Genomic DNA, 144179 nt, shown 5'->3' with positions numbered 1-144179 from the left:
CTAGTAGTGCAATTGCTGGGTCGTAGGGTAGTTTTATTTTTAGTTCTTTGAGGAACCTCCATACTGTTTTCCAGAGTGGCTGCACCAGCTTGCATTGCCACCAACAATGCAAACGAGATTGAGGTGTGATTTTGAACACGCTAAGTAGACTTTGTGAAGCTCCATTATTGAAACCGTAAATGGGAGTAGTTATAGGATTAAATAAGATACTTTGCTATTTTATTATATCATTGTCTTTATTATTGCTAGCATCTAGTAAAAAATAAGTTAGCATGGGACATAAATCTAACCTCTCAATGAAAGAAATATGAAAGACATGTTGTCAGAAGGTCATGTGGCATGGGAAATACTGCCGTGACAGATCGTACTTTCCAAAGATGGCCCCCATGGTATTTCCCATCCTGCATGAATTTCTGGCAATATGTCTTTCATACTCCTTCATACTCTTTCATACTCCATAGAGAGATTAGATTTATATCCCATGAATTTGAAACATAGAAGACTTCTGAGGCTGTTTTGCCTAAAAAGTTTGACAGAAGTGTTGTTAGGTGACTTCAAAGGCAAGATCAAAAAAGGACATTCAGTTTCCATCTTGCTCACTGAAACACTCTCTTTGGAGTTATGAACTTAATGTGAGTAATCCCACTGCCTTGAGGTAAGGGAAGTCCAAACTATCCCATCTGAAGAGATCACATGGAAAAGCTATGAGACCATACAAAGAGAGAGATGGTTGGCCAGCCACCAGCTGCTTCACTTTGACCTACAATCTGACTGGAGCTTCATGAGAGATTCTGAAACACATCCGCCCAGCAAAGCTCTTATGGATTCCCAACAAATAAGAATCATAAGAAATAATAGTATTGTTATTGTTTTATGCCACTAAGTTTTTGGGAAATTTGTTTCACAGCACAAGGAACTGATATGATGATTGTTTCAGCCTTTCTCAAATTTATTTTTTAAAATATTTTCTCAGTGAATGAGAAGGTTTCATTTATTGTCATATTGCACTTATTTTCTTAAGAATGGTATATTTAGTGTCTAGAGTTGACATTGTTTTCCTCCTTAGATTTATTGCTAGAAATTCATTTTTTAAAATCTGTGAGGGTTACAATTCTCACTTCTCTTTCTCTTCCTTATTTCCATCTCTCTTGGGAGACATGAGTCTAAGTTTCATAAATGAGAGTGACAGCAAGAGTATTATGCCTGGGTCAGTACAGCTGTGAGAATCAGCGGTATCTTCCTTAAGCATAAAGTTATTGAAGTTACCTTTATACTATGCATAATGTGTCTTCATATTACTTCAATATTTCTATCATTTGGAGATCATCATGGTTTTCTATTTATTCTTTTCTTCTTAAAACTTTCTCTTTTTTTAAACTGTTTATTTATTTTTGAGAGACAGAGTGTGAGTGGGGGAGGCACAGAGAGAGGGAGACAGAAGACCTAAAGTGGACTCTACACTGACAGCAGAGAGTCTGATGTGGGGCTGGAACTCATGAACCATGAGATCATGACCTAGGCTGAAGTCGGACACTCAATAGACTGAGCCACCCAGGTGCCCCTAAACCTTATTTCTTTAATCTAATTTTCATACATGATTGAATCTTCATATATTTTGTGGCGTGGTTTCTCTGCACTTCAAAATGATCAGTTCAGTGGCTTTTTAAATTTATGCCAATATAGTTCTTGTTTGCAATCAATCTTAGGTCATTTGGCCAAACTTCATGAATCACCTAATCTCTCTGGTGATTTATTGAGCCAAGTTATGATGATGAGCATGACGATGATGGTGATGATGGTGTGCATACTTCTTTTCCTCTTTTCTTTTTTCTTCTTCTCTGTTCTTTTTAAAGGATTTCAATACACTTGTTTTCTTTTTTTTAAATTTTTTTTTTCAACGTTTATTTATTTTTGAGACAGAGAGAGACAGAGCATGAACAGGGGAGGGGCAGAGACAGAGGGAGACACAGAATCTGAAACAGGCTGCAGGCTCTGAGCGGTCAGCACAGAGCCCGACGCGGGGCTCGAACTCACCGGCCATGAGATCATGACCTGAGCCGAAGTCCCAAGTCGGACGCTTAACCGACCAAGCCACCCAGGCGCCCCAGTACACTTGTTTTCATACGTAGTTCAGTGCTAAAGGAGTTATCTACAATTAAAACATCTTTACCCTCTTTGTGCACTGTAAAAATCATAGTCTTTAAAAATTTTTTTTTTAATGTTTACTTATTTTCGAGAGAGAGAGAAACAGAGCATGAGCCGGGGAGGAACAGAGAGAGAGAGAGGGAGACACAGAATTTGAAGTAGGGTCCAGGCTCTGAGCTGTCAGCACAGAGCCTGAAGAGGGACTCCACTCACGAACTGTGAGATCATGACCTGAGCCCAAGTCGGATGCTTAACAGACTGAGCCACCCAGGCACCCCTAAAAATCACAGTCTTAATTAGCCCTAGGAAATGTGCATTCTCAAGGAACAAAAGAAAATAAATTTTTTCTAGTTTCCTTTCTCAGATGTCTCCTGGTTTCTTATTTAAGTGATTCCGAGATAAATGTGAATTAGTTGACATTTGCCTTCTGCATCCTCAGACTTTGCACACTTTGTCTTTCTTCCATCAGGATATCACCTCCTCTTCCCACCCTTTTCAGGCCTTAGGGCCTACATGTTCTCTTTCCTAAAACCATAGAAAATCTTACCCTGAAATTATTAATTCACAGTGAACTCTAAATCACTAAGAATGGCATATAACCCCTTCATAAATACATTTTAAAAGAAATGAAGACCTCATTGTAGATTTACCAGTGGACGGTGAAAGTTTTTGAAGACAGCATTAACTCTTTTTAATGGCCCTGAAATAACACTTGCAGGTGATCAGAAATTAGTTTGTTTTAAACTCACATCTATTAATTTTCTGACATTTACTTATATAAGACCATTTTAATTCAGATTTGGGTCTGAATTGGTTTGTTCATCTCAGGACAAAAGGGAAAATGAATTTAATATCTTCAAACTGTGACTTTTCAACCTATAAGTTTCTCTTAAATGCAGGAAATACTCTTCATATAAAAAGTGTCTTAAAATGTAGTTTAAGTCTTCAGTGGTCCTCTTATGCCTTTCCTTTGTGAAGGTGAAAAGTCACCATCAGTATGTAGGATGAGAACTGTGTTTCTTATACTGCATATAAGTGAAGGGATTTTAATCATAGCTGCCTTGCCCCTGGGAATATCCCTGCAGAAGGTATGCCTTAAACAGTACTCCATTTCTAGAGGGTTAAAGAGAATGTGAATTACACACTGGAATCTGTTCTCAGTTCCTAAGAGTTCTGTTCCTTCAGCATTGTTTAATGTGGATGCTGAATATGTATGAATAGCATGATTATAGTTTGGTTCAATTTTACTAGAATCACAGTGGCTGTGATTCTACTTCTCTGACCTCTTGGAAGCCAGACGTTAGTCGATGGAAATAGAAATTTGGTCATCTTTAGTTAGCTTTATCTATTAATTCAGTTAGTATAAACAGTTTGTCCAGGATACTATTGGGGGCAGTGTTATTTTTTTTCATGTTTCATTCCAGCCTGGGGGGTTAGGCAGTTGCTCATAATCGGGTGTTTATTGATAGAATGCATCTCCTTGTTTATTGCATTAAGCATTTGGAGACTCCAAGTATTCTGACACTATCCTTGGTATATTATATTAACTCAAAAATGGTTGTTAAGTAAGTATCATTGCATAATTAAATACCTGGATTTGGATCCCCATTTCACCATTCCTAGTTGTATGACCTGTCTCTTTTTCAGTTTCTTCATCTGTAAAATGGTGGTGATAATAATAGTTTCTACCCATTTGGGTGGATTAAGTGTTACTACAAGGAAAGCACTTAGGAGAGTGCACCCTATATTGATAGTAAACTCTGCTTTTAGCCCCCCATGCCTTACCAACACGCCCATACCAGCAGAATAGAGCTAGAGTAGTCATTCTTAACCTTGGCTTTACACAGGAAATTTTGGAAGACTATTAAAAAAACCTGATGCCTGGGCTCCCACTGCTAGTATGTTTGATTTAATTGGCTTGGGGTTTGACCTAGGTACAAGGATTTATAAGGGCTTCCCAACTAATCCTGAAGTGCAATGAAAGCTGAAGAAATACAGGACTAGATGTGTAAATAAAGGCTTGTCTGCCACTAAATCTCATGGCTTTTCTTCAGAATATCTGAAAATCAGTAATGAGATACCAAAATCACTCTGCTTAGATTCACAACTTGCTTCATGCTAGACAAAATTCAGATAATATCTTTATAATCTTAACATTGTTTAGGCCTGGATTAATGCCTTTTTGGCCCAGGGGGTATGGGGTTGTTAAATGTGTTGTAGTGCTATCTTGGGGAGCTATGAGCATCCTGAGTAATAATGAATTTCACACATGTATATATTTTTAAAGTGACGATTTCACATTTTCAAACATTCTTTGTAGGAACTATTTCTTTGATTTGATACCAGGGAATAGGATGGCTAATACTCTAAATAGGCATTTGTTTTGCTGTAAGAATTCTTTAAGCATGATGTCGGCAACTGACAAGATGAAAAATGGTTCTGTGATTCGTTTCCAGTCTCAGGCTTATAGAACCGCTTGAGTGTTTTGAAATGCCCTCCCACATCCTGTGATTGTACTAAATCAGAAATGAAAAGATCTCAACAATCTGAGCTTGATCCAGGGGTTAAAATACCATGCTCTTTCTTTTTCAAAATACACTTAATACTCTGAAAATAAAGTTGACTAAGACATATTAAATTTGATTAACAGATAAATTTGAGATTCAAACTTATTATCATCCTGAGTTATAAATTATCTCTGCAAGTAAAAAGAAATGATATGTGTCCCTGACATGCCCCTAAACATCAAGCACATGGAATAAAACAACATAACCATGGATTTGGGGAAGCATTTGCAATTCCAGACCATTTGGGTCAGTCATTAAAGTATGTTGTGCTTTTAATGCCTTGTAAAGTTATTCTCAAGCAATGTTCTAACTATGACTCATGGCCAGAGGACCTGGCCAGTGGAACTTCTCAGTATGGAGTGTTTCCTGTGGCATAGAGAGACTTCTACTGTCCTTCAGCATATGCACGTTGAAACCAACACAGAGAAAAGTCAGATGGGAAACACATGTCAATTTCGTTCAGAAAACATAACTCTTTCCTTAGATTCAACATAAGCTTTACATCATGAAAGAATGTGAGGTCATTAAATGACAACATAATCTCACTTGAAATGTATAAACAATAGTGGAAGAGCCCACAAAAATAGTTCAGCTGAAACATTTTCTAATTGTTTTTAGTAAGAAAAGAGGTAGCCTTGAAATTAGATAGCTTTCAGATAACAGACTACATTCAAATAAGATTTAATTTTAGACAGAGATTTAGGACTATAATATCTATGATGAATTTCTTCATTCAAGAAATATTTATAGAATACCTACCAGGTGTCAAACATGGTAGGCGTTGGGACTAAGTAGTGAACAAGACTAACAAATTCCGTGCCATCATAGAACTTACTACAAGTATTAGAGAGTCACCAAGAGGAAATGATTATTTATATAGTTTTAATGCCAATACAGATAGGTCCACCAAAATCTGGAAAGAATACAAATACTCACATAGCACTTGCTATGTATGAGACACTGTCTTAAATGTTTACACAGAACAGAGCATTTAATCTTATAATAATCGGTGAGGTGGATTCTGTTAATATCTCTCTATATTGTGTGAGGAAGATAAAACACACTGAGGCTAAGTCACTTGCCTAGGGTCAATCCAGTCAGCAAGTGTTAACTCTGCAGTTCTCTTCTTCCCAGTTTATCTGGCTTCTATTTTATATTATATGTTAGTGTTGCAATTATTAGTTATTAATTTCTTTAAGAGAAAGCATATTAATTAAGTAATTTCAGTAAAATAAGACTTTGGTGTTGATTATCTGGGGCAATAGTACAAGTTAAAGAGAGAAAAACAGTAAAAAAACAAAACAGTAAGAAATTAACCAAGAAGTGGTAGGAATGTGTTATGTGTTAACATTTTATGTGCTATGTTTTAATATTTAAAATATTTTTAGAAACATTAGTTTTATTTTCTCAAATACACAAATAGTTACAACTCACCCTAGAAAATTTGGAAATATAGAAAAGTAAAAAGAAAAAAAAGGCATCAATAATCAACCTCATTATCCCAAAAGAACATTTTATTTCCTTTTATTCTTTTTTGTGTATGTATGATTTACATAAATAATGAAGACAATGGTGCAGTGATTACAGATCAAGCTTGTGTCCTAGTTATTGCATCTATTACTATAACATGAATGTATCTCATGGCGTAGAAAGTTATTTCTAAAACTTATTTTCGAAAGCAGCCCCCATCCCATCTTTTGAGGAGAAGAAAATTCTCTTCCACATGATCCCTTGATGCCAGTGTTACCTAGAACATGATATTTAACTGAGCCACCCTGGTGGTTTGAGAGTTAACGTACGCGCGCGTGTGTGTGTGTGTGTGTGTGTGTGTTATCTTTAACATGTTCAAAAGAATTGTCTGGAAAATAAAGTAAGCTATTTATTTATGTATGTATGTATGTATGTATGTATGTTTATTTTGAGGGAGACAGGGAGTGAAAATGAGCTGGGAAGGGGCATAGAGAGAGGGAGAGAGAGAGAATGCCAAGCAGGCTCCCCACTCAGTGCTCAGCCCTACGCAGGGCTTGATCTCACAACTGTGAGATCATGACCTGAGCTGAAATCAAGAGTCAGACGCCAAACCGACAGAGCCACCCAGGCGCCCCAACCTAAGTTATTTCTTAACAACTGTATAAACTACTTGCATCAAGAGAGCAGTCCAAATCTCTCTAAATAAGAGAACATCCTCCTAATGAGGAAATCTTCTCAATGGAAGGGAGTACATCCTTATCTTTTGTAATGTTATGATGCTACTCTCCATTTTCTGAACCCAGTATCATCTCCTGAACAAGTGAGATAGATGTGTCACATTGTAAGTACTTTTTTTTTTTTTTTTTTTTAATTTTTCTTAACGTTTATTTATTTTTGAGACAGAGAGAGACAGAGCATGAACGGGGGAGGGTCAGAGAGAGGGAGACACAGAATCCGAAACAGGCTCCAGGCTCTGAGCTGTCAGCACAGAGCCCGACACGGGGCTCGAACCCACGGACCGTGAGATCATGACCTGAGCCGAAGTCGGACGCCCAACCGACTGAGCCACCCAGGCGCCCCTGACATTGTAAGTACTTTTGATTCCTAAAGCATGCCACCCTAAAGCCTCATGCTCATGTAGCTCGCCGGCATTTTACCATAGCATATGATTTATCTGGTATGATTCCAATGTATTGTTGGAGAAAATAAATAATGCTGCACTGTATATAATTATCTGGGAGACTAGGCCTTTGACAGGGGAATTACCCGTTTAAAGATGGATGGCAAATGCTGCCAGTCACCAGAGAATGTCTGGAAGTATTGGCTTGTGTCTAAACGATTCTTTAAAGAAAACTTCAGTTGAACAAATGGTTATAGAGGTCATATAATTTAAATCCCAAATTCTGCTAGCAAAGCAAGACTCTTGTATACTAGTGGGCACTTTTATTTCTTAGCTCAAGGACAGAGTAAAGTAAAAAGACAGTGAGAAAAGAAACTGTAAATGTTCCAAAGCCCGCCACTACCACCACCATCACCACCACCGACAAAAATAAAATCCCAAATCCAATTATAATAGAAAAGCAGATGAAATTGAAAGGAGAGAGCAAGGCAGGAGAAAAGGAAGCAAAATGCAGGAAGTACATGGTGCGATGCATGTGGCGATTCTCCTCAGTGGTAGATAATTGGATAAATTATCCAGCCTGGTCTGCTAGGCTCTGTGGTTCAGAGAACTGAACATTGCATTTTAGGTGTTTCATTAGAGATTGTGCAACTTGGAAATATGGCATGTCTTTATTTTCCTGTCTTGGAACATGAGAACAGAATGAAAACTTCATTTTCCTATTAAGGTCTTTATTAAGATGGAATGCATATTGGACAACATTATGAGGATCATTTAAAAATAATAAGGAGGCCCTTTACTAGTTTTATGAAGAATATATATTTTTTGTGATATTCTCTAATCTAATTTATGCCCTTTATCTGGCTTTATGATTAGTATATTTATCATGACTTTAAAAGAACTCCAGCTATTTACCAGTATCAAATGGAAAATCCTGTAATGATGAACAGCTACTGAGTGATTACAGTGTTTCCAATGCGAATCTAAAAGACTCCTGTGAATTTTTTTTCATTTAGTTCTCATGAAAATTCTCTGAGTTAGGTGGTGTTATTATGCCATTTTTCAGCTGGGCAAACTGAGCGAAAAAGAGGTGGCTTAGTAGAAGTACAGAGTCTGATTCCAAAAGCTATCCTTTTTACAACTATGTTAAGTAGGGGAAAACCAAGCCAGGAAAAAATTAGATTTCTTGAAGTATACTTTATGATTTTACTAATATTTCCAACATTAATTCAACTAATATTTATCAAAAGCCTTCTAGGTTCAAGGTCCCACGCTCTACTGGTTATCATGGTGAATAATACACAAATACAAGCTGTTGATCTGTGAGCAGGTCACACATAAACTAAAAAGTGGACCAAAGGCAAGTGTGTAATATGGTTCCGGAAGGAGAGTTTCCTAAGACAAAGAGTTTTTCCTAGCATGCCAGTAGACTATCGTATTGTTTTCATGTTGAAAATGAGAGTCTTCATTGAGGTTGTGTTCACATGAAATGTGTGGTCTAGAGAAATCATTAAAAGTAAAGCATTTGTTAATTCTCCAAGCATTGCAAACACAGGTTTGGGTGCCCTAGGTCCACCTCATGTTTACAACATAAGCATTTCCACAAGGAGACATACCTGATAAATATATACATTGGATTTGTGAGGCTTTTCTTCTAACCTTAGCTTTGCTAAAAATGTTGACTGTGTTATTAGGCAAGTTGCAACTACTTTTCACAGCAAGTATCTCATCTACAAAATGATGATTAACACCTACCACAGATTCAGAAGAAAGTGATGACCTACGTTTTCGGTAGAATTCTCAGCTCTGTGGTAGGGCAAGGAAGACAAACACAAAGTGCCGTTGTCCACTCTGAATAATTATTACATAGGAGAGTCTAAGCAGTGATCTCACGTTACTAAGGGGGAGCTACCTGAATGGGTCTAATTTGAAGGGTTACAGTTTTAAGCAGATGTAGATTAGGAATAGCAGGCTGTGAAATAAAATTTTACTCTAGTAGTGCTTGTTTTCCTAAGGATGTTGAAATAATGGGATGAAACCATGGAGACTGAGTGATGCATTGGGTAAGCTGTTTACACACTGTGCCAGAGGTGAAAATGGAGGTGAAAAGTGAGGCTACTTGAGCTGTGAGCAGGTCATACATAAACTAAAAAATGGACTGAGAGAAAGAAGTGCATAATATGGCTCTGGAAGGAGAGTTTCCTAAGCCAAAGAGTTATTCTTGGCATACCAGTAGAATATCTTATTGTTTCTATGTTGAAAACGGGACTTTGCAGTTTCGTTGTGCTCACATGCTTGTGATTTTCTGAAGCTCATAATGAGCGTGCTAGGAATGGCTTCATTGTTGTCGTTTACATCAGAAAGTAATTAACATCATCATGGTGGTCAGTAGAGATCCTCCAAGATCCATAAAATATATCTTTTTTCACTTTACTTGCATTACTTTTTTTCTTTTTGCTATGCTTTCTTAGGGATAACTTGCAGATGATAAATCGTGCCCTAAAGTCATAGCTTTAACTCTTCATCTCTTTCCCACATCTCTTTCCATAAAACTATCCCCTGATGGAACAAGACTTTCCTCTTTTGAAATATCCACGTTAAAAACCAAATTTGAAAATGTCTGCAACTTTCAGAACTAAAATTGGTGGCAGTAGGGAATGTATTCATGCATCATATTGTAAACAGATGGCAGTTACTTTTTGTTTCTTTATCACTAAAAAATAATGACTTCATTAAAAAAAGAACAAACCTTTTTGTTCTGGATATGGGCAAAGTAGTGGTGATGTATATTCAGGTGTGAGTCATGGGCAGGCAACATCACCATTGCCTATTAACTGGCTCAAAATACAAATTCACAGGCCTTATTCTAGATGAACTAAATTAGAAATTCTATAGGTGGAGCCCAGAAATATATGCTTTAGCCAGCTCTTGGTGATTTTAATGCAAACTAAAGTTTGAGAAGGACTAGTTAATACCATTTCTACTCACATTCTTTCTTGGCCAGAACAAGCCATATGATCCGCCCCCTGGATGGAAAGTGGTGAGGGCAGTCAGTTCCTGGACTAGCCATCTCTAGCTAGCACTAATATTTTAGAAGAAAAGTTATATTACTAGAAAATAAGTTTAAAAAGATATTAGAATTATAGGCCTTGCCCAGCAATCAACTCCATTTCCTTCATGTTCATTGCTTTAAATCTAGAAACTTGTGACCATTTTATTTTATATTATGCAGACTGGGAATTTTTTTAACCAAAAGCCTTGATAGAGAGAAAAAAAAAAAAAAGGTTTCGATAAAGAAGATCCATTCTGAAAGTAGGAAACCTGAATTTTTATTTCATTACTGTCAATTCCTGAGTGGCTTAGGAAAAGCTTCAACTTCTTTTAAGAAATTCAAATGAAAATAAAGGCTTGAACACTGAGATTACTTTAAGGCTTGATAGTTTAATGCGTTTAATGTTAATATTTTGGAATTAAATTAAATTTGATAATTAAATGAATATATATTAGGTTGTTTATTTTATGCTTTGCAAAGGTAATTCCTAGGAATTAAAAAAAAGTTAGTCTAGTGGTAGGGAAATTAATCACATAAACAACTGAAAACAATACATATATGATATTACTGTCTTATTATAAATTTTGTATGTTTTAACTTAAAAAAGTTTAACCTGTCAAAACAAATAATTCACAATTTAGGACTATCTGTAGGAGTATTATGAGGTAGATCATAGAGTATTTATTAATTACACTTTTTAAGTTTTCCTCATTACTGAGGATACAGTAACAAATAGGAAAAATGAAGTTATTCCAGGTGCTGAAGATATAGGAATACACAGTTACTGTTTATTACTCCGTGTTCTGGAAGCAAAGTACCTGGAACTATACACAGCAGAGTTGCATAAAATGAATATTTGTTAAATGAATGAAACACAGTGTTAAAAATGTTCAGACCAGGGGACCCCTGGCTGGGTGGGGTGAGAGGCTGTAGGTTAAGCTTGAGACTCTTTTTTTTTTAAACCTGAGACTCTCGATCTCAGCTCAGGTCTTGATCTCAATCAAGGTCCTGAGTCCACGCCCTGTGTCGGGCTCCAAGCCAGCCATGGAGCCTACTTAAAAAAAAAAAAAAAAAAAAAATTAAGGCCAGTAGGTTGGATTATGACTCAAAGAGTATCTCCTTAATAATTCCCTAAAGTGTTGTGGCCAACAAATTTTCACAACTTATATAACTATCAAAAATGTCATCTAGGGCAACCACTAGGGTTACTAAAGTACAATAGTAAGAGCTTAGAATGGTTAAAGTGAGTCAAGTAGGCAGTGATTGTGTGATTGTGTGTGAAATTTTAAAACCTTCTCCACGTATTAAATGAAAAACTAAATAAGCCCAATTTGCAGAAGAAAAAATAACAAAAGCAGAAGAATCCTGTTTGTTTTTATGAAAAGGCAAGTTAAGTAAAATATATTTGACAGAAAAAATATAGCTTCAATTAAAATATGTTTTAAAATGTAGCTTCAACTAAAGAATACAATGAAAATACGTGAGTGAGCAAATTTGAATGAGGAATTTGAATGGAAAATTTAATTTCTTACAAAAGCCAAATCAAACCATTTTTTTTTCTTGTTGATCACTATTCACTGAGAACATTATGTTTCTTTTTGTATCTTTTTCTTAACTTTAGGATTAAATATCCTTACAATTTGGTTTCCCCGTTTTCAGAGTAGATGCCATAGGGCCTTTAATTTCTTCTCTCTGCTTATATTTCATGTGTTCTTTATTCTCCTGTTGCTTCAAATACTCTTAAATAGCAGAAAATGAGCTATTGAGAACATTAAAATGAAATTCATCAGCATATTTTTCAGGATACTATATGTATTCTTAATAATTGTTTCATTTTTTTCCCAGAAAACTTTTACTCTAATATAATATAAACTTTTGGATTAATTCGAACTAAATTCTAAAGGTTATATATTCTACAGGTGCCTGGATGGCTCAGTCTGTTAAGGGTCCGACTTCAGCTCAGGTCATGATCTCACAGCTTATGGGTTTGAGTCCCGCATGGGGCTCTACGCTGACATCTTAGAGCCTGGAGCCTGCTTTGGATTCTTTGTCTCCTTCTCTGTCTGCCCTTCCCCTACTCGCACTCTGTCTCTCTCATTCTCTCTCAAAAATAAATATTCAAAAAAAAACTTTAAAGGTTATATATTCTTTCATGCTAATATTAACCCAGAAAATTTCCAGCAGGGGAAAAAAAAACATTTTCCTACTGCCTACTAAAAGCAAAAAATCTTACTTGAACATTGCCAAGCTCAGCATGACAATCTAGCCTGCTGTGCCACTTTGATTTGTCAAAAAAAAAAAATCCTTCAACTTTTAAAAATTGTTTCTGATTGCTTGGTTTTAGGATGAAAAATTTCCGGTACTATATTAGACAAAAGAGACAAATTATGAAGCTACAACAGTAATTACTAATGACAAGAAAGCAAATGACATAGGGAAAAATATTTCTCCTGAAGTATCTTAAAAATCATCTATTAAAGATCACTTCAATTCAAGATTCAATTCAATTTAATTCAAGATTATTTCTCAAGGATTACACAAGAAAATAACACTACATTCATATTTTCATGTATGTATATATGTTTGGACAGTTTAAATTCTACCTTTATATCTAGCAAACTGTAATACCTGAAAAGATTTCTCATCTTCAACATATTCTAACTAATTAAACATATTCTGATATAATATAGCAGAATATATTTGGTTCACAGTATGCACGAAAGCTTTCCAGTTTTTTAGCTTTTTGAAGAAATTGAGAAATATCATAAATCTGTAAAGAGAGTCCCCTGTAAATAACCACATTAAGCCCTCTGTAATGATTAAAAACAATATTCTTAAAATACATGAAAGTGAATTTAAGAATTCATTTAAAAATTAAAAAGTAAAAATGAAATTTGAAAGTAAAATTTAAATTTTCTACAAAATTGCCTTAGATACAGAAATATATCATATAATGCCAGTTAAGTCCACTTCACCAAAGATAAATGGTTATAGAGGATAAAAATTGACAATTACCAGGCTACTATTTCTTTGTATTTCTCCTTTAAATGTTGGTATATGTTAAGATCTTAGTGTTCTCAAAAGGAATAAACACATTTTTCATTATAAAGTACCTTGTAAAATTTGACAGTTTATTAATGTTATTGGAGATTATCAAAACCAAACCTCCAAATTTTAAAAGAACAATGTTTGAACCACAGGTTATGGTGACTAGGCAGGCTTTAATCACAGTGAGTGAATATTTTAAATTCTACTATCTGGTGACAGCTATGACCAATGGTTATAAATTCTAAATTTGTTACTTTTCTTGAAATGAATGATGCGATTTCCTATGCTTAGTTTTTACAAAGATTGCATGGCTTGTAATGGAGGAATGCTCACTGGCATTCGTTCTCTAAGAGCTTTGCAATGGTTACAGACCATCTCCACACTGTCATTTGTTCACATATCCATGGCAACAGCTTGGCTTGCAGCTGAACCATATTCAGCTAGAGCCACTGAGGTGCTGCGATATGAATGGATCTCAGCAGTGTTTTTGGGGGGTTGTCAAGATAGCTTACAGGTTTCAGGCGTTTTCTACTCTATGATGTTTCGTTTACAGATTTCCAATGCGGCACAATTTAAGACTCTCATATTCATTGTTCTCCCTCAAAATAGTCATTAGCCATCATCTTCCTTAAGAAAACTGGAACTTACCACCAAACAAAATGCCACGCCCTCATTTATACTCTCCATGTGCCCTGTAAAATCTTCTTTCAAAGCATCTATTGTGATTGATTGAATCAATCTATCGTGCTTATTGTTCTTTTTTAGTGAGATATAATTAACATCTATCACTGTAGAAGTTTAAAATGCTATCTTGCTTATTAACTTACCATATCTATTTTTCTCATGTAGACTCATGTGAACCATGACCAGACCTTTGTCTATTCAGCTCCTTGCCCCAAACGTGATACATCTGGTCATTTATTTAACAACTAGGTGTTAAATGCCTACTCAGAGGTAGATTAGATTAGTGGTTAAGAACTCATTGCTTGTGTGATTATGGGCACTTGTTTTACCAATCTTTGCCTTCTCACCTGCATTTGTAAAATGAGTGTCATATAGCATTTATCTTGCAAGATTGTTATGAGGGTTAAATTGCCAATGAACGTGAAGTACATAAAGCAAGTTGTGCACAAAATACATAAATGTAAGGTACTGTTGTTATTATTACTGGTCTGGAACTATTCTGGGCTCTGATGATATAGCAGTAAACAAAAACAGCAAGAGTGGAGGGAGATGTATTGAAATAAGTAGCATATAATTCAGATACATTTTGATTGTAATTGAGGTTGCAAGCACAATAAAACAGGGCAATGTTATAGAGAATTTGGGGGGAGCAAAAATAGACTGGGTAATCAAGCAAGGCCATTCTGAGGAGGGGAAATCTGAGTTCATACCTGAATTATGAAAAGAAACCAGCTACAGAAAATCTGAACTGGAAACATGCTTTGCATACACAAAAAGTAGAAAGAAGTTCAGCATGTGTGTGGCTTAATAAATGTTTATTTGAATGAATTATCAGGAGACTGAATACATTATCATATTTTAACATATTCAAATGCAAATCCAAAAGAGATTTCTACATTTACCCAAATATTTGGTTTACATTTTCTACAATCAAATGCTGTTGTCCATTAAAATTTAAAAATATTATTTTTAAAAAGTAATAGTAATTTCCTAGATATTTTAAAAGTAATATTGTCTAACAAGCATTAAAGGTTTTACAAAAATGTTCTAAGGTCATACCAATAAAGTCAATTCTCAAAACAAACACCTGAGTATAACTATCCTATATCATGAGGCACAAAGAAGTTAAATAACTAAGGGCCTAAGTTCTAGGGCATGGGCCAAATTTACCAATCTGTTCTTAACAGCAGTAGAAACCTGTCAGACAAAATCTACCCTCCATAATTTATAAATTAGATTGGTCACTTATTTAATTTGGTGTTATGTATCCTTACATGCATGGACACACGTGTTTTATAATTTCCCTTGAGACAAGGTCATTGGCATGTATTTAAAATCACATTGTGAAACACATGAAGATTGATGCCTGAAGTACCAAGGATTCTCTGATAACTTTCTGAATCCTCAACAAGGATGGAGGGATCTGTGTACAAGCTCTTGTGGTGAGGTGAATGAACTTGCCCTCTGGATCGTAGAGTGGAAGGGCTGAAGCCGATAAACTGAGCCACTGTTCTGTTTCTCTCCTATGTCAAGTTCAAAACTGATGAACCAAGAATGGGGCTCATCAATTTCCAAAGAAAAGGGTTCTCTGCTTTTCTTTCTTTTTCTTTTCTTTTTCTTTTCTTTTCTTTTCTTTTCTTTTCTTTTCTTCTTCTTTCTTTCTTTCTTTCTTTCTTTCTTTCTTTCTTTCTTGTCCAAGGATAAATATTTCTTGTGGCACCTCTGACATGGTTATAGCCCTTGTAGGTCAGCAGCAAATAGATGGGGCTGATGGATTAAAATGGCAAACTGACGGGCAGACCTCCCCCAGAGCCCACAGAGGCATGCCCTGAGAGAACCAATGAGTCTCGGTGTAATCTTTGGTTAATGGTCAGTCTGAAGCTTTTTCTGCCAAAACAAATAAATATATGTCTAGAAAAACTAATATGGATTTTCATCTGGGAGACATATTAGGCAGGAGCAGCTGCATGAGATTTGAAAGAAATAAAGGAGAGGAATAGTGAAGATCAAGAGATGGTGTGAACCTTGCAGGATACAGAGCCGGATGAGGATACATATATCCCCCGTATTTTGAGAGTTTGCATTATACCACTTCGCTTGTAAAAAGACCTACTATCAGTACCTGTTTTCACTAAGCCAAAAGAAACCTGAAGAGGATTTTCACTTTCACCAAAGAAAGGCAAAAAAAGAAAATAGCATTCAGACTTTGGCTGCTGGCCTTTATAGAGGCACCAAATGTGGCTCCACCAAGCTCCTTCCCTGGGAACTACTACACTCAGCATCAAGCTCCATAGTTTTGAATTGTGTGTGTGACCGTCTGTGCTTTATCTGGATTTATTTTGCGCATCCATTATCAAGACGTGTCCTAGGGTATCAGAAAACCTAACAGGTTATTTTTGGGGGTCTGGGAGGGCTCAAAAATTGTTCCATATAAATTAATGGTAATTGTTTCTTAGGCTTATGCTATTTTGGTTTATGAAAGGCCTCATAGGAATGCTTTTCTTCTGGGTAGTGGGGGAATCCTATACTAAGACAACTGCTTATGAGCTGGAGAGTTTGTTTTTGAGGGGAAAGGAGAGAACGTGTGTGGTCCTCTTCTTGTTTTTTTTTTCTTTCCAGAATATCAGTGACATTTTCTCCTAAACTAAGAATTTAATTTAGTGCAGTACATTATTTCTAAACTTAGGGCAATGATAGCAAAATAACAAACCAGCAGTAATGACAACAGGCAATAGTTATCTATTAAGACTTTACCTGATAGCTAAAATAGATAACATTTCTAAAGGTGTCCGACCCTAAGTAAATACTCATGGTTGATACTGTTAGTTGAATAAATACTGCTGTTGTTGATATTGTTAGCTGAGGGTCTATTATGAATGAATGCCTACCCTACTGTTTGTTGAGTCTCATCAGGCATTTTTTTTTTTTACAATGTACTTTTCTTTTTTTTTTCAAACTTTTATTTAAATTCTAGATAGTTAATGTATATGGTAAAATTGGTTTCAAGTATAGAATTTAGTGATTCATCACTTACATACAATACCCAGTGCTCATCCCAATAAGTGCCCTTCTTAATGCCCATCACCCATTTAGCCCATCCGCCACCTACCTTCCCTCCAGCAACTCTCTTTGTTCTATATCCTTAAGTATCTCTTCTGGTTTGGTTCCTTCTCTCTCTTTTATTCCCTCCCCACAATGTACTTTCTATTTATTTTATCTAATACAGTCAGACTTGTAAACAAAGTAAATATCTTATCTTTTTGCAAATGGATTTAAGGTTTAGAAAAATTAAATTAGTTGAACTAAGTTACAGAGGCAGGAGGTCAGACTAAGATGATCTGTGTCCAGTTTTACCTTTAGGACATGAGTGATTTGAATTGTCCCCATAAATTATAGGGAACATTAAACTTTAAAAATGATCTCTTATGTTATCTTTCACAATAAAAAATTATGGTGATATATTCAACAAATGAGAAGCCACTGAAAAAGGAAACAGGCTTACAAGTTATTAGGACCTAACTCACAGGGTTTGAATCACAATAATTATCCTGTAAGAAAACTGAGACTTATAGACTCAGTTTCCGCAATATCCACTGTTTGCTATTTAAATTGGATATTCTTGAGTTCTGTTACAAACAAAACACTTCCAGCAATTGTCAAGATATAAAAAGGTTCACGGGTTCATGATATGTTATTCATGGTATGGGTTTTCCAGAATTAATGAGGAAGTGTAAACTTCTTAATTTGTTGTTCTGATACAGCTGAGGGAAAATGCTGCAGTACAATGAACGGGCCCTCAGCCAGCAGGCCATTTCCTAATAAAAACAGTTAGCATTGTGCCATAAACATATGAAAAATAGCTTATAAAACCCCATGCTAGAACTTACTGAACTAAAGGAAACAGAGGATATGATATTTTTTGTAACATCCCCACCTAAAATTAATACCATCTGTTTTGGGCACCAAGATAATACCTAAAATAGTTTTGATAATCACAGTCCCTATTTAGGCCACCTTTCCCCTTAAGCATCAGATAGGATAGCCACATAACATAAGACATTTAAAACATAATCTTAAAAATAGTGTGTCATCAGCCTTAAAATACTCCAGTTTATGGGCCTTTGGGAAATTATTACTTTTCAGTCGACGTAAGTACTTATTTAAATGGGAGTAAATAATAAGAAAAGAAAAACATCCTGGAGGGGCTCGACACAGAAAAGCACACAACATTTAAAGGTAATTAGAAGTCAACATTCATTGAGTCTCTACTTGATGCAAAAATATTACAAACAAGTGTAACGTTATTTAAGGAGTATACCTTTGCTACTCAAAGAAGTCATACACTTCTTTAAAAAAATGATTTTATGAAAGGAATACACTTTTTTGGAAATGACAATTATCTGCAACTGCCAGTATCTTGTTACAAATTATTTTAAATCCTATGTACGGGTTTTCCCTGTGATATCTGAAAGTAGAATGTTCCTAAGAAACCTTTCTTAAGCCAAAATGGCATAAGGCGAAGGAGAAATTATCACCAATTTATTTGGAAAAACTTTTGATGATTATCAGACTTAAAAAATAAACTCTCAGAGGCTTTTTTGATACCGCAGGACACATCTTGCTGATGGATGTACAGAATAAATCAAGATAAAGCACAGATGCTCATAGATAGGGTTCAAAGCTATGGAGCTTGGTGCTGAGATGTGGAGTGTAGTTCCCAGGGAATAAGGGTGGCAGGGCCACACTTGCTGCTTGGGGTATGTGTGGCCTCTATAAAAGCTGGCAGCAAAACAAATGCTGAATGCTATTTTTGCTTTTCATCTTTTTTCTTGAAAGCCCAAATCCTCTTCGGATTTCTTTGAGTTAGCCAAAACAGGTACTAAGTGTAGATCTTTTGTAAAAGTGAAGTAGCGTAGTGTGAACTTTTGAAAACAGGAGAAGGGGTACCTGTGGTAATTTTCTGTAGAAAGCCAAAGCAACTAATAGGGTATTACAAAAACAAAAACAAAAAAACAAAAAACAAAAAAACAAAAAACAAAAAAAAACCAGAAACCCACCCATTAATTAACAAAATCTTTTTATTATCTCTGAATGACGCACACAACAGATACACCAGTCATTTTAGTTACCAACTTAGAAATGGTAATGGCTTTGGAAGCACATTAACTGATTCAGAAGTTTTGGAAGGCTTTTGCAAAGGAGGCAACGTGTATGTGAGCCTTAGTGTGTACCTATTAAGAAAGCAGGAGAAGAAAATGGACATTCCAGATAAAAGCCTTCTAAGAGCCAAGTCTTCAAAATGTGAGATGTGGTTATGTTTTGGGTGACTTTGGCATAGAATTGTGGATTGGGGAGGGATGGGTGAATTGAAAAAGTTAGTTGGGATTTATTTTTCTGTTATAAGTGAAAGCAAATTCAATCTCAAGTACCTTTAACTGAAAAGACAATTAGCTTACGTTACTGACAAATCTAGAGTTAGATATGTATAAGCATTCAGTCTCTTCTCAACTCAGGGCCTTTCTCAATTAGCAAGACTTGGTTTCTTTCTCTGCATTGCTCAGCTCTGCTTCTTGTCTGTTGGGTTGAGATTTTGCTAGACATTCTCCTTATAATGGTGTGGGCTTTCTGGCTTACGTTCCTTCCCAATTCAAATCTGGAAGGAAAGAGAGCAAACCTCTTTTTGATCACTCCCAGGCTTGACCTGTAATTCATTCTGATTGGATCCATTAGGCCAGATTCCCACTTCTGATTCAACACTGCAGTGTACCATTGGCCAAGTGTGTGGTGACACCCCAGTCCTGGAGATAAGGATAGAGACCTACGTCAATAACAGAGGTCATGGGTCATGGCAGTTGAAAAACAACAAAGATCCCCTAGAGACTGCCCCTTTGGCCATTTCACATACAAACACAATCTTATGCTTAAATTCCTTGTTCCCAGTTATGGTATTCAGCTCCAGGTCTATGCCTCTGGTTAATTTCAATTCTTGTTCATTAGGTCTGGATGTAGTTCCTCATGGTTCAGCAAACTAACAGAAAATTTGCTTCTATACAATAACTTATCATTTGCAAAACACAATGACAGAGAAAATAAATATTTGAAATAAAACTTTCGTTGGATGAGGCAAATGGGAAAGAAAACACAATGGCCAAGAGTCCATACGATATTTAATATCTGGCTCAAAAAAATTGCAAACATTCTTTGCTCTTTCTCTGGTGCTAGAAGGAGTTGTTTTAAAACAGTTGGCCTGATGCTTCTTTTCTGAGTGGTTTTCTTTATTTTTTTTGGTTTTTGGTTTTCCTTATTTTTTGTCTTCAGTAGTCAAATGGGAGATGTACCTGTGGGGTATGCCCCACCCCCTTCCATTTTGACGGGATAAGGAATTTGGGATATGTCTTAGGATTTTAATTGTAGCCTATAGCTTTCCAGTGACGATGGGACAACTCTCTTAATATGTTAGTGGGCTTTCGGGGTGCCTGGGTGGCTCAGTTGGTTAAGTGTCTAACTTTGGCTTAGGTCATGATCTTGTGGTTCGTGAGTTCAAGCCCTGCATTGGGCTCTGTGCTGACAGCTTGGAGCCTGGAGCCTGCTTCAGATTCTGTAATTCCCTCTCTCTCTCTCTGTTCCTTCCCTGCTCTCTCTCTCTCTCTCTCTCTCTCTCAAAAATAAAGATTTTAAAATAAAATAAAATAAAGTAAAATAAAATAATAAAATAAAATAAAATAAAATAAAATAAAATAAAATAAAATAAAATAGAAATGTTAGTGGGCTTTCAATCTATGTGTTCCAGACAATTTCATGGGCTACAACCAAATGCCAGAAATGTCTTCAAGCCAGTTGTTGTATTTGAACCGGGCCCCATATTTTTTCTCTTACTAGTTTCTAGCCACATTACTCTGTCCATCCCCTTCATCTAATTATCTAAATCTTGCTTCTGCCTTAGGACAATTTACCACATTGACTGGGTTGGGAGATGGAACTGATCTGACTCTTGTTCCCAAGTACATGTTATGTGGCATCTTTGAGGTGGGGTAAGCATCCTCTTTCCTAAGTTTAAATTAAGAGTTTGTTTGGAGGAGCCTGATGAAAATGGCTTTTCACAGGTTTTAATATTATTTCCTCCTATTGTTTCTACTTCCCTGCTTTTGCTGGCAGTAACTTTAGTTTGGAAGAGGGAATTCAGCTTTCTAAGCTTTAAGTTTCTCAGTGACCTTGAATAGGTCTCAGGCAAGAAAGGTATTTCATAGTAAAGTCATTTTTGTTTTTCCTGTCTGCACTCAAGTGAACCAATTTCAACATAAGCTTGTCTTTTTTTTTATAGGACTTATGAAGAACTGTAGGAACAAGAACCACGTTCTGAAATCCTACATTTTTCATATCAAGACCAGGAGTGCTGTTGCTTCAGTAAGGATAAGTTTGAACACCAAGCTAAAATGGTGTTTTATTTCTATTTCTAGCCTCTGTAACCAAATTACAAATACTAGCATCTCCCCCCAACACAGGTGTGAGAGTTCTCCCCTCTCCTTGATTCTGTCCGTTATGAATTCGGTGTCCTTCACTTGCAAGGCTCCATTCTTACTTCCAGCTTTTGTATCTTTTGATGGCGAGTGAGAGAAAATATAATCCAAAGTACTCTATCACAAAGAAAGTGTATTAACTCATAACTGAACAGTCCAGGGCTTGCTTGATCTTGGGGCATGTCAAGAGGACCAAGTTTTCTTTTGTTCATGTTTTAGATTCACATTTTCTGTGTTGATTCCTTTTTTAGATAGCATTATAGTTTTGTGCCATTTTTTGCTAAACTGGAACCACAGTTCTTTTTTCTCTGTGATTCTGGATTAGGGTTTGTCACAAGTGAAATGCAGCAAGATTTGGAAAGTGGAAGTGAAGCTGTAGGCATTAAACTTTGAAAGTCCGTGTAAGATGCCAAGTGATGTTGTTGACTGCACATGTGGAGTTTTTGTTTTAGCTTGTTGATAGGGGACAGCCATGTGGCCTGTAACTCTTTTACCACCTGCCGCATTGGAGGAGGTGAGAGATAGGCTCAGGTTCCAGTGTGCCCTTGTGTTCCACTTATTTTTGTGGTTTCCAACAAGAGTTCATGGCTCCCAATTTTCTCTCATTCTCTCCCCCACATTTCATGCCAAGTTTTACTTCTTGGATGTCCATTTCAGGCCTATCACCAGACTTAGAGGCAGTGTCCTTCCCATGGGTTTCTTCAGCACCCCCTCTCAGTCATGTAAGGTCTTATCTTAGCAATAAATACCTTATTCTAGATTGCTTATAATTGTTCCATTCCCTGGTCAAACCCTAATATTACAGATAGACTATCTTCTTGCACTCATGATATGACAAAAGAAACTTCAACTGATGTTTTCCCAGGTTCAAGTCCAGTGGAAAAGGTTTGTGTCTCTTTTATGTCTTATTGGGTCATCTTGGTCATCATTAATTTTCTATCAATGTTTGTGACAAGATGCTTATTGATTAAGCCTGGTCCATATTTCCACCCTTAAGTTAATCACTGTGGTCTAGGGAATTCAGTGTGTTGATTGGCTAATTTTGAGTCACATGCAATTTTTCTAAAAAAGTGCATTCACTGAGTGACCAGAGGTTTATTTCCAAGAGTTCAAGATGTTGCTATCAGAGAGAGAGAGAGAGAGAGAGAGAGAGAGAAGGAGGGAGAGGACACACAAAACGTTCATTACAGAGTGGACTATAATCTGTGGAGGTCTTGAAAGTCTGGACCTATTTTATAGTAATGGAGAGTCACTGAGAATTTCTAAAAAGTGGGAACTTACATAATCCAATAGACTTCTAATTCCTCAATGTCGAGAACAATATTTCATTTGTTTTTTTCTCTACTCTAGCATTGTGCCTACAACATGTTGCTCAAAAAATCATTGGACTGTTGAATAATATGACCTATGTTTTTTGAAAGGTGTTCAGATACTATGTGGAGTCTAGACAAGTGGGAAGTAATTGAGCTAGCATTATGGACTTGCCTAGGTAATAGATACGGATGGAAAGAGAAGGACACTAGGCTGGAATTCTGGGATATACCAATGTTTCAGGGAAAAAAAACAGTGGTGATAAAGGAGAATGAGAAATAGTAAAAACGTATAAAGAAAACTGGAGTAAGTCTTTTTTGCAACTTCATTAAACTAGTACATGGACTGGCACTCAGGAAAATTGAATGTCTATATGCTTAAGCAATGTTTGAATGTTTGAATGCATTCATGGTAGTGCATGGCTCTGAATAAATAAATGAGAAATGGATTTTTTTATAAGAAGGAAATGTTTGAATTAATAACCAAACATAACAGTACAGTACTTTATTTAAAAATAAAAACATCTCAAAAAATAAAAAAAAAAACAACTCTAAAGACAAGAAATGAATAAAACATGTCCTTTCTTGGGGAAAAAATTGTATGAAGATTTGATACTCTATCCAAGTTTATCCATTAGGATATATGTAGGAGTCTAATTTTCACTAAGTCCGTTAACATTCTGGGACACTCCAATTTTGCTATTTATCAGTAATACATTAAAATGTCTCCTAACGGGGCGCCTGGGTGGTTCAGTTGGTGAAGCCTCCGACTTCGGCTCTGGTCATGATCTCACAATTCGTGAGTTCGAGCCCCGCGACAGGCTCTGTGCTGACAGCTCGGAGGCTGGAGCCTGCTTTGGATTCTGTGCCTCCCTCTCTCTCTGTCTGTCAAAAATAAATAAACATTAAAAAAATTTTTTTAAAAAAGTAAATAAAATAAAATGTCTCCTAACAAGAAACTCACATATCATACATAAATCTGCTATTCTTTCATAGTTACTTCTGACTTTTAGAATTCATCTTTTTAAATTAGTTCCGAAGTATGCATTTAACCAGGGCCACCACCTAAACAGAGAACCTCAGGGAAATTTAGGGTTTGTGGTTTGTATTGCAGCTTCTCAGGAAGATAGCATGAAGATGTGTAATATCTTTGTGTTGTCTTATGGATTTATTACTTATGGATATAGTGATCTATTTTCTCATGGCTTGACTCTATAATTACAGACATTTAAAAACAAATCATGTCATGATTGGTCCAGGAATTTCAACCATAAAATTGTCAAGTATCAATTATACAATTCAAAGCATTATATAGATATTAGAGTATTGTTTTGTTCTCAGAACATCAGCAATTATGCACAACAATTATTGCCATGCCACATATTTTTTAAATCCCTTTAGTAAGATAATGCCTGCCTTTACTGATAATAGTATTTTATCTATCCTTTGTTCTTTCTGCCCAAGGTATTAAGTTACCAGTTCTCAGAGTGGTTTTTTCCCCCTGTGATTAAGTTTTGTTAAAAAAAAAAAAAGTTGACATGCAAAAAAACCCCCCAAAAACCAGAAACAAAACAATAAAACCCACAATCGTCTGCCATGATAAAGCAGAATTCAAAAGAAAAAAACAAAAAAGGGGCTAGTGACAAACTATAAACTGCTAGTTAGAGACTATCCACGAAGTAGGATAATGTTAGTGACATGTTTCAGTGCCAAGAACATCAAAAGAATTACAGTGACTCTCAGGCTCTTCTTCACATATGATTTCTAGGTCAGTTCTTTTAATACACATATTAAAAAAAACTCTGATACTATGTAAGACAAAATTCAAAAAGTGTAATTTGTAAAGCAAAAGCAGCTAACAAAAAAATCAAATTCTTATCAATCTGATATTTGAGATAAAAAAAAAACCTTTAAAATTATCATTATGGATGATTATAAGCCATTGGAAAAATAACAAAGATGAGAACCCTATGTTCTAAAATTGATAGAGTTGCTTCAAAGGCAAACTGATATAATTGGTTCCAAGCCCTACGTGATTCCATGATTAAACAATAACACAAAAATGAACTAAGACTTTAACATAGAATTATATAGTTCTATATATAATTATATAGAAAAAATTATAAAGTCACATTTAAAAAATTATAAAGTCACATTTAAAAAAACAGAAGGAGGAAGAAAAGAAAAAAAGGAAAGAAGGAATTAAAATAAATGAATTTAAAAAACAAGAAAATATAGTGGAACTGCAAAGGAAACATGAGTTAATTCTTTGGGAAAAATGGAATGTTAAATTTCTGGAAACTATAATCATGAAATACAGATTTTTATGAGACAGAAGGAAATACAAAACATGTAAGTAGGATATTAAAATTATAAGATAATACTGTATACTCCCCAATGCTAATACATCTGAAAATTTCTATGGAATAAATGATCTGGTGGGCAATATAAACTTCTAAAATACGCCAAGAAATAGGAAATAAAATGAAAAAATACATGTTGAAAAATTATTTCCACATAAAACTCTAAATAAAAACAGATGATTTATTACAAATTTACAAGGAACAGATTTAACATTTCTATGCCAAATCATGTGGTTGAGAGCATAGAAAAGGATAGAAGATTATCCAATTCAGCCTTTGAAGGTAATATGGTTCTGAAAGGATAATTATTTTTATGATTGCAAATGTGAAAATTCAAAATAAAATCCTAGAACATTGTGTAAAAAAGTAAACCCTATTTTCAAGTAATTGTATTTCACAAGAAGATGGTTAACAATTAGAAACATAAGACAGATATATCTCTATATAGGTATATACATAGATCTCTCTCTATATATATATTCAATAAGAAAAAAAGAGATCATTTCGACAGAGGCTAAAAATGTATTTGATAACATTCAATACCTACTACTTTTAAAATCTCCTAGAAAATGAGGAACAGGAAAATCCTTTGTTTCCAGTCTTTCCCCCTGACCACCCACTCTTGTGCTTCTACTCTGTTGTCTATTGTCACTAAGATCTCTATGTCAAACATCTAGCTCTAGCCTGACTTTTTAGCCTTCTGGTTCCATTTCTCTACCAATACCCAGGACAGCTATTTGCATTAATTCAGGTTTTCAATCCATGTATCCTACAACTACATCCTTTGGGCCTCCTCACTCCCCATCTTCACTTACCTTTAGCCTAGTTTAGATTGCAAGGTGAATGAATCATCATACTCCCTTGTAAACAGATTAATCTCCATTATTATCCTCTTATCCCTTGGAATACCTGTCATTTCATTTTGAGTTCACCACAATCCTGAGACACTCTCAACTCCTGTGATAGTTCTACTCAGTTTCCCATAACCGGAGACGATCTTACCCCAAAATTCTCCCACCACCTCCAGCAAGACTCACAGTCAGAAGATTTAGTTTCTAACTCATGGACTGATTAGATGCAGACTATCGGGACTTCTTCTACTCACCTAAAAATATAAAAGCTTAGGGGCACCTGGGTGGCTCAGTCGGTTAAGCTTCTGACATTAGTTCAGGTCATGACCTTGTGGTTTGGTTCATGAGTTCAAGCCCTGTGTAGGGCTCTGTGCTGACGGCTCAGAGCCTGGAGCCTGCTTCGGATTCTGTGTCTCCCTCTCTTTCTGCTGCTTCCCCATTCACAAATTGTCTCTCTCTCTCTCTCTCTCTCTCTTTCTCAAATATAAATAAACATTAAAATTTTAAAATATATATATATAAAAGCTTACCTGTTTTTGTATACCTAATTCTTCATTCCACCTGTTAAAATGGGAGATGTATCCTTTTTCCAACCAGGCCAACATCTCCATCAGAGTTTTGTCCCCTTTGAAACACAAATCTAACTTTCTTCATTCTACTTGTTAAAACGGAATTACCCCTGCTCTGACCACAGGCAGACTCCTCTGTTCAATTGAATTGAATCCTTTGGGCCTTCTCAGGGGCTTGTCTCCTGCCGCTGTGCAAAGCACCCTTTCTTTCCATCCAATTGGTTCATTCTGATGGAAATACAATAGGTCCTTTAAAAACTAGGTGTTTTTTAAATTATTATTATTTTAATGTTTATTTTTGACAGAGAGAGACAGAGCATGAGCTGGAGAGGAGCAGAGAGAGAGGGAGACACAGAATCCGAAGCAGGCTCCAGGCTCTGAGCTGTCAGCACAGAGCCGGCGGACGTGGGGCTCGAGCTCACAGACCATGAGATCATGACCTGAGCCCAAGTCGAACGCTCAACAGACTGAGCCACCCAGGCGCCCCCAAAACTATGTGTTTTTAAAAAGCAACCAAGATCACAGCAAAAATAAAAAGTTGACCCATGTAAATCTAGTTTCTCTATATCCTTCTCAACACTTGTTGCCATCAAATCGCTACTTCTTGGGGGGCCTGGGTAGCTCAGTCGGTTGAACATCTGGCTTCGGTTCAGGTCATGATCTCACAATTTGTGGCGTCGGGCTCTGTGCTGACAGCTTAGAGCCTGGAGCTTGCTTCTGATTCTGTGTCTCCCTCTCTCTCTCCTCCCACGCTCATGCTCTGTCTCTCTGTCTCCTTCAAAAATAAATAAAAACCTTTAAAAACAAAATCGCTACTTCTCATTAATTTTTTTGTCCTCCTTGAAAATGTTTTTACTATAATTTTTTTGAGAAAGCAACACATGACAATGGCACAAAATTCAAGTTGTACTCAATGTTAAACAGTACAAAGTAAGAAATTTTTCTATTATTATCTCCAATACTCAGGTTTCTCTTTCTTGAAATGATTTTGATTTTGTTGTTTTGCACAAAGTGAAGCACCCTTTACTTTTCCACTTGATAATTTATCAAGGAGGGGCGTCAGGGTGGCTCAGTCAGTTAAGTGACCAACTTCGGCTCAGGTCATGATTTTGTGGTTCATGGGTTCGTGCCCCGTGTTGTGCTCTGTGCTGACAGCTCAGAGCCTGGAGCCTGTTTCAGATTCTGTGTCTCCCTCTCTCTCTGCTCCTCCCCTGCTCGCTCTTTGTCTCTCTCTGTTCAAAAATAAATTAGCATTAAAAAAATTGTTTTTAAACATAAAAAAAAATTATCAAGGAAGTCTTTCATGGAAGTACATAGGTAAGTCTCATTCCTTTTAAAAACTTCATGGTTTGCTATCCCATAAATGCCACTCTGAAAGTCTTTGTATTTTTATGGTGTATGTTTATAGAACAAACTCTTAAAAGTGGATTATAAAATAAAGTATATGTTTATTTACAGTTTTGATAGATGTGAAACTGCCTTCCTGGGAGTTGTACCAATGCATGTTCATACGAATGCTGAGAGACTGTTGCCCCATGCCCTTCCTAATTCAGTGTATTAGGGAATTTTGCTTTTTGCCAAGAGCGTTAAATGAAAACTTGATAGTCAAATGTAAGTTTTTAAGACAATTTTATTTAGGTATAACTGATATACAAAGAACCGCTCATGTGTATAATTTGGTGAGTTTGGACACATGCAAACACATGGGGTGCATCATCACAATCAATGTCCTAGACATAACCAACATATCCCAAAGTTTCGTTGTATCGATCCCCCTCTCTTCTGTGGTATTAACACTTAGCATCAGACCTTCCCTCTTAATAAATCTTGAAGTGCACAATCCTGTACTTTTAACTATAGGCACCACGTTGTCAAGCAGATGGGAGTTGATCAATGGACATAAAGTTTCAGTTATGCAGTCTCTAATTCATTTTTTTATGATTGAAGTTGATATCTTCAATGTTTTACTTCTTTTTTTTTCTGTGAATTCATGTGTATGCATTTTTTAAAAATGGGTTGCTGATAATTTTCCAGCTGATTTGTATGGACAGTACACACATTTAAGAGAATTAACTTATTAGCATATGTGTTACTAAAAACTCTAAGTTACTAAGTTTGTAATATTTTTTTCTTGCTATGGAGAACTGTTTAATTTTGATGAACTCAAACTTATAAATATTTTCTTTAATAGATTCTGCACTACGCATAGAAAGGTTTTGCTCTATGCTTAGAAAGATATTTTAAAATCAAGAATAAAAGAGAATTTTTCAGTGTTTTTCTTGTGTATTTTATGGTTTAAATTTTGGACTTGAATTTTTTAAATTTTATATTTAATTTTGAGAGGGAGAGAGAGAGATAGAGAGAGAGAAAGGATCTGAAGAAGGCTTCAGGCTCTGAGCTATCAGCATAGACCCTGACATAGGGCTTGAAATCACAAACCGTGATATCATGACCTGAGTCGAAATCGGATGTTCAACCAACTGAGCCACCCAAGTGCCCCTAAATGTTTTACTTATTAAAAAATTGGTTTTTCTGAAATTTATTTACTGTAAAGATTGGAAGAAGGAAGCTAGCTCATTTATTTTCTCCAGATTCTATCTAATTATTCAGTACCATTTAATCAAATCAGTATGGCTTCTCTGTTATATCAATTATTTGTGGGGAGTATCAATATTTCCTGTTGTTTTATAATGTGTTTAATATCTTATATGATCTTCATTCTTCTGTTATGCCTCAGATTTTCCTGGATATTGTTGCAGTTTAAATTTTTCTATATAGACATTACAATCAACTTGAAAAACTTCTTGACAAATTGTGGAATAAATTATTAGGACCCAGTTACATGAACGCATTATCTTAGGGAAAATGATATATTTATGATGAGTCATTTCATCAAAGAACAAGCAGAGTAGAAATTTCACCGTGTTTAATTTCTCTTTTATAATTTGGGTCATTTTACTTAACATTTCATTAATATAGATTTTGTGGAGCTTTGGTTAGACTCATTCATAAGTTGATGCTACCTGGAATTTTTAAGAGTTATACTTTCCAGCTAATTATTATTCCCATCACTATTTCACTCAAGTAGTTTTTGTCCCTCCCAGTCACTGAGATGTGTCTTGTCAAGCTAACCCTGGCCTCTCTTTTGCGCAACCCAGGAGTCATTTTCTCTTTCTTTATTTGATTTCCAGCAGCATTTGACCATATAACCAATCTCTCCTCCTTGAAAATCTTCCCTTTCATGGCCTCTTTGACCTCATATTCTGCAGAGTTTTAAAAAGCTAACTTACCAGGAACCTTTTCTTGGCCTACTTTGCTCTTCTTTTCTCTTTACCTGACTTTCAAATGTTGTAGTGCCCTTGGGTCCTTTTCTCTTGTCTAGCTACATTCTCCCCTGAGTGATTTCATTGGGCCTTCCACATGCTCTCTTATCTGTTGTATTCAGAATCATTGTTAGAGACTTCTAGATATTGAAGACTATCATCCCTCTGATGGATTGTTTCCCTGAAAAAAAAAAAAATGCCCATAAACCTCTGAAAGAAGGTACATACATGCTTAAAAAAAAAAAATTCTCAAAAGGGATAACTGACTCCTTCAGACACATTATGTGAGCTGCAATGTTCACATCTGAGATGAAAAAACTGGCAAAATGGTGTGCAATTTGATTTTGTAGCAAGAACCGAGTAATATAACTTCTGCTCTGAAAGCTCTCCAAATTAGTCTAAATTCATTAGCAAGCAACAATTTGTATCATCCTCACTTTTCTCTTAATTAACCAAGATTTATACTTCACGAAAAACTCTTCTGCATCTCTATACAAGAAAAACACATGAACCCATGACTAAGCTAAGAAAAAAATAAGTTACCTCACTTTTTAAAACAAACACAGGTGGCCCTATTCCCTGAGTTTTATAATCTAGAACCCTGACCTCAGGATTTCTGTCAAGGATTGATGATTATTTTATATCTGATAATTGCTTATGCTGCAGATGGCAGGTGTATTCTGACCTGAGTTTCAAACGCAACTACTGAGGAAATGTCACATAAGAGTGTTCAACTCATCCTGCAAGGAAAAGAGCAGGTGGGGTGGCTGGGTGATTCAGTCAATTATGTATCTGACTTTGTTTCCGGTCATGATCTCAAGGCTCAGTTCCTGAGTTTGAACCTCAATCTGGCTCTCTGCTGTCAGCGTAGAGCCTGCTTCGGAACCTCTCTCTCTGCCCTGCGTTGGTGTACATGCAAGTGGTCTCTCTGTCTCTCTCTCTCTCAAGAAACAAATAATAAACGTAAAAAGAAAATAGCAGGGGATTGAATCTAGTCCAAATACGACTACAGACTAAGTTTTCCAGGGAAAAAAGAACCCTGATCAGAAAAACCTCAGTTAGCCGAAAGGGAAAACTCAGAAAGAGAGAGCAACTCCTCACTTCTGGGACTGGTCTGGTACTATCAGTTAGGCTGGGCTGGTGCCCTGAGCTGGTTTGATCCTTGCAATGAGGCCTGTGTTTATCCTTTGATCATAAACAATTTCATAGAACATCTCCATCAGACAAAACCCCTCTGTGACCAGGATAAATCAAGACAAAAGCAAGATCACTAGTAATAATATCTGAGCATTGAAAAAACATAAACAAAAGAGCAAACCATTCCCTTGCCCTGGCTAAGACGAGTATCTGCTGCTGCTTCTCCACTTATAGACTCAGGTTCAGTCTAGTGCTCCCTGCTTCCAGATAAGATGTGTAAGATAAACAATCATATCTCAAAAACAGAAAAAAAAAAGAAAAATAATCATAGAATTACTCCTGCTTCCTGTTAGCATCTAATCCGTAGCAAAGACCACGTTTTCAAACCCTCCCCCAAATCATTTAACATGGGCTCAAATTCATTAATTGTGAGTTTTAGGAATAAAAATTTAAAATTAATAAGCTAGGGAACCATAAGGAGATAAGAATTCTTAATAAAAATTATGAAACTGTAAGGAGTTTATAACTATGTACCTACTTATTAAGAATAGTGAGTGCATCATCTCATGTTCAATAGAAGGGAAGGAAAATGAAAGCATTTTCAATTGAAAAAACCATAATCAAGTGCTAGGATCATTGTATTGAACGAATACACTAAGTATACAGTAAAGACCAAATTGGTGCATGGCATGGGTCTCAAGATTTCAGTAATAATTTTCAATAGGAACAGAATTTCTATCACTTAATGTTCTACTGCTTTATGACATTTTATATTGGTGTTTGTAGTGTTATTTGATTTTTCACACGTTCATTTTTTCATACTAATTATATTTACATTATTGAAGTCTAGTGCCTCAACAAGTATTTTCCTTATCATGTTTTATACCTAGCACAAGGATTTTTTACATTGATTCATTTCAATATTATTTACTGATTCACTTTAGTATCTTTTAGAATTATGTTATTTTTTTTTTTCAAAATTAGTACTCTTTTGCATGTGTTATGGGTCAAATCGACACATGTGATACCAAATGATCAAACTGGCAGAAAGAACTAACCTTGTTCAGTTAAATATTTAAATGTATAAAATAACAGAAAGGAAATGTTCTTTGCGGCTGCACCAACTAAAGGCCATTCTGTTGTTAAGAATATTCTTTCGTGCAAAGTGAAAATCCACCAAGGCTGAAAATAAATATATTTAGAAGTCCCTAATCCACTGAAAGACAAGTGCCTTTATCATTTTTAAGATCTAATGCAGATTGGCTTATCTGGCGTTGTCTCTTTCCTGGCTAACACTTTACTTGCTCCTCCACACTCATGCTGTTTTAATTAATCTTACCAGTTGCAATAGCTTGATTTTCTGGAAAAAGAAATGAGCTGTTTTGTTCTGTAAACACTTTCTGTGGGTGCTTGGACACATGAGGAGATGAATAAACAAGCGATAGATCTTTTCTAACTCATACTACTTGTTTACCAAGCGCAAACAGAAGATGAAAGTGGCTTTGTTTTAATTCCTATCTTTTCTTCAGAGGAAATGTCCAACCATGACTGTTCATTGTTTATAAAAGTCGCAAGGAATTAGTTTTTTTCAGAGCTGATGATTGTGTTTTGAAAAGGAAATGTGAGAAAAAAGGAATGTAGCTAAGAGACAGAAATACCATTTTGGGGCTGTATTGTTGTATTTAATTCCACAAATCTCCAATACAGTTCCCTTCTTTATATTGTTTCTGGTAAAAACTTGGACAATATTTTTCTCATCAGTTTTTGTCATAACCACTGTCTACTCTTTTTTTTTTATTTTTTATTTTTTTTTTTACTCTTTTTTTTTTTTAAATAAGTTTACCTGTGATGCTAAGAAATCTATTAAGCTGACATATTTTTAATTTTCTGATTTTAAATTATTTGATATAATTTTTTGTTATATTTTGTTATAATTCTGGTTTTGTATCATCACTGTCTAAGCATAGGAATACTGGGCATTGAGTTCATTTTGGTCAATAAATGGGAATACACTTTAAATGCAAAGATAATGAAAATCTTATATGTTGTATTAAGCCATTTGGACTGCATTCTGGAGATGAATGAAGATTTACTACAGATATTTAGGTAGTGGAGTAAAATCATGGTGTCTGTGTTAGCATTCTGATAACAATACAGTGTTTTCAAGAGGACTGCTAGGAAGTCACTACAAGGTGACCATAGTTACCATAGGTGACATATTCAGGACTCTTTGAAGTGAGGAAAGATTCAAGAAATGTTTATTAAATAAAAGTAGCGGGGCTTAGTGATCAGTTATTTGGGAACATGAGGGGGGAAAAACAATCTCTGTGTCCTAGTTTATGTCTATTTTAAGAAACCCTCAAACCAATATTACTTTTTTCTTCTCATGCAGATAAATGTAAAACCTGTAAGGATATCAGAGGTTTTTATTTTACATTTTTGTGTGTTTCTCAATTTCCAAATGGACCAGCCAGTTCTAAGCCTCAAACACATCTACTTACATGGTAAGTCCCCCTTGTTTCCCCTTTAATTTCTAAATTCCAAGGAAACAAGCTACTGCATGGCCAGGGGGATTCCATAGGCACTAAGCAGAGTCAGTATTGCACAGCCATAGTCAATATTAGAAGGGTGACATTATAAAGCAAACACTATTTTACTTATTTAATTGACCATTTTAGCATTTGGTTACTCTTTGTGTTTTATTTTCAAAGAAACACCTGGGAAACTTTATGTTTTCTGGGATCTTAAAGCCCCCTAGAATAAATACTGATACAATACTAAAGAATCAGGACTGCCACTGCATTTGAACATGAATTTCAATGTGTAGAATGAGAGTAGGCATGTCACTCACAAGCAAAATTTGTTATCTTTTCAGAATCTTATTTTGATGTTAAAAGAGTTGGATATTCATTTAATGAATTTGTGAGTATGTATATACAGCAAATTGAAAATCAAAAAAATGCAGGTTATTAGATTTTCCTATTAATATATTAAAAAGATAAAAATACTTTAAAATATTTTCTATTAGTAGCAGTAGACACTAAAATTTTAAGTTATTTTTTGCCTTTATAAACATTTGTGTTTCTTAATGACCCAGAAAATAACTACATATTTAAAGAGATATAAATCTGTTTTGTTTTTACCGCCCTAGATGGGGAAACAAAAATTATTGGGAAACATCTGGTATCTCTGAAGAAGCAGAAATCCCACAGAAATTCTCCATTGACCTATTGCATAATTACTTCTTTAAAAAATTGGAACTACCATATTTTTGGGGAAAATACCCATAAAAGTATAGAATTTCATTTCTTGAGAATGCCTGAGTAAGTTCATTGTCCACTCAAAGCCAAATCAGTCAACTTTCCAAAAGATAACAGGGTAGTGCGTCTTTTTATTCCAAGATGATGCAAAACCAAGGCTTTAAGATTCACAGAAACATTTTGGGGAAAGCTCTGGTCCTTTGCTATCTCTAGAACTTTCAGTCTTCTTTTATCCTGGATTAGAAATCAGCATTTGAATTCATGTCTTTTCTCTGATCTTTGCTGCCCTCTACTGACTCATATTGCATGCCTTTTTCTATTTAAATCCACTTAATCTATATCTAATTAACTCAATTATTGTGCTGAATTAAGTATTTATGGAAAACCAACGTTTAAAGATTTCCAATATACAGAAAAAACATCTCCCTTGCCTTAAAGTTAACCCTACTGGTCTAAGGAATAAACTGGATGGGTTACTCACCATAAATGACAAAATGGTTGAAAAGAGAAATAGTATTGCAATTTATTAAAATAGCAAAAGCATAATTTGACCTACTATCTTAAGAGACGGGGCAATACAAAAATACTTAATGGAGTCATACAAATTTTTCACATCTTACATCAAATAATGCCATGTTGGATACAATTATTACCTAAGAAAATAATAAAAAATATAAAAAAGACCAAGTATTTTTACTAGGATGATAATGACTTTGATATAAAAAACACACAAAATTAAAAATTAAAGATGTATACTATGGATGAAATTGAGAAGTCCTTATAAGTGTGTGTGTGTGTGTGTGTGTGTGTATTTGTATAGATATTTATATGTATACATATACGTATAAAATTGTGTGTCATGTTGCCATTAAAAATTAAAAATATACAGATTTTATATGGTAATAATCACATGGTATTTTCAGTTATATAAAATATAGAATTTAAAGTATAAAACACAGTAGCATGTAAAAATGAATAAAATAAAATTCAGAAAGGAGTTACCACTTGTACATGAAACGTGAATTTATATTTTTGTGTAACTGATTTGTTTTTACTGTATGGATGAATAATTATGCATGAAAAATAAATTAAAGAAAGTGGCATGTGCCTGCATGATAGGGCTTGGTGAAATATTATCAAGTATTATTTCCATTTAACCTTGCTTGGGTCACAGCTGAGGCTTATGGATTTAGAGTGCTGGGCTGAATAGCCACCTGGCTATTATGAAAAATTCATAGTCTCAGGCAAGATTTCAATCACTGCTGCATCTCTAAAGGTGATAAATAAGAAGCCTACCTTTATTCACACAGATGCCCAAGATGGCAACATCTATAATGTGATGCCTAAAATGATTTAATGAAAAAGAGAAACAAAACTTATCTTTGGTGAATTCTAAAGCTTTTATTTAATTTGGTCTACTATTAAAATTGTCCTACCAGTTTAAGTTCAGAGGTCATTATTCAATTCATAACACCACCAAGCTCTTCATACGATTTTAAAACCAAATGGGTGAATAGTTGAAATTATCCTTCTGTTCTATTTTTTTTGAAACTTATATCTCCACAATTCTAGTTTTTCCTCTTAGAAATATTCATCTATGATGCTTCCTTTTGTTGCTTCCTTTTCTTTCTCCCTTACAGTGGCCATTTCTTAAAGTTTTCTCCTCCATCTTTCCATTTCTATCTCTATGTTCTTATTCTCCTCAAGCCTTAAGAATGATCTCCCTGACTGCTTTTCTCACCCCCATTCTGCATTTCTAGTGGTCTCCCACATGCAGATACTTGTTTCACTCTCACTTCCAACATGTGTAAAATTAAGTCCCCTTCAAATAAATTGGAAGGATGGTACCTATCACTGAGTTCAACGCCGTCCTTTTCTGGATACAAAACTGAGGCTACAAAAGCAAATTTACTTGACCAAGCTCACACATCAATTGGGAGTGCAATGAGAAATAGAAATCATATTGTCTAACTGCCAATCAGTCTGGGATTCTTCCTTCCACACCAAACTCCTAATTCCCTGGCTAATTTCAGATTTCCTCTCCTACATGATTCTTTCTAAAATTATCTTCAGTCATCCAGGTATGAAATAGTGGTTTAAAACAAATTATCCTTCTTTGTTCCAAAATCTGGTCGTTCTCCATTCCATTGATCCCTTCATTCTTTTTTTACAATAACATCTGTACCTCTCAAAAATTTTTCAGTCAAATCAATTAATATCAAGAATTCTACAGGGCCTAAAACAAAACATGATGGGCCATATCTACATTTCTTTCCCATCCTTTATTTCTGTTCTAAAAGGCAGATGGTCTTGAATCTTCTACATATTTTTTTCCCAGATTCACTTCCATGTATCTTAAAAAATGAGTATATGCTATTATTTTTCAATTTTCTATTTAGTTAGGTAATAACTCTTTTCTTCTTTCTCTGAAAGATAAAAATTTATTTCTCTAAAATATTAAAAATCTTCCATTCTCATCCTTTTCTGAACACAGTAATGTAATTATTTCAGTTTTTGATTAAATTAACATTTAGCATTTTCATTATTGGATCTAAATAAATGTTATTCACATTTGAGTCATATAAGTGTTTTGTGATTATGTCTTTTTTTTCTGTGTAACTTTTGGTTTTCTCAGAAATATCTAATTGTTTTATTTTCATTTGTTAGATTTTCTCTGTACCAATTACTATGTTTCATCTATAAACACCTGGAGAGAAAAGTAACTCCTTCCTCCACACATGAAACCTATCAGATGAGTAATCTTTTTGTTTTGTTTTGTTTTGTTTTATTCTTAGAACCTTCCTCCCTGGAATCCTTCTGTAACAACTTATGTAGGCACATTGTTCTCTAGAATTGCTGAAGAGCTGTTCTCCTGGCCTTCCCTTCACAGTGGCTGTGGGAATTTCTCATACTTCTCTCCTCTTCTAAACCTGCTGCTAGAATTCCAAGTTTCCTGCTTTTTGGTTATTTCATTTAATGAAGTCAATCTTGCTGTAGTTTCCTGAGAAGTGTATGGGAGATAAATTTTTTTAGAGCTCGCCCATATGAAAAGCTCTTATTCTACCTTCTCATTTGATTGATCCTTTGTCTGGATTCAAAATCTAGATCGAAAATCATTTTTCACGGAACATTGAAGGCATGATTCTGTTTTCTTTTTGGCTTTAAAGTTGCTGTTGAGAAGTCTGAGACCATTCAGATTGCCGGTTTTTTCTCTACATCTCACTTTCCTGAAATTCTGCAATACTGTGCTTTGCTGTGAAAATCTTTTAACTCATTGAGGTGGATGCTAATCAATTTACTTTGATTTTTAAAGCCAGACAGTTCAGTCCTCGGTGTTTTCTTATTTCTTTCTATGTGATTTTTTTCTTTCAAAATTTCTTTTGTCTTTTTATTTGACTGAACTTTAAGATTAAATCTCTAAAATTTTATCTGTCTTACCTATCTTCCATTTTGCCTTTTGGTTACACTTTCTGGAGATTTCCTCATTTTTGTATTGCAACCTTTTTATTTAGTTTTGTTTCTGCTACTGTATTTTTAATTTTTAATAGTTTGTGTTGTTTGAAATCTTTCCTTCTATTTTAAATAATCTCAATATTCTTATTTTATGGATTATATTATATACTTATATAGATTATATATATGTTTAAGGCTATTGATTATAGGGTTTCTTTGCTGTCTCCTATTTCTTGTATTGCTTTTTCTCTTCTGCATTGTTTACTCTCTTCGTGCTCTTTATTTCTAGTAAGTGGCATGGCTTTTCTAATCCTTAGCTGATATTGGATGGTTAAGAGTAGACTCCTAAAAATAGGTTAGAAGCTTTGCGTATAGTTCCAAGGCTTACTGACCAGTGATCTTTCCTTTAGGGTAATTACACAGGTACCCAGTTTTTGTTTTTGTTTTTTTTAAATCAAGGATGTTCCCTCTCCCTGTCAATTGTTTTTCCTTGAGCCATTGAGATTCCAAAGAGATGAACCCTCTAGCCCTTCACCTGTGAGGGAGGCCTGGTACATAAAATTGTGGAAAGTGAGGAAAGTATTATATGGGTTCCATTGTTCAGTATATGGACCTTCATGGAATTCTCTTGATTTCACTATGGCCTCCTACCCTTAACTTTGGTGTCTCTGAGTTCCAAGTCTCTTTAGAGATTTATCCTGCTTTCTGGTGGGTGGGGACAATTTCAGGATCTTATTTATTCTTATATAGAGTTTGAGGGCATCAAAAGGTTTAAAGTCTTCTTATAGAGACTTTCAACCACTCTTCATGTTGTGTTCCTATTCCACACGTCATCCGTCATAGGAACTTGATGCCTCTAACTTGTGGATCTTACCTGGATTCTAGAGCATGAATTCACTAGTATTTTGACTTCCCATTCTTGCACCTGGCAGACACAATCACTTTTCCACTCTTCTTCCTCTTGTCTTCATTACTGCTCTATATCTTTCAATTTTATTTATTTATTTATTTATTTATTTATTTATTGCATCTCAACTTTGTTATCCCATTTCTGGTTTTTCTTTTGTGATTTTATGCATTAAAAAATATCTCTGTACTGGATTTTTGAGGCATTGTAAGAAGTGATTCTACATGATTTACCAGAATTAAGTAATCCCCCCCCCTTTTTTTTCCATTGCTATTGCTTTAGATCACACCTTACACTTGATACGGGGGTAGATTGGTTCCTAACTAGAATGTCTAAAAAAGTAAATTTCCAACTCATCCATAAAATAGCTAAATTTCTTCTTACCTCCACCCTGTTTCAATATGAATACTTTCCTCATATAAATAACTTTACTCATTGTCTTCAGAAAATGTGCATCCATCTTCCCATGTTTTAGGAAAAATCTATCCTTCCTCTTCATTTAATGCTACTTATTCTTCTCATTTCTTCCAGGAAGTATTCTTTGATACTTCCAGCAGAAAAAAAAAATATCTTTACGCCAGTCTACATTCTATTCCTTTCATTATAGCATCTGTAGTGCTTAGTTTTGTTTTGTTTTTTTTAATTTTCATCTGTCTCTACTACACTCTAAGTTGCACTGAAGGCATATTAATTTTGACATATTTATTGTTGTATATCCATTTTCAATATTTTTTGATGTTTATTTATTTATTTTGAGAGAGAGAGAGAGAGAGAGAGAGAGAGAAAGGGGTACAGACAGAATCCCAAGGAGGCTCCACCCTGCCAGTGCAGAGCCCGACATGGGGCTCGACCTCACCAACTGCGAGATCATGACCTGAGCTGAAACCAAGAGTTGGACACTTAACCTAATAAGCCACCCAGGTACCCCTCTCTTCAGTAACTACATAATGCCTACTGTGTGCCAAGTCCTTTGCTAAAAGTCCTTCAGGCTTTCCTTGGGTAAAGACAAAGGCAGGGAGCCAGTTTTCCAGAAATAGTGAAAGCTGAGAATGGGATTCCAGTGTTCAGCAGGAGTTCAAAAAGCAGGTTCCGGTTTCTGAGAGAATGGAAAAAAGCAACCCTCCTCTCTAGACTTACAGGAAATGAAAATAAGGCAAAGACCCATTTCTATGGTTGGTATCCACAAATGGGTGAAGAATAAAGGCGTTGTCTCCTTGTTAGTCAAGGGACAAAAGGTCAGCCCAGAACGAAGAGCAAGACCACTTGGTATAGAATTCCACGAGTTACTTAATGGAGTCTTCACATCCCTTTATCTCAGACAGGGTTGGTCCCAAGGCTTAAAGGGTTATTGAGCCTGCATGCCAAGTGGTCCAGCATTCGCACAAAGTGGCTATTGTAAGTTAATAAAACACTTGGAGCTGGTGAAGACAAGGTTTCTCTAAACTTCACAGGAAGTATTTTGACTCCAAGGTGTGAATGTCACTCTCATCCCAGGAAGAATTTTATACTCTTCTCTTCATGATTTTCGAGGACAGATTCCACATGCTAAGGAAGGTTATTTTGCTATTTGTTAGCTTTTAAGTTAAATTTATATGGTAAAGAAGTCCTTCTATATGTCTAATCACAATAGTCTTGGTTTATTTACTCTAATTATGAAGATTTTTAGATCTTTATATTATTCAACCTCATATTGACTATGATTTTGCAGAATCATGCATCTATGAATAACAAACCCCACCCATCTATAAATCAGGAGTGTAGGTACCATGGTTACTCATCTGTGATACCCCATCATATTAGTGTATTGGAAATGCTAAGCTGAAGTATATATGGTGGGAAGGACAATACTTTTAGCATCAGAATACACAAGTTTGTCTATCAACAATTCTATGTATAATTGTGTGACTTTAGTCAATTCCCTAAACTCCCGGGGTCACACTTTTCCCATTTGTTAATGCAAGATAGTTTCCACCTCCCCATATTAGATGATCATGAGGATTAAACAAGAAGTATGTAAAAATGCTTTATGATCACTAATGCACTTTAATCACAGAGCTTTCAGGTGATAACTGAAATGAACAAATGAATGAATGCCTTCTGATTGACTCCTATGAGCTATATTTTCTCCTGCAGCTATATAGAAGATACATTCTTGCTTTAGATAATGTCATATGAAGTAATCATTACAGGAGGGTTGAAAGATGATCCTTCGCCCCAAATTTTCCAATCATCTCCCTGACAATATGCCTAAAATACTCTTATTTTCAATTTTTTTGTACTAGGTATTTGAGTCTTCAGGAGACACCTGTTACCATTAAAAAAAAAAAAAAAAGCAGCATAGGAGGTGACTTAATAACGCATGACATTTACATATTTGTAAGATGACACATCAGCAGAGAGTAGCACTTAAAGAAAAAATTCCTAAGAAAGATCTGAGTAAAAAGACCTACATTGCCAGGGAGTAAAAACGTACTATGACTCTGGGGAAAAGCAGAAAATGATATTGTGAGCACATGGATTGCTCTTTCTCATTATTTTGCCTCATTTCCTTCCCACCTTCAATTTTAAGGGGTAACTAGGCAATCTCTCTCCCTCCCTCTCTCTCTCTATCTCTGTCTGTCTGTCTGTCTGTCTGTTTCTCTCCATATTTTTGTTAAACTGACTACTGGAGATCTGTACAACAGTTAAGGTTCTTTTGAAAACATAGTAAGAAAGTTATTTACTGCCTACAAATCTTTGGCCAGCCCTCAGAAGAAAACATTTGCAGGGGGCCCCTGGGTGGCTCAGTAAATTAAGTCTGACTATTTTGGCTCAGGTCACAACCTCACGTTTCAGAAGTTCGATCCCATGTGGGGCTCCGCAGTCAGTGAGGGATTCTCTCTCTCCCTCTCTCTCTCTGCCCCTCTCCAACTCATGTGATCTCTCTCTCTCAAAGTCAATAAATAAACTTAAAAAAAGAAGAAGAACATATTTACTGTAGGTATTTTCCTAGTTTTGCCACATAATCGTGTGCAGTAATTATTAAACTGCCTCATAAGGAATTAAACAGAAAAGTTTACCAAAATAGACAAAATCTAGATAGATGTGAATACAGTTCATAATTCTATGTAGTTTATTATTTATGCTAGATGTTTTATTATTTTTGAAAGATATATAAAATTCCCACAACTTTCAATACTTTCTGAGAAGTAGAGATCTAAGGAATAAAATTGTAGTCATTCTTGGATTCTGATCTGTTCCCCTGCTTACACTGTCAGCGTGAACTCAGTTAAGGAAGTACATAATATATATCCCGCAGTATGTTGTTACTTTTTTTTTTTTAATTTTTTTTTTTTTAACGTTTCTTTATTTTTGAGACAGAGAGAGACAGAGCATGAACGGGGGAGGGTCAGAGAGAGGGAGACACAGAATCTGAAACAGGCTCCAGACTCTGAGCCGTCAGGACAGAGCCCGACGAGGGGCTCGAACTCACGGACCGTGAGATCATGACCTGAGCCGAAGTCGGTGGCTCAACCGACTGAGCCACCCAGGCGCCCTGTTGTTACTTTTAGTATACAAGTCAACTATCATTCATGATGCACTTATTAAATGCAAAATACTCTTCTAGAATCATTTGTGTAACTCTATGTATCTGCATGGGAGGCAGGTAGGAGTAAGGGAATGAATAGATCTTTTTCAAATATTTTTTTGAGTGTACCCATGTGCTTGACCTTCTACTGGGTACCCGGGCCACCATTTATTTATTTTTATTTTTTTAATATTAATACCTTTATTTCTGATACAATTTATTTATTGCAAGTTTAAAAAAAATTTAGTTAAGTTTATTTATTTATTTTTTAAATTTACTTCCAAGTTAGTTAGCATGTAGTGCAACAACGATTTCAGGAGTAGATTCCTTAATGCCCCTTACCCATTTAGCCCATCCTCTCTCCCAAAACCCCTCCAGCAACCCTCTGTTTGTTCTCCAGATTTAAGAGGCTCTTATGTTTTGTCCCCCTCCCTGGTTTTATATTAGTTTTGCTTCCCTTCCCCTCTCTTCATCTGTTTTGTATCTTAAAAGTCTTCATATGAGTGATGTCATATATTTGTCTTTCTCTGAGTGGCTAATTTCGCTTAGCATAACACCCTCTTGTTCCATCCACCTAGTTGCAAATGCCCAGGCCACCATTTAATATAATCTCTGCTCTGATGCAGCTCATGTTATAGTGGAGAGACCAACAATACAAGAACAGTAAGTACAGCAAGCTAGATGGTGGAGTGCTATGAACACAAATAAAGCAGAAAAAGAGATAGGCAGTCCAGTCAATTCCAAATAAACAAGAAAGGTTTCTTTAAGAAGGTGACATAGGATTGAAAACCTAGGAGGTAAACGAGTTAGCTATGAAAATATCTGAAGGAAGATCATTTCAGGCAGAATAGATAGCAAGTTCAAAGGTCCTGAAGCTAGAAAATGTCCAGATTCAGGGTCCAGAAAAGTGGCCAAGGCAACTGAAGCAGAGTTAGAGAGAAGGAGAGTAACAGGATGATATCAAAGAGAAAAGGGGAAAGTAGATCGTATAAACCACCAAAAGAACTTACACTTCTATTCTGGATGATATGGAAAATCATTGAAAATTTTAGGCAGTGGAGTGATGTAATATGGCTCATTTCTTTTTTTTTTTTATGGCTAATTTCTAATAAGAAAAATGAAGTAGGAGTTTGTGGATGTTTTCTTCTAATTGAGTCACCTAAAATTTTTAAAAAAGACAAAGAAGAAGAAAATTTAGAAGCAGGAGGTGATTATGCAGCTGTCCATAGTTCAGTCAAGAGTTCATATTGATTTTTGGTAGGGGTGAAGATGGTAAGGTATGATCAGAATTTGTAATAGATGAGGATACATCTTATAAAATTTTCTGCTGAAATAGTGTGGCCTGTGAAAGAGGGAATTTAAAAATAAGTATAGGCTTTAGAGCCAGAGCAACTATAAGAATGATTTTGCCATTAACATTAATGAAGACGGAATGGGTATATCACACTTTAGGAAAGATTAGAAAGTTGATTTTGAACATGTTGAGATGATGAGCCTTCCAAATGGAATGTAGCATAGGGAGTTGGATATATGAACCTAGAACTGAGGAGAGAGGTCTGACCTAGAGTTATGCTGGAAATACAATATTTGGGAATTGCCTATTTATATAATAGTTAAGACTGCATGATATCACCAAAGGAAGGAGTGTTCTTAGAAGAGAAAAAGCTCAAGGGTTTGGGGAGGTAGAGAAAATAGCAAAGGAGACTGAGATGGAGAAGTCAGTGTGGGAGGAGGAAAAGCAGCGTGACATCCTGGAGGAGTTTCTATGATGGGGAGTCATCAACTCTGCCAAATGCTTTTGACAGATTGTGTAAGATGCAGACTGAGTATCGACCTCTGCATTTCATAATGGGAAGATCTTTGGTAACATTTTCAAGAACAATTTTGACGGAAAGGATAAGAGTCTCATTGGCATGGATTCAAGAAAGAATAAGAAAGGAGGCATTTAGGAGGAAGCAAACGCATGTTTTTATGCTGATAAAAATGATCCAGCAGAAGGAGAAAATATGCTAAAGCAGGGGAGAGGAGAATTGCTGACGTCACATCCTTCAGTCGGTGAGAGGTGGCAGCATCTCGAGCTCAACGCAGGATTTAGTATGCACAAGGGGCATATACAATTCTTCCCTCAAAATAGGTGACACGGACGGCTAGACATGCCTCGTTGAAAATCCAGGAAAAGATCAGGCGGTGGGAGCTTGTGGAAACTCTTTTCTGCCTGCTTCTATTTTCTCAGTAAAATAAGAAGCATGGTAGCAGGCTTATGCTCTTAAGGAGTTTAAAATATAGGGAAAAAGGCAGAAGAACATACTCAATCAAGGCTGAATGTGATCAGGGCTAAAAAAGATGTATCTGTTGTGTTGAACAGACAGGAGTCATGGCATGTTATCATGAAACTATTTTTGTCTTCCTTTACATTTATTCCAGGGGGCCTAACTTTCCACTGGATGAAAAGGAAGTCAGGTCACCATTTCCCCCCAGTAATTTACACTAAAAAGAATCTCTCAATAAGCAATTAATATGCCCATTATTATCAATTAGTAATCATATCTTTGAACTTTGTTTAACGATAGAATGACACCGCTTTACCGGTTCAGGCCTATTATAGGTTGGCTTCCTGTAGTGAGAAAGAGGCCATATTGGGCTCCTTTTCTTTTCTATTTTCAATCCTTCCCCCACAGCCCCCCAGACCCGCAGTGCCATTTCTAACCCTTCTGGTATTTGACATTGGGTAGGGATAGTATGGAGACAGAAGAAAGAGCAGAAAAGTTCTTACTTAGTTACCACTATCAGGAGCTGGCATTGTGTAGTATGGGTCTGTGAGATGTTTGAAGCCCACTTTGCTTCTCTTAGGGGAACTTAGCTCACTGTTGTGTGTGATGCCTTCTGTCTGGCTGACTACTGGCATCTTATAGGGAAAGTGGAAGTCAATTGTCTTTTCTTCAGCTGAAGCTGAGACTAAATTAATTCCATTACAGTATTCTATTGCATAAATGGCAAATAAAATGTTATTGTGTTTAAAGGAGAAAGAGAGGAAGGTGATTTTTACTTAGGAACATAAGGGCAAAAGGGAGAGTCTTTGAGTTGGGTGATAGGATTTGCCTGTACTGATATTCATAGCAATTGGCACTCAATGTCTTATATCTCTGAGTAAATAGCAGCTAATGGTTTCCTGTGGGTTACCATGTGCTCTATCATCTAACTTTACTACCTTGAGTACACATGACTGAACCAGAGATTGGTCTTGAAATAAAGGCCACTACTGATGAGGTTGATGTCTGCAAGTCCTCTGTCCAAAACAGGTTCTTTATATGGGATTCTATCACCAATCAAAGAATTAAAATAAGGACTTTCAGAATGAGTCAACAAACAGTATGGGGCAAAGAAGAAATGAGACAAAAAGGGACTGAGGAGAAGCCATGGAACAAAATAAACCCTGAGCAAACAGGTATCGAAAAACAGATTAGAGAGATGATGAAGTAAGCGCATTGAAAGGAATGTAACAACAGAAGACGCAGAGTTGCTGAATCATCAAAATCATGAAACGGAAGACTCTAGAACTCTATTTCCAAGGCAAGCATGGGTCTATAGCTGCACAGACACCTTATTGACGGCTAATAGAAGCTCAAGTTAACACGCTGCAGCTCAAGATAACCACATCGCCTCATTCCCATCCTACACTGGACTCCTCCATCATTCTGCCCACCCCAGGTAAAGGGACTACAAACCACCAGTTCCCTAAACCTAAACTTAGGGACTCACTCTTTGTTCCTCTTTCTCCTATCCCATCCAATCCACCAGAGCTCACTCCACACAGATCTCAAATAAAGCTCTTTCTCTTCTTCTCCACTACTACCATGTTTTAAACCACACCTGTAGCATTACAGTAGAACCTCTGCTTCTATTCTCTCCACCCCTTACCTCTCAATTCAGTCTCCGTTCAGCAGCCAGGGGATCCTTATGCATATGTAAATTAGATTATTCTGTTTGTTTTACACAACCTTCTCAGGTCTTCCCATCATACTTAAATAAAATTCATGCTTCTTGCCCACACCACAAAGCCTTGGCCCATTGTACTCTATGACCTTAATGGCAACCGCAATGGCCTACTTCTTGTCTCTTTAACTTGCCAAAAATATTTCTGCCACCAGGTCTTTGTGTGCCCATTCCCTTTATCTGGGTTGTTTTCTCTTTTAGTTTTAGCGTGGCTGGATCTTTCTTGACATTTAGTTTTCCACTTAAATGTTACCTCTTAAAGATTCCTTCACTCACATCCAATCTTAAGTCACTATCCATTCACTCTCCGGCACATTTTCTACCACACACTAGGGGTCCGTTTACAATTATTCAGAGAGTGAAGAGGTCTAGATCTATTTATGCCGGGTGGATAACATTGAAGTATATTGTGGAAGGTAGAGTGGGTAACCAACCTCTAAGAAAGCAACAGTGTGCTGAAAGAGGTGGAGATTTGAAATCACTGAAAGAATGTGTTACGGTATTATATGCCAGTCCGCCAACTTCCACCCACCTCACAAATAATACAAACAAAACAAAAAATCAAAATGGTGCCTCTTATCTAATAGACAAAATGGACTCTTGGCCATTGATCACTGATAAAACTATTAATCTAAACCAAATTAATTCCAATGCTACTATTTTTAGTGGGTTTTTTTTTTTTTTGCACCTAAAATTAATAGGATTTGTGTTTTATATCACTGGTTATTTACATAGTATATAAAGTGGCTCAGAACTCCTAGGCACCATGGTTTATACCTTATCTTCTCTCACTCTCCTGGCCCTTGAAGGCTTTGAGGGGCTTCTGTGGCCAAACGCATGAAGGACTCCTTTCTTTTTCCAACATTGACCTTTAGATCTGAGAACTAAATTACTTTTGCATTTTCTTCTACAGCTAGAAGAGACCCTGCCCACCTCTTGCTCCTTTTGCTCTATTTTGTCCTTTCCCTGTGGAAGATGTGAGGGCTGGTCAGCCCAAAGCCTGGGTCTCTACTGACAGACTTCTCTGATGTCAAACCACTCTGGCTCCTCTAGGCTTTGGATCACAGCCTATACCTGGATGGATTTCCAGTTCTTATGCTAATATCAGCTAGTTGGGAAATTCTATTTCATCTTGCTTAATTACCCTGAGGCTGGGTATTATTCAGGAACGGACTTGGCTGCAAGTCACTGGAAAGTCTCCTCACAGCGGATTAAATAGAAATCATTTTAATTTTTTCCCCAAATAACATAAATCCTGGAGATAGGCAGGGCCTGATTCTGCTTCAGGACTCAGTGTGTCAGAGCCAGTATTTCTGGGCCTTTCCATCAGAGTTGCAAAATGGTTGCCTCAGTTCTACAGGTATCAAAAGCAAGAAGAACGATTTTGGTGTTTGCAATAATTATTGCTTTACTTGGTTTCCACCTGTTGTCTGTATTACTTTATAGTTTGAAAGGCTAATTATATACAAAACGTTTAAATACAAGTGGACAGTTGTACATTAAATCAAAGTTTATTAGATAGCTGCTTGCATATAAATGTATTATTTCTTTAACATAATGCTATAAAATGTGTTCTCATTTACAGGTTTATTTGTATAAATTTGATTTATACAAATCATGTTGTTTTCATTTAGTCTCTGAGCCTGTATTTTCAGACCAGCAGAAAGTTGATCTTAAAACCTCTTTGCAAGGGGTAAGAGTATAATTAGCCTAGGAACAGTTTGTTCTGATGACAAACTGACATCAGATGAGATATAAAACTTAAGAGACACCTTAAATTTATGTCCCTTTTGGTTAAAAAAATCTGTTCTGACACATACTCAATATTGGCACACTCACTGTTCTTTCCATTAATTAATTTATTGTATTTATAAAGAGCTTTCTCCTCTACAAACTCAATTTAATTTCATTCAGCTTTGTGGCTGTCATAGTTCATGTTTGTCTATTGAAAGGCATCAAAGTTGCTCAGGTTTGGTTTGCTTAAGAACATAATTCCCTATTTTCCCCACTCATACAAATATCGGTAACTAAAAGGTAATGAAGAGTTAATGTACCTCCAAGCCATTCTGAACTCCTATTCAAACACTTTTACATTACATGATTAATCGTTCTGAACAGCAAGGTCTCTGAGCGGATTTGGATTGTAAACTTACAGCATTTGGGCTTCTGATTTGCATTTTCTTCTTTTTATTTTCTATTAAATCTGCTTAAAGTAGCAAATGTCATTGCTCCACATACATGCTGACAAAAATCTGCAAGGCAAAATGCTAGATTTACTAATTGGTGGTTTACTTTCTCTTCATAGTTGAAAAAAAATGTATGCTTTATATTCTCTGAAGGGAGAGGATGCTATTTGATTTTGTGGCCTAAGTAGATGAACCTGAGGCAGCCCATGCCTAGTTCTTCACAGCTTAAGTGAATGGAGCAGGGACTCCGGAAGTTTCCAGTTAATAATAGAAGAATGGAATGTGCTGAGAGAGTGAATGAAGAGGCCTGAGTGGGAATGAGGCATGGTAATGTATGTGGACTTTATGATTAGAAGCAAATAGCTGGAACCATGGGCTCTAACAGTAGGTGCCACCTGGTCAATATCAAGAAACCAGAAAGGACCCACACCTTCTGGTTTAGATCACATAGGCCACTCTGCAGCAGAGACAAGATAGGATTCTGTTGAAAATCATGGGTTTCTGGCTTCCAGTGAAGATGGCTTCTCAGTAAACTCTTCAGAATTTATAGAAAATGTGGCCTTCTCATCAGTGGAGTAACCATAGTGGTGGTTGAGAACGTCACAAGTGATAAGAAGCAAAAGATTTAGTTTCTGTTTTTCAAATGTTGCTCTGAACTCTTAGTTATTGGGGGACACTCAATTTCTGGGAACAAGTGACACAGTACTGAGAGCTGGTTCTGCTCACTCAGGTAAATGTAAATTCAGGTCAACTGAATTTAGAAAGATCAGTGCAAGGGCGCCTGGGTGGCTCAGTTGGTTAAGACTCTGAGTTTTTATTTTGGCTCAGGTCATAATCTATGGTTGGTGAGTTCAAGCCCCACATCAGGCTCTGCGCTGACAGTGTGGAGCCTACTTGGGGTTTTCTCTCTCTCTCTTTCTCTCTGCCCTTCCCCCACTTGCTCTCTCTCTCTCTCTCTCTCTCTCTCAAAAATAAATAAATAAACTTAAAAAAATCTTATTAGAAAGGTCAGTGCAATCACAGAAACATGAACAGCATATAAAGTCATTGTGCTTGCCCCTGTCTATTTCTGTAACACTCACCTTTTCAGACATGCCTGCTACAAATAAGGACATGGGAGATGAACATCTGTATTGCTTATAATAGAACACTGATTTATACAGACAAAAGTTTATATTGCTTATAATAGGTTAATGATTTATGTGACATATTGTTAAAGTGTCAATGCCAGGGTCCTTTATCCTAGTGTAGAGAAATGTTTTGGAAACCAACACTTAAATCTAGAACAATGAAACATAAATTAAATGACCATGGTTGGTGACAGTTTGCTAATTTGTTTTTCTATTTGTCTTAGTATTTCTGCTCATCATTAGTGCCCAGAGGGTAAAAAAAGGGAAAGCACTATGTTTGCCCTTAGGGAATTTAAGCAGTAAGTTTTGAGATTTGATAATTAGGCTGATCATATAATTTTTTATACAAATGAATTCACTTTAAAAACAAAAGAAAGTGTTATTAAAAATCTCACCATACAAGAGGTTTAAATTAGTTTCTCTTTGGTAAATGAGGTATAATTTTACTCTTTGGTCTTGTGGTTACTTTTATGGAAATAATCAAAACACAAATAAGAGTTTCTTATAGAGGGGAGACTCACGGTCTTTAAAATTTTACTCAGGGCACTGCATTCTCAGACTTTGTTCAACCTAATGTTTAGATGTAATATGCCGATTGCAATTTTTGTGAGGAAGAATTTTAAATTACTACAAGCAGTTTTATAACTAATTATGATTTTAATTACCCACAGTTCACAAGTCTTCCTTCTCTAAATAAAATTATGTTAACAGAGAGGAATGGGGAGAGAGAAAAGAAGGAAGAAAAATGGAAAGTAGTTAAGAATAAAGCATGTAATAAAAGAATAGAAATACTTTTAAATGATTCAGACAAAAAGCACACAAAATTTGGCTAAATACAGAAATCATGTTTTCTTATGGTGAGACAAAATCACTGTGATAACTCAGCAGGAATATTCCTTGTCTCTTAGTGAAGCATAAAATGGTGTCTTGCTTTCCAGATGGTGGGAGCCTCCAAATATTTGCTTCTGAACCACTAGAGGGCAGTGGAGTACTGGGTAGAAAACAGTTAACAAAGAACATTCTCTCATCCACCCCCTCCCACCCAAATAAGTCACACACCATTAAAACAAGGAAGGAAAGAGGAAGGCATAGAGGGAATCAGAAGAAAATGTGTTGTAATGCAAAGACATTTTATTTAAGTATTGAAGGAAGGGAAAAAAGGAAAGATTATTTCAACATATTCTGAAAAGAATTGAAACCGGCATTCTCACATTGTTATAGAATGAATTACAGGGACTGTAATAATTTATTTAAGTTGAGAATTAGAAGGGTCTCTTGTCATTGTTTGAGCAAAGCTCGACTATACAAAGTGGATTTTTGAAAGTCTAAGAAAATGCTGGAAAAATATAGTGAAATGGGTTAAAATATGCATTTGCAACCACATAGCTCCTGTATTTTGAACTCTTTCCTCTGGTGCTTTTTGTTAATAATAAAAGTCCAGGTACAGATCTTACATAGATGAAACATTAAATTTTTTTTTTTTTGCCTTTATCCTAATGAATAGTTCAAGGACCTAATTATTTTACTCTAGATGGAACCGACAGTAACTGACTGTCTACTGTTTTAAGTGATTTGAATTTACCACATAAAATGAGACTATATATCTTAACAAAAATGGTTAATTTCCCTTTTTTTTCTGTTTTCAAGATACAAGTCATTTTTGTGACGGATATGTTCTACTGTATCATCCTTAAGATTCAGAAATATCTCAGTTTCTAAATGTATTTTTAGTATCCAGGCATCTGTTTTTTTGGTACGGCATATGTTTGAGAGAATTATAAAGATGGCATTTTGTTAGGGTTTAGAAAGGAATCTGGTGAAAAGACTTGCACTGTTAGGGAGAAATAGCAGTTCCCATATTTAGGATTTAAACTGTTTACATGTTTGCACTTTTTATTCAGCCATTACTTAAAAATTAAGATGCTGCTGGGCACTCTTAAAAAAAAAGGTGTCAATAGATTTTTCAGAGTCAGTTTTACATTCAGGAAGACAAGAATAGAAAGGAATTTAACTCTATGTATTCTTTGTTTTAAGGAGTAGCTATCTCCTTCAGACTATGGCTGTCCATTGATTTTGTAAATGGAATCATATATTTTATTGACTCATATAAAGATTTCAGAGATGCCTTATTTTTATTTTTTTGCCAGTGATTTGTTTTAAACTTCTAAAAGAGCAACTTTTCCTGAAAAAAAGAAGGACGGATTTCAAGTGTCTTAGACAAAACAGGAGTGTTTGAAGTCTAATTTGCTGAGGTTGTCTTTCCAAAGAATTTGGAATGTGTAAACACCTGATATGACAAATTAATTGAAATATACAAAAGAAATTTAAGAGTTAAGTCACATATATTTAGATAAAATTGTCTCAAATTTACAGCTTCAAGAATTTTCAAATGTCAATTTAATATTTTGTTTTTTGAAAAATGAAACTGCAATTTTATGAATTTAAAATTCCAGCATTGTAGCTCATGTATACGATATTCAGAACAAAGCTGTCAGGCATTGAATGAAGTCATTGTAGTATTGAAGCTGAACCAATTATAATTCAGAAGCCTTCTCACTCCCTTTACAGAGGTAGCCTCAAGGATGATATGGATATATGTATATGCGTGTGTGTGTGTGTGTGTGTGTGTGTGTGTGTATTGGAGGTGGGATTCCCTACAAAATTAACTCAAAGAAAAGTAAGTAGTAATGTATTTATCCATGTGATAAATCATTAGTTAGGTATTTTACCACTATGCTAATGTTATTTCTGCAAGTAAAAATCACACCAGCACATAAGCTACAATCTTGTATTTATACAATTCAAGGAGTTTTAATTATGCTTCTTTGTGCTGAGGGGGTACAGACATTTAAAAATGTATGTATGCAGTGTTTCAGTTTTGTTGGGAACATGCAATACAGACAAGCTAAGAGAAAAATCAAGTCAATAGAAATAATCATTACATCTATTGAGCTTTATGTGTTAACTTCTTTAACAGCTGTATTAGGTACTGATATTATCCTCAATGTAGGAATAAGAGAACCGAGGAACAGAGAGATTGACTGAATTATCCAAGATAGCACAGCTAATTGAGTCAGAGGTGAAAACTAGATCTTATGGCCCCAAGAGCTTATGCTCTTTATTGCAATACCTTACTGCCTCCTCTTGTATTATGCGAGACCAGAAAGTGTGACACTGACATGCCAGTAAGTCCATGGGCTTGGTTCAAAGTAGTAGTAACAATATTCATCACCAGAATGGTTAACGACTCCATTAGTATTTGGTGAAGAATTCATATTGCCTTCCTTTTATACTAACCCCCTGCCCATATTTTAATTGGTATTAAATTAAATTAATTGTTCAGTGTTTACGTTCTTTTTTCATTGAATCTAATTAAAAAATTCTGAAGTTTCTCACATCTATCTATTTTGAGAAGGACCCGATACTGTCTGGCATTTTAATTAGATAGATTACAAACATAATTTTTATTATAGTTATAAAAATGAAAGAAAGTTTTTTAGCTTTTACTGACTGGAAAATCTTGAAGAAAAATGTCTTTATTTCTGTGCAAGCATTTCAAAAAGAAAGGTAAGGCTAGGCCTCTTTTGATTATTTAAGTCACTGACTGTCTTATGATAACATGATAGTGAGCTTTTTTATTGGTTAATTGAATTTTTATGGATCTCGGGGGTCAACATGAGGAGATCACTCATTCAAAAACTTCTATGAATGATACAAAGTATTGTTTATAGAGTTATTTGGTATAGTTATATAAAAGGAAAGTTTGGCATAGTTGTTTGTTAGCATACATTGTTTTTATATAAGTCAAATCTGTGCAGTAATTGTCAGTTTACTTTGGTTTTATGTTGATTAATTGGATAAAAATAGGAATAATAGAAGCAGTTGTAGGTTAATAAATAAAGCTGTGGATAAATTTACTTTCTTTTTCATTCTGTGCCATGAATATTTTACATAAAATTAAGAATTTGAAAGGAGTTTTTCTCTTATAAATTATTTTTATTTTTTGAAAGTCTAGGTTGTTTCTTTGTTTCTTTGTTTGTTTTGCTGTTAGGAAGTTTAGAGACATATGTGCATTGCAACCATAGGGGCCATAGGGCATTACAAATTACTTTCACTCCTGCTCTCTGTCCTGACCTTCTGTATCTTAGTTAACATGTCTGTTGATCGTTTTTCATTCCTTTTTTTTTTTTTTTTTTTCCTGACAGGTATATCTTCCATGCTTCACAAGATGGACATATAGTCAGAGTACCAACAGTGATAAGTACAATACTTACCTTCCTCACTGATTTTTTGAATGCTCTGACTTAAAGCTCTAATTTAAGCTCTCTTATTGGGGCTTAACGATTAGGGAAGACATGACCTTGAGGTGACACAAAAACATAGTTTGTGTATTTTCTTTATCCCTCAGTGCCTCTTGATTTCTTAGGCCATAACAAAGTCACAGTTAAGAAATCTGATTCTTTCCTATTTTCATCATCAAGTCAGTTATGAAATCTGATTATTTCCTAAGATATTTTAATACTTGCAGTGGAAAGAGTAGGAACAAATGAGTCTCACAGTGTCTATTTGGAAATTTAAAATCTTAACTCCCATGTTGTGACTCACCTTCCCCTACTAACCTTGGAGACTCTAGGTGTGATTTTATGAAGGTTTTTCATTGTCACTCACTCACTTCCATTGAATCTGAGTCCCAGGCAACATGTGACGCCTCAGTGGTGATGTGTGGTGTTTGCTGTTCGTGAGCTCTGCAATGACGTCTCTAGAAGCACGTACAACACCATTATGTCCTGTTTAACTGACTTTTATCCAGGTGCTGAGACCAACGTTTTGGAAAATCTTGATTCAGTGGAATCCCCACCAATGGGATGGGCTGCCATGGGCCATCATCATGGCACTGACATTTACTTAAGTAATAGTCTTCTCTTCTCCCATTTCCCCATAATTTAATAATTTAGTAACCTATTTATTAAGCTTCTATTATTATTATATGCCAGCCACTCTGCCATATTTCATGAATTATCATGTTCCATTAGAATTTTTAACGGTAAGCACACACACACACACACACACACACACACACACACACACAGAATCCACGTCCTTATGGAGCTTATGTTGAAGGCAGAAAATAGAAAATTAAACAAACAAGTAATAATTTTAGTTTTAAAAAGTTATAGGAAAAGAACTTATAAGTTTAATTCTTACAGAGAATAACTGGAGGATTGAGACTGGATAAGTAACCTGGGGAGATCTCTATGAGGTGTTGTGAGTATACCCAACCTGAAGACCTGTCCAATGTATATATTTCTCTCTTATTATTATTGGTTGCATAATAGCATTCCAAGGAATTAAATGCTTTTATGAAAGTAGCAGGACGTAAATAATAAGTAGCAGAAATTGCTAGTTACAAAACTAGTAATATAGATGTAAAAGGGTATAAAGTTTGAGACTATAAAAAGAAACGTAATTTGTAAATTTGTTTCTACTTCAGTGTAGATAATCCCAATTATACGACCAGCAGGTGCCTGGTATTAAAATCCAACAAATCCTATATCTAGAGTATTTACTCACAGTAAATCTTCCAGGGTTTCACTGATCTATATAAAGAAAAAGCAATTGAAGTAAACTATGAAATGGAGCAAAGGGGATTTGTGCAAGTTCAATCCAAATACCAATAAATATGCCTGGAACAATGTTAAGATTTCAGGTGCAGAACGTATATTGAATGTGCTTTAGGATCATTAGGCAGAAAAAACCAGTGGATCACTGTTGCTATAGTACAGTGACTTACCAGCCTTCTTCATGCTCAATTAGAAGTTTCTAGAGCACAGAAGTTATCAAATCTCCCACAGAGGCTGAAAAGGAGAGCAAAGAACACAGAGTCAAACTTCTACCATGTTTGGCTAAGTCATTAATTTTAACTGCATTGCAATCTGAGGTCTGTTATAAAAAGACTGAAGAAGTCAGAGAGAAGCAGCAAAATAGTATGAACTAGTTAGAAAGTAGGATTTCTGTGATACACAGTGGGCAAACTATAGTGAATATAGTATAATAAATCTTGGCTGTTTCTGGGAAAAAAAACAGAAACATATTTTGGCAGTATATTATATATGATGAATAATATTGGATAATAAAATAACTAACCTTCTAAGGATGTAACTAGATGCATACTTGAATTATGTTGCAGTGTAAAAAAGAAATAACTTCAAATCCTGGAATTAGGACTCAAAGCCTTTATTAATCATCAAGAAAATATTATTTATGTAGGACAGTATCTTCATTCAAAAAAAAAACTTTCTGATTTGCTTTATAGAAAACCTGTAAAAGTAGAGGGAAAAAAGCAGACCATCAATCCATTTCATATTCATTTACATTTTGTCCTTAAGTTCTCTGATGGCTAAGTAATAGCTTTTATCTCCTTTTCGCCCAGGTGTTCAAAGGTCCTACTATCCGGAAATTAACCTATGTACAAACATGATTTTTTAAATGGCAATCCACTAAAATACAATCTGACAAATGGCTAAAAAAAGAAGAAATAATCTTACTATTAGTTACATAAAAATGGGTAAAATAATAACTTATAATAAATACCCATCTGATTGAGAGAAAAAAAAACAAGACAAAGGTAAGTTATTCATTTGGTAGTCAGCTGAGCACATTGTCTAATGCATTAACATAACCCCAAAGTGAGATTGGTTCTGGGTAAAATTATAAAATAAACTACATGAGTGTTTCTCTGTATTAGTTATCTATTGCAGCATACCAAATTACCAGAAACGTACTGGTTAAAAGCAACACGTCTTTATTATCTCACAGTTTCTGTGGGTTAGGAATCTAGGCGTGGGTTAACTGGGTCTTCTGCTTCAGGGTGTCTCAGGATCAAGGTGTTGCCCAGTATTGAGATTTCATCTGAAGAATTGACTGAGTAAGGAAGGGCTGGTGAGTTTATTTTTATGGTTGTTAATAGGTTTTAGTTTCTGGACGATAGTGAAGCTGAGGGCCTGAATTCCTGATGACTGTTAGCGAGAGACAGCTTTTAGTTCCTTGCTAAGTGGGTCTCTCCAACATGGCAATTTATAAGTAACCAATAAGAGACAGAGTCTGCTAGCAAGGCAGAAGTCATTATCTTATGTAACTTAATCAGAGACATGATATCTTGCCATCTTTGTCATATTCTATTGGTATTAGGTCCCACTAACACTCAAATGGAAGATATCACACAAGGTCATAAATGGCAGGAAGTGAAGGGCATCATTGGAGGCCATCTTGGACGCTATATTCTCCAAGTGCCTTTCCTGCATTCACAACTCTTCTGCTTCCTGATTTATTTCCATGCTGGATCCTTATGAGAAAAAAAAACCCAAAACCCCAAAACCAAAACCAAAACAAATAAAAAAAGCCCTGCATACAACTGGCCACATAATTTCTATTAAGAAATGAATAATTCTATTTTGTCTCCTTTTTAAAAATGTATAATACCTCATTCCACAGAAAATAGGAGGCAACTGATAGTACATGCAGTGAAAAACACTACAGAAAACATAGTAGAATAGATTGTCAAGATGACATGGAAGAAAAATGAAATGCATTTTTATTCAATACATAAAGTTTCATGCAGGTGTTATTGCTGCCCTGAGAATTTGGCTTTGATTATCTAGGAAGTTTTAAAGCAGTAAGAAAAAAATGACTGTTTACATAGTTCTCCATGTCCTTGAATAAAATGTGTATCATTTTTCAAGGGAAACAAAATCTTTCCTAGTACTTATTCTAAAATAATGTGTTTTCATTTGGTTTAGTTTTTAATGGAATTATGTGAAGTAAACCTAAAGAAGTCATCTAAATGTTTTCAACAAATGAAGATACCGGTCTGATAAGGTATTTTTGGTATTTTTTCCCTATAAATCTAGAACCTACTTTAAACACATACCTTACTGGGGAGTAATTCCATAGAGGCCAATATAAAAGGGTCCAGTTAAGCAAGTCTCTCCTGGCTCTTTTTTGATACAGGAAAATATTTGTTGTCTATGTAGATTCTAATTCTTCTAAAAAACTCCAATGCATATTATTTTTGTTAGTTGGCTTTTGATAACATTTCAGCAGTGGACAATCAGATGTTTTACTCTTTAACTTAGGCTTGGTGTGCAGGTCTCCAGTGTGACAGTTAAGGGTGAATTCATTTATTTTAGGGATCACATGAAGTGGCAAAGTTGACCTTTTTTGAGAAAATAGAAGAAATGACAGTATGCCCTAATTTGTTTTCCCTAATAGGGGTTGCCTGGAAAAGGCAATGGATAAGCTAAATCAATTAATCCACAGTGGTAACATTTTAGGTATGATAACACTTGACTGGGATCTGTTATTTTGCAACTGTATATGGAGGAAATGAGTAATCAGGTGCCTTTCAAGCCTTGAAGCCTTGTCTACTCACAATTTTTTTTTTTTTTTTTTTTTTTTTGCTTGAGGACGATTTGACAGAATCAACTACTTTCTAGTCTTTTCTAATTGTGGCTTTAGGGGAAACAGAGGGAGAAGAAAAAAACATAAAGCAGTATTTGTCTCTTAGACATTAAAAACATTGATAGTATCAGTTTAGGAGAAAGATTATATAGTAGTTCATATGTGAGTCTGCATTCCAAAAGTGAAATAAATTTCAATATAATTAATAAGTATTTTTGTCTTTGATTTAGATTCCTTTGGTTAGTATTTACTCGAGGCAGAAAGGTCAAAATAATGTGGTCTTTTAAAAGACCTGTAGATAGAGTGACATTATGTGTCTTCTTTTACTATTAATTAAAGGGAAAATAAAATTAGTAACAGGATTTTCAAGGAGGCAGAAATGTGCAAGTGGTATTTTTTATTTTAATTTAAATTTAAGTTAGAAAGTGCATGGACTATACTAGTTTATTTATTCGTGGAATTAGTATAATTCTTTTTGTTTTTGAACATATTATCTGCATCAAGAATTTTACCAACAAATGTTTGCTGAGTATCTCCTATGTGAAGATAACTAATCTAAATCTCAGAATCTATTATTAGTTCAACAAACAGAATCTAGCTAGCAAATCAGGCTATTCATATACATTATATATTTATTAGATATTATATTTAATATACAAGCATAATATACATTAGTAAGTAATAAATGTCAAATGAGTTATGATATGGTAAGTGCTGTTGAATGCGATGATGAGAATTGAACAGAAGTAAATTCACTGTAGACTGAAGTGGCCAGGGTCTCATTAGTTCTCTTGAAAGCTATCTAGACACCATGCGTATCATAAATAGGCCATTAAAATACACAGATTCTGTAAGTCCTGTTTTCCTACCTGTTCTTTAGAGCCCAAAGTTATGGAATATCATTGGAGTGAGAGCTTCAGTTATCTGAATGGCATAATAAGATGTGGTTTAAAAATGGTCTTCTCATGGGGTGCGTGGGTGGCTCAGTCCGTTTAGCCTTTGACTCTTGGTTTCAACCGAGGTCACGATCTCACTGTTCATGAGATTAAGCCCTGCATTGGGCTCAGTGCTAACAGCACCAAGCCTGCTTGGCATTCTCTCTCTCCCTCTCCATCTGCCCCTCCCCTGCTTGTATCCTCTCTCTCTCTCTTCAAAAAAAATAAACATTAAAAAAAGAAAATTATATTAAAAAAAAGGTCTTCTTATTACTAAGAGCTGCTTATAATACGAAAAGTGTCTTTTTGTAAGGAGAACCATGGCACTGCTGTAGAAACATCATGCATTCTCTTTTGCTATGAATCAAGACTGCACAAATTAAAACCCTTAGTGTATCAGGGCTGAAGAAGGGGAACATGATTTATAGCTTAGTTATATTTTTGCTACATTGTTTAGATTTTGGAATCAAGATATATATTAAAGAAATCCGTTGTGCAGCAACTTTTCATGGCAGAATGTGAATTGATTCCCTGCCTACTCTTCAGTCAAATGATATAGGGGTTAATATTTCTCCATTTTGAGAAATTTTTACATGGCCTGGGAACCCAAATACAAAACAGAGGAAACAATATAAACACCCTTACAGGGAGAGTCAAGTGGGAATATTTCTAGCTGGTTTTAACAAATATCACTAGGGCATGGTTGATTTTTTTAAAACAAGGAACAGGAAGACTTTCAGGAAAGCATCCAAACTGGGCCCTTGGCTTCCAAATCATTTAAAAATCTATCAAATGCTTACTGTGTTCGTTGTGTTGGCAAAAAAAGCTCCTATTATCATATTCCTAAGAGCATTAATTTAGTATTTGCATAGTACTTTAACATTTTATCTTACTTGATTCTCATAAGAATCCTCTGAGCAGATGTGCTTTCCTGGATCATCATTATCAATTTAAAAATGAAATAAATAAGTAATGAAAGCAAAAGTTGAATGAGATATTTGCAAATGTTTTTCTTCTTTTAGAAAAGTTATATGTTCTGCTTCATCCTTACTTCTGGAAGGAAATCAGCTTACTTTGGTTATTTCAGGGTGGTTGTGCTGGTGAGAAATTATTGTTTGCTTGTTGTTCCCCAAGGTATACTTCTTTCACCCACCCAACTCTTGGCTCATCAGGGCATGTCAGGTTGATTCTACTTGACTGAAAAGTGTTGATGAGCAAAACTTCATCGTCTCATTTAGTTTCCAGTGAAATTGGTTTGCTTGGGAGGTAAGTAGCCACTGTCAGCCCCCTGTCAGAATAAGAGAGAGTAAAGCATTAGAGCTGTTTACCTACTAACATTCTGGACCCAACAGGAAGAATAAAAATAAATGTTCTCATTTTAAATTGCCTCAGGAAAAAGCCCAGAGTGTTATTAACCTGGTATTATATTTTCATGCAGCCATTACTATTAAAACCTTAGGTCCCTGCAAAACATGATTCAGTATCTCATGTTAGTTTCTCACTGAAATAGTGTCAAAGTATAAAACTTCAGGATGGTCTCAATATTCTTTAATAAATTGAACACTGCTATTGATGTTATAAAGAGATGAAAGTGACTAATCCATGAGAAAGTAGCAAAAAAAAAAATCCATAATGTAAAACCTGGTTAAGCAACAATTAAAAGCAAAATATGTTATTCAACTTTTATAGGCTTTTGTGTCACTTTACTTTGGAGATAAAGAGAGAAATGATATATATTTGCAATTATTGTAAAGAGAGATTTGTATGGCAATGGGAAGAAAATAAAGAAATGGAAGACTGAGGCATGTCAGGTTCATGCTGGAATATTTTGAATGCTCACTAAATAATTCAATAGATTCATAAAATTATGGGTAGCATGTATGACTTTAAGGAGAATAAAAATTTGATGTGGGGTGAAGTAAAATATCCACAGCAGTAAGTTCTACGTCTCTCTAACAAATCTCACCCTTCTTGATCCCAATTGTTTTATTAGTGCAGGTGAAACTGTATACTTGATTTCAGGAATTCTGAATACCTTTTCTATCTCGTTCTTTCTGTTTTATGGGAGGATTTTCCTCTTCCCTTTCAATTTATGTTTTGTTTTTCGAGTAGGTAAAACTCTTCCATGTTACCAATTAACTTTTGAGATTGTCATGGATACAGTTTTCAATCATTCAAGAAAATACTTTAGTTGCTTATTAAGTAATAAAATGGTTAGAACCCATTTGCTTTCTAAATCGGATCGCATGTTGTTCATCTGCGCTTACTGGATCCGTGGTGTTTCCTTTTGCTTTTGGCTTTCTTTGGATATACTTCGGAGGTAGAATTTAATAATTTTAAATTCAAATGGCAGATTCTGATGTTTCGCTCATGTTATGATGGGAAAATAATGAGGGGAAAACAGCCACTCTGGCTCTAGTTCCCATAGCAGAAGGTAAAGGGGAGAGGAAAGTACCTGTACATACACAGTTCCACCTTATTTCTGCCTAGATGTTATTAAATATTCATGCTATTTGTTGCTGAATATGGACACCGTATAGAAGTCACTAGCAAGATTTAATTAAATGACACTGTATACCGATCGGGGTGCCTAGTTGGCTCAGTTGGTTAAGTGTCTGACTCTTGATTTTGGCTCAGATCATGATCTCACGGGTTCATGAGTTCCAGCCCACACAGTCCCACTGTCAGTGCAGAGCCTGCTTGGGTTTCTCTCTCCCTCCCTCTGTCTCTGCCCCTCTTCCGCTCATGCATGTGTTCACTCTCTTTAAAAATAAATAAATAAACTTAAAAAAAAAGAATATACATTAAAAAAAATAACACTATACCGATCAAAAGGATTAATCCAGACTTAGGGGTGAATAGTTAGAAATTACATGTAATATGAACGAGTGTTTTCCCCAGAACTTTAAAAATTGCATTGAAAGTCAGTGGTAAAGTTATAGTACATGTCAGGAAAAGAGAGAACCTGGACAATTATTTTTGATAATTGTCCCAAAGGTGATAGACTTTGGCCTATGGGGCTCAGTTTTAAAGTAATTGATTTAGTAACTGCTCTGCTGCAGTTGTGTGCTCATTAGGCCTTAACGTTGACGATGCATCTATGAGTGACTTCCAAGGTTCTAACCCTCAAGACATCTACACTTAAAATCCCCCTTTCCGTGCTCCCCGCAATGCTGTTCTCTGGAAGGGTAGTGTTTGCCAGTGGAAGACATCTGGCAGATGGAATAATGGAGTGTGGTTTCAAAACTTGTAAGCTGCCAAATCTGTGCCCTGAATGAAGGCCAAGTTTTCCATAGATGAAAGGAAAGTCAGTTTGGCTCCCAGCCTACTTCCCCTCAGGCAAGAATTGCCAATGGAGTTGTTTTGGTTTGAAAGGGGTGTCAAACTAATTTTATCTTTTTTCTTCTTCTCCTCCTCCTCCTCCTCCTTCCCTTCTTCCTCCTCCTCCTTCTTTTTCTTTTTTTAGTTGTGCTACTTCTTTGTCCAGCTCAGCAATCTCATGTTCCTATTCCTGCATAAGACTGCAGTTTCAAGTGACAAAATGATGGTCTTATCAAAAGGGCAAAACATTCACTTGGAAATATGGGAAAAGTCCCTCCAATCTAGTTGTCCTCCAGTAGCTCTTGTTCACTTCCATAGAAATAAAAATTTCAGCAGAGCATTTGGCTTTCAAGAATAAAGACTATATCTTCCATCCTGTCTTGCCCCTTAGGTGAGGACTGGGTTCTAGTCAAGGGGGTTATAATGGAAATGATCTGCGGCAGCTTCGAGGAGCAGCCCCCTTTTTTGCCCCTTGTCTCTTCTTTTTCTATCCTGTGATTTGGAAAGTGGGGTTTCTGGGCAAAAGACCCCCCAAAATGCCACTTTGGCATGTGGATTATTTTAAGCTGAAGACAATTGGGGTGTAGTAGAGTAAGGGAGAACTTTTTATCTTCCCTTTAACTGCCTAAAATAATTTAGACAGGGGGCCTATACCCTGGAAGAGATCTAATAACAAAGATAACTTTTTATATCAAAAAGACTGATCTGCATGGCCTGTCAAACATTTATTTAGCAGACATTTCCTCTTCTCATCTTCCTGTGAATTGTCTTCCTCCTCTTTGAAGTCACAGAGCCCCTACCCCAATTTTCCTTAACTCAGAATGACATATAAGCCTCAATTGCCTAAGTGCCTGGGAGTCTCATGCCTTCGTGGGGGCTCCTGTACATACATAACGATTTTTTCCTCTTGTAAATATGTATTATGTCTATTTAATTATTAGGTCAGCCAAAGAAACTAGAAGGGAAGAAAGGAAAATATTTTCTGCCCAACAAGAACATGGATATGATGGCTGGACCTCTATCTTGGACAATGACTATGAAGGCCACACCTAGAAATGAGGGAAGAGAAAGGTTTAAGGAGTCTGAACATCTGAGGTCTTTGTGGAACTTCTCTGTTGGCTTTGCATGACTACAATGGACTTTGTAGATAACCTTGCCTGTCCTGAAATTGTGAAAATCCAGACTTACACACGAAGGGAAATTAAATTTCTGGCTTGTTAAAGCTATTGTGTTTTGAACTTTCTGCTATTCACGATTGAAATGAATCTTAATACTTAAACATGGTTTTGTTTTGTTTAGAAAATTGTTTTGCTTAAAAGGTTTTGTTTTAAAATAATTAATAATTTAGAAAATTAAAAGTTTGTTTTAATTGTGTATTCTAATTTGTCAGACATGATTAAATTAAGCGTGTCATAGACACACATAGACTTTTTAAAATTACTGTTTGAAAGCCTAATATAAAGACATTATGGAACTTTAAAGAGTGTTCTTGAAATGCATGTATTTGCAAAGGCAGAATTAGAAGTGTTCAAATATGACCCAAATCTAGTTTATGTGTAGTAGCTTAAGGCCATTATATATGCCTGACAATGGTCTCTCCAAAATCGTTAGCAGTAAGAATGTAAGTAATACTAATTAATTCAATTAAACATTTTACTGAAGGTAAAGATATTTCTTTGGAAGCCTAACGTATCTCTGCTGTGGATAGCAACATTTGTGCTAGTAGTGGCCAAATAAAAGTTGTAAAAGGCCTGCATGAAATATAAACAGGAAAAAATTTTATTTTAGTATGCTGGTTTCACTAATTTAATTTTAATCAATAAGCACCACTCTCAGCGAACATAGGTGGGTGTATGAACTGAATATTTGTGTCCCTCTGGAATTCTAATCCCCAGTATGATGGTATTTTGAGACGGGTCCTTTGGGAGGCATTTAGAGTTAGAGTAGGTGTGAGGATGAGGTCTGCGTGATGTGATCAGAGGCCTCATAAGAAGAGGAAGACAGATCTCCCTGTTTTCATATGCATGCACACAAGGAAAGGCCATGTGAAGACATAGCAAGAAGGGGAACATCTGCCCACCAGAGGAGAGTTCTCACCAGAAGCTGACCATGCTGGCACCCTGATCTCAGACTCCCATCTTCCTACTGATGCCTAAGGCATCAGTTTATGGTATATTGTTTGGGAGCCTGAGCTGATTGAGATAGTGGGTTATTTGATAGTAACCCACGTACCCATTACATGTTAATGTAGATGATGAATCATCTCACCGGGATGCTTGTCTTTGATCTGCCATTACTTGTTGGCATACTGCAGTCTACACTACTTTCTGAATCATTCTCTTTCCACAACCAGGGGTTTTGCAGGCAATAATTGGGCCATGTGCAGTAAAGTACCCTTGTTTACAAGACCTTCTCAGATCTTGACTTTTCTGTGATAACTGAATTGCTGTGTCCTGTAACTCATTCCTCTAAAAATTCTTCTAAGTTCTTTTCCCCATAACTTTAGGCGTGTCTGCCTTAGCCACCCGAAATGACTGTAATTCTTCAGTCAGTCTCTCCAGCCTCCCCATGGTATGTCTGTTATTGTCTTCTTTCTCCCTCCAACTCTTCCCTTAACTTTGGAGTACCTTCTAGAATTCAATGAAAAAAAACGTAGTTCCCACCTCCTTCAAAATATTCTTCATTTAAAACTCTGTAAAAATGCATGAGAATGCTTTGAGTTTTTAATAAGCTTTTATGGCTGTGCTCTAAAAATTCCGATGAAATGTCAACTAGGAAAAAAAGGTGAAGATATCATAAGGGATCATGTTCCTAATATTGCTTAATTATGATGTTTTATTCATTGGATTTTACCTGGAATATACGTAGACCTTAATATGTAGTTAATATTTAAAAATAAGCTGATTATACCAATCTTAGTTTTTGGAATTAAAGACCATTGTTACAATTTGGTGACATTGACATTTTGCAGACTTGTTTTCCAAATGGTAACAAACCACCAGAGGGTCATGGTATATGAGTGGATTATGACAAAGAGAATTCAGTCAGTGTCTCATGAGTATTCTTATTTTTGGCCACAATATCAAGATGTTGTTAATGAGATGTACTATTCAAACTTGCACATGCTTCACTGACTATATTGCTTTAGGCATGAATTCAATTTTTAAAAGGTAGCATAATACAGGAGTCGTGTTACCCTACTGTGATTTTTGACAACTCTTAAGTCAGCTGAACAAACCAACCAAAAATGATTGTGTTGCATTTTACATGAATTTCAGAGTATATTTAGAGCAGGCAAGTTAAAATGTCAGTTCCCTTGTCTACTTTCCTTTTGATAAAATGTTTTTTGACAAACTATCACATACCCTCCTAAGTAGGACTTTTACAATTTTCAGCAGCTCTTGGACCTGGCTCTCTAAATGTGAAAATGGCCTGATATGTGTATTTATGAGTCTTGAAAGCAAATGTAACTAGATTAACACTTTCTGAATATCTTAAAAGGAAACTTGCAGATTCAAGTTAATCATCTTTTACATTAAAATATTCTCATGTTATGGGGCTCCTGGGTGGCTCAGTTGGTTAAGCGTCCGACTTCGGCTCAGGTCATGATCTCACGATTTGTGAGTTTGAGCCCCGTGTCGGGCTCTGTGCTGACAGCTTGGAGCCTGGAGCCTGCTTCAGATTCTGTGTCTCCCTCTCTCTCTGCCCCTCTCCCACTTGTGCTCTGTCTCTCTCTATCAAAAATACATAAATGTAAAATTTTTTTTTAATATTTTCATGTTGAATGAATTGTGTTTAAATGAAGTAAGTTTCTATGAATGTCTGAATTTCGTATTATTTCTAAAAATTCTGGTTATTTGATTTCACATGGACATACTTTCTAATAATTTTTAAATATACAGCTTTTGTATTATGGGGGAGGTTTTACATTGTTTGTGATTAGCTAATCTTACAGTTTGTTAAAAAAGATAAATAGAAGGAAACAGAAAAATTGGGAGTTTTTTCTGAAGATGATTTTCTGCTCTTGAAACAAAACCCAGTTTATACGTATAGTCAAGGTCCAGATAATTAGTCTGTTTTTACTTTTAGTCATGACATACCATGAGTCGAATGATAACTTTGCACTGGTCAACATGACACAGCCAGGTCATTAAGCTCGTTTTCTGCAGTAGAAGTAAAGTTGAATAAAAGTAATTATATATAACCCCTTGCTGTACCACCACACACACTCATATCCCACACATACCTCCCCTGCTTGGTTCTAAGGTGACTGTAAGTGAAGGAAAGATAAGCTTGCAGCCTAGAAAGTACTACCATAGAGGAAGAGGGACCAGGAAGGGAGACGTTGGCTTTACTCTGAACAGGAGATCCATTTTAATAAAAGATCTGAGCCCTAAAGTCAGATTGGGGTGGATCTTCTTGGCATGTTATACACATCCTGTTAGGATATGCCTGAAGCCCCAACACTGTTCCTCTGTTCATCTTACAATAGGACAGATGACTTGGGTAGCAACGTGATATCTGGGAGGAACTGAAACACTGTCTTTTTAGTCGCATCTGTCTTAATGGGAAGAATGCTTAGACACGAAAATTTTGTATCCTGGCTGACTCAGTGTTTTTTTCAGTTTTATGTTTTCCTTTTTATCTATACATCAAGCAAGTGAGTCACTCCATTTTTTAGACCCGTATGCTAAGTACTGCATGATCCTATTGAACTCCACAAATGACTGAAGTTTGATCCAGACTCAATGAACTTCAAAATCCACATAAAAATCTATCCAAAGCCCCTTTGTGGTTATTTCTGTTAGCAGGGTAGGAAGCATTTTTGTAAAATATCCTTGATGATCTTTCTTCTCAGGTGAACAAGTTTGATACGAAAAGGGGCAGTGTGTTGAGACAGCCTGGATTATTTTTCCTATCGCTCCACCATTTTGTGTGAACTGTGACATCCTCATTTAGTTTGAATCTTTGCAAAGGTGACCATACTTTTTGCAGCTCGTTATACACCTTTATGGTAGTACATAGTTGAAACTATGTTTCTAGTCCTTAAAAATCCTATTAACAATCCCTTTTAATAGGTCAGTTCTATTCATATCAATATAAAACCTTCTCATTTTCTGAGAAAATATTATGAATTAGACTACTCTGTTGTCATAAAGTACAATTTACTATAATCTAATAAACTAGATTCAGAGAAAGGTAAAAAGGGGCATTTGCCAGTGTTTATTTTTATACTTTGGAAAAAAAGTCAAACAAATTGCCCATAAATATTTCAGATTATACTTACTTTACATTTCTCAGGCTCAAATCTATGTGTAAGTCACTGAAAGAAACATTGGTTTTTGTTGTGGTTGATTGCTGGTTATTTAAATGGCCAATGTGAGTTAGTAAATAGTTTGTTCAATATGCTGTAACATCATCCATGACACAAGTTTCTAAATACATTTTGCCATAGTTAAGTTAGTTGGACCCACTGACAATAATGTTAATTGAAAATCTGGCAGATAACCAGGAAAATATCATGGTTAACTAGACTGAAAAGAAAAATGCACATGAAATATTGCAAAGTATGATCCTTTCTTCATACATAAACATATTTTTCTAAATGTAGGAACAAATATGTTTCTAAGCATAGGTATATTTAAACCCCACATCATAAAAAATATTATTGAATCATATTTTTACCAAAAAACCCTGATGTGCCATAGTCTTTATTTAACTCAGGGATCAACAAACTCCTCTTGGTGAGGACCAGACAGCAAATAATTTTGACCTCGTGGACTACATAGTCTCTGTCACAGCTATGCAACAATGTCCTTACAGCTAAAAGCAGCCATAGACAATACATAAATGAATTAGTGTTGCTATGTTCCAATAAAACTTAATTTTTTTTAAATTTTTTTTAACGTTTATTTATTTTTGAGACAGGGAGAGACAGCATGAATGGGGGAGGGTCAGAGAGAGAGGGAGACACAGAATCTGAAACAGGCTCCAGGCTCTGAGCTGTCAGCACAGAGCCCGACACAGGGCTCGAACCCACGGACCGTGAGATCATGACCTGAGCCGAAGTCGGATGCTTAACCGACTGAGCCACCCAGGCGCCCCTAAAACTTAATTTTGAATACCGGAACTTGTTTTGTATAATTTTCACATATCACAAAATAGCATTATTTTGATTTTTTTCAACTACTTAAAAATGCAAAACCCATTTTTAGCTCATGAGCCACATAAAAACAGGGATTTGACCCATGAGCCATAGTTTACTGACTGCTATGTAAACTATATTCTAGTTTTTATCATTTTTTCTTACAGTAGTAATCTCTGTAGAAATTTGTTATTTTTCTTTTAACTTTTTCCAAAGCCACATGATTGATTTCATATCATATTCGAAAACAGACTTACATCATATACTACAAAAGCCATTTAATATAAAAGTTTTACAAAGTATCTTATCAGATTTCCCAATATAAAAGGATTATACACATTTCTAATGGTATTCTTTTTTCATAGCACTATTTTTGAAATTAGGTGAGGTCCTGGCTGATTTGGCACCATTTTGATGTATGGAAGTTTTACTTTTGAAAAGACTAATTAGACACACGAATCAGGGAGTAGACATTAAAAGGTCAGCATTACACAACAATTTAAGAAAAAAAGAATGTTGGGGCACCTGGGTGGCTCAGTAGGTTAAATGTCTGACTTCCGCTCAGGTCATGATCTCGCGGTTTGTTGAGTTCAAGCCCCGCGTCAGGCTCTGTGCTGATGCCTTGGAGCCTGGAGCCTGCTTCGGATTCCGTGTCTCCCTCTCTCTCTGCCCCTCCCCTGCTCATGCTCTGTCTCTCTCTGTCTCTAAAAAATAAATAAATGTTTAAAAAAATTAAAAAAAAAAAAGAAAAAAAGAATGTTGGTTTACCCTCGTAATGAAACCAACAAATTACAATTGAATTATTTGAAAGTTAATTTTCTATGTTTTGAAAGGTTTAAAATAAGAAGTGATACCAAGAGTTTCTAATGATGAAATTTGTATCTCAACACGTGGTTAAAATGAAAGAGGAAGCAAATCTAGCTACTGGAAATAAAAATTAAAACTGCCAAGTGCTACTGCACAAAATAGTTCACCAGTATTGTTGGGAAATTTGATGTCCCAAATAGAAGTTACTGAGGGTAAAATACTAGTATTTACTTAGCTTACAGTAGTTTTTTTCTTATTCATGGAGGATATGTTTCAAGACCCCCAGTGGATGCCTGACACCATAAATAATATTGAACTTTGCACTCTACACTCTGTCTTTTCCTATAAATATCTCCGATAAAGTTTAATTTTTAAATTAAGCACCATAAGAAATTAGCAACAACTAATATTAGAACAATTTTCACAATACACTGTAATAGATTATATGAGAATGTGGTTTTCATTCTATTTTCAAAATATCCTGTTGTACTATCCTCACCTTTCTTCTTGTGATGATGTGAGATGATAACATACCTACGAGATGAGATGAGGCGAGGTGAATGACATAGGCACTGTGACATATGGGTAGGCTCCTACTGACATTCTGAGGATACATCAGAAGGAGGGTCATAAGCTTCTAGACCATGGGGACCGCAGGTAACTGAAACTGCAGAGAGGAAAAGCTGGATGAGGCAGGCTACTACTATATTTCTTCTTTTTTGTCCACCCACATAACTCAGGGTGGGAGGAGAGCCCTCCGGGCAAGATGAATATAATTCAGATAGAATGTAATCTTGAAAAGGTTACAAACCTGGGGCCCCTAGCAGTTTCTATAGATTTTCACCCAGTGAAAAATCTATTCAGGCATTTATTCTTGCACAAAGCCGTAAATTGTAAACAATTTATGCTGCACATTACTTTAGATTATTTTAGTATAATTTTAGAAATTAGAATCTCATAATTCTTAGTACTAAATGACTCAAACAGATAAAATATTTGTGTCGCTGGCTGAAAGTAGGCAGCAATATATTCTTTAATTTAGTGAACAGATTGTTGACCCAGATTATCGTCTATCATTAAGGACTCTTTAGACAAAAGCACACACTCACACACATGAGAGCTTATGTCCAGAGAACAAATGAATGAAACCACACCAGGTTCAGCTCGATCATCCGTTACGGACTGCATTGTTCCTCTTTCAAATTTATGTGTAGAAACTTTAATTCCCAGTGTTACGGTATTTGGAGATGTGACCTTTGAGAGGTAATTAGATTTTAAGTTTATTTATTTATTTTGAGAGAGAGACAGCACTAGCAGGGTAGGGGCAGAGAGAGGCAGGAGAGAGAGAATCCCAAGCAGTCTCCACACTGTCAGTGCAGAACCTGATGCGATGTGGGGCTCGAACTCACGAACTATGAGGTCATGACCTGAGCTGAAATCAAGAGTTGGATGCTTAATGGACTGAGCAACCCAGGCGCCCCTGGGAGGTACTTAGCTTTTAGATGATGTCACGAGGGGGAGACCCTCATGGCGGAATTAGTGTTCTATAAAGAGAGACGTCAGAGAGATTGTTGTCTCTCTCTCTCTCTCTCTCTCTCTCTGCCATGTGAGGACACAGCAAGAAGGTGGTCATCTGCAAGCCGGCTCTCACTAGCGACCGACTCTACTGGTAGCTCTGGTCTTGGCCTCCCCAGCCTTTAGAACTGTAAAGAAAATACATTTCTGTGCTTAAGCCACCCAGTCTGTGATATCTTGTTATGGTAGCCTGAGCAGACTAACACATCATCTCTTTCAGATTTTACAGGTAAGAAACAGCTTTAATTCCAAATTTCAATATCACTCAGGAAAAGGAATTGCAGGACTCTGAGAGTTCTTGTTTATTCCCATCTCAGGTCTGTCTGTAGTTTAGGCTGATAAGATCGACTAACTCAAAACAAGTCCTTCTATACAGCTCAATTAACTCACCTAGATACAGGGTATACATAAGGCCACCAAACAATTCTACATTCAAAGCTTCTTTCACTGTGTCATAGTTTTACCAACAGTCAAAACTTTAAACATACTTTGTTCCTGTTAAAAAAATATAGTATTTATTTCTAACTATGCCAATGCTAAAAAGCAAGAGGACTTAAATAGATATGAGTTTCCTTTTATTCCAAGAGAATGTATGATGCTTTTCAGGTCTTTTGAACACCTTACATATTAAAAAATGATTTTAGCCACCCTACCCTTTTATACTTCTAGGTTTAGGTCAGCATTACTTTTGACAAGTATCTACTGTTTAGTGTCACAATACAAGTATGATTACCTGGAAAACTGGTTTTTCTCATTCCACTTAGACAATGGTAAGGGAGAAAACTACGTAATTGTGAATTAAACTCTTTGTCAACAACAGAAAAGTTTTTTTTTCCTTAATTGATAATAAAGCACAGAAGGTTTTATCCTTCCACATCAAACAGCGGTAAAAATGAAAAGATTGGGTCTGCAACACTAGAAGGTAAAATTCAAATGAAGGTAGTCTGTTTACATGGACATGTGAATATTGATTTCAAGATGTAATTGGGGAAATGTATGCCAGAGTGGGAACATAAGAATATTGGGTAGCTCTGAAGAAAGTTTCCTAATTTGGGGTTCTCTTCTGTCTAGCAAAAACACTAACCATTTGGTGAACCTTGGAAACAGAGGCTTAAGATCAGCCCATTTCACTTTTCAGCTGAAGTTTCCACTCTTTTCATCTCCACCTCCTCTCTCTTTATTTCCCCTCCATCCTGCCTTTTCCAGGGTCAATAGGTGGTAACTAATCCCTTCCCATAATCCTTCTCTTTTGCAAAACTGCTCAAATATAACGAAGGATAGCCATATAGGTAAAGGCTGCTTCTTGCCTGCAGAGACTATCATGTTGAAAAATAATACATGGGTTGTCTAGTGTCTTGCTAAGATATTTCAAGGATCCTGGTGGTCTGAAAGGCATGTGCTAATTTAGGGGAAAGAAATGAAACTGTCTTGTGAGATAACTTTAAACTTTTAAGCCTAACCCTTAATTTTTTTTTTTTATTTTATTCATTTATTTTGAGAGAGAGAGAGAGAGAGAGAACAGGTGGGGAGGGGCTGAGAGAGAGGGAGAGAGAGAAAGAGGGAGAGAGAGAGAGAATCCCAAGCAGATTCCACACTGCCAGCATGGAGCTGATGTGGGGCTCGAACTCACAAACCGTGTGATCATCACCTGAGCTGAAACCAAGAGTCAGATGCTTAACCAACTGAGCCATCTAGGAGACCCTAAATCTAACCCTTCTAAATGTGATGATCCATTTTATAAGATGTCAACATACAACTAAATTGAAGCCGGACCCTTCCAAATATCAATGTGAATCTGAGTAAAACAAACAAACAAAGAAAAAATTAATTTTTGTTTGTTTTTTAGAAAATTTGGTTTGGAAGGAAAGAAATGATCAAAAATCTGCCCTGGTCTTCTCCGAGTGAAAATATTGGAAAGTTAAGTTATTTATTTTAATGGATTATTTTAGATAATCCAAGCCAAAGTTAACTGATGATATAGTGTTTCAAAGCTTAATGCTAATATCATGAGAAAATTATATTGTTAAATGAACATGGTGCAAAAGGATATGCAGTTATTTTTATATTCAGGTTTTCTAGACTGAATATATATTACTGTCGTGTCCAGCGATCATATCAATAAAAATTTCTATATATGGATAATCCAGGAAATCCTCAAGTCATAGACAAGACGTGTGGGAGCTGGAGTACAATTTCCCATTGAAATAATATTCACGATGTACTCTTTTGAGGACTACCATAAAATCCCGCATAACCTGTAGTTTATATATTATTCATTTTCTAGACCAGTGCTGTTGAAAATAACTTTCTGCAATAATGGAAATGTCCTTACATCTGTGTTGGCCAATGAATTCTGGCTATTGCAACTGAGGAATTAACTTTTTAATTTTAATCAATTGAAATCAAAATTTAAATATAAGAACTTCAGTAGTACAAAATGGTTTTCCATTAAGCAAAATTTTGTTTTGGTGGGACTGCATTTCACCTTTACGTTTGCATTGTCTGAGGTACAATTCCATTGTAGTGTGCATCTGTTAGGGGTGTGCATTGTTTCTACTATTACACATAAACACATCTCCAATCTGGTTGTAGTCAATGGAGCAAATTTGTTCAAATGACTTTTTCTGTTATTAATGTAATCAATCATGATTTTGATTATGATGTGATTAAATTATACTGCTAGATAAAATGAATAAGCATGGGTAAAATTTTAAATTAGGAATGCAGGGGGCGCCTGGGTGGCTCAGTCAGTTAAGCATCCGACTTTGGCTCAGGTCGTGATCTCACAGTCTGTGAGTTCGAGCCCCGCGTCGGGCTCTGTGCTGACAGCTCGGAGCCTGGAGCCTGCTTCAGATTGTGTCTCCCTCTCTCTGCCCCTCCCCTGCTCATGCTCTGTCTCTCTCTGTCTCAAAAATAAATAAATATTTAAAAAAATTATTAAAAAATGCGGGTACCTTATTGGTGTAGAATTGAGTAGAAATACAGAAGCTAGTACTACTGCCAGATAGTATAGAAAAAAAGAAACTAAATAAGTTATGTTGCAGATTTTACAGTGAATAGCATTTGCAATTTGTGGGGGCAGAGCAAAGATGTTTGTTGTGTAAAGAAATTAACAGAATAAAGTGTACAATATATTTCAGCAAATACATAATGAGTTTGGTATCAGTCAAAAAGAATCAACAAAGTTAGCCACTTGAAATCAGAATTAAATGTCTAACAAAACATTTAAAAATTGTTATTATTATCGAAAAGAGCCAAACTATATATTTTAAGCTATCAAATGGTTTGCTCGCATTTAAAAAAGAAACCCACTTTTAGATAAAAAGATGATAAAGAAATTATTTTTTTTCAGTTATAGACAGACATTCCGGTATAACATTAAGAAGAAATGCTTACAAAGAATTTTACAAAAAATTAAAGATCTTTAAGCCACCAAGCATTTGCCTTTAGAATACAAAATGTTTCTATTAACATAAAATATCAATTTTTTCAGTACTTAGCAAATTTTTAAGTATTTTTCTTCACTTTTAGATAATTTGTGTGACATGAGACGTTGGCTGATTAATACTTTGGACTCATTTTGTTTCAAAAGACTTCCAAATTTACAAAGAAATGCTATCAATGTGTGGCCTAAAACATTAAACTGTGGTACTGGTATTTAAGAATCCTATATATTTGTCAAAGAAAAATTTTCTGCTAGAATGAAAAGCTTAATTTCATTCACGGTAGATGGGACTGTAGCCACGTTAGGTAAAAAATCAAATTTTAAACAATTGATTTTCCTTGTATTGTTTGGTTCATGGTATGATACAAATTGAAAATTTTTGTGAAAAAATTGTTCTGGTCTCCTGAGGTGGATTCTATAAACAATGTCATGGGTATGATTGTTAGAATCATTCATTACATACAAAATGTTGAAAGAAATAGAAGACAATGGATATAATGATCTTTGTGTTCTTGCGAATGTTTGTTGGTTTGATTATGAAAGAGTTTTCCAAAGATGTATTATATCGTCACTCCAGTTCAGGATTTTCCTAAGCAGAAGGAATGTTTGCCAAATGTTTAGTAATCAAGGACAAATTGAGAGTGTGATTTTCATTTTTTCATCAATATACACTGCATTTGAATGAGATCAGTTTGAAACCCTAAAGGGAGAGAAAAGCTTATTTGGGATTTTGCTTGACAGGTATGAAACTTCAGTTGAAATCAAAACTTTCCCTAATACAAATCAGTACTAATTATATTACACATTTTTTCTAACATGAGTGCAAAATTTTTTCATTGTAATTAATAGTATTATATAAATTTCTGAACTCTGCAAGAAACATTAGAAGAAATTTAATTGATAGTAACAAATTTAGAGTTGCTTCTCTATATAATTTCCATTTGGGTTTTATGTTAATAATACTGGTTTGACGCAAGAATTATTTAATACACTTGGACAGACTGATTTGAGAGCTAAAGTGCTTTCACTTCAGTTAAATCAATTCTAAAAAAAAGCAAACCAATTTTGTCAATATGGAGGACAATAGTAAATGAAAATGAGTTGTATTCAATTCAGTGTTAGAAACACATTAAAACTATGAAAAATACCACAACCATTAGAAAAATTGTGAAAATACTATGTTACTTTTACATATGTTTGCAATGTATTGGGTATCTACATCTATTTTCCAATAGTGAATGTTAGAAAATCTAAATGCACGTCAGATAGTTTCAGTAAAAATTTAGCACCTGAATTGAGATGTGCTGTAAATGTAAAATGCGTATCAGACTTTGAAGTCTTAGTATGAATTGTAGGATGTAAAATATCTCGTTAATAATTTTTATATTGATTAAATATTGAAATGATAATATTCTAGATAAATTGGGTTAAATGAAATGTATTATTAAAAGTCATTTCTCCTTTTTACACCTTTCTAAAATGTGGCTATCAGAAATGTATAATTACTTCTGTGGCTTACATAGATTTCTATTGGACACAACTGTTCTAGACCCCTAACTCCTAAAATGTGCTATGGGAAAATTTATCTAGGATTTCAGATTCCTGTGGTAAGAACTTTTCTTTTCCTTTCTGTGTTCAGTAGAAAACTCTTCAAGGGCAAGATCTATGTGTTCATTTCTGCACTTTCAGTTTCTAGTAAAGTATCTAATATATGACATATAAGCAATAAATTTTTTTTAAGTGAATGAATAAATGCATGAATGAACAGTCACGCAAAAACATGATTTTTGTAGTTGCAGTCTAAATGACTAAATCTTTCTGTCTGGTGCTGTAGATTGGGAACTTGTTCTCCTTCAACTCTTCCTTTTTCCACCTGTCAGTGTAAGTTCCCAAGGACAAGTGTTTTGACTAGGTTGACCATATGTCCCAGTTTGCTTAGGAGATTTCTACTATGCATATGTTTTTCTCTTTTCATTATAAAATAGCTCCTATTGAACTATTGGTGAGAGGATTATTCTTACCTTGTGCCCATGGGGAGGGCCAAATACATGACACCTGACATTGAACAGACAAGATTGACAGCAATTTGTTGGTCACATACGCTCACAGACCAGGATGAGGGAGTATTACATGCGGCACAAGGCCATATAGGATTGAACTTGGAAGCAGAGTAAACAACCGGGGACTGTGGGAAGCAGTCTTTGCAGTATCTAGAGTGGTTCCAGTGGAAAGATGTGATTGACTGAATAATTCTGTAGACTTGCAGGAAGCTGACTCCTGCTATTCAGACATAGGCAGACTGCACCTTTTCCCCCAAGAAGGAGAGTTGTTTGGCTAGGGAACCTCATCCACAGGAGCAGAGTGGGAAAAAAAAAACAGAGTTAGGCAACTCAAGGCCCTCCGATTTTACCAAATGTCAAGGCAGCATGTAATTTGGAGCCTTAATGTTAGAGCTTATACCACATCCCCCCATCTCCCATCAAAAATGTCCTGCTTTGGATTAAAAATTGTATGGTTATCCTTGTTATTTATGACTGAAATTCATAAATTTCATTGATCTCTTGGCCCAAGATGGGACAAAATGAAATCCCCGTATGTCTAAACTTCTCTAATTTCTAAAGCAAGTACATAAGAATATGTAGGCTTTGGAATATTTACTCTTTTACAATTAATAAAAATAAATAATTAATCAAACGTTTCTGTCCTCCATTCTTGCCTTTTGATGTTTATCCTTTTTCTTCCTAATACATACCATTTCTTTTCCTCTTAAGCATTAGCAAAAAGGCAAAGATGCACTAATTTGATAGTAATATTCTTTATAGACAGAAGTATCTATAATAAGACTAATTTGTACTTTAATAGCAAACTTTGGGGGCGCCTGGGTGGCTCAGTTGGTTGAGAGACTGACTTCAGCTCAGGTCATGATCTCATGGTTTGTGAGTTCGAGCCCCACGTCGGGCTCTGTGCTGACTGCTCAGAGCCTGGAGCCTGCTTCTGATTCTGTGTCTCTCTCTCTCTCTCTGCCTCTCCCCCACTCACGCTTGGTCTCTCTCTCGCTCTCAAAAATAAATAAAGAAAAAAGAAAAAAAGAAAAAAGAATTTTGTTTCTGTGTTACTAAAAAAGTAATACTATGTGTAGTCTTAGAATATTTGCATACGAAGTTACACAGAACTTGATATTAAAATATCTTTTTGTAGGCTTTTGTATTTTACTGTTTTCTATAAAATTATACCTGAATTTTAGTGTATTTGGGGGAAAAAAAAACTAGTCATAGCAGTCTGCTAAATATTTTTAGTAGCATCTTAACCATAGAGAGCAACCAAGACTTCCTCTACCACTGACAAACTCACTTGACAAATTCCCGTTTGAAGTCCAATTCTTTTTTTTAAATTTTTAAAATTTTTATTTATTTTTGAGAGAGACAGAGCATGAGCAGAGAGAAAGAGAGAGGGAGAGAGAGACAGAGAGAGAGAGAGAGAGAGACAGAATCTGAAGCAGGCTCCAGGCTCTGAGCTGACAGCTCAGAATCGTGAATCTAACTTGTGAATTGTGAAATCATGACCTAATCTGAAGTCGGACACTCAACCAACTGAGCCACCGAGGTGCCCCTGGAAAGCCCAGTTCTTTAGTAAGGCCATGCTTGTGCTTGCCAGCCACATACATGTGGTAGATGGTATTTTATGTGAAAACCACAAGATATAACAGCTTATTACGGTTGCAAAGAAGTAAGAAGAGTTAAAATGTGTCTTTTCAATTTAGGAATAACTTGAATGTTTCCAGCTCAGGTGGTTTGAAAGATAAAAGATATCTTTGAAAAACGAAGGGAGAAGGAGCTGAAATAAGTGTGAAAAAGAAAATTAAGATTGATTTCAAACCATTTATTTAATTCATGCTAGATATCAAATACCATGATACACACTATATTTGTTAACTCATTTAATCCTCACAAAAATCCTATAGAGTAAGTACCATTGTTATCCTTCTTTACAGTTGATGAACTGCAGTGAAGATTAGGTTGGAGAACAGAGTTCCAATAGGGTGGGTGTTCGTGTGATTAGAGAGAATGGCTGGCTCAATATAGGCTCTAGAAAATTAATTTTGTTTTAGATTTCAACTATAAGCATATTTAAAAATTACTTTTAATTCAGATAATAGACTGTTTCCTGTTACTTAGTGTTCTTTTGAAATGTATGGACCAATTTTTATTATGAAATATTAACTAATGTGCAGAAAATGTTAACAATGTGACAGAGATACTAATGCAAAGTGCTGTTTTCCACTTGCCTTGAGACATCTACTGCAGTTTTTTCATCCAAATCATGAATTTTTCCAGGAGCAATTTAAAAACATCAAGCCAATCTTAATTTAGTATACCAAGCTGAAAGGAGAGTTAACAAATAACATTTTCAAATTTATGTGAGTAGAGAACATTTTCTAGACTTAAGTGAATACCTAGCATTAAAGAGTTTGACTTGAAATATTTTAATAAAGTTACTTACTTATTTTGTTTTTGGTCTACTCAGCTCATATAGAAAACTGAGGATATCTTAATACATTAAATTATCTCATTTTCTGATTTTGTGAACTCCTCTCATAGCCCTTTTTAGAAGGTGCATTGGACTATATATTTCTCAATTAAGAAAGGACATGCTATTAATATGGCATATATGACTTTCGCTGCATAATTTTATTAGTGTTCATGCAAATCTATAGAAATATTTGGAACAAAATATTATGTATTATGTAGACCGACCATGTACCCTAGTGTTTGTTGTTTGAATTGCCATTTATATCAATTATATTTAAAGGAAATTAATTGACTAGTTTATTGCACAGCTTGATACGGAGACAGCTTTACCGGCAAAGCTAAGGATTTATAGCACCCACGGCAACCAGATTAGATGGAGGGAGGAAGGAAAGAGAAAGCTGCTTAGGAAGTAAGAAAAGAGGAGCAAACACCTGGCAGGAAAACACGAGAGCCCGGGCTGCCTCAGTGCTAGCTGGGGAGGGAATATGTTTCACTAAAATTGCATGCAGGGGAGGCATTTACAGTAATTCAATCTGGCCCCAAACAGTTTATCTTCAGGAAGAGTGTAGAGGAACATGAGATGATGTGATAAAGAAAAGGTTGAGTCAGGATTTCTTTTTCCCCCAACATATTTAAAATCTGTGGAAATTCCCTCCAAATCCAATTGTGTGTCATCAAGACCAGAAATTAAAGCAGGTTTGATTTATTATCTAATCTCCAAATACACCGTATCTTCCAGATGAAAAGAAAGATCTATTAATCAGTTTCAGAAGGCGAGCTCATCTTTTTTGATAATAGGACTTAGTGTGAAATTTTTGTGTTATTAGGTCTGTGCAATTACATGAATGGTTTAGAGACACTATGTAATTTTCTTCTGAATTGTCAAATATTAACAAAGTGAAATCTCTTAAGATTGTTTGCAAAATTCTTTACCCTCTGCAAATGCCAGTCAATTCGTATTTGTGCGGGTAGGGCAATAAATCAACTTGATTCAGGTAACATGAATGAAAGTAAATTCAGTTGGTATGCTTTGATATTCTCGAAATAATTTATCATTCTTTGCTATCTTTGATATAGAGAATGTATAGAGCATGAAATAGAAATTAGATATTTTTTTTTAAATCTCATATTCAAACCTATACATATTTAAAATATGTAGTACAATTTTCACATTTCCACATTAGCAATTCATTATAAGTATGTTCTTCTCTTATTTTTTTATATTTTAAAATTTTTGTGTTTTTAGTTTTTTTATTTTTAAAAAAAATTTTAATGTTTATTTATTTTTCTTTATCTATGCTTTATGTAGATGGAAGTTGGAGATACATGCAAGTGTAGATGTATAGAAGTGTATACAATACACTAAAAGTGGAGGTGTATGTTAGGTGATACAATTATATTATGTTTTGCTTTATTTGAGATACTCTATGGTTATTGTTAGGCATATGGTGGTTAATATTAAAATGAATTTTTCTCATTCCAATTATTAATTTATCACATCAGTTTTTAAATTTGATGTACATTTTCAGGGTTATTATATGTATATGTTTTATTTTTAATTTTATTCTTTATTTTTTAAAATTTACACCCAAATTAGTTAGTATATAGTGAAACAATGATTTCAGGTGTACATTCCTTAATGCCCCTTACCCATTTGGCCCATCCCCCCTCCCACAACCCCTCCAGTAATCCTCAGTTTGTACTCCATATTTATGAGTCTCTTCTGTTTTGTCCCTCTTCCTGTTTTTATATTATTTGTTTCCCTTCCCTTATGTTCATCTGTTTTGTCTCTTAAAGTCCTCATATGAGTGAAATCATATCATTTTTCTCTTTCTCTGACTGACTAATTTCACTTAGCATAATAGCCTCCAGTTCCATCCCTGTAGTTGCAACTGGCAAGATTTCATTCTTTTTGATTGTCGAGTAATACTCTATTGTATCTTCTTTATCCATTCATCCATCGATGGACATTTGGGCTCTTTCCATACTTTGGCTATTGTTGATAGTGCTGCTATAAACATGGGGTGCATGTGTCCCTTTTAAACAGCACACCTGTATCCCGTGGATAAATGCCTAGTTGTGCAATTGCTGGGTCGTAGGGTAGTTCTATTTTTAGTTTTTTGAGGAACCTCCATACTTTTTTGCAGAGTGGCTGCACCAGCTTGAATTCCAATATATTTTAAAATTTTTAAAGAATTATTTACTTTATTTACTTATTCATTTTTTAAGCCTGACGCAGGGCTTGAACTCATGAACTGTGAGATCATGACCTAAGCTGAAGTTGGACACTTAACTGACTGAGCCATCCAGGCACTCATGTTCTTCTTTTATTGATTGATTACTAAGTCATTCCTCTAACATTCTCCCAGCCAAACTTACATGGAGAGAGGACACATTTTAGATATCCTTGCAACTAACTCATTTGTATTCAAAACAAAACAAAAAATCCCTGACTACCTTAATTTAGTTCATTTCATCATCAGATTCCATCATATTTTCTTGATAATATATATAGTGCACCAATTTTTCTCTTCCAATCTTGGCCAATGCCTGTAGGGATTAGTACAGCTATTTCCTGATCAATATAACCTCACCTGGGAAAATTCTGACTGATGTTAAGATCTAAGGGTTGGGTCCTGGAAAAAGCAAGCTTCGTCTCTTATAGGCTTTCTTGAATACTTCATTTTTTTTAGTTCATTCAATTCATCCCTTTTTCATTTTCTCAGAACTACAGTGTAATTTGAGGGTATTTAAAATAGAAATTTGGATAAGATAAGCTTCAAACCCAAAAGAGATATAAATAACATTTATCAACTATCATTTATTTAACTTGGATTGTTTTCCATGCAGTAAATAAATTATAATGATTTAGAACATGTAGTATAAGCAAAAATTTTTTGGCATAATTTTTTGGCATAATTTTCCTCCCTTTCAAAGACTTCTTTAATTAAAATCGTTGTACATGGCAACTACTATTCTGACTGCTACCTAGACTTGAGCTTGGTGCTCAGGGAGACCCACATCTTCTATATTCTCTCTTCATCCGGATGGTCACCTTGACCCACTGCCTTTTGTCTTTCCCATTGTTTGATTTGTTTCATTTGACCCCAGCATATAAACCTACCTTTTGAACCCACAACTGCATAGCTATCCATGCTGTAATCACTCAGTCACATAAGGTTTTCTCAGCTAGGCTGTGTATCTGAGCTGAGTAATTTTTTTTCCCAAAACAATTACATGGTCTTTCCATCTTCATGTAGATAAGAAAATAAAAACTTCAATTTTTACTTCTAACATATGTGTTTTGGTTGTACAGGTATTTATTTAGTTTTTGTTTCACATTAGAATGCTTTGTTAGAGTAAATGGAAAAGAAACTTCCAAATTGTAAATTTAAAATGAAATCTCAACAATGAGAAGAATGAAAATGTCATTACCTTAGAAATAGTGAATACAACGTGCAATAGCCAAGTTAATTAAAATCCAAGCAAAATAAAGAAACACTCCAAGGACACATACAGTGGTTGCCCAGTAGGATGTAGGGAAGATAACCAGTAAGAAAGGGAAAAAGATGGAAAAGGTTTTTTTTTTTTTCCATGTACCCGATTATGTTTTCTGGATTTGAAACCATATAAATGTACTAGCCATTCAAAACATTTTAAAGAAATACAGCAAAGCCACACTGTCTGACAAGACATGACCTTTTCTTTTCTCACGCCACTGTTATGTCTATTGGCAAGGTCATTATTGTGAAGACACTGGGTTCTTGGTTTCTTCGTGTTGATCAATGGTGGAATGGGACCATTCAAAGTCATAGGATGAGCTATATGAGAAATGTGTCAATATTCCCTACAACAGGAAGAGATGTGGGCTGTTCAGAGGCAGCAGCCTCAGGTCAGGGCAGTAAAAATAAAAAGTCAAGAGAGTGATGAAACAGTCTCTGATGACTTTGAGTTCTAGAAAGAGAAGACGGAACCAAAACAATTTTGCCTAATGATGTATACAGAAACTTCTATAACTTGGATCTTAAATGTTGGATCCACTCCTGCAACCAGCCCCAACTAGGCACTTATTCTCCCACACTTACTTCTAGTGCTTTAAAATGAGTCTGTGGTTAATGAGCCTAATCTGGCTTCCTACCTGTTTTTTATTTATTTATTTTTATTTATTTATTTTGAGAGATACAGAGACAGCAGGAATGGGGGAGGGACAGAGAGAGAAGAGAAAGAGAAAGAGAGAGAGAGAATCCCAAACAGGCCCCTTGCTGCCAGCTCAGAGCCCCATGTGGGGCTCAAACCCACAAACAATGTAAGATCATGACCTGAGTCAAAACCAAGAGTTGGACATTCAACCGACTGAGCCACCCAGGTACCTCTGGCCTGCTACCTGTTTTTATAGACAGATCTTTATTGTAACACAACCAGGCTTATTTGTTTGCATATCATCTATGGCTACTTTTGCACTAAAATGGCAGAATTGAACGATTGAAATAGAGACCATGTGGTACACAAAACTTAAAATACCACTACCTGGGCTTTTACCGAAAAACGTTTGCCCAGTTCTGCTCTGCAAGAATGAAATTTTTCTCCACAGAATGACATCATCGAGTGACTGATGTCATTAGTTGCTAGACACAGACTAAACCTTTCCCAATAGGCTTCCACCCCTCAGTGTCTAGAGATCCCGTCCCACACACAAAAGGAAGAAAGAAAGGAAAGAAGCGAGCGAGGGAGAAATGGAGGGATGGAGGAAAAGAGAACAGAAGGGCATTGTATTGGTCCAGGTTACCCAAGAAACAGACTGTGATGATTTGGTTGCCGGGAGTTCACTGAGGAGTGCTGCCAGCACAGTGGTGAGGGAATGAGGGGGGCAAGAGTGAGTTCACCTTCTACCTCCATTGGTTGAACTCAGTGCACAGCCTCCATTCCTGTCACCATGATATACCCCTTGGGCCCACACCCGAGCTGCCGTCATATAAGCAGGGTGATGTTAACTGGCTTAGTCATTCTATTTACTTGGCAGTTTACGCCTCTTCAGTCGTGGATGCTCTCTGGTCAGTGATACAAGATCTTTACATTCTGTGTCCATATACATAGGTCCATCCTCATGCATTTTCCACAACTTCCACGCCTCAATATTCTAATCTTCTACCAGGCCTCTTTCCCACTAGCCAGTCCATTAAGAACCACCTTTGAATCAAAATATGTTTCTCCTTCAGGCTACTTTTCTTTCTACAAAGGCGGTGACCAGGTGAAATGTTAAAAGCCCCTCCTATTGGGAGGATTTCTTTTTCACTGTTGCCTTTCAGGGTCACCCTGGAGGAAGGAGGCCATAAGGCAGCCACAGTCCATGTTTGATTTGTACTCACATGCCAAACCAACTCATTCCTTAATCCAGCTCAGGCTGGTAGGTCCTCATTGTTTTTTAAGGACATCCCATATGGCCATAAGTGTGACCTGAGGGGGTGACACTGCCTTTTCACTGGTGCAACGAATGGTGGTTAGAAAGGATTTGGGCTACTCACTCATGCCGCTTTCTTGTGCTTTATGTCTTGTGCCTGATCCCATGTATACAACCCCTATCTCGTGATGAACTGCTGCTGGTTCTGCCTGACCTTACGACCTTATAGGTTTGGCAGAACCTGGTTTCCAGGGGCAGTTCCGGCTACACGTCTTCTTAATGTATCAGCATCAGGAGTCTCATTTCTACCAAGATCCAGAAGCAGGTCAAGAGTTGATTCTTCGAATGCCGTAATTCTCTACTGTAAACTACCTGGTCTTTCTAGAAAATCTGAGGCATCTACCTTGTGATTTTCCTATCGGGGCTTGCTGTAACCTCCATATGACATTGCTTTCCATCACAGATGCCTAACAACATATTTTCTGCTGGCTCCTCTGGCGAAGCAGAGGGACAGCTTGGACCACAGCCTGGTCCCGCCTCCAAAGGGCCCTTTCCTCTCTGAGCTCACTAAATGATAACCGTCTTCCCTATGAGAGTAAATGGGCCAGAAGCTAAGTAAAATCATCAGGCATTGTGCTTTCTTTCTCGAGGTAGAAGGGAGATATGCAATAATCTGTTTTGTTTGGTTTTGCTTTTTAATTTGTAATGAATGTCTGAGTATGTCCCAGACCACTGGGGCCCCTAAAACTACACCCAGGTGGTGAGTTCTTACATTACCATACATTTTATCTCCCAGCGTCTGGAGCACATACATCTCTTTTCAAGGCACATTATTAATGCTTAGCTACTTCTGGCTCATACAATCTGATTAACCTGATGTCATTAATACAGTGGGCCAGTCTAATGTTCTGAAGAATGCCCAGATATATGGCAGAATGTGTTTCCATTGTGTTTTTTTCACCCAAGTAATATATATTTCTTAATTTGTAAAGTAGGTAAAAAATTATAAAAAATGACAGTTGTCTTAATGTTAAATTTTCTGTAGTTTAGTTGAATCTCATTCATATATATATATATATATTTTTTTTTTTTTTTTTTTTTTTTTTTTGCATAGAGCCTGTTGGATCCAATAGGAACTGTAGTTAAACACTACCAACCTTAGACTCTGTAAAATGGCCCCCTCCCTGAGCCCCACATTTTGGAGGTTCACTGATTACAAACTACTCGAAGCTGAGGAGTCTGTGTGACTGTGGGGATACCCACAGATATCACCTTTCCCTGTCTTCTGGACATCCACTCCAGGTTCTACGATCTTGGAATTTCCTACCCAAACAACCCGGAGCCCATTCCCCCGACACTTTGTGGGTCCCTGCCCTGGGTCTGTCTGCCTAGTTCTCAATCTTCTTTGTTCAAAACAAAACAACAAAACACTCAGTTGAAGGGAGAGAGAATCTGTGTATATGAAACTGTAGTGGAAGAGCCGATTTCAATTTTTCAGTTTCAGAAGACCAATCCCCTCCCCTTGCTTAGAAATAGAATGACTTTCAGGGCTTGACCGCACATCTGGGTTCCAGATGTCCTTGCATACTCAACTGTTTCCCAGAGAAAGGAAACACCTATCCTGACCCTGCTCTTATGAAATAGAGACAGAAACATATCAGGGCCAAGGTGTGTTGATTGATATTATCGTCATATAAGTAATATATAACATGCATTATGTAAATATGCTAAATAATTTATATAAATTGTGGTCATTCTCATTGTTTAAAAATTTAATATTAAGGTTTTTTAATGTTTATTTATTTTTGAGACAGAGAGAGAGAGACAGAGTGTGAGCAGAGGAGGGGGAGAGAGAAAGGGAGACACAGAATCCGAAGCAGGCTCCAGACTCAGCTGACATGGGGCTCGAACTCACAAATGGTGAGATCATGACCTGAGTGGAAGTCAGACACTCAACCAACTGAGCCACCCAGGCACCTCCAAAACTGTTTTATAATTATATAATAATTTTTAAATACTGAGAGATCTTATTTGGGTTGCTTTAAATAGTTTCTCTCACAGAAGCATGCACAAGAACGTTAATAAATAAACTTCAATGTTGATAATGATAACGCTGATTGAGGAAGATATGCCTCAGTATTTTTTGCAACACTCGTCTGGAAGGTGTAATTATAGCAGACAAAGAGCTCTATTTGAAAGAATGTGATGTGTTCCTTGTAACTTGCAACAAAACTCTGTAATTATTCTCACAGTTATTTAAATTTAAGGATTTGTTCCTTTGAAGCCTGAAAACCCATCTGTGTCTGAGTCTCATTTCCCTGATGTTAAATGCCATAGCACTCAATATTGGCATCTTTTAAACTGCAGAAGCCATATTCAAATTATAGCAGTTTGCATTAGCTGCAAACTTAAAGCCATCATTTATATTCCTGGAGTTTTTCTTAGCTTGTTTCCCTAATCTCACATGTACATCCAGCACACTCACTTTTGTCTCTTTTGTGAAACTGTCTCTCTGATTCCCTGATTAGTTTCATTCCCTGAGATCTAGCTCCTAAAAATAACTGGAGACCAATTGGTGTGAGTTGTAAGCAGAAGGTAAACAACATCAAGACATGATGTGACAGCCATACTTTATTCATTTTCTTCATGTCAGAACAATTTGTAAAATTGCGGCCCAAACCAAAACAAACCAAACAAAAACTCCAAAGCCAAAAAAGACTAGCCTCATGATAAGGCACTTCAGAACAGATGTTTTTCATAAAAGAAAATCAAGCCCTACATTCCTCCTTTATTTTAAAGTTTCTTTATCAGTAAGTTAGAGCTAAAGCTACTGATAACAATATATGGCTAGATGGGGATCCAAGTGAGGTAACAGGGGAAAAATTAGAATGACCATCCACGTGTGCTGTTTTTAATTTCCTTCCTTTTCCTTCTTCTTTATATCCAAAATATATGTTTCTACTATTACTTGGAAAGAGAATAGCAGGTACTCCATTAGAATATTTGTATTTTCTCAAGATGTCCCATTCTTGCTTACTTGTTCCCAATTCTATACGATCAGATTTTTAGAATATGTTCACTTCTTATATCTCCTACCCTCCCTGCTCTTTCTCCCAAGGAGAACTTTACAAAGTTACTATATCCGCCCCCATAAACCCCAGGCCTTTATTCCCTTAAATGGTTCCATACTGTCAGTTTTAGAATTTATAATTTTTACTCTATTATATTTCACCTGTTGTAAGGATTTTATTTAAATTTGTGTTGTCCATTCCAAAATAATCAATTTCTGTCTTTTTCAGATTAATTATTTGTAGTTATTACTTATAAGTAAAAATTGTGAAAGACTTTGAAATGTAGAAAGTATCCTGAGAAGCATTTTCCACCTGGATAATCTCTGTCTTTGTCTTTGAGTAGGCTGTTCTGTAACTCTACAGAGATACATGTTAATTTATAGAAAACTGGAAGTAATGCAAAAAAAAAAATTCTATCCACAGAAATGCAAATTGTGTCTGATGGAATGCAATTAATTATCACCCTGAGAATATTGACTAGTTTGCCAGTTTCTCATTTCTTTGTTAACTTCATTTCAGTATTCCTTATGACTATAAATTTGTGCTGCTTTGAGTTCTATTTTTAACCACATGACATTTTTCTGTTTTTCTTATTAACTAAAAAGTAATAATGATTAATTAAATATAACTTTTAACACAGGCTTATGTTAAATGGATATGAGATTCACGATTTTGCCTTTTTTGGAGAATTACTTTTTATACTTTTCTGAGCCTTCAGACTGGTTCTGTAGAATTTTACCCGTCCCATCAGGAAAAACTACTCCAGCCCACTCTAATGCAATCCACCAGAGGCCATGCCTTTTCTTGCACTCAGCTGCTCATACATCCCCTTTGCAGCTAGCTGTAACCAGGAATAAGCGACAGCTTGCAGTTGGGGGTCAGGAGAAGGAAGCTATCTTCAACGTGCCTGTATCTCAGAACCCTCACTTCTTTTACTAGTTTTCGTAAGCGTTCCTGGGTCCTCAATTACTTGTGTTTCAAAGGCAGATGATTAATAATCTCACAAGGAAAGTGTATCTCTAATAACTTTAATAGTTGTTGACTCATCCTTATATTAAAGGAAAATGGAATCAATTGTGGACTGGGGAAATTGCACATAGAACGTGGAGCTAAAGACATCTTGAGAGATTATAGAGTCAGGTTTCATGACTAGATATATTTACGTGTCTTGAGAAAAAATAAGTAAATCATCAGTTGGTGGACATTTGGGCTCTTTCCATAATTTGGCTATTGTTGAAAGCACTGCTATAAACATCGGGGTACATATGCCCCTATGAATCAGCACTCCTGTGTCCTTTGGATAAATTCTTAGTAGTGCTATTGCTGGATTGTAGGGTAGTTCTTTTTTTTTATTTTTTGAGGAACCTCCACACTGTTTTCCAGAGCAACTGCACCAGTTTGCATTCCCTCCAATAGTGCAAGAGGATTCCCTTTTCTCCACATTCTCACCAGTATCTGCTGTTTCCTGAGTTGTTAATTTTAGCCACTCTGACTGGTGTGAACTGATGAATGGATAAAGAAGATGTGATTTATATATACAATGGGATACTACTTGGCAATGAGAAAGAATGAAATCCCACCATTTGCAGCAACCTGGATAGAGCTGGAGGGTATTATGTTGAGTTTAATAAGTCAGTCAGAGAGAGACATATATCATATATTTTCACTCCTATGTTGAACCTGAGAAACTTAACAGAAGACCATGGAGGAAGGGAAGGAGAAAGATAGTTTAAAACAGACAGGTAGGCAAACCATAAGAGATTCTTAAATACAGAGAACAAACTGAGGGTTGATGGGGGAGGAGGCGGAGGAGAGGGGAAAATAGATGATGGGCATTGAGGAGGGCACTTGTTGAGATGAGCACTGGGTGTCTTATGTAAGCGATGAATCACGGGAATCTATCCCCAAAACCAAGAGCACACTGTATACATTGTATGTTAGCCAACTTGACAATAAATTATATTTAAAAAAAGAATATAAAAAATCAGTTAAGTCATTATTTAAACATGTCTTGTTCAGTTTCAGTTTTTAACTTTCATTGGCAGACCTTTTTTTCTTCTTTATGTTTTCTTTTTTAGATCTATATTTTTCCTTATACTTCTTAAACGGTTGGTCATGCAGATTTGATGACTGAGGAAAATCACAAAGTTACTTATTTTCAGAAACAATCTGCCTTTAGAAACATTTTCAGGGGTGCCTGGGCGACTCAGTTGGTTGAAGCATCTGACTCTTGATTTTGGTCAGTTTGTGAGAGGTGAGTTGCCCCGGGAAGGGAGGCTGCTTGTGAATCTCAGTCTCTCTCTCTCTCTCTCTCTCTCTCAATCTTTCTCTGTCTCTCATCCCCTGCCCTCCCCACCTCTCTCTCTCTCTCTCTGAAAAAAATCCACATATTTTCAGAAATAGTATTTATTATTTCCATGTAAGTTATCTAAAAAAGGTCCTATATCAGCTGTTTATTTATCTTACTTTATTTTTTATTCACTTATATTTCAAAAAAAATTCAAAAGCTATTTAATATTTCCATCAAATCACACTCTCTCTCAGATTCCTTTTCATAACCTTGAAATAAAAAAGCAGTCAAAGACTCAAGATTTCTGAAACTAAACTTGTAAGTGCTTTCAAAGCAAACTTTACATAGAATTAGGTTTTCTGCCATGTATCACTTTCTTTGGCTTCACTATGTCTTATCACCTCTCCCAGGCTGCAAATTTAGTGGAGGCAGATTCTATCATATTTTGTAATTTTTTAGAATCATACAGAGGAACAGGGTTTTATATCTGCCTTTATGGCATAAGAACTGTATCTTCTGCCCTGTGAACAAAGGCAAGGAACACAACCTTTTGAAGTATACGACATGGATAAGAAATAGTGAATTGTACAACTGTTGTGAAAATTAAAAAAAAAAAGTACAATGTTTGGCATTAATGTTGGCTATTAGTACTATAGCAAATCACATGGTAAGTGTTAAGTCAAAGATGGAATGATTAAATACTGGACTGGCATCTCAAATGCTGAGAATTAATATTTGAGACTACTTTGTTCCTTGTCTTCAATTCTCATTAGAGTAACTCAGAGGCACATCAACTTGAAATCATTTCAAGTACACAGTACTTGTGACTACCCATCTGAGCCAATATAAATGAGACACTGTTGCTTATGAGTAGTTTAGACTTTTATGACACTACACTGATTGAGCTCCACAATTTCAAAGCCATATTTATGATTAAATAATCCACAACATTGTATCTCAGTGTCATTACAAAACTGAGAAAATGTACAATTTCTAGGTTATTGGTTGGAATAATCTTTCTTATACAATTTTAAATATACTGTGCGAACTTTCTCTTGAAAACAATAAGACTTCATTTAGTTTGTATCTTCTGCATGACTAGTTCTATAGTCAATAGCCTTTGCCCCTACTTTTTTATAGAAACCAGATTTTATTCAGTGTAGTAATATACAGAGTTTAAAAAGGTAAGAAAACCACTTCCACTGAGTATCGGTAATCTGTTGCTAAAACAAAATGTTCTGCATAAAGTTGACTACATTTTAAAACCCAACCAGTATCTTAACTGTAATCGAGACACCATAAAATGTGTATACATACATACACGCGTATAAGCACATGAAAAAACTACCATTTTAGGATGTAAAATGTTTGGAACATCACATCTTATTTAAAAAAGTGCTGTTAAGAAACAGCTTTAAGAAAATGCATTAACATGGGATCTTTGGGTCAATAATATATGAGATACATCTTTTGAATTATGGATTTCACTTATTAATTTTCATTGTGCTCGTTAAAATGTCTACAGATGATTTCTATAGTTCCCAAGTTGTGTTTGGATTCTAACTCAAAATTATCCCCACATTTACACACTACCACATATAATTTTTGGTATATACATTTAAATATATATATACTGTAGCTTAAAAAATATAATGGGAGCTGCATATATCCAATAGAGTTTACATATTAAAGTCCTTCTTTTTAAGAGCTTTGTAATGGAAGTGATACATGTGAAAATGTTAACAAAGCTCATATTCTCTAGGATGTCTCTGTAGTTGCTTTGTTAGTCTCTTTTGAAGCTAAGAGTAGTCACGTGACTCAGTCGTAGCTAATGTGATATAAACAGAAGTTTACCAGGTAAGTTTCCAGAAAAGTTATTATTGTCATCATAATAATAAAAACATAAAATCAGTTGGGGACATGTCTTTTGGCTCTCATCATTCTTCTTCCTTTTTCTTTGGAATACCCTGATATCTATCTGTGGGGCAATCACATGGCAATCACAAGACAAAGCTGGAAAGCAAGTGGAGAGAAAGTTCTCTGGCCTTTGATGACTTCCTTGAGAAGCTATGCTATTTCGACATACCTCTGAATGTCCTTATACATAAGATCATAATAACTGTTTATGGCATGATTTTTAGGCTATTGCATATAAGTCAATGAAATGCCAGGTAACAGGACTACCTTCTCTCATTCCATACCATTATTTCATGTGATTTGTAGCCTTGGAAGCTCTAACAGAGGATCTTCATTCTTCCTATATTTCTCACCAATGAAATGTTTTCCCTTATGAGGAAACATCTTCAACACCCGGGTAGCAGGTGACTTATTTCTATTTAGTGATTTATAGAGATGCTTCTTTCATCTTATAGTTTCACTTTTCCATACATCCTTGATGTCATTTGCCTCCAGAGCCGAAAGAAAGAAAGAAAGAAAGAAAGAAAGAAAGAAAGAAAGAAAGAAAGAAGAAAGAGGAAAAGAAAGGGAAGGAAAAAGAAAAATAAAACAAAGAGAACATGAAGAAAGAATATTTGTTTCTTTCCAATTTGGGAAATCACCCCCAATCACATTATATTGGCAACAATAAGTCATGTGTGAGAGAAAGCACATAGAAGTAAGGGTGCTAGGAAGTTCCTAGTTTGAGGGCTAATTTTCAAGCAAAACTTCTGTACCACCAAAGGGAAGTGTAAGTGGTGGTAGTAGACGGCTAGAAGACTATAATACAGTAAAAATTAACTATGGTCAGCAATATTAGACCAAAATTTCCTTTACACTGGCCCTTTAAATTATGGTCATCCAATTTTTCAGGTAAAAATAATGCCAACAATAAGAATGGGTCCATGTATATAACTTTCTACTGTAAGTTCATAATAAATTACTGATCTATGGACTAATCATTTTCATTTGTCAGTTCATGATTTTTTCCTCCTAACTTTCATGTAGCAAAAACACATTTTCTTTCAGTCATGTATTTACCTGGTTGACTGTGAACGAAAGTTGACCCATTTCCTAATTAACTTTAAGCAATTAAGCAATTAAGTTATAAGCAACTCTGGTTTTATTTTATGGGTAGCTGAGTATATGGATCTAAAAAAAGACTCAAATTTCAAATTCATTCCATAAAAATAAACTTTTTAAACAGATTTCAAGGAGATCCGAAAGGTGTCAGTATTCAATGTTTGTCAGTTTCTACTGATGGTGATTTTCATGGGCAAATAATGTACTATGATTCTCACAGTTTCAACAAATTTCACAATATTGCATAAGGAGCACCATGAGTTAATTTTTGGCAATTTTTGTGTGAATAAAGTTTTGATTTTCTTCTTTAAGGAATAGCTCTTTCCAGGCCCACAGAGGGCATGTCTTCTTAACATGTCAACACTTCTGGCCTCGATGGAATTTTAAAATGCTGAGAAAATTGAAAAATTGTATTTGGAACAAGTGCATCTATTTTAAAATTCTAAAACACAGTTAAGAACACACTTCTTTTTTTTCCCTTAATGCCCCTATGATCCTTAAATCCATTATTTAATTCTAATTCTATTTTGTGTTCTTATAAAATTTGTGATAATATGCTGTCTTTAGATGCTCAGCTTCTTATCTTGCTATGTGGCACTCAATTGATTGCAAGAACCTAAAAGAGAGGGGCTCCTGGGTGGCTCAGTCTGTTAAAGCGACGACTGCAGCTCAGGTCATGATCTCACAGTTCGTGGGTTTGAGCCCCACATCTCAGAGCCTGGAGCCTGCTTCAGATTCTACGTCTCCCTCCCTCTCTGCCCCTCCCCCACCTGTGCTCTGTCTCTCAAAAATTAGTAAATGTTAAAAAAAATTAAAAAAAAAATCTAAAAGGGAAATACATTATTTGTTTATGAGAAATGAAAAGGAATTTTGATTTTTTAACAGAGTTTTAAATCTCTCTTATTAATATGCTAATCTTCCTGTCCATCTCTAATAATAGAATAATTTTTGTCCAACAGAGATATTGTGTTGTTCTAGTAAAGGACATGCATATTGTGATTATTGAACTTGTGTCAAACGGTAAACTGAAAAATATATGCAACTGAGATATTAAAACAGTTGGGAATTTGTAGCACGCTACCCTTTGAACATTACTGAATTTGAGGACCTTAAATTTATTTATACATAAAGAGAGATGACAACAGAATAATCCTCAAAATATTTTGTACTCAGTGAAATCTGTATGTGAGGACGTAAAAAACAATAACATGAAGGTTACGTGAATGCTTGATGCCCTTGACATTTTGCCAAATACCAAGAGGATCAAGAACATTAGAAAAAATGTTGTTCTTGTTTTTGGAGTTTAACAATATAATTGAAGCAGTACTGTGACTCTGAAGTTGGGACTAAAGACAATTTTTTTTTTTTTTCCAAGTAAACTCTTCATTAACAGGATCTACCGGATAAGCCCATTATTTTTGTGAGACGTTCCCTTCCACCTGAAGTCACCAAACACTACCTTAGGCCTCTTAAAACCTACAAAATAGTATATGCCCTTAAATTAAAGTACTGTTTTTTTTTTCTAGTCAAATACAGGAAAGGAAATATATTGAGAAAGTGTATGAAACATCAGTTTCACTGTGTGCTCTGTGAAAATATAACAGGCTTTTGTAAAATTGCAAATCATTTGAAATATGCATAGAATATCAACCCAGATTTTTCTTCATGTGAGGGTACTTGGCCTTTTAGAACCCTGTGTGGTATCGGTTTAAAAAAGCAATGAAGGTATAGGTACCCTTTTTTGTTTTTACATTTATTCTCTAAATGAGAAAGCCTACATTAGCTTCTGTTTTTCAAATGAGAGAGTTAAGGCATAGAAGGTTTTGGTAAATTGTGAAAAGACACTGAGTTAGTAGTAGGTGACAGATCTTTAGATATGAGACTACACGAACCCCAGGTCCTATCTGTGTCTTTGAGGTGAAACTATATGCTTTAGTGCCTGGAAGATTAATTCAGGGTGCATAGGAACTGATCAGCACTTTCTTTTCCACCTATGGTGCCAATTAAAAATTTCTTTTAATTTTATGTTTTTCATTTTAATTTTTTTAATGTTTATTTATTTTGAGAGAGAGAGAGCACAAGCAGGGGAATGGCAGAGTGAGAGGGAAGGAAAGAGAATCCCAAGCAGGCAGAACTCACCACCTGTGAGATCATGACCTGAGCTGAAATCAAGAGTCAGATGCTCAACTGACTGAGTCACCCAGGAGCCCCTGAATTTCTTTTAATTTTAAAAATGCAAATCATCTACTCAGTTTATATTGGTGCTTCAATTGGATATTGGTGCTTCAAGTGTGAATGACTTGAATCTATAGTTGTAAAATCTTAGAGATTAATCCTCATCTGGTACCTTTTATTTAGTATAACAGCACCCTCTATAGCTTCCTTGATTATTGTGTTGTGTTTTTTTTAAGAAACTTCCAGAAATGTTGACTGTTTCTAGGGGTCTTTTCCGGCCTCATTTTAGAAAGTAATTTCTTTACCTGGAGCCAATTCTGCTTTCTCATAAAATTTCCCTGTTCTTTTTAGGTAAATCAATTAAATGAGTGATTTCAAGAAAAAAACTTGCGGGTCAGATGGCCATGGACTCCCCTCCTAACTCGCAAACTACTTGCAGAAAATCAAAATTAATATTTGTGGAGACACACTGTCCAAACGGTCCTCCTTCAGGGAATCCACACTGAGGAGAATTATTAATCGTCTTTCCCACATGGCACATCCAGAGCCACTCTGAGGGTCTCCATTCTTCCTGTCAGCCAGAAGTTGAGAAAATCATGGTCATAAAAGATCATGTATGGGACATTTTTACTGACCATGCCCAGAAGTAGGGTGTGAAACTTTCAGTGAAAGTTCATTGGCTAGAACTTTGTCATATGGCTACGTCTAATAACAGAAGAAGCTGGGAAATAGAATCTAAATGCTTGAACAGAAAAGAAAGTAAGAATACAGAGTTTGGTAGTCTGCTGGCAGTAGCTGCCATAAATAAATATTATTTATTTATTTTTAGTCATACATTTAACAAAAAATGTAGTCTCCTCATGAATAATCAAAGCATGGCAGTTAAATGTCGAAGTTCTCTTTGATCATTACCACAATTTCTCTAGTCCTCCCCCAGGCATAGCTGCAGTATGAGGTTTATTATCAATTCTTGCAGATTCAATTCTCTTTAATATGAGAGACACAATCATTCTGGGAACTAGGTCAAAGGATACATGGAGTAGATTGTGTAATAAAAGCAATTACATAGTGCTTATTACATGCAGCCACTCTTCTAAGAGCTGGGCACATATTGACTCATTTAATCATAGCAATGAATCTATGAAGTAGGCACCATTATTACCATCCTTATTTTACGGGTGAGCAAATTGAGGCACAGAAAGCCTAATAAATTATTTAAGCTCACATAATTCATACCTTGTAGATCTGATATTGGACTGTGTGCCACTTTCTTCCAGAGCCCATGTGCTTTACAAGTATACCCCACTGCCTCGGAGGTGAAACGATTCAGGATGAGCTCCAGTCATGAGGGAGTAATAAAGGCTGGAATGGTCCTCACATTGTCAACAAATAGAAAACTGCAGAAATGTGGAATAATGGTTTTCAGACATGGGGCAATAGGCAGTGCATCCTGACAACCCCAGGAGAAGGGAAACAATTGAATTATTAAGTCTTATAACTTCCTTAGCTTACTGGCTGGAGGAAAGCTTTGTACTGTGACACACCGAAAGGAACCCAGATAAAGCCCACATTTGGCATGAATTGTATGAGACATCGATCAGAGTTCAAGAAAACTGAAACAGAATTTGTGAGGACAGAATACTGAGAAGGGAAGTCTTTCGACAGAAAGAGTTCCAAAAATCGGCATAGAAATTTCTGTTGCGTCTTTGAATGCCATTCTACATGTATATAGAGTGCAGCTTTAAAAAATAGTCCTAGAGGCACCTGGGTGGTTGAGCATTCAACTCCTGATTTTGGCTCGGGTCATGATCTCATGGTTGGTGGGATTGAGCCCCATGTAGGGCTCTGCACTGACAGTGCTGAGACTGCTTGGGATTCCCTCTCTCCTCTCTCTCTCTCTCTCAACCCCTCCCCCCACTTGCGCTCTTGTACACTCTCTCTCAAAATAAAATAAGCATTAGAAAAAATAGTTCCAGGATGGGGAAAAAAAACAATTCCAAGGACCACTAAAGAGAAAATTATTCAGAGCTCTCACCAGAACAAGAACCATTCCTGTTTTCACCATCCAGAGTGAGAAGCACTGTTGACAACAAAGGGCTTTCAGCACAGAACTCCAAAAGCCCCTGCCTTCATGGGGCTTACCAAGCAAAACAAATATTGAAGGTGTGCCTTTTAAAAACCCTAAAAGAATTGGTTCAAAGGGAAAGCAAAGAGTAACATATTGAATATATGCCCAATGATAGCAGATCTTACATTAAATTTGAATAAATACTCCAATAAAAAGAAAAAAACAAATGACGAAAAAGCAAACCTCTAAAAGATAAAAACAAATCTGCAAGCCACTCTATTGCCTGTCAGAGCAAAATCCAAAACTCTTTAAAAGAATAAACAAGATCTAACACTCAGCAGCAGAAAATTTACAAGGTCAAGCATGCAATCTAAAAATTACTAGACATGTAAAGAAGAAAAATGCGACCCATAATTGTAAGAAAATATTCAATTGTAGAAACACACAGAAATGACAGAGATGACGTATTTGTAAGTAAGAACATTAAAACAGATGTTTTAGATATACTTAATGTGCTCAAGGAAAAAACAAACACTAAGAATAAGAACGAAAATTTAACAAGAAACAAATAGGATTTTTGATTTAAAAATCAGTATCTGAAATAAAAATTTGACTGGATGAAATTAACAGCTATTGGAATCCTACACAAGAGATGATTCTGAACTTGAAATCATAGCAATAGAAATCAACCAAAATGAAGAGATCATAGAAAAATAAAGACTGATAGTAAATTAATAGAGTCTTAGTACTTTCTGAGAAAGAATTAAAAATGTAACATAAATATAAAGTGAATTCCAGAAGGAAGGGGTAGGAAAAATTACTTAAAGAAATAGTAAACAAATGATTCCCAAATGTTATGAAAATTATAAACTTACAGATACAAAAGCTTAGTGAATAATGAACAGGGTAAATACAAATAAAACAATACCAAAGAATACCAAAATCAATTTTCTAAATACAAGTGATAAAGACAAATCTTCAAGTAGCCAGAGGAAAAAACATGTTATATTACTATAGAAGAGTAATATAAACATAACAGAATTCCTACCAGGAACTGTGCAACCCAGAAAACAAGGAAGATGGGCTTTTAAAGTACTCAAACTCCCACCTGTCAATTTAGATATATACAGCAAAAATATCTTTCAAAAATTCAAGAGGAATTAAGATGTTTTCAAAGAAGTTTTTCACAGAAATAAAAGCTAAAAGTATTCTTTATTAGCACATCCTCATTACAAGAAATGCCAAGGCAAGTTATTCTGTCATAAAGAATATGATACCAGATAGAAATTTGGATCTACACAAAGAAATGTAGAACTCCAAAAATAGTTAAAATACAGGTGAATATAAAATGCACTTTTTATTATTTTTATATGGTTATAAAGATAGTTGAATGTCAAAAGCAAAAATAGTAACCATGAATTTTGAGGTTATAGTGTACATAAAAGTAAAATTTATAACTGAAATAACATAAAATGTAAGTTAAAACCATGTTGTTATATAATTTCATACTCACTGGAATAGCTAAATTCAAAAATACTGACTTGAGAATACATCAGAGATGTGGGATGTATAGGATTACCTCGACAGGATCATGTGACTATATTATATAAGTCTGTAGAGCCCAAAGACCAGTTGAAGGCATGCCTGGACTCCTGACTTGCAGACAAAAAGAAAGTAAATGTGTGCTGTTTTAAGGTGCTAGATTTGTAGTCATATTGTTCCACAGCAATAGATAATTAATACAAACCTGGGACCAAGAAGCAAGTGACAGATAATGGCCCACTCCACTCAACTAGAGCCATCATAAATTTTTCGTGAGGATATAAAATGATACAACTTGGAAAAAATTCTACTCTTAGTCATTTTCTCAAGCATAATGAAAGAAAAATATCCACACAAAGTCTTAATTTTTTTTAATGTTTTTCATTTTTTTAATTTTCTAGAGACAGAGAGAGGCAGAGCATGAGGGGCAGAGAGAGATAGGGAGACAAAGAATCCAAAGAAGTCTCCAGGTTCTGAGCTGTCAGCACAGAGCCTAAAGCAGGGCTTGAACCCACAAACCTTGAGACCATGACCTGAGTCAAAGTCAGACACTTAACTGAGCCACCCAGAAGCCCCTCCACACAAAGTTTTGTATATACATCCAAATGCCCATTAACAGTTGCAAGATGGGTAAACAAACTATGGCATATCCTGTGAAATACTGCTCAGCAATAAAATGGAATAATCTACCAATACATGTATAAAAGCATTATAATGAATGAAAGAAGCCAGTCACAAAAGAGCACATAGTGAATGATTCCACTGACATAAAGCTCTAGAAGAAATTAATCTTTTATACCAGAAAATAGTTCAGTGGCTGCCTAAAGCCTGAAGGGGAGAGTGTAGTCTAGAAAGGAACAACAAAAATCTGAGGTAATAAAATATTCTATAATCTTGATGGCCCTGGTGGCTAAACCATATAACCATTTATCAAAATTGATCAAACTACACTCTAAAAATAGCTTTATTTCATATGTGTAAATAACAGTCGTTGCCCCTTCTTTGTGGTTTTGCTTCATGTGGTTTCACGTTACCCAAGGTCAACCACGAGTTCATCTGAAAGAAGATAACCCTCCTTGTGATGAATGGTCAGAAGGCCAATGTAGCCTAACTTATGTCACAATGCTTACGTCATTCATCTCGCTTTATCTCATCACATAGGCATTTTCTCATCTCACATCCTCGCAAGACAAAGAGTGACTATTGTACAGTAAGATATTTTGAGAGAGAGCGGCCACATTTACCCAACTTTTATTAGAGTGTATTGTTATAATTGTTCTACTTTATTATTAAATATTGTTAATCTTTTACTGTGCCTAGTATATAAATTAAACTTCATCATATGTATGTATAGGAAAAAGTACAGGATATATAGGGTTTTGTACTATCTGCGGTTTTAGGCATCCCCTGGGGTCCTGGAACATATTCCCTGGCATAAGGGAGGACGACTGTATACATAAAGTTTATATTAAAAAGAAAGAAAAAAACAGGTTCTTGGCTGATTCAGTTGGTTGAACATCCGACTCTTGATTTTGGCTCAGGTCATGATCTTAGGGTCATGGGATCGAGCCCTGTGTCAGACTCAGCGCTGAGCGTGGAGCCTGCTTGAGATTCTTTCTCCCTCTGCCCCTGTCTACCACTCCCATTCTCTCTAAAAAATAAAATAAAATAAAATAAAATAAAATAAAATAAAATAAAATAAAATAAAATAAAATAAAAATTAACAAATAATAAAAAGAAAGAAAAACTAGATGAGGATTTAGAAGGCTTCTGTGATAGTTTTTGTGATGCCATTTACACTAAGGATAACCTTAGGAAATTTCTTTAAATTTATTTATTTATTTATTTATTTATTTATTTATTTATTTATTTTGAGAGAGAGAGAGAGAGAGAGAGAGAGAGAGAGAGAGAGAGGAGGGGCAGAGAGATGGAGACAGAGAATCCCAAGCAGGCTCCACTCTCAGGACAGAGCCCAAAACAGAGCTTGATTTCACAACTGTGAGATCATGACTTGAGCTGAAATCAAGAATCATATGCTTAATGGGCTGAGCCACCCAGGTGCCCCTTACCTGGGGAAATTTCTTGACCGCTAAACCTCAGGTTTCTTGTCAATAGAATGAGGGTAATAAGAACCTTCTTGACCAGCACATAAAATTAATTAGTATTCATTATCTGAAAAATTTAGATTATAAATCTCGTGAAAATATCGGTTTTTTTTAATCATTTGTCTCCCATTTTCCTGGACCCAAACCTATTCTTATAACTCCTGAACTAAGTAAAGAATGCATGCTATTAGAGAAAAAACAAATTTGGTTTCTCAATATTTATTGGTGACCTCCCAAAACAATTTTGCTATACAGACAAATTCAAGAAATTTGAGATTTATAAAAATCAGATTTATGTTTTGAGAATCAGAAACAGGAACTTTAAGGTCAGTTGAGTTATTCAACTTTTGAACTCTAACATTTATATGCTGCAGTGATTTACAATGGATTTAGCAAAAAGAGAATGTTTAACATTATACCTGAGTATTTCTTTTCTCTTTTATTACGTAATGCAAGTTAAGAATTGTTAATCACTTTTTTCAAAAAGATATAAATATGTTCAGAGGTGCTAAAGTAAAAAAAAAAAAAAGTGAAGATTAAGCTATAGCTAACAAAATAGAAAATACAATCAGAGGCAAATGTGAAACCATTTCTACTGTTTTGTTTTGTTTTAAACTTGTTCAAGTGGTATGCAATGTGCTTTTCATTATCTGAAGCTCCAGGGAGGAAGCAACAGCCAGATATTGTACATCTCTACAGAAATAAGCTAGGTTCCTTTGCAACAATCCGAATATTTTATTGCCAAAGATCAGCCTCATATATCATTTAGAAAGGGTCATCACAGCCTTTTTATAGTTAAAAAAGGTAACATTTGGTTAAAGACCTCTGGAACTTCTATTAAGTTTCCAGATGTCTTGGCAATAGCTTTCAAATAACCACAATGTTTGCTAACCCTGACCTAATTTTATTAGTCTAGACGTTGAGATAAAATAGTCTTCATAGACTTTTCTAAACTGGTTCCTCTGTTCTATCAGGTGTGAATACACTATCTCTTCTTTGCCAGTTTTTGCCTGTGATGGTTTCCAGGAACTACTTACTCCCTAAGAGTGAGATCATGCCTGAAACAGCAACTGCCAGAGGAAGGTGAGAGACATATGGTGGCCTGACAGTTATTCTTTCCAATTATACATTAGGAAATTACATAGAAAATGTCTGCTTTTCTAAATATATGTCTAGTAAAATGAAGTTCGTGAACCTCTTTTATTCTTTCAAATGACCCATAATTAGAGTTTTGTCAGGGTATCAATAAATCTAAAAATAAACATAGACCTCTTAACTAATTGCTTTTATTCAATGTTACAAGAAAATTATTATAGCAAAGAAATTGTGGATTTAGAGACAAGAGAAGTAGAATTTATATAATGGGATTCAAAATAATAGATATTTCACAGCATTTCCTGTGACCAACAGACCGAACTTAAAGAGTTCATGCAGTCTAGGGGGCTGAACATCTTTAATCTCTGTTCTTCTTGCACTTTATCCACTTATTCTCTTAATGTTGCACACATTAAGTCTTCTCAATGAAAAAAGTCATGAGAGGACAATTATAAATTCTATTATAGAGGAAGCAAATGAGAAAAATGTGTGAAATGAATTACCTTGAAAGTTAGAGGAAGCAAAAAAACCCTATGGTAGAGGGGAAAACATCTGGTTTCTAATTTTAAGTGTATACCAACTAGCTCATTGACATTTGGTTTGTGTTGACTTCTACCCCCAAAAGATAAGAATGATACAGCTTTGAAGCCTGTGACATAAAGGTTTGTAAATGACAAATCCCACCTCTTTAAATCTATCTTGAGAGATAGGAGGTACATATAATTGATATCAGAGAAATCTCAAGCATTTCTAAAAGTAAATATTTTTCAAACCGTTGTCAAATCAATGCCTATGCTTTGATTGCCTCTTTTGGTGAATGACTCCACCATCACATCCATCTAGTAATCTAAGCCAAAAATACTAGAATCCTACTCAACTCCTTACCCACTTTTTAAATCCATATTAATAGTATTTTGACAGGGCCACATTGTCTGATAGGCCAGCATGTGAAGTTAGGTAGCATTGCCTATTTTTACAGGTTCTCAAGCTACTCTGGACCAACGAGTTTTTAAAATTTTGTAGCTTATTAGGTGACATGCCATGAAAAGCAAAAGAAACTGAGTCAATTCATTAATGTACTTGGGACTCAGAGCCTGATGAAAAATAATTTGAACATGGTATCCTTTGGATACATAGGGTCCTAATGGAAGCTGAACTGAAGGGAGAAACAAGATCTCTGGGAAAAAAAACGTGAATAAGCTAAAACCTTGGTAATGTGTATTATAGTAAGAGGCACAGCTAGAATATTGCAAGGAAAGGTAGTTCCAGATATATATGAAATATGCTTAATATAGTTTCTGCTCGTTCAAACTTCTCAGTCCTTCCAGGAGGCAGAATGTAGACTGCATAGAACTATAGTGTTTAATAACGCAGAAGGACGTGACAACAAAAGACAGAAGATTTGGTTTCACTGAGATGCTGTTATCTTTAAGTCTCAACAGGAAAAGTGGCTTCCATCTGAGATTCTAAAATTAACAGGTTACATGTAATTTGCATATTTAATCGCCATATGCACTCTTGATAAACCTTTGGATTTGAGCAGAGTCTATTGGGGAACACTACTTCGGGTGAGCCAAAAGAATCCCACACATTGGTGCTTACTGGCTAACGAGAACTAGGTTATAGCAATTGCATTTAAGTATCTCTCCATGACTTGCTCTCATTTTTTTTTATCTCTCCTGGGATTGCTGTAGTTTGGACACTTATCTCAAATGGATTTTTTTTCAAGACTCCTAACTGATAGAATGTCCTTCAGGCTTGTCCATTCCAAGCCATTCTCCACTCTGCTGCCAGAGTAATCTTTATAACTTGAAAATCTGATCAGGTTGCATTAGTGTTTGAATTGCTTCAATGGTGCCCCAGACTTACAAAATTAAAAAAATGAGATTTCTTTCCAAAAGCCATAAAAACGTGTCTCTCTGGGACTTTTGCAGTTCTCTTTCATAAATTGAGCATGTATGTATAACATATACATGTGGGGTGTATATAGTGTATATATACGCCTACATATATACTTACAGTATTTTCCAAACACTTTCTGAGTATCTATTGTTTGCATTTTCCATTAAAGGAGTTTACATTTCCATAAGCAGAGATGAATATTAAACAGATCCTCCTGTAAAAAGCAAATTCTAAAACAATATAGTGATATGTTCTGAGAAAAATAAAAGAAAGGTATGAAATGGAGTAACTAACATGGGGAAAGAGAATGGGGGCTATTTCAGATAGGATCGTGAAGGGAGAGCCACCAGAGGAAGTGATGCTTGAGCTAAGACTTGAAGTAATCTATTTATACAAATAGCTGGAGTAAGAGCAGTTCCAGAAGAACGAAGAACATGTGTCAAGACCCTCAAGACTGCAAAGGCCAGAGTTGCTGGAATATAGCTGAAAGGGGATGGAGATGATTGGTTCAAGGTTAAATTGAAAAAATCAGCAGGTCCAAATTGTGTATAATAATTATTCAATAAAAAAGAAGAGCGATGACAATAATAAAAATACCATATAACATATACAATATGGCGAATATTATTTCAAAGAAACATTAACTCATTTAATCCTAACAATACCTCTAGGACAAAGGTACTGTTATTAATCACTGTTTTACAAATGAAGAAACTGAACAAAGAGTAAACAAATGGCTTGCCCCAGATAACATAGAAAAAGTCACGACTAGTTAAGTAGTGGAATTGTTAATAACATAAGCAGTCAAGCTTTAAAATCCAATCAGCATTCTCTAGTATATGTAGAAATTTGTCAGACCAAATAAGTATTTTAATTGCTTCTAAGTGAAAGGAGAAGCTAATGAAAAGTATTAAGCACGGAAGGTAAGAGTTGCCCTTTAAAAAGATTCCTCTGGCCACGTGTGTTTGTTTGAGAGGGGATACTTGCAAAAATGGAAGCAAAAAGGATCAGTTAAAGAACAAATGCAGTCAGCCATTTGTCTAGCAGATAACCATGATTTGGACTAAGTGGTAGCAAGAGAGCTTATGAGAATTCATCAAATTCCAAAGTATCTTAAAGGTGGAGATAAAAGATTTACTGATCAATAAAAATTGATTATGAAATAAGGTGATCAAGGAAGACTCTTAATTTTGGCTCATTAAATATATAGATGGTAAGCCCATTAACATCAGAGGGAAGGGAAGCAAGTTGGAAAGAATGGGAAATAGAGGATTTCTGCTTCGAAAATGTTAAGCTTGGCATGCCTATTGGATATCCAAGTGGAGACTTTAAGTAGAGGGTTGTAAATAAGTATTTGGTGCTCTGGGGAAGGTTGGAACTGAAGATATAAATTTGGGCATCATCAGTATATGGCTAATATGTAAAGCTAAGGGGCCAAGTGAGTTCATGACCTTGAAAGAAAAAAACCATAGTCAATATTCTGATTTATTTGATATATCCCAAACTTTCCATGATCTTTCATGCCTTTGGATCTTTGCAGGCTGTTAGGCAATTATTTCCTCTGAAAAATACGTTTAATCTAACGTATCTCAAGACTTCCCTCTTCCATAACACTTTTCCTGATTACTTATGAAGAATTAAGGATTGAGGAAAATATTTATTTTATCTATCCATCCATCCACCATCCAACAGGCTTATGCTGCATTATGTTAGCTAACGTATGCTGGAGAGTTTGCTAAGCATTTGGGGATGCCACACTAACACAAAGTACTAAGCCCAATCTTTTGGATTTCTTTGTCTGAATACATTGTCCAGAGCCATATTCTTTTTTTAAACTTTGAGTTATAACATAATATGCCATTAAAAAATTTAATACGTCTTGGTCAGCATGAAAAATCAGAAATAGAAAAAATAAAATAGAAACTATCAGAGTGTATCATCATAACAATAAGTGTTGGTTGTGACTCACCCCCCTAATCCTTACATATGTATCTACTGGACTGAAACATAATGAAGACATTAATATATTTATCTTATTATGGATAATATTTTTAAAAGTTTGAAAGACATTGTGTTAGACTACTCATCACCTTGCTTACATTTCTTTTCCTCATTTGACTGAACTCTGTCAGGGACCATAGCATTTTATAAAACTTTTTATATTTGAATCCTCAGAATATAGCCTCTCTTGTAGATCAGGTAAGCCAATAAATGGTGGGGAAAGATGATTAGAGGGAGAAAAGTCAAAGAAAATGGGGGCATTTGAAGGAGGCAGCACAAAATCATCAGTGAATGTCAGCCTCTGCAGTCCTAATTGGTTAGCCAAACACTAACTCCAGAAACGGATATATCCTAACAACTGATTGCACCACAGAATAAAAGAACACCAGGGTATCAAATAAAAAGAAAGCCTTTTAATGTCCTGTCCTGCATTATATAAAAGACTGAATTTTTGTCTTATAATACCAATTCCATTTCTGTTCTGAAAAATAAATAAATATTAAATGGTTGTTACTTGCTTAGTACCTAAATAATTGATGTGAAATGCTACCCTCTCGGCCAATGTACATCTATGATTTGTAGATAACTTCTACATCCTTAGTAATAATTAACATTCTTAGCAGGGAGAAGACTACCTTTAAGTAGAATGCTTGAATGAGAAAATAGAAAAGAATTCAAACTATGGTTACTTTATGACAAGGACATTTCATTGCCAGGAAGCATGGTAACAGCTTTTATCTTGATTTAGTCCTTGTTTTCAATTCTTTCATTAAGTCCAAATTTCAAGTAATAGGCCATAAATATGCATTTTTAAAATTTAATCTTTTTCTACATAAAATATTTATTTCCTATGTCTTTTGAACTAGAACACTATTTGTTCATGTGCGTTTATATTTAAACACCATCTTGACCACAATCTGAAGTTATAGAAAAATATTTGTAGGCCACTTGGTTTTGCCTAGAAACTATTTTCCTGAGAGCTTTGATAAGAAAATGTACTTATTACTTTCACAGTATTCCTAGAAAAGAAAGCTAGTATAAAAAAAATCAGCTCTGAATAAATGAGGGGCTTGATAATGGGAAGAAGGAAAAAAGGGGAGGGAGAGACAGAGGATGAGACAAAAAAGAAACCAAAGCAGTAGGAGGGGGTGGGAGCAGTGAAAAGCATATTTAACATCTACATCTTGCCACTTCTTCCAACTTATTCCAAAACAACAGCCATAGTAATAAAGTTTTACCTAGAAACAGAAATAGGAAACACCCTAAAATGGTTAAAATGCTTCAACACACTCCATTCCTAAGAAGGCATTCATATGAAATTGCAGCATATTAAAGCTTTTCTAATTATAGAACAAAATGATTATTCTTTGAAAATTGGATTATAGGTATCAGCAAGCATAGTGGTGACAATGAGGCATATACATACAATGGGGTATGGATGTGCTGGAGAAAGAATACTGTGTTCCTGTGTATTCCTTCCCAGAAGAAAATGATTTTCCTTTGGTTAAGAGACCGTAGGGCTGGGGAAGAGACTAAGTGAACTACATACCTGAGATGTAGCAGGGGTGGGAAGTTTCAGGTATACAAAAGTTAAAGTGACTGTCCCCTTCCCTACTCCCCCTACCCACATGTATTTGTTTAAATAGTTACATAACGTATTTGGCACATTGATTGGTATATAGGTAGCACTCAATGGATGTTAGATAGTTTCTTGCATGGATTAAAATTGAAGAACTTGGTGCAACTCCCTAGAAGGTGGAGAGAGGTCCAAGAATGAAGTAGATAGAATAATGGTCTCCCAAAGATGTCTGCATCTTAACCCTCAGGACCTGAGATGTGTTTTGGTATCTGACAAAGGGGAATTAGGTTGCACATGGAGTTATGGTTGCTAATTTTTGTTTTTAAAAATAGAGATTATTCTGGATTAATTGGTGGGCCCAAGGTAATCACAAGGATCTTTAGAGTGGAAGAAAAAGGCAGGAGAGTCAGAGTAATGTGATTAGAGACAGACTCAGTGCACCTTTACTTGTTTTGCAGATGCATGAAGGGGAGAGGATTCAAGGGATATGGGTAGCTTCTAGAAGCTGGAAAAGCAAGCAGATGGATTCTCCCTCAGAGACTCCAGGAAGTAACACAGCTCCATTGATGCCTTGATTTTAGCCCAGTGAGACTTTGTGGCAGGATTTTGTCTGGCAGAACCATAAGATAAGACATTTTGTGTGGGATTAAGCCACTAAATCTGTGCTAAATTATTACAGAAATAGTAGAAAACTAACACAATGAGTAAGTAAACTTATAGAAATCTACAGAAGTGATTTTGCTAGTAATGTTCAGGCAAAGTGTAAACAGATCTCAGAGGGGATGATAGGCATCTATTTAAAGTTTTATATCCTTTTTTAAAAAAGTGATTACACTAGAGTTAACATATAGTGTTTTATTAGTTTCAGGTGTACAAAATAGTGATTCAACAATTCTTTACATTACTCAGTGCTCATCTGTGATAAGTGTATTCTTAATCTCCCCTGGTAATCATCAAACTGTTCTCTCTAGGTAAGAGTCTGTTTTGGGTTTGTTTCTTTTTTTTTTCTTCATTCATTTGTTTTGTTTCTTAAATTTCACATATGAGTGAAATCATACAGTATTAACCTTTCTTTGGCAATGTATTTCACTTAGCATTATACTCTCCAGATCCATCCATGTTGTTGCAAATGGCAAGATTTCATTCTTTTTTTTGTGTGAGTAAAATGCCGTTGTATATATAGCCTTTATTATGTTGAGGTATGTTCTCTCTAAACCTACTTTGTTGAGGGTTTTTATCATGATCGGATGTTGTACTTTACAAATACTTTTTCATGTGTGTGTGTGTGTGTGTGTGTGTGTGTGTATACACATTTCTTTATTCATTTATCTATCGATGAACACTTGGCCTGCTTCCATGACTTGAATATTTGTAAATAATTCCAAAATAAACATGGGGTGCATATATCTTTTTGAGTTAATTTTTTTGAATTCTTTGGGCAAATACCCAATGGTGGGATTACTGGATCATGGGTAATTTTATTTTTAATTTTTTGAGGAGCCTCCATACCGTTTTCACAGTAGCTGTATCAGTTTGCATTCCCACCAACAGTGCATGAGGGTTCCTTTTTCTCCACATTTTGCCAATACTTGTTTCTTATGGTTTTCATTTTAGCCATTCTGACAGGTGTAAAGTGATATCTCATTGTGGTTTTGATTTGCATTTCCCTGATGATGAGTGATGTTGAGCATCCTTTAATGTGTGTGTTGGCCATTTGGATCTCTTCTTTGGAGACATGTCTGTTCATGTCTTCTGCCTATTTTTAAATTGGATTATTTATTCTTGTGTGTATGTTGAATTGTATAAGTTTTTATGTATTTTGGATTCTAACACTTTATCAAATATGTCATTTGAAAGTCTCTTCTCCAAGTCAGTAGGTTGTCTTTAATTTTGTTGATTGTTTCCTTTGCTGTAAAGAAGTTTTTTTATTTTGGGGCGCCTGGGTGGCTCAGTCGGTTAAGCGTCCGACTTCAGCTCAGGTTACGATCTCGCGGTCCGTGAGTTCGAGCCCTGTGTCGGGCTCTGGGCTGATGGCTCAGAGCCTGGAGCCTGCTTCCGATTCTGTGTCTCCCTCTCTCTCTGCCCCTCCCCCGTTCATGCTGTGTCTCTCTCTGTCCCAAAAATAAATAAATGTTAAAAAAAAATTTAAAAAAAAAAGAAGTTTTTTTATTTTAATGTAGTCCCAATAGTTTATTGTTGCTTTTGTTTCCTTCGGCCTAGGAGACATGTTTAGAAAAATGTTGTTATGACCAATGTCAGAAAAATTACTGCTCTCTTCTAGGATTTTTACAGTTTCAGGCATCACATTTAGGTCTTTAATCCACTTTGAGTTAATTTTTGTAATCTTAATTTTTGTTGAGGTAGTGGTTCAGTTTCATTCTTTTGCATGTAGCTGTCCAATTTTCCCAATACCCTTTGTTGAAGAGACTTTTTCCCATTGCATATTCCACCCTCCTTTTTGAAGATTAATTCACCATGTAACTGTGGGTTTATATCTGGACTCTCTATTTTGTTACATTGATCAATGTGTCTAATTTGTGCCAGTACCATATTGTTTTGATTACTACAGCTTTGCAGTATATCTTGAAATCTGGAATTGTGGTACCTCCAGTTTTGTTCTACTATATCAAGATTGCTCAGGCTATTCAGAGTCTTTTATGGTTCCATACAAAATTTAAGACTAGTTGTTTTAATTCTGTGAAAAATGCTGTTGGTATCTTGATACAGATTGCATTAAATCAGTAGATTGCTTTGGGTGGTTTAGACATTTTAACAATATTTGTTCCTTCAATCCATGAAATTGGAATGTCTTTCCATTTCTTTGTGTCATCTTCAATTTCTTTTATCAGGTGTTTCATAGTTTTCAGAGTACAATTCTTTCACCTGTTCAGTTAAGTTTATTTTCAAGTATTTTATTATTTTTGATGCAATGTCAAATGGGATTTTTTTCTTAATTTCTGTTTCTTCTACTTCATTATTAGTGTAGAGAAATGCAATGGATTTCTGTATAGTTATTTTGTATATTTCTGTATATTTATTTTGTGACCTTAATGAATTCATTTATCAGTTCTAACAGCTTTTTGGTGGAGTCTTTTGGAGATTTTCTATATGTAGTATCATGCCATCTACAAATAGTGAAAATGTTACTTATTCCTTAGCAATTTGGATGCCTTACATTCCTTTTCCTTGTCTGATTACTATGGCTAGGACTTCCAGTACTATGTTGAATAAAGGTTGTGAGAGTGGACATCCGTGTCTTGTTCCTGATCTTAGAGGGAAAGCTCTGTTTTTCACCATTGAGTATGATGTTAGCTGTGGGTTTTTTATATACAGTCTTTATTGTGTTGAGGTATGTTCCCTCTAAACCTACTTTGTTGAGGGTTTTTATCATGAACGTATGTTGTACTTTGTCAAATACTTTTTCCTGTGACTAGTAAAATGATCATATGGCTTTTATCCTTTCTCTTATTGATGTGATATATTACATTGATTGATTTGTGAACATTGAACCCTTGCACCCCTTGCACCATGAGAATAAATCCCACTTGACTGTGGTGCATGATTTTTTTTAAAGGTATTGTTGGATTTAGTTTGTAATATTTTGTTGAGGGTTTTTGCATCCTGCAGAGATATTGTCCCGTAGTTCTCTTTTTGTAGTATCTTTATCTGGGTTTGGTATCAGGGTAATGCTGGCCTCATAGAATGCATTTAGAAGTTTTCCTTCCTCTTTTATTTTTTTGGAATATTTTGAGAAGAATAAGTATTAATTCTTATGTAAATGATTGGTTGAATTCACTTGTGAAGATGTCTGGCCCTAGGCTTTTGTTTGTTGGGAGTTGTTTGATTACTGATTCAATTACATTGCTAGTGATCAGTCTGCTCAAATCTCCTATTTCATCATGATTCAGTTTTGGGTGGTTATATGTCTCTAGGAATTTATCCATTTCTTGTATGTTGTCCAATTTGTTTGACATATATTTTTTCATAATACTTTCTTGCAATGCTTTATATTTCTATGGTGTTGGTTTTTATTTCTCCTCATTTATTTCTGATTTTGTTTATTTGAGTCCTCTCATTTCTCTCTCCTTATGTCTCTTCTCTCTCTGTTTCTCTCTCTCTCTCTTTTGGATGAGTCTAGCTCTTTATGTCTCTCTCTTCTCTCTCTGTCTCTCTCTCTCTCTTTTGGGTGAGTCTAGCTAAAGGTTTATCGATCTTGTTGATCTTTATAAAGAACCATCTCTTGGTTTCATTGATCCGTTCTATTGTTTTTTGTTTTTTGTTTTTGTTTCTAATTTGTTTATTTCTGCTCTAATCTTTATTGTATCCTTCCTTCTATTGGTTTTATGTTTCTTCTTTTTTTTTTTTTAGCTCTTTCGGTATAAAGTTAAATGTTTTTACTTCTTGAAGTAGGCCTATATATATTGCTATAAACTTCCCCCTCAGAACAGCTTTTGCTGCATCCCAAAGATTTTGGAACATAGTGTTTTCATTTTCATTTGTTTCTATGTATTTTTCAATTTCCTCTTTGACTTCTTGGTTGACTCATTCATTGTTTTGTAGCATGTTATTTAAACCCCATGTATGTGTTCTTTCTAGATTTTTTTCTTGTATTGATTTCTAGTTTCATAGCACTGTGGTTGGGAAAGATGCATGACATGACTTAGATTTTTTGAATTTGTTGAGACTTGATTTGTGGTCTAAAATGTGATCTGTTCTGGAGAATATTCCATTGCACTTGAAAAGAAAGTGTATTCTGCTGTTTAAGGATGGAATGTTCTGAATATATCTGTTAGATCCATCTGATCCAATGTATAATTCAATGACACTGTTACCTTTTTTTCTGTTTAGATGATCTATCTATTGATGTAAGGGGGGGTGTTAAAGTCCCCTACTATTATTGTTTTACTATTGATTACTCCTTTCTTGCTTGTTATATAACTGCTTTATGTATTTGAGTTCCTCCATGTTGGATGCATTATTATTTATAATTGTTATATCTTTTTATTGGTTTGTTCCCTTTATGAATATATGTTGCCCTTTTTTGTCTTTTGTTACAGTCTTTGTTTTAAAGTCTATTTTGCCTGATATGAGTATTGCTACCTTGTTTTCTTTTCACTTCCATTTGCATGATAAATGCTTTTTCATCCCTTTACTTTCTACCTGCATGTGTCTTTAGGTCTGAAATGAGTCTCTTGTAAGCAGCATATAGATGGGTCCTGCTTTTCTTATCCATTTTGTCATCCTATGTTTCTTGATTGGAGTGTTTAGTCATTTTCCGTTCAAACTAATTATTGATAGTTGTGTACTTATTGCCAATTTGTTACTTTATTGTTGTTTTTGTAGTGGTTCTCTGTTCCTTTCTTATCTTGCTCTTTTCTCTCACAGTTTGCTGACTTTCTTTAGTGATATACTTACATTCCTTTTTTCTTTATTATTTTTATTTTTTTGCATATGTATTATTGGTTTTTGATTTGTGGTTACCATTAGGTTTGTATATAACATCTTATGCATATCACAATCTATATTAAGTTAATGGTTGCTTAATTTTGAACCTATTCTTTACTCTTTTTCCACCCCACACTCCTACATTTGAGGTATATGGTCTCATACTTTCCATTCTTTTATTTTGTGAATCCCTTGACTGATTTTTATAGAGATACTTAGTTTTACTGATTCTGAGCTTCTTACTCTTCTTATTTCTACTTATGGTCTTTACTTTCCACTTGAAGGGTTCCTTTTAACATTTCCCGTAGGACTGTTAAAAAAATGTTTTTAATGTTTATTTACTTTTTGAGAGAGACAGGGAGTGAGTGGGGGAAGGGCAGAGAGAGAGGGAGACAAAGAATGTGAAGTAGGCTCCAGTCTCTGAGCTGTCAGCACAAAGCCCAACATGGGGCTTGAACTCACAAACTACCAGGTCATGACCTGAGCTTAAGTCAGTCACGTAACTGACTGAGCCACCCAAGCACTCCCTGTAGGACTGTTTTAGTAGTCATAAATTCCTTTCACGGTTGTTTGTCTAGGAAATGCTTTTTTCTCTCCTTCTCTTCTGAATTATAGCCTTGCTGGAGAAAGTATTCTTGGCTGCAGGTTTTCTCTTTCAGCACTTTGAATATATCATGCCACTCCCTTCTGGCCTACTGTGTTTCTGTTGAAAAATTAGCTGATAGCCTTATGGGTTTTTCCTTGTATGTAACTGTTTTCTATTCTGTTGTTGCTTTTAAAATTCCAAATTTATCACTACTTTTTGCCACGTTAATTACTATGTGTCTTGGTATGGATCTCCTTGGATTGAATTTTGGGGGGCTCTCTGTGCCTCCTGGACCTGAATTTCTGTTTCCTTCCCCACAATCAGGAAGTTTTCAGCTATTATTTTTTCAAATAAATTTTCTACCTCCTTTTCTCTTTCTTCTGGGATCCCTATAATGCAAATGTTACTTTGCTTGTTAGTGTCCCTGAGTTCCCTAAGTCTATTTTCATTTATTTGTTTATTTTTTAAATTAATTTATTACTTAATTTCTCTCTTATGTTCAGTTTGATTGATTTCTATTACTCTGTTCTCCAGGGTGCTGAACCATTTTTCTGCTTCTTCTAGTCTACTATTTCTTCCATCTAATATATTTTTAATTTCAGTTATTGAATTCTTCATCTCTGATTTTTTTAAAAAATATTTTCTATCTCTTTTTTCAGGGTCTCACTGAGGTCCTCCACTCTTTTCTAAAGTCCAATGAGTATCTTTATGACCATTACTTAAATTCTCTGTCAGAGATCTTACTTATCTTCATTTCATTTAGTTTTCTTGCTGTTATTTTGTCCTGTTCTTTTATATGGGACATATTCCTCTATCTCCTCATTTCTTCCAGCTCTGTGTATCTGTTTCTATGTGTTAGGAAAGTCAGTTATGACTCCTGCTCTTGAAAGTAGTGGCCTTATGAATAAAGTTTTATATTTGTAAAGATATGGTATAACTTAAAAATTTTTAAGTTATAAATTTTCTTTTGTGTTCTATCTGTTGTAAGGGCTAAAAATTGTATTTAAACTTGCAGCAATCTGTCATCAGCTCCTACTCTGTCCCCTCCTTCACTATTTCTGCCCTCAGACCAGTATCACTGCTATGAATGCATATGCATATGCATACACATTCATCACACACACTTTAATTCTTTTTTTTTTAATATTTGATGACACTGGTGTCACATTATAACATTAACAAATCCTTTATTTCTTGAAATTCTTTTTTCTTTTGCATCAAAAATACTATGCTTTCTTTTGTTTTTCTTTTCCTCTCTCACCACTCCTCATTTTTTAGTTTATCTTCCTTAACATTTTCATTGTTCCAAGGAACAGAGACTCACTCACAGTAATTAAAATACTATGAGCAGAATATTCTTTAAATATACAGAAGGCAATGAGAGAGATAGGAAATCATAGAAATACTAGAATGGAAAGTGTAGGAATTTCAGGTCTAATGGACACTGAAACTAAACAATCTAGAATCTTGGAAGTAGAAATTTGTGAATCTTTAAAGTTCCTCCATTTACAAAGCAGGTACTCCCAGTCCCTAATATATATATGTATGTCTTCTAACTTCTCTTATGATCAGCTTTTTAAAAAAATTTTTTAACGTTTATTTATTTTTTTGAGACAGAGAGAGACAGAGCATGAATGGGGGAGGGTCAGAGAGAGAGGGAGACACAGAATCCGAAACAGGCTCCAGGCTCCGAGCTGTTGGCACAGAGCCCGATATGGGGCTCGAACTCACAGACCGTGAGATCATCACCTGAGCCGGAGTTGGAGGATCAACTGACTGAGCCACCCAGGCACCCCTTATGATCAGCTTTTTAAATAGACTTTTTTTTTTACTTTAATTATTTTTACTTATATTTATTTATTTATTTATTTATTTATTTTTGGAGAGAGAAGAGAGTGAGCATGAGCAGCAGAGGCAGAGAGAATCTTAAGCAGACTCAATCCAATGACCCCGAAATCATGGCCTGAGCTGAAATCAAGAGTTGGATATTCAACTGACTGAGCCACCCAGGTGCCCCAAATAGACTTTATTTTTTAGAGCAGTTTTAGGCCATAGCAAGATAAAGCTGAAGATACAGATTTACCATGTACTTCCTGCCTGCACATATGCATAGCCTCCTCCATTATCAATAGTCCCCACCATGGCAGTACATTTGTTACAACTGATGAACCCACATGGTTACATTATTATTATTTAGAGACTACTATTACTACTTAGACAGTAAGTAGTTGATGAGGTTCACTGTTGATGTTCTACATTCTATAAGTCTAGACAAATGCATAATAACATGTGTCTACCATTATAATATAATAGCGTGTCTTTTGTAGAGTAGAAAATTTTTGTTTTCATAAAGGCCAGCTTATGAATTCTTTGTTTCATGGATTGTGCCTTTGTTATTATGTCTAAAAAGTCATCCCAAACCTAAGGTCATCTAGGTTTTCCCCTCTGTTAACTTCTAGTTTTATAGTTTTGAATTTTACATTTACATCTGTAATCCATTTTGAGTTAACTTTTGTGAATGGCGTATGGTCTGTGTCCAGATTCTGTTTTGTTTTGTTTTGTTTATTCTTTTTTCTTTTCTTTTCTTTTCTTTTCTTTTCTTTTCTTTTCTTTTTTCTTTTCTTTTCTTTTTTTTTCTTTTCTTTTCCTTTCCTTTCCTCTCCACTTCTTTCTTTCTTTCTTTCTTTCTTTCTTTCTTTCTTTCTTTCCCCTTTCCTTCCCTTCTCTCCCTCTCTCTCTTTTTCTTTCTTTTCCTTTTTTTGCATATGTCTAATTGTTTAAGCACCATTTGTTGAAAATACTCTCATTGTGGGGCACCTGGGTGGCTCAGTTGGTTGAGCGTCCAACTTCGGCTCAGGTCATGATCTCACTTTTCGTGGGTTCAAGCTCTGCGTGGGGCTCTGTGCTGACAGCTCAGAGTCCGGAGCCTGCTTTGGATTCTGTATCTCCCTCTCTCTCTGCCCCTCCCCTGCTCATGCTCTGTCTGTCTCTCTCAACAATAAATAAATATTAAAAAAAGAAAAAAGAAAAAGACTATCATGTCTACATTGTATTGCCTTTACTCCTTTGTCAAATATTAGTTGACTTTATTTATATAGGTCTATTTCTGGGCTCTGTTCTGCTCTGTTCTGTTCTGTTCATTATTGGTCTATTCTTCCAACAGTACTCTACTGTTTTTTTTATTGTAGCTTTGTAGTAAATCATAAAGTCCAGTAATGTTAGTCCTCCAAATTTGCTCTTCTCCAGTATTATTGTCTCTTCTAAAACTACCTCTCCATATAAATTTTAAAATCAGTTTACCAATATCTACAAAATAACTTGCTGGAATTTTGATTGGGATTACAGTTAATCCATAGATCAATTTAGGAAGAACTGGTATCTTAACAGTATTGAGTCTTCCTGTCTAAGAACATGGAATATCTCTTCATGTATTTTGTTCTTTTGTTTGTTTTGTTCATCAGACTTTTGTAGTTTTCCTCATATAGATCTTGTACATATTTTGTTAGGTTTATGCCTAGTTATCTCATTTGGAAGGGTGTAAATAATAATGTTTTTTAATTTCGATATCCGTATGTTGTTGCCAATATATAAGAAAGTAGTTGACTTTTGTATATTGACATTGAATCCTGCAATCGTGCTATAACTTATTCATTCCAGAAAATTTTTTGTCTCTTCTTTTCAATTCTCTGCATAGATAATCATGCCATTTGCCAAAACAGTTTTATTTCTTCCTCTACAATCTATGTGCCTTTTGTTTCCTTTTCTTGCTTTCCTGTATTAGCTAGGAGTACCAGCACTGCTTTCACTGCATTACATTAATTTTGATAGGTTGTGTTTTCATTTTCATTTAGTAAAAACATTTAAAAATTTCTCTTGCGTTCTTTTTTCACCCATGTGTTGCTTAGAAACATACTGATCAGTCTCCAACTATTTGGGGGTTCTTCAGCTATTATTTTGTTATTTATTTCTACTTTAATTCCATTGTGGATGGACAGTAGACATTATATGATCTATCTTTTTAAGTTATTATATGGCCCAGAATGTGGTCTACCTTGGTGAATGTTCCATGTGAGCTTGAGAAAAATGTGTATTCTGCTATTGTTGGATGAGGTTGTCTATATTTGTCCATTATATCCAGTTGATTGATTGTGTTACTGAGTTCAGCTGTATCCTTACTGATTTTCTGCTTGCTGGCTGTGTCCACTTCTGATAGAGAAGTGTTGAAGTTTCCAACTATAATAGTGGATTTATTGATTTCAGCTTGCAGTTCTATCAGTTTTGTCTCACATATTTTTATCCTCTGTTGTTAAGAAAATACATGTTAAAGATTATTATGTCTTCTTAGAGAATTGAACACTTTGTCATTACGCAATGCCACTCTTTATTCCCAGTAACTTTCCTTGGTCTGAAGTCAGCTATGTCTGAAATTAATATAGCTACTCCTGCTTTCTTTTCATTGGCATTATCATGGTTTATCTTTCTACATCCATTGACTTCAAAATTTATATGTTTTTATATCTAATGGGTTTCTTGCAGACAACAGATAATTGAGTCTTGTTTTTTGATTCATTCTGACAATCTCTTTTAATTGGTGTATTTAGACTATTGAGTTCACAGTGATTATTCATATATTGAATTGATGTCTGCCAAATTTGCTACTCTTTTCTACTTTCTATCCTTGTGTTTTGATTCTGTTTTTGCTTTCCACTCATCTTCTTTTTTACAGAAGTTTTAATTGAACGTTGTATATGATTCCATTTTCTCTTTCTTAGCATATCAGTTATGCATTTTTTAAAAAAACGTTTTTAGTAGCTGCCTTAGAGTTTGCAATATACATTTACAATTAATCCAAGTCCACTTTCAAATAACACCATACCATTTAGCAGGTTATGTATTTTATAATAACAAAATAAGGCTTATTCCTCCCTCCCATCCCTTGTATTATTGCTGTCATTCATTTTGCTTATATAAAAGTATATATATATATATATAATATATATATGATTGAATATATAATGTATATTGTTTGTATATAATGTACATATGTAATATATATCATATATGATTGTAATATATGTACTATATCATATATATGATTGAATATATTATGTATATTATACATACGCATATAATGTGCATATATATGTAATACATGTCATATATATATATGATTGAATATATAATGTATTGTTGTTATCATTATTTTGAACAAATTGTTATCTATTACATCAACTAAGAATAAAAAAATAAAAGTTTTTATTTACCTTCACTTATTCTTTCTCAGATGCTCTTTCCTCTTTTTGTAGATGTGAGTTTTTGACCTATGTCAAAACTTTCTCTAAAGACCTTCTTTTAACATTTCTTATAAGGCAGGTCCACTGGCAACAAATTTTCAATTTTTGTTTCTTTGAAAAAGCCTTTATTTCTCCTTCAGTTTTAAAGGATAATTACATTAGATCCACAGTTCTGTGTGTGTGTTTTTTTTTCTTTCATCAACACTTTAAATATTTTGTTCCGGTCTTGTCTTGCTTGCATGGTTCCTGATAAAAAGTTGGATGTAATTGTTATCTTTGCTCCTCCACAAGTAAGGTGTCCTCCCTGCCCCTGGCATCTTTTAGTATTTGTCTTTGATTTCTGTAGTTGAAAATAATTTTTTTTTCAATATATGAAATTTATTGTCAAATTGGTTTCTTTTTTTTTTTTAGTTTTGAGTTTTTTTTTTAATATATGAAATTTATTGTCAAATTGGTTTCCATACAACACCCAGTGCTCATCCCAAAAGGTGCCCTCCTCAATACCCATCACCCACCCTCCCCTCCCTCCCACCCCCCATCAACCCTCAGTTTGTTCTCAGTTTTTAAGAGTCTCTTATGCCCACTCTAACTTCTTTTTTTTTCCTTCCCCTCCCCCATGGGTTTCTGTTATGTTTCTCAGGATCCACATAAGAGTGAAAACATATGGTATCTATCTTTCTCTGTATGGCTTATTTCACTTAGCATCACACTCTCCAGTTCCATCCACGTTGCTACAAAGGGCCATATTTCATTCTTTCTCATTGCCACATAGTACTCCATTGTGTATATAAACCACAATTTCTTTATCCATTCATCAGTTGATGGACATTTAGGCTCTTTCCATAATTTGGCTATTGTTGAGAGTGCTGTTATAAACATTGGGGTACAAGTGCCCCTATGCATCAGTACTCCTGTGTCCCTTGGGTCAATTCCTAGCAGTGCTATTGCTGGGTCATAGGGTAGATCTATTTTTAGTTTTTTATTTTTTGAGGAACCTCCACACTGTTTTCCAGAGTGGCTGCACCAGTTTGCATTCCCACCAACAGTGCAAGAGGGTTCCCATTTCTCCACATCCTCTCCAGCATCTATAGTCTCCTGATTTGTTCATTTTGGCCACTCTGACCGGATGGCCAACAGGCACATGAAAAGATGCTCAATGTAGCTCCTCATCAGGGAAATACAAATCAAAATCACACTCAGATATCACCTCACGTCAAACAGAAAATAATATTTTTTTTTACCATTTTCCTGCTTGTTATTCTCTGTGCTTTCTAGATCTGTGGTTTGGTGTCTGACTGTATTTTGGAGAAATTCTCAGTCATTACTGTGTCAAATGTTTGTTCTCTTTTTCTCTCTTCCTTCTTTTGGAAATCCCAATATGCGTAAATTATCACCTTTTGTAGTTGTCTCACCAGTCTTGGATATTTGGATATTTCAGCATATTGTTTTGTTTTGTTTTCAGTCATTTTCCTCTTTGTTTATTAGTTTTGTCAGTTTCTACTGAGATACCCTCAAGCTCAGATATTATTTTCTCAGTTGTTCCTAGCATCCTAATGAGCTCATTAAAGGCATTCTTCATTCTTGTTACAGTGGTTCTGATCTCTCACATTTGTTTCCGGTTCTTCTTAGGATTTCCATCTCTCTTACATTGCCCATCTGTTTTTGCATGTTGTCTGCTTTATGCATCTTAAAAATAGTTGCTTTAATTCCTGGTCTCATAATTCCAACCTCCCTGCCATATCTGAGTCTGGTTCTGATGGTTACTTTGTCTTTTCAAACTGTGTTTTTTACCTTTTACTATGTCTTGTAATTTTTCTTTGATTGCCAGACTTGATATACTGGGTAAGAGGAACTTACGTAAACAGGTTATTAGTAATGTGGTGGTAAGATGTGCAGGAGGAAATGTGCTCTATAGACCTACGATTAGGTCTCAGTCTTTTAGCGGGTCTGTACCTTTGGACTGTGAACTTCCCTGCTCCCCCTTAGATCAGAGAGGATGGTTAAAGCCAGCTTGAATTGGGCATTTTTCTTCTCCCAGATCAGTTAGGCTCTGATAAAAACCCTACCTAGCAGATTAGGATCTGGTTAATTAGTTTCTCCTGAGGGCTGATTTTAAGGGGAACAGAGTGGTCTGGCATACTTCAAAATGGTTCCTTTTCTCCTCCACCTGAAGGAAGCCCAATGATATTTTCCCTAATATATACTGTGAGAATCTGGTTGAGCTCCTGGAGGTAAAATTCACTAATGTATGCCTCCCGCCCCCACACATTGACTGGGTACCCCTGGAACTTTTATCTCTCAGACTTGTCCACATTGAGGCCTTGATTATTTTATCAGTTACAATTCAAGTTTCCCTACTTTAGCAGTGGTTTCCATGGAGATTTTTGCTCAAGGGTTTCTGCGCTGGAGTGTTGCAATGCTCCCTATTCTCTTGTTGATACCTCCAATTTTAGAGGGAGCAAATTGCCTATGAAGTCACTTCTTTGACAAATCTAAAAAGAGTTGTTGACTTTTCAGTTTGTATACCTTTTTAATTGTTAGGACAGCAAAGTGACTTCTTCCAGTAGTGATGGATGAGAAACTGGAAATCCTCATGACTACTTTTTCTACTCTGCTTTCTCTATTGTCTAGCACTTGATTACTTCTAAGTTTGACACATTCTAGTCAAAAGATCAGTCAAGGCCTCTCATTAACTTGAGAGTTATTTATTTACCATCTACTTTGTGTCAGGCATAGGAACTGAGGAAAAATGATTATTAACAAGATGGAAAACATATCAAGCTTCTTAGAACTTAGTTTTCTTTTAAAGAATAATTCCAAAATAAAAACTAGCTACACATATTTAATGGCAATGATTTTGATGATGTTGCCATTTACTGAGCTAGTGGAGATTATTGCAGCAAGAAGTTTGAGGAGCCGAAGAGTTTCATTTTTGACACATTATTTCTGAAATACCAATTTGACATGCAAGGGGCCAGGTCAAATAGACATTTGGATATGTGGATACCAGCTGCCTTATCTACTCCATGTTTCTCAATTCAAATATCCAAGCAGAAGATTTTTTTTCCTTAAAACTTTTTAACAGTCCCCTTATCTGTGTATATTCTAGCTTCCTTTGAGTCATTTCCACAGCCATGACTAACATTGTCCCCACAGTTCTTGATTTCCCTACACAAGGAATAATATTACCTTTGTAGGCACACATATATGGGTTCCAGTACTGATGTCGTCAAGTATTTAAAAATATTTTTGATCTCTAAGCTCAGTTTTATTATATTCCAAGACATCTAATAATACCCACTAGATTTTGTGAACGTTAAATGTGGTAAGTATATGGAACTACCTGACCCATAAAATAGAATTTTGTTCATATTAAAAGATTAATTCAATCATACACATTATAATTTTGATTTGTTTAGTCTTTGTATCTATAACAAGAATCTCTTGTTCTGGCTGTAAGATTTTTGATTACCTAGTATGTAAATGAACTTGGAGAGTTAAATGGGTTCTGAAATCCTAATAGAACTGCATTTCTAACACAGAAGAAACAGTGCACCAACATGATTTTAAGATTGTAATATATAATATAATACAGCCTGTGGTTAGGCCACTGTTCTTTTGGGAAACCCAATGGACTAGTAGAAGTAGTCGTAGTGACTGATCTTTCCTTTTGTCCTTTCTAAGTAGCATTCAAATTTCATTTTATAGATTTTCTTTTTCCCCTTTGGACCTATTTAGATGGCACTGTAATCCAAAGTCACATCCCTTAAGCTAGGAAATGAGACTTTCCCTTTATGGGATATTAATCTTGAACAAGGTAATATATAGACTGAAAAACATTGGTGTTCAAATCGAAGGTTACATGTTCAATAGATTGCTCTTGGTAAAGCTTGAGTTTACTCTATTGTGCCGTGGGCTCGCCATATGCTTCCCACAAATTTCCTTTGGTATAAGCTAGCCAGAATAGTATCCTATGCTCACAGAGAGTAGTAACTGATAAAAATATTGTTGTGCATATCTTAAAAGTGTGAGTCCTTTAGATACATGAGTTTTGACAAAATGCAGATAGAGTTTCTTGGTGCTAAAAGATGGGAGCAGAAATTTCTTATTTGAGGAGTGCCAGAATTCAAAGTGTTGAGAGACTAAGATCTATGCAGGAAAGGCAGGGAAACGCAAGAAAGAAGTTCAGAAAGTCATCAAATTAAATTGGACCGCAGCAAGATGTCAACGCCAGAAGTACGGTGATGGGAATTTGTGTCCAAGAAGAGTCAGGGCTAATAGAGTAGGCATGAACGACAGGGAAAGATAAAACATAAATCCAAGAACATAGAAATTTTTCTCAGGTTGCCTCTGAAGGTTTGTGAATTTATAGGGAAGGGAGCCAGGATAGCTTTATTTATCTTAAAGTGCTTGGGGAAACTATCTGTTAAATGAAACAAGATCTTTCTTTCATCCAGGTTAATCTATAGATGTATTTTCTCCCCCATGCCTTTACCCTTAGAGATTCTTTGCTTAAAGACAACTTGAGTTTACTTCTTCCTTTTGACAACCATTCCTTCCCTCTGCCTCAAGGTATGTATTTTGAGTTTTCATTCATTTTTTCATGAAATGAAAAAATTTCATTCATTTTTTCATTCATGAATTTCACTTCATTTTAATTGGTGTTGTAATGCTTTTTATACCATAACCCCAGTTATCAATGCTACTTTTCTGCTACAACTTTATTTCTATATCAAGCTATAATGTTTTTGACTAAAAAAGCATTTCCTTTTTAATACTAAAAAAATTCCTTTACCACATTTATAAGGTACACAGGGTATAACAGAGTGCCATGACATAATGTGTGCTCAGTTTCAAAGAAACTTTCAATTAAATTTAAGGAGTTACTATTTAGGTTCCACCCCCAACCGAAGGTGTATTTTTTTTTTTTTTATTAGACTAGGGGAATGGTAGAACTTCTCCATCATGTAGGTGGTATAAAAATTCACTGTAAAGTTTAAGGTTATTTTTCTTCTGGGACATTTGAAAATAAATATGGGTTTTTCTGAGAACTTCTAGACAGTTTGATATTAACAGCATATTTTATAATATTTTGTACTGTACAATGTAGGACTTTAAAACTTAACAAATGGCACCATGATCCATTTCCTTCATACTTAGCAAGGAGATTTTTGCAAGTTTCTCCTCACTGGCAGAAAAAAACAGAATGTTAGTTACAATCATGTATTTTGACACCATAAGTCTACGTGCAATTTAACTACAAATGCATATATTTGGCATAAAATATCTTCTTTTGACTATAACAGAAAACTCCAGCACTTATAGTTATTATGCATTGGGATTTTTGAATGCTATTCTTTCAAATAAGAATTATATAAATAAACACTGATGCAGGGATCTTTAAAAAATCTATGTTTGCTGCTACAATTCCATGCAGAGCTTTCTAAAGCCTTCCTGGCACTTCTTTTTTGGTAATACATGAGTAAATTTAAGCTATTTGGAGCTTATAGAGATTATATCAGAAGTCATCTGCAGAGTGTCAGCAGTTTTGAAAGAGGTAGGATATGAATTGTATTTAGAAAGGAAAGCTTGATAGAAATCTTTTGCACTGCTGTATAGAATTGTTTCAGGAAAATATTATCTCTTGTTTGCTATTAGGTTTTGTCAGACCTGAATCCAAAAAGCATATTGATTTGTTGTCAGTAAGTTGCATATGCTAGATGGATCTGTTTATCCCCCTATTGTATGAAGCTTATTTCATTCCACTTGCTTGGGGGCAGATAGTACTAGAAAGGAAGTTCAAATATACCTCCACCCCACCTCTACCAAGCAATTCCTTCATCCATTTTAAATTTGGTTCATAAATAAAGGACAGAAGAAATCATCTCATAAATCTTGGCACTGGCTTGCACAATTCTGTTGTGATAAATCTTGGAAATTACTTTTTTCTTCACTTTCGCTATTAATGCTAAGCTGATAGTGTATATCATTGGTCTGTCTTAGGAGATGAGATATTAATTATGTTTAAATTCATAAGCTGTTAATTTTACTTATTTTACTCCATATTTGATTACCTAAAGAACCCAGAATGGAAGCTGACATATGGTATCTCTGCAGTACTGATTGAACATCTGCAACTCAAGCAATAATTCAAATTTATCAAGTAAATTGCTTACATAAGTAAGATAGTGGTTTCTCTCTATTCCATTACGTTGAGTCGAATATTTATTCTTTTATATTATAAGATGCACAGTTTGTTCTGTTGTGTGGGAAACAAGAACCAGTTAGGAAAAAAAAAGTTTTCTTGAGTTTTGAGCTCAGATGGAAATACAGGGAAATGATGCTGCTTACTACAGAGGAAAAGAAGTATTACAGTAGAGAGAGAGAGAATGAGGAGGAAGAGATTCAGTGTTGTGATCCTGGGTTTACTAGCAGAGCAGCAACAGAGTTCTCTTCTTTTCTCTCCCTGTCTCTCTCCCTATCTTCCTCCTCCTTCCACTCTCCCCCACACATCTCCTTACCCTACCTCCTCTCTCATCCTCTTCCAGGGAATACAGAGGTTTTCTCTAACCGTTTTTGCTTGGGTGACTAATCATATGTGCACAAATATGTCTATTTAATTCAGTAATTGCATTTAAGTAAGGACAGCAAGAAAAGCTTACTTGGAATTGTACAACTTTCCTTTAGATCCATCATTGTAAATTTCTCTAGGGATTTGGGCCCTTTATTTAGGCCCTTATTTATTTGGGCCCTTTCTTCTTTTCATTGACAATCTGAAATTCTTTATGTTGTGTACATTTCTAATGTTTTCCTCATCAGAGTTTTCCTATGGCTACCCTTACAGATACAATGTGTTATGATAAGTAGTACACTTAAATAAAATTTTAGAGTATTGTGTTCACACCAAGAATTTGGGGGCTTCAAATTATCCATTAAAAAAAAATAATGGCACCATTATCCTGGTTCTTCTGAGTTATTCAGAAACATTTCTTATTCCACTCATTAGCTTACCCCCTTGCAAATAATAAATACTGAAGAATTTATTTTTGACAACAGATGTTTGCTGTTTTTGCTTTTGATTTAAAAACTTCTTTCAGATTTACATTTTATTAATAAAGTCCCTATGTTCCAGACACTGTTCTAGGGCCTGCAATATAGAAGGGGACAAAACCTTAACTCTTTAAGCTTACGTATGTGTGTATGCAGGGGAAGAGCAGATAGGACTAAGTCAACGAATCAAACAAGATAGTTTCCAATATAATAGATGTTAAGAAGGAAATGTGAGCCATTTTCCTGAGTGTGAGTCAGTTGGAGGGAGGCTAATTGAATTGGATATTCAGAAAAGGCTTGTTTGAAGAGGTATCTGAGCTAAGACCTGACTGATCTGAAAGAGCTGAGTATGTGAAAATTTGTGGGTGGAGCTTTCATCTAGAATGAAGGGTGAGTGCTAGAACCTTGTGGAGGGAACACATCCTTTATGTCTGAGGACTATAAAGAAAGCCAGCCAGCCTGGTTGGTATATAGAAAACAAAAGGCAGCATGGCAAAAAGTAGGTTATGGGTAGAATCACATAGATCAGGTAGGCCCAATATGATTTCATTTGAGGAGTTTTCACTGATTTTAAGTGACATGGAAGTCCATTGGTTGACAGAAGTGAGGGAATGACGAGATCAGATTTAATACAGACATTTGGGTTCCTCTGTGAAGAATGGATACAAATTATAGAGCTTTATTCAATGAGTCTCTGGTTGCAAGCAAAAAAGTACATACATAAACAAAAATAAAAACAAAACAGCTTTGGCTGGTTTAAACAGAAAGTGATTTTTTAGTCAGCATGCTGGTTAGCCTGAGAATCACCCAGAAGGTTGAAGAAATAGGCAGAAACACAACCAGAATCCCATCATGTATCTGGTTAATAGGGCTTCAGTGGAGGCTTCTCACTCAGCTGTGAACACCTGGAGGCCCTGTAGTATCCAGACTTGGGGTGTAGACTCCTTGGCACATGTTGTATGCTCCACTTCTGGGGGTCACTGGCTTCAGACTCAAGATCTTGGGTGGTTGTCTCTAGTTCGCTAAAGTTCTGCAAGAAGAAATTCTGGGGAAATGTATGTCCTGTGATTTCAGCTTCTACAGCAGGAAGAAAGTTTTGCATGAAACATTCTTTAAATGTAAGAAAAGATTCTCATGCTTGACAGCTAATAAAGTGACAAATATTCACCGTAGACGCTAGTGCAGTGATGTAGGTGAATGACCACTGTGGCTTGGACTAGTGTGGTAGCAATAAAGAAAGACGTCTTGAGTTTCTGAATTATTTGAAATTGGAGTCGACAGGAGTTTCTTTTGGCATGGAAATGGAGGGTGGAGTAGAAAAGAAGAATCAGGTGTAACTCCCAGGTTTGAGGACCTAGATGGATGGTGGTAACATTTTTATATTTAAGATAGCCGTGATACATTTAAACGGTGATGCTAAATTTAATTAATTCTAAAGCTTAGAGGTAAAGTCAAAGGTGGAGATATAAACATAGCTTCATAGGCTTTTAGCCTCTTTTTCTGATAAGGTATAATGTTTATTGCAGCCATTCAAGACTTTAAAAAATTTACTTTAATAGTGCCAATTATCTCTTTACTTAATAACTTAAAATAGCTCTGCAAAATTGCATGCAATATAAAGTGAAAATTCACCTGCTGAGTTTTCATGGCACCCTATAGTATGACAGAGCTTGGCACTTGCATACTCAACCTTATTCTCCACTGCTTCCCAGCTCACAGATAACCTCTCTTATGATTAGGCCAACTGTATCACTGGATATCCCATAAGCATTATGAATTTCTGATTCTTACTTTTTTTATTGTTGTCATTTTCCCAAATTGGAAACATTTATAGCAGAATGTTTAAGAGAACTTTTGAGTGTGATAGGCCAGAAGTGACCCTGGACTACACCAGTTATTAACTGTATGATCTAGGGATTCATTAAACTTCTCCACTTCTCATCTGTAAAATGAAGACCTATTCCGTGGGGATGAGATGATTACACTTCTTCCATGGGGATGTGGTCAGAACTAAATGAGAGAATTTTTATAAATACTTGACACACATTGCAAGTATTCAATTGATGATAACTTTAATTATTATTGCTAGTCCTTTCTTTCCTTTTCCAAATGCAAAAAAATCATACTTAAAAAAATTGTCCTTCAAGTCCAAGCTTCTGAAGCTCCTGCAGTGCTCCTCAGCCTAGTCAAGGCTATAATTGAAAGCAACAGCAACCCTTACAAAGATTTATTGGAAAAAAAAAAGTGTCATGACTGTATGACTGTCCCAGGACAAAACACAAAGAACAGTCAGCTCTGCGAGGCTAAGGCTGGAGGCAGGGTCCAAGTGTATTCCTTTATAGCTCCATAGGCTCAAGTCGTGAAGGCTTATCAATGCTTCTTTCCATATATCTCTGCCACCTGTCTAACTTCTGTATGCTTGCTCAGTTTCTGTGCTCATAAAGGACTTCTCTGCTCCCCAGAACCTATGATTGCATTTGCTTCTGGCTCGTTTTGATTTATTCCCGCCCTAGTTCTACATGAGTTTATAGGTCACATGAATTGTGACCCTTAATTTGTATTTCTTGACCTTTATTTAAGTTTTCTAAAGACAGAGTATTTGGCGTAACCCCCATGATTTCTCTTGGGTCAGATGTCTAGCTATACCCTGGGGGAAATTACACTGCATAGTATTAGGCTTACACCTTTCTAGAAGCTGTAGGTGGAATGAATGGTTTTGGGGTTACCGCAAGGAAAGTAGTTTGTTGTCAGGGGTAATTTGTTGATAAGGAGAAGACCATGCAAACTAACTCAGATAATAAGGGATTTAACTAGAAGGATATGAAGGAACCATAAAAGTGTAGGTTATAAAGTACAGCTGGGTTAAGTAGGAATTGAAAAATTGTCAAGCAAATTATATCTCTCCATCTCAACTTGATTTTGTTTATCTCTATTTTACTCTCTGCAGTCTGGTTTTATTTGCTTATTCAATAATATTAATTGCTCATTCAACCTAGGCAAATAGCTCAATGCACTCACTGTTCTAGGTTTTTTTTTTTTCTGTTTATTCATGGGACCAAACGTCCATAATTTTGTCTTACATTGATTCTATCTCCATTGATTTAGTGATAATTACATTGAATTTCTCAGGCACAGCCCTGCATCTCTTCTTTGCTGTCTACACTCATTCTCTTAGTGATCCCATCCGGTCTCATATGGGATTTATGGTCTCATAAATCCATTGTATATTCTGACAACTTCAGATTTATGTCTTTGAACTCCAGACCCATATACTCAGCCACCCACTTACATCTTGACTTGGATTTCTAATTGGTAACTCAAGCTTAACATGTCCAAAGTTTTGTTCCTTATTTCACCTCACTTTCCAAACCCGTTCTGATAAAGGTCTGTCTCATCTTAATTGATAGCAACTCTAATATTCTCAGTGGCTCAGTCCCCAACCCTTAGTGCTATCTTTGACTACTTAGTTTCATTCCTCACATGAAGTCAGGAGTCCTTTTGGCTCTACCTTTTAAATGTATGCATGATCCAACTATTCCTCATTACCTCCATCACCAGCAAGCCACACTCATTTCTCACCTGAATTATTGCAGTAAACTGCTAACTAGTTTTCCTGCTTCACCTCTGCATCCCTCTGTAGTCTGTTCTAATAGATTTCCCAGGGTGATCCTTCTTAACAACAGACTCAGATTATTGACTCCTCTGCTCAGAACCCTCCTTTGTCTTCCCTTCTCATGTAGAATGGAAGCCAATGTTTTTACAATCCTCTCTAAGGCCCATGGGAGCTATCCCTCTCTTCCTTACTTTTGATTTTATGTCTTACTATTCACCCTTGTTTATTCTTGTTCTTCTCTTGTTTCACAGACCTCTTGCTGTCCTTTAATGAACTAGACAAGACCATGCCCCAGGACATTTGCATTTACTTTTCTTTCTGCCTTAAAATTCTTTTCCCAAGCTATTCTCTGTCCTTCAAACTTTTACTTAAATGTTTCCCTCTGTGCAAGACTTTTGCTCACTGCGTTATTTAAAATTGCAACCTTTTCACCTTACACTCCCTATCCCTGCTTCCTGCTGTATTTCACTCCAAAGCACTCAGCAGGGTTTGACATACTATGTATCTTGCTGATTGTCTTGTTCTCTCCCCGTCCAGTGGAAGGTAAACTCCACAAAGGCAGATTTCAGATTCATCCATTCACCACTGTGTCCTCAAAATCTAGAAGAATGTCTGGCACTCAGTAATGTATGCTGAATCAATGAGTGAATTTATGAATAAGTGAGGAAATGGCCATTTGTCATATTTTGGTCTGCTGCTATATAGAGTACTTATGGAGGAGAGATTATCTTTCTTATACATCCAGAATATGCAAAGCATTTTGAGTTTTCTGATTATTTCATATAATCTATTCAATGTGGTACATGATATTCTCCCCATTTTACAAATGAGGACACTGAAATTTAGGGAGTGAAAGCCACATGCCCAAAGTAGAGTTGTGATGTGATAGCCTTGTTATCTACCTCTCTGTAAGCTGTGCTCCTTCTGTTAATACATGGTGCTAGAACTATGGTTTCTACCTTCACCCTTATACATAGCATTTCTGTGTCAGGTGATTATTAGTACTACCCTTTTCTTTTCCTTGCAAAAATAGCATCAGAAAAATATCTATAGATTTTACAGACTTTTGGGGTCAACAAGTGGAAGACCCATATTCTCACAAAAGATACTAGACTTTGGAGTGGAGATTCCTTTTCTGACAGTCATTAGTGGCCCTTCACCCTTTATCCAGATTTTTATCATAAAACCCTGCCCATTTCCCTTCTCCACAGTCTGCTTCTTTTCCCAGCTGAGCTATTTCCTGCTTAAAATCTCAGTCTATTCTTAGGTTCTGCTGTCATGAAAACAATATTTTTCTCTAATGTTTCCGAGAATATTAATTGTAGGGTTTCTGAAAATTTCATCTGTTCCCTACCCCACATTGTGTCCCTTTCCTTTGAGATTGTCGTTTTTTCCTTTTCTCTTAAAAATTTTTTTTTCCTATTTGATTTCTATCTTTAATGTTATAAAAGGTTTCTGAGTTCCTCATTGGTTGTACATTTATATTAAAGAGTAAATGGAAGCTTTGGGTGCACAAGTGGGGCTTAACCATTACGGCATACTGGAGGGCAATCCACCACCACCTATGATTATGTGTCTCTCTTTCTTGATCTTTCCATTTTCTTCATCTGGTCTTTTGCCTGGTTGTCACATTCTGCAAGCTAGTGTGTGAAGAAGGCTAAGAATCACATCATCCCGTTTGTAGACTTTCCTTAATTCCCAGTGTGTGATAAAGCACATCAACTCTCCCTGGACTGTGCTTCTAGGTTTCAGAGTGATTGCTTCCTGTACAGAGAGGCAGTGGTCTTAACCAATCCTCCAGCTCTCAGCTCCTCCCTGCCTCTTAGAGACTCCTCTCCCTACCCCTTTCAAAAATGCATTCAAAAATACATGTCTTCAACTTCTGGGTCTTTCTGAGATTTTGTGCCTCAAACCAAATTAACTTTTCCTATTTTCTTCCCAGGCAGCCACGTAGGTTGGAACGTTCTATATTCTATGTCATTTACTACTCTGAGCAATACAGCAAATAGCATTTAGGTGTCCGGGCTCTGGAGATAAACTGCCTTGCTTCAAGCCCTAACTCTGCCACTTATTAAGTGTAAGATCTAAGTAAATTCTTTCACCTTTCAGGGCCTTCCTCACCTGCAAATTGTGGAAAATAACAGTACTTAACCCATAGTGCTACTACAATAATGAAAGCACGTATAAATGTGCCTGCACACATAACAGATGCTAGAGAAATGTATGGATTTATTATGCACTTTCAATCTCTCTAAAATCTGCTGATTTATATTAGCTACTGTGTTTTATACTCCCATTCTTTTGCCCTTATAGATTAAGTCATCCTATTCCCTTATTATCAATTTAATAATGTTTTTGGAGTAAGCTGATATAAATACCTTAATACTTTATAATTAACTCTATCTCAGTAATGGAAGTCTCCCAAATCTATTCCCCTCTGTATGTATCGGCATAAGTCAATACCTGTGTTTTTTTAAAAATTTTTTAATGTTTGTTTATTTTTGAGAGAAAGAGAGAGAGAGAGAGCAGGAGCAGGGGAGGGGTGGAGAGAGAGAGGGCTCAAATCCATAAACCATGATATCAAGACCTGAGCCAAAGTTGGACACTTACCTGACTGAGCCACCCAGGCACCCTCAGTTAATACTTGTTTTGATAATCTGCCTGGTACTTGGATGCCTCTAAGAAATGGGTTGATTTCCAGTCTCCTTCATAGGGACCAGAGGCCTATTACTGAATCCCAACCAGCTTACCAGTGGGCAAGCATCTCTGATTGCAATCACTTGCTTACTTAGATTTTCCCAAATTCCCTGTGTATGGAATCACCATCACCATGCCCAACCTAAGGAGACACTTCTACTTTATGTTTTGAAATTTTCATCGCTTGTGATCTACTTTAGATCTACTAATTACTGTTTCTTTTGTGGGCTTGGATCAAACTCCTTGTTTCTGAACCTTTTAGAGCCTCTCCAATTTTTAACTGGCCCATGCCTAGGTGTGTGCCAAAATATGACACAATTTCCTTCCTTTCTATTTTTAAATTCTCACTTTCTCATTTTTCTCTTTTTTTCCCTCCTATTCTTTTCCTTTTCTGAAGTTTGAAAGGACACTTTTAATAACTTTCAAGGTAGGACTTTTCAGCCATAGGATGACAGATACATAATATCTGCTAGAAATGTGTTTGAAGAGCTGTATACACAGGAAATAGCCATGCATTGGTGTTTAGGGAGATGCAGTTGTCTTTCTCATTACTATAATAAGGGGCATTTTTATTTTTTATTGTACATTAGTGAAACATTCCAATTTCACTCTAGCTGCACATTAGGCTTCATATTCCAAAATGAGAAACAGTAATAGGTTTTTATTCATGGTTTACTACAGTGAAATGATTTTCTGAAAATGACATTTTCATAATCACTCTCCCCCACCACTACTGTCATTACTATCAAATTAAGGAATATACAAATATTTATTCAGAGATCTTTGTAAACATAAAGGGTTTAAAATTGTATTATATTTTTACTCTTCCCTCCTATGGGCTTTTGGGAGACCTGGCCATTTTGAAATGGGCAAAAATGACCTCAAATTTATAAAATGCATCTAAAATAGTAATTGAAGCTACTAACTGCTAGAGAGGGACAGAAATTTGAGTGTGTCCTGATGCTAACAAGTCAGAAGTACTAACAGGGAAACGAGGCACGAGGTCTGGAGTGGGAAATGCCACCTGTTACATTGTCATATACTAATTAGAGTGTAGCCGCATCTTTATTTAGTTGTTCGCTCCTGCTTCCAGTATATACCATTGTGCCATTGTCTATACCAGCGTGTATTCTGTTCTGTCCGTGAGGGTCCTGGTGTCTTATTCAGTGTGCAGAGATCAGCAGGCTCTCCTTTGCAGAGCTCTGATGAAGTGGAAACCAACTTCCAGGAACACATCTCACTGAAGGAAGGAGGGAGGAAAGAGAGGAAGGAGGGAGAGAAGGAAACTTGCCAGATTAGTTCTCATTCCAAAGTCCCCTACCTCAAACATTGATTCACTGTTGATTATAGTCAGTCAGTTTGCTAATGTCACGTATGCTCACTTAGCCTACAGTGTTAAAAAGATTGTCATCTAAATATGGGAACCATGTAGAAAGTCAGATAGTCAAGTATTGCTTCTAGTTTGAGTTTATGCTCATTGTTGGCTCTGTAAGCCATTGGTCAGCATTGTAGGTAACAGTTTATATGAGTTTAGTATTTTATAATAATTTAAATATAAAAATAGATATATGAAAATAAAGGTAGGGATCTACCAGGTTTTAGTTTTACTATATGTCTCATACTGGAGCGACATGTATCTATCATGTCTTACCCAGTTATCTTTCTAAATTCACATATTATGCTCCATTCAACTATAGCAACTCAACAGCTCTGTAATTTTACTGTTATAATAATCATTTCTTGAGAAAATTAAGAGCTCAGAAGTAGAGAATACACACATTCTTATTTTTTTCTCCTGTATATTTTTGTTTGCTTGTGCAGGAACTCTTCTTTTTCAGTGCTAGGGAAACAGAAAACTTCTTTAATAAATAATTCCCTGAAAACAATTTGATAGGAAACCTTTTGAGTTAGTGAACCCTGTAAAATTATGGGTTTATACCTGGTTTTCATTCTGTTAATAAACTTCAAGGCTGGTTGAAAAATGACACGTTTCAGAATTAAATAAAGACACCTTACGTCAAAATATTATATTGGCCTTTCGCTTTCAAACACGCCAGGCATGGGAATTCTATAGCTCCAAGGTAAAGATGTCCTCTCTCTGAGCCTTGTTGGTCGACTGAGCCAGTTACAAATTATACTGGAGTGAGTTAGTTCCTGCATTTTGTCAAAACAACTAGAGCTTCCCTGCAAATTTGTAAAGTGGGGTCGATGGAAGAAGACACCTTTAATTTGTTTTTATCTCCAAGACTCAGAAGAGACAAGTCAAAGAGCCATAAATGTTTTTCCTATTTTGAAGATTGACTTGAATGCTGTAAAATATGTAGAGTTGAGAGTCGTGTAGAGCATGGTGACTTTGGAGGCAAGCAAGGCTGTTGAGTCCCCTCCTTACGTGAGTTTTAAAGTTCCATTCTTAGCAACTGTGTGCCCAACTGCATCTCTAATTGAAACTCAGCTTGCTAATTTGTGGCAAGATCAAAATTTCGGATGTGTCTCCTCGGGACCTAATTTCCAAATGTTTATTATTGTTAACACACAACAGAAATATCTCAATTTCTGATTTTTCTTAAAAAAGCAGATCTGCAGTGCCTGGCTGGCTCATTCAGCAAAGCATCCAACACTTGATCCTGGGGTTGTTGAGTTCGAGCCCCACGTTTGGTATAGAGATTACTTAAAAAAACAAGCAGAAGCATTGTCTGGGGTCATATGCATATATGTGCCTCCCTGAGACCAACTGGCTGCATTAAAATTTTTTTAATGTTTTTATTTATTATTTTCGAGAGAAAGAGAGCACAATTGGGGGAGGAACAGAGAAAGGGGGGGACAGAAGTTCTGAAGCAGGCTCTGTGCTGAGAGCAGCAAGATCAATGTGGAGCTCAAACTCACAAATTGCAAGATCATGGGGCACCTGGGTGGCTCAGTCAGTTGAGCGTCCGAATTCAGCTCAGGTCATGATCTCACACTCCATGAGTTAGAGCCCCGTGTCGGGCTCTGTGCTGACAGCTCAGAGCCTGGAGCCTGCTTCAGATTCGGTGTCTCCCTCCCTCTCTACCCCTCCCCTGCTCATGCTCTGTTTCTCTCTGTCTCAAAAATAAACAAAAAACATTTTAAAAAATTACAAAAAAAAAAACACAAATTGCAAGATCATGACCTAAGCCAAAGTCAGACACTCAACCGACTGAACCACCCAGGCACCCCTCAGCCCATGCATTTTGTTTCTGTTCCTATTCACCTGCCTGGAACCGTAACCATTACAGGTTGCAAACACTGCTTTAGATTTTGGGCAGCTGCTAACCTACTGGCAACCATTTGATTTGGAAAAGGTGACTCTTGCTGACCCACGCAGAACATAAACCGGATTTCAGTCGCCTCTCGCTCCCTCGCCTGAGTGACCTTATGTAGTAGACAAGCTACCCAAGCTTATACAGAATATACAACCAGAGCCAATTGTACCTGTAAAAAATGGGGCTTCTTCATTAATCTGGAGTTTGAATGAGAGAATATATCCGCACCACAAGTCAATCATCATTGCTTGGAAGAAAACGCAAAAAACAAAAACTGGAAGTCTAATGCTTCGTTTAAACAGGACGGCAACATTACTGGGCCATACAAGGCACATCTCATTCATGTGTGCAAGTAAAGCTTTCATAAAGATTATCCTCAATGTTACCTTTCTAAAAAGTTCAAATCCGGTTCCTTATGTTATAAATGTGAGTTTTTTCACGAATGACTAAACCTCCTGAGTACTGTGGAGTGACTCATGCTGATAGATCCTTGCTTCACTTTTAAGCAAGCACTCTGTGGAGACATTTGAAAACCAAATTAATAAAACAAAGTTTATTTTGTCATGTGTGGGTATTGATAAATATCAGCTTGGAAAAGAGACAAGAGGAATTACCTTTTTTCAATCGTTAAGCATTGCTTAGGAGGTATCATAAGGAAGCTGAGCCAAGACCTTCACAGCTCTGTGGCGAGGCTGTTTAATAAGGAGGTTTGAGACAGGCTTGAGGAGACTGCTTTTGCCTGGGCTCTGCTTACTGATGGTTCTCCACAAATGCCTGATATTGATCTGGCATCCGAAGGGGCATCTGTAAATGCTTGAGGTGATGTTCTGTGAGGGATAAATTGGCCAAGTTATGTAGGAAGAAAATAATTAAATTCAGTCTTCTGTGGTATTTCTATCCATAAATGCTTTGGGAGGGAAAAGCTTAGTATTCAGGTACCTGCAGAGGGACTGGGCAAAGTTCCTCGTGTACTAGAGGCAGGGGATCCAGACCAGGTATTTACAAGATCCTTTAGCTCGTCAGCTGCACAGCATGAGAAATATTTGCAAGCCAGGGCTATTCCTGCAGCAAGCATTCAAGACTGCTGAGAAGAAGCAGTCTGTGTTTTGTTGAGTGTGTATTATTCTGGGTGACCCCAGATTAGGTTTGCCGAAGATCATACATGAGAAGGGAAGAAATTGAGGCAGAAAAAAAAATCCATCCGATCTGTACCAACCCTAGGGTCAGAGAATCAGATATATGAATGTTTTTCAAATTTTTAAGTTATTTGTTTTTGCTAGCTTTGTTACTTTAGACTACTGAGAAATAAACGCAACAACTTGTCAGCCCTGCTACCTGGGTTAGCCTTCCAATGAGCCATGCAGTGGCTCTCTGAGCCTTTAAGGTGTAGGATGAAGCCTCGGGAAGGTGTACTTCGTAATTTTCCATTCGAACACACCTCCCACACGCCTGACTCAATATTTCATAGATTGGGGTTGACAAGCAAAGTTGTCTGAAGAATGTAGCCTGATAGTCACATATTATCTGTCAAGGTAATAACTCCCTTAGGGTTTTTGGAAAAAGAATCCTTCCAACCTGACATTTAAAAACACTGCAGGTTTCAGCCTGTCTACTACCCCCTGTTGCAGAGACTGGTAACCAAATGCTATACCATATGCTAATGTCCCACAAATACGAGATAGAATGGAGAGAATCTGACACTGTGTGAGCCCCCTTTCTTCAAACAGCCCTGGATGTCACAAGCAGGAAAAAAGAGAACTCATTTTCTGTTAAATCGAGCATCCTCATTGACCCAGCTTGACTCACATTGCAGCAACGTGTCAGTAGTGATAGAATTTTCTGCAACAGTTAGAAGGGAAAAATCGCTGCTTATTGTTTATCATTTTAAATATTTCCTGAGTTTGATGAACTATATTTGAATGGTATTTTATAGTTAGAATATACCTTTTAAAAACATTTTTCCGCAAGTGAAAAGAATGGTTATCCAAATATAAGCGATTACAACATTCCTATAGAGGGAGATGCTATGAATTAAATTCATTTTTTTTTTCCATGTACCCTTAGTGAGTCTCCTCTTCAGGATGGATCACAGTCTTTTTCTGTGTCCGCATCATCTCAAAATGAAAATTCTGAAAATCAGCTGATATCAATAAAATACATGGAAGTCTCGGGGTCTCCATCTACATCCTCTTCTTTTGCTTGATCATGCAATTATAACACCATCCTTACTTGGATTTCCCAAATCCATTTTTGCCTATTGGACAGCAAAGTCTTCATTTTCCAATAATACCTTCTATAACTTTTCTGGCACGCTTTTTTCATACACTTTTTTTTTATATCATTTAGCTCATGATTGGGTTATTATGCTGTTTTAGATGCATTCCTCCCTTTCAGGATTTATATCTTTGATACTGTGTTTTTACCACAGCCTATGGTACACAGTCACTGTAGTGATTCAAGGCATCATAGCACTTGGCCATCAGGCACTTGTTGATCAGAGAAGATATAATTACCCATATTCAGATCACAAGTCTTTTTAGCTTACTGTTTTGCTTTCATACTACAATTGTTTACTTTTGTATTGGTTGCTGTGACCTCCTCTCCAGGTAAGATAATGTTTCTATTTCTTTGATGTGCCACTTCTGCTGACACTCTGCTCAAGTTTTCTCCTGTGCCACACAAAGCCTACGAACTGTTATTGTTCTTCCATTTTTCTTACATTCCTTTCCTCCTTTTCTCCTTGCCTTTCTTTCGCCCCAGCTCTCTCAATGAATATTTAATGGTACTGCTTTACAGAGAGAACGTTAAGGACAAGCTTGCAGTAGGTGAATGAAGAAAGGTAAGGAGAAGTTTATAAACCAAAATACTTTCAGGCTATCTCCTGTTACAAATAGCATGTGATCCTGCCCTCCTTCCGCCACCCACCCTGCCATCTGCCACTGTTGCAGTCCCAGTTTGCTAATTTGGGATTTGACTCTTGTAGCTGCTGTTAAGAATCAATGACCAGAACAATGTTTTCATTTCAAAATCATGCTTTTACTACAGTGAATGATGTATTTGAAGGAGATGGTACATCCCTAACACATTTTAGTTTATTTATTTATTTATTTATTTAATATTTATTTATTTGGAGAGAGAGAGAGACAGAGCATGAGCAGGGGAGGGAGAGAGAGAGAGAGAGAGAGAGAGACAGAGAGAGAGAGAATCCAAAGCAGGCTCTAGGTTCTGAGCTGTCAGCACAGAGCCCTACGCGGGGCTGGAACTCAAACCATGAGATCATGACCTCAGCCGAAGTCAGACGCTTAATGCTGAACCACCCGGGTGCCCCAACACATTTTAGTTTAAAGGGGATTAAAGGAGGATCATATTTTAGGGCATAAGTTGAAAGATTGGTATTTCATAGACCTTCCCTGGGTCGGTGAAGAGAGACAGAAGCAGTGGCTGCTCCAGTGATGGGAGTAACTTCTGGCTGGAATGCACATGCGTATTTGGAGGTGGAGTTAAAGTTCAGCTGATGTTCAGAGTGGTTACCCCACCACGGTTGTGAAAAACAGATGTCCCATTGGAGGCATTTGCAAAGGATGCATGAAAACCCCAGGAAAGAGCACCCCCCTCAAAGGGAGTGGGGAGGGCTTTATAGGAGTGGCTTGTGTTGGGCTTACAGGATGAGTGGAGAGTGAGTCGCAGGGATGGTGGGCATTGCAGGCAAGGGATGATGTGTAGTGAAGCAAAGTGGCAGGAACAAGCACGGGGTATTGATTGATTCCCTGATTTTTACAAAAAAAAATTTTTTTTTGATGTTTGTTTATTCTTCAGGGAGAGAGACAGGATATGAGTGAGGGAGGGTCAGAGAGAGAGGGAGGCACAGAATCCAAAGCAGGCTCCAGGTTCTGAGCTGTCAGCACAGAGCCGGACATGGGACTCAAATACACAAACGGAGAAATCATGACCTGAGCTGAAGTCAGACGCTCAACCGTCGGAGTCACCCAGGTGCCCCTGATTGACCGATTTTTAAAAGTTTGAGAGAGAGAGAGAGAGAGAGAGAGAGAGGGAGAGAGAGAGAGAGAACCAGCAGGGTAGGGGCAGAGAGAGGGAGAGAGAGAGAATCCCAAGCAGACTCCATGCTGGCAGCACAGATTCTGATGCGGGGCTGTAGCTCACCAATGGTGAGATCATGACCTGAGCCGAAACCAAGAGTCGTGCACTTAACCAACTGAGCCACCCAGTTGCCCGAGTTTGGGACATTTAGGGAACTGCAAGCTGTAGGATGTGAGACCCTCAGGATTTTAAGGACAAAAGTCACTTGTTCAGATTAGAGTTTTAGGAAAACTCTAATGTGGCAGCAAAATAGACTGTATTAATGAGTCTCCATCTATATGAATGTTGGTGCAAACTGCTCACATCAAGTAACAGTGGTTTAATTAGCAGCAAGATGGGCAGTTTCCTCAACTGTTAAGATTTTCTCCTGTATTTTCATCAAAAAATCCTTTATTTGCCTACAAGTACCACTGATATGAAAAGCTAATAAAATAAGTGGTATTGATTTGACAAAAATTAATATAATAACTGAAACAGCCATCTACGCTTTGTTTTAACTTTTGCTTTTGCAAGCGTCCTGTCTGGGGTTATGGTTGTCTACGTTATGGTATGAAATACTGTATTTTCTGTTATGAAAAATCCCCCAGTTTATGCCCTGAAATAAATCTCTAAATGTTTCATGATATCCGCAGAATAAAAATAGCACTCACAGTCCCTCTGCCCAGTTGGACTCCTGCTCTGTCTCACACCCTCTCGGCTTCACTTCGGCCTTCAGCTCGGGTCACGGCGGGTGGTTCTGTGAAGGGTTCAAGTCACAGTGTCTCAAGCTCAAAATTCACATGCCTTTTGTTTTCTGTTGTGTGGGGGTGCTAACATTCCTGAGGGTATTCTCAAGAATCTTGAGGAGTGTGTGGATCCCACTGATCATGAGGAGGTGGATTCTGAGCGTTGCATAGGCTCTGAGGTAGTTCCAGACAGATCCAGCTCCCTGTGGTCAGTGACCCTCTTGACGATGACTCTGCATTAGTCTTTTCCTCCTTCCCTCATCCCTGCCCTCTGGGGATTTCCTCGCAAAGAAACAACCTGAACACGAATTTTGTCTCAAGCTCCACTTCTGAGGGTACACCTTTCTCCCTTAATGATTCTTTCTCTCTTTCTCACTGAGTTTGAGGACCACTAAGAGACAGAAATAGTTCCAGAGGGGCGAAAAGACTTTTGTGGAGGCCGTTGTGATAATCAGGGCAAACATAATCAAGGTACTGGTCCTACCTGATGCCAGTTATTACAATAAAGATGCCTTACATTTGTATAGTGCTTCATCATATTAAAAAATGTTTATAAGCATTTCAGTTTTTTAATTTTTGTCCAAGTCCCTTCTTTTTAATTTTTTAAATTTAAATCTCTCGCTCTTTCTCTCTTTCTCTATTATTCCACTTCTGTAAAGTCCAAAACATGTCAAACTGAGTTCTAATGTTGGTAGTCTGGTTAATGGTGACCTTCAGAAAGCAGGAAGTAGTATAATGATTGGGAGGGGGCACACTTCAAACTTCATGTTAATGTCTCCACTGTTTATGGGAAGTATGTAGGGGAGGGGTTATTTTCATCCTAGAAATGAGTAAACTACATTATGCAAAGTATAAGTGGATTTCTTAAGGTCAGGTAGCAAGTGAGGGGCAGGCCTGACCATCAAAGATGTTATTTTAGATCCTAATTAAGAAATAAGTATTTTTCTCCATGAAACTAAGCTGCTCCCTTACTGTTTTGCTGAACTATATGTGGTGGCAGACTTTGAAAGAGGTCAATAAATTATACCACCTTCCTCAATCAAGTTCTGACTCAAATGAGAAATAAGGTAAAGAATTGGCAGACGTAGACAAAAATATGTTCTTTACTTCGGATAAAGATGAACTTCGTGAATAGGGGCTTATTTACCTATTTAGTAGCCCTAGCTATAACCACAGCTGGTTGCTATGGGAAAGGAAAACAGAAGGGACTGGCCATCCCATGCCAGGTTTGACCTTCAAAACTCCTTAATAAGACTGAAGACACTCTTCTTTCAGAGAGGAAAGGGCAAAAGAGGGGAGAGACACCATGGGTCTTATGCTAAATGGGAGAACATGGGGAATGGAGACTAAAGAATCCCCCTAAATAATGTGATGGGTCACGAATTCATTCACTGACAACACGTACAGAGCAAGCACTATGTTTGAGGAACATAGTGATATAGTGATGAGCAAGACAGAATGTTCCCTGCCTCCTGCTGCTGGTTAAAATCTGAAAAAGTAATCTCCAGTATAAAGTCAAGAATGTACTAGTTTTTGATAAATCATAATAAATGATGGTAAAGTGTGAATTATCTAATATAAATGAGTTTAAAACTTCAAACTATGAGTTGCATGAAGATGTATATGTACTGCTTTTTATTGCATTATGCTATTAGAAGAGATAATATGATAACTGCCTGCAATATCAGATAATCTCATACCTGATAATTCAATATCTGAGTGACTCTCTTGTGTTTTCAGAAATATTTACCACGACCTTAAACCTCTGCAGCCATACCATTCCTACTTTGAGGTGGAATAGACATCTGTCTCACTGCAACCTGAATCTCATTCTCTCACAGTAGTAGAAGCATTATTGATCAACCCACCCCTCTCCTTCTTTTGATAAAGAGAGACACTTAGTTTTTTCTCATCTAAAATAAATAAGCAGGGCACCTGGGTGGCTCAGTCAGATAAGCATCTGACTGTTGATTTTTGGCTCAGGTTATGATCTCCTGGTTGTGAGATCAAGCCCTGCATCAGGTTCTGCACTGGGCATGGAGCCTGCTTAAGATTCTCTCTCTCCCTCTCCCGTTGCACCTCTCCCACTCGTGCTCTCTCTAAAAAAACATAAATTTCATTTCATTTCATTTCATTTCATTTCATTTCATTTCATTTCATTTCATTTCAAAAATAAAATAAATAAGCAACACACACACACACAATTATTGACTTAACATGCCCATCTAATCATCCTGTTTCTTGTTCTCTTTGCAGAAAACTTCTAAAAGGGAGGTCAGTCTAAAATCACATGTTCCTACTTCATCTGGCTTGTTCCACTACCCAACAGGTAAATAATTTACTTCCTAATCTAGGTCCTGCTTCTTTTCTTTATTGTCTCTTATCATAGCTTCACAGCTATCTTGAGTAATGGCTGACTTCCCAAATGTTCCATGCTGACATGCCTCTGTACTTTTATGCCTACCATTCACTCCATGAAAAGTCCCCATCCTCTTCTCTATATTGTGAAGTCCTTATCTTTTTAAAAATGACTCAGCCTAGGAGGTGCCTGGCTGGTTCAGTCAGTAAAGCATGCAACTCTTGATCTTGAGATTCTGAGTTCAGGACCCACATTGGGAGTACAGCTTGCTAAAACAAAAATTAATAACAAAATAAATCTAAAAAAATAGTTCAGTCTAAACTTCATCTCCAGGTTTATGTTCCTTTCTCAACTGAGTAACTGACTTATATTTGTGTTCCTTTAGAATTCTCTGGATGTCTCTGTGATTTGTATTCTTTTAATTTTAACAAATTAATAGGTGTGTGTTATGGCCCAGAATATGGTCTATCTTGGTGAATATTGCACGTGAGCTTTAGTAGAGTAGGTATTCTGCTGTGTACATGCCGCTTATTTTCAGTTAATTGATGTCGTTGATGTAATAGTTGAATTCAACTATGTCCTTCTGATTTTCTCCCTGCTGGATCTATCCCTTTCTGAGAGAGAAATGTTGAAGACTTTAGTAATGACAGTATTTTCGTGTATTTCAACTTGCAATTCAATCAGTTCTTGCCTCATGTAGTTTGATGCTCCGTCGTGAGGTGCATACATGTTAAGGATTGTCATGTCTTCTTGGAAAATTGACGTCTTTATCATTATATAATGCTCATCTTTATACCTAATAACTTCCCTTGCTCTGAAGTCTCCTCTGTCTGAAATTTATATAGCTACTCCAGCTTTTTTTTTTTTTTTTGATTCATGTTAGCATGGCACATTTTCCATCCACTTACTTTTAGTCTATATGTCTCTTTATATTTAAAATTGTGTTCTTATAGTAAACAGAGTTGGCTCTTGCTTTTTGATCCACTGAGATACTCCTTGTCTTTTAATTGGTGTGTTTAGAACATTGATATCAAATTAGTTATTGATATAGTTGGATTAATGTCTACCCTATTTGCTACTGTTTTCTATTTGTTGTCTTTGTTCTTAGATTCTATTTTTGTCTTCCACATTTTTCCTGCTTTTCTTGTGGTTTAACTGAGAATTTTGTAGGATTCAGTTTTCTTTCCCTTCTTAGCATATCACTTACTGTTCTTTTTTAGTGGTTGCTTTGTAAGTAATCTCTGTCCACTTCCTAATAACACTATATTAAATGTTACTGTAAATAACACTATTCTAAGTGTGATTACCTGATAACAAAATAATGTTGATTCCTTCTTCCCATTCTTGTATCATTGCTGCCATTTATTTTCACTTCTGCATAAGCATACATATATCCGGAAATATACATCATTGAATATATTGTTGCTATTGCTATTTTGAACAAACTATTGTCTGTTAGATCAGTTAAGAGTAAAAAAAAAAAGTTTTTATTTGATCTTCACTTATTCATTCTCAGATGCTCTTCTTTTTCTTACATAGATGTGGATTTCTGACCTATGTCATTTTCCAACTCTCTAGAGAATTTAACACTGATTGCAATGAGATCTACTGGCAAAAAATTCTCTCAATTTTTGTTTGTCTGGGAAAGTCTTTATTTCCCCTACATTTTAAAAGGGTAATTGCACTGGATACAGAATTCTGAGTTGGTGGGTTTTTTTTTCTCTCAATGCTTTAAATATTTCACTCTAGTGTCTTGCTTGCATGGTCCACAAGGAAAATCTGGCTGTAATTGTTATCTTTGCTTCTCCATAAGCGAGGTGTTTTTTTAATCTGTGTCTTCTTTCAGTAATGTTTTTACCTTTAATTTTCTGCAGTTTGAAAGTGATATATGTAGGTAGTTTTGACATTTGTCTTACTTGG

This window comes from Panthera onca, chromosome B1 (genome assembly GCF_046562875.1).
Source record: "Panthera onca isolate mPanOnc1 chromosome B1, mPanOnc1 haplotype 2, whole genome shotgun sequence".
Taxonomy (NCBI): Eukaryota; Metazoa; Chordata; class Mammalia; order Carnivora; family Felidae; genus Panthera; species Panthera onca.
The sequence above is the reverse complement of the archived record's forward strand: the minus strand, read 5'-3'. Positions refer to the sequence as shown.